We start from the raw sequence: 144,179 nt of genomic DNA, 5'->3' as shown, positions 1-144,179 counted from the left end.
ATTAAAATGCTTGGGTGAAAAGATAATATTTTCTTATCCCATATGAATTTTCATATGGGATAATTCCAGACCGGAATAGGCTTACCTATTCTGGATCAGAATTATCTCTGGAATGACCCATATCAGGCCATTTCTGGAATTCCAGAACCGATATTGCACTGCCCTAGAAGAGAGCAACCACTTTTATGGGAACTGCTGTTATGTCTTCTGTAACCAAAAGGGCTAGAAACTTGCTTTAAATCAAAGGAACCATCTAAGATCCAGATCCCTGGTGACACTCTGCCACTGGCAGCTCCTCATGCTAGAAGAACCAAGGGAAACGGAGCCTGCAGCCCCACCACATTCCACAGGCACAGTCCTGCCTCCATCCTTCCACAGAGGAGTCCCCTGAGGACTTACCCACCCCCAAAGCATTGCCAGTCCCAGAGCTTAAGAAATCAGACAAGGCTCTTTTTTGAGCCATATCCTTTCCTAGGAAAGAGGTGGGGCCAGTTCACTGCCTGGGCAACAGCTAAGAAACCCAACAGTCTGCTGCAAGAAGTTCCGGGAATAATATTATTCGGTGTTGTATTGCTCAGCCTTTGGTTTCTCTTATCAGCTGACAGACTAACTCTTGCCTTGAAGGAGACCCCATATTGGCCTGCAACAGCACTGGAGTCTCCCAAGCACCTGCCAGTCAAAATAGAGACTCGGCACTGTCAGAGAATGCCTACAAAACTAGGCAGGTCTCTTTAAAGACTCTCCGGGTCTTTCCCAGGGAAGGTGTGAGGCCAAACCACTCTACCTGGACAGCAGCTGTAAAAACTTGCATTCAACTCCAGACATTTGCTGGAGCAACATCTGATCTACTCTGATGTACCTACTAAGAGCCCCTGGTGGCGCAGTGGTAAAACTGCCGCCCTGTAACCAGAAGGTTACAAGTTTGATCCTGACCAGGGGCTCAAGGTTGACTCAGCCTTCCATCCTTCCGAGGTCGGTAAAATGAGTACCCAGAATGTTGGGGGCAATATGCTAAATCATTGTAAACCGCTTAGAGAGCTTCGGCTATAGAGCGGTATATAAATGTAAGTGCTAGCTCCCTTTCTCCTTCTTGGAGCAATCTGAGGCCCTGATTCCTTTGCCTGACTTTTGTTTCTCTTGGAGGAGGAACAAGGCCTGTCCTCCTCCTGAGATTTGGTGGCATCCAGATCCCTGCCTTGGAGCAGGCTAGAAAATATGGTACCAGACAGAAAGGGCATTCATATTTATTATTGTATTTATTTATTCGATTGGCCCCATAATGCTGGCAAGTTGTTAATGTTAGCAAATCTCCCCATGCTTGGACCGTGATCCAAATAATCTACTATTAGCCATGGAGTGCAAAACACAAATTCTGCCAGTAAATCTTCCCCTTTGCAGCTAATAGCAGCTTCATGGCGTGGCGTGCGTGGCAATGATTTAGGTGACTCTCTAGGGCCAAAGGCACAGCCACTCCACTTACTGCCCCCCGCCCAGCACTGATCCAAATGCCGTGATTGCTTTTTGAAAAGCAAAAAGAAATCAGGCATCCCACTGATGGAACTTCCATGCCAGATTTAGTTTGGACCTGAGTCTATAGCCCTATTCAGACATTATGCAGTATGAGAGTACAGGTGCCTGTACACTCATACATATATTAGTATGATTGACTGTACCTGCACTCATTTAAAAAGTGAACCTGGTTACAGGCCCCTCAAATGCATGCTACTGATAGGAAATGTACTGCTGTACCTGTGTTCAACATAACGTGTGAATAACTTTACCAATGTACATAACTGTACCTGTATGTACATAACTATACTGTACATAACTATAATGTACATAATGTACATAACTATAATGTACATAACTATAGTGTACACTCGTATGAGTTCAATATAATGTCCAACTAGGGCTCCTGTTTACACTGCACATCCATTGTGCAGGACATGACGTGTGGCTTGCCCCACTGATGAACAGCAGCAGTTCAGTGCAGTTGGCCACTTGAAACCAGATGAGATGCATGTGGTGTGATGATAGATGAGTGAGTGAGTGAGTGAGTGTGCCAGTTGCTGCTGCATTATCAGCAGCAGCAGCAGTGATGGACAGAGTGGGCCAGAACGGCAGCATCAGGCGGGCACAGGAAGAGCCCACTCTAGAAAGGCAGAGGGTCACCCTTTCAATCATTTCCTTCTTCTCCAAGGGGAGCCATCGAGGCTATTCATACGACTGCTTGAAAGTGGGCTAAGGGATCCCAGTGGGCTTTCAAGCGGTCATGAGAATTGCCGGGAGCCGCACGACTCCCAGTGGTTAGCCTGCTTAATCCCCCCCCCCCGCTTAAACGAGGTTAGTGGAGTGAGTGCTCTGCTAACTCCATTTTGGCAATCGTGAGTTGCCACAGCACGGCTCCATGCCTCAACAACTCACGAGGGGACCCCCAACCAGGAGGCTCCAACAAGCCTCCCCGCCTCAAGGGCCTCCCCAGAATGCCCCACACACTTGCGCGGGGCATCCTTGGTAGAGTTGCGATGCCCCCCCAAATTCCAGGTTTCACCCAGATTTTAAGCATCTCACTCAGGTTGTTTCGCCCACTCAGATTTGCCCAGATTTCAGCTTTCATTAAATAATTTTAAAAAGCTAAGCCCTTGTAAAGTGGAGTTATGGAGCAAAACGTGCAGTCACTATTCTGCTCAAAAATGATTTTCAAGCCAATTTACATAATATGCAAATTAGGCACGGGAAAGCCAGAATAATACAACCCTAATCCTGGAACGTCCAGGTGCCGGGTGGCCCCCGATCCCCACCACCCCTACCAGCTCTGTGACGGAGCCAATAATCGTGTGGGCAGCCGATCCGGCCACCCAGGGAGGGCTTAATGCTTGTGTGCAGGGAGGGCCTCATCCTTTGTCTTCTCAGGAAACTGCCTTCCAACCCCATCCTACCAGGGCTGTCCTCAGGGCTGAGCAGGCCGAGTGACCGCCTGGCTCTGCTTTGGTTGCTGCCATTAAAATTAACTGGAAGCAGGCAATGGCTGACTCGCACCAGGCCCCACAGCCTGCCAGGGCTCTCCACGGACACCCTTCCTTCATCCGACACATGTTTACTTGGAAACCCATCCCACCATGTACCCACGAAGGTTTACTTGCTCCCAAGTATGCATGCCTAGGATTGCTGCCAAAGCAACAGTGATTTAGGGAGAGGAGAGGACTTCTTTGGAGCTGTCTTGCACTGACTGAGCAGGGGCAGGGCCTGTTTTCTGGCCACTGTCCTCGGTTAAAATTGTGGGTCCCTTGAATGAGGGGGAAAGATGCACAAGTAGCTAATGATTGCTTTCATTAATATTGCTAATCCGTTTTAGTGTAATAACGTGCTTGACTTTGGTCCCTGCACAGCCAGTCCTGGTTGATTCCAGCCTACCCCTCCTGAGTTGTGCATCCCTGCTGTAAAGTGATGATCTTGTGTTTTATGATGTTGACCAAAACATGGACGGATTTATACCCTCTGTGAGTTTCTAAAGTTAATTCTCTTTGATGTTGAGGGTTATTGAATAGAATCATAACAGATGGACTACCATTTCTTTTTGCCTTCATGTTTTCTGCACATGCATTCTGGGGCATAAAGCCCTCCAAGACCTCTATTAAAGTAACTCATTGCCACTGTGTTTATATTTAGCAAGGCTTGGTGTATGTTTAAAATATAATACATTTCAGCTTCTATACACTGCTGTGATTTTGTTGGTCTAAAGAAATGTGCACTCAGTGGGCTACACTACTACTGATGAAGATATTATTATACAGGAGATGTAAGGGTTTTGTTTCCTCTTTCTTGTGGTACTATTTAGCTCCCTGGCAAATCCATTATTTTAGCAAAAATGAATTTCCACAAGGGGAAAAATTGAGTTGGCTATTTAAAAAGGAATCCTCAAAAGCTCCGTAGGATTTTGCCAAAATTCAGCCTCTTTCATTTAAATGAGAATAATTGTACACCTACATAGAGCAGGCACACTATTTTCCTACTTTTACCTCAGTCACATAATTCTTGTGAACGAGGAACAGTTTACTGATCTGTCCTAACTCTAGGGTTTATAAAATTTTTGCAAAACAATTTTACAAAATGATTCCGAAGACAATGTAATATAATAGAAAGTACTATCAGGGAATGTGTCAAACCCAGTTCCTGTTAAGCTGAAGGCAATGCAAAGGCAGAAGGAAAGGAAGGCGAACAATATTGCTATCATAGGCAAGCAGGAGTGGCAAAAGCTATTTGCTCAAACCAGGGAGCAAATCTGACCCCGAAGCCTTTATAGAGGTCTGGAAGCACCACCTTTCCCAAACTAGCAGATTAATTTTAAAGCAACCCTATCCAGCAAGGCCCTACATGGAATCAGGCAGGCATCTCTTTCTAGATTGGGACATGCACATGAGAACAGTAGAATTCCCAGGTGTGCAGCTTCCTTCATTGGATTTGTTTTTGTGTAGATCTAGCCATAGATCAAATGGTACCTCACTTGCAGAGCATCTTTTGCACCTCCTCCATTTGTTCAGCTTCTGAATACCTTTTAAAAAAAAAAATGGATTTGTGGCCTCATTCCCAGCTTTGATGCCCAGTCTTCATTTATGCTTTATCCAAAGAGACAAAACAACAAATTTGCAAAGATTTGTAAATATTTATTATTCATGCCATATATAAGCAAATAAAAACAAATAATCTTGTAGAAGCTTTTTTTTAATTCTAAGAGTAACCGAAATGTCCAGTGCCTTTCAAGCTCAAGAGCCCAGACCCCAGACAGTTACCTGCCTTTAAACCTGACCCTGTGTATAGTGCTGATCAGATGGAGGGACAGGGAAACTGTGGGGAGCAGACCATAGAGGGAGTAAGAGAACACAGCCTACTCCTAATATCTCCAACCAACGGGGATGGCTTTTAGAAGTAGGCGCCAACATTGTAGGCTCATTCATACAACCCAACACAGAATAGGAGGAGCTGACAGCTAGGGTAGGCGAGCCATCCCCGCTTCTGAGCGGTGGGTCATGTGAACTCCAAAAGCAAGGTAGGAGGGGAGAGTGCTCACGTGGGAGATGGATAGGACAGCCTTGCATTCACTCTCAGTCAAATGCTGGGGACAGTATGTGGGGTAGGGCGTGTCTGTCCTCCCCATCTCCCACACTCTCCCCTCCTCCTGCCTTGCTTTCTGAGTTCACACAGCTGCAGATCGTGTATGGCTCTCCTTCCTGGTTGGCAGCTCCTTCAACCCTGTTTCAGGTCATGTGAATGAGCCTACTCTGGGTTGGGTTAGGAGAGTTTCCTGTTTGCAACCAGTTTGTCATGGCAGATTCCCACTAACTGTCCAAGGCTGGTTGTCATCTCTCAAAGGACAAATATGAATATATTTATAAAAAATGATGACACAAACTACTTTAAAAGTACTTGAACTACAACTAATATATGCTAGTTAAGTAGTTTTAACTACTAGCAATTTATAAGTAAATGTAATTGGAACTACTTTTATAATCACCAAAATAGTTAAATTGATTCAGCTCCTTTTAAAAATAACTACTCCCCCGACTGAAAATTAAAAGACATTTCAGCCACTATAGCACCAATGCTGATTTGTCACATCGAAATGTCTGCTAACTTTGAACATCTGTTTTGTGTTTATATTTACGCATTAAAGAGGTCTTTGAGAAAGCTTGTGGATTTGGGAAGATGTGTATTTATCGTCGCTATACCATCTTATTCAAGATTAAAAGATCTTTAAAAATATGAAATGGGTCAAACGTAATAATTTACTGGAGTTTAGGGGTTTTCAGTATTTACTTTACTCAGATAACCTGTGCAAGTAGTTCTGTACAAGTTGAACTTTAATGGGGGGGTGGGGGGGAAATGCACGAAATCAAATCTTTTTCTACTTTCCTTTTGAAAAGATCACTAAGTAAGACTCTAATGCAGGCCTGCACAACATAAGGCCTGGGGGCCAAATCCAGCCCACGGGGACTTTTTTGCTGGCCTGCAGAAAGGAATATCCTGTCGCAAGAGCCATGAAAGAGCTCTTGGCCTTTCCAACTGAGTGGCAGCAGCTCAATGCAGCTGGCTGCTTGAGACCAGATGTCCCCTACCCCCCGAATAAAGCCTACTGACACCATCCCTCTGCCACCTCACTTTTATTAATATTTTAAATTTTAATGTTGTAATTAACGTGCATTAAATTGGCCCCATGTAGCAAGTCATGGTTGGTTCCGGCCCACTGGGGCATTTGAGTTGTGCACCCGTGCTCTAATGCCACGACAAACTATAGCAGTAAGTAGTCAAAAGACAGCCTGTGACAGCAGACTCCACGCAGGGCCGTTTGTGCAGCTCCTGTCTTTCTGGACAGATCTAAACTGCTAGAATTGTGCAAGTGCTGCCATCCCCCACTCCCAACACACACACACACACACACACACACACACACACACACAGAGAACATGACCTAAGCTATAAGATTGAAGGAGAGGACTGCCACATCCTTTGCTGGTCCTTGCAGGCACACCTATACTCTTTTTATTGACTGGTATTTCTCTTTAAGTTATCAACATAAGAATAAAGAAATAATTATTTAAGTTCATTGGGGATTTCTTCCTAATGGATGAAAGTAATTATTGTCAGAGCTAAACTACCAAAGAAGTTTAACTATGTCGTTTGAACTACTTTTCAAAAAGTAGTTGTAATTATCATTGCATGAAAAGTAATGTAATGAAAAGTAGTTTAACTACTGTCCATCCCTGCAGAAAAATAATGTTTGAAACATATTTCAGAATGTTAAACTTTGAGAGCTAGAAAGGCTGTATGGCAGAAATAACCCCCCGCCTCAGCCACCCTGCTTTTAATGTTTATTTCTTTCAATTCTTGCCAAGTTATTTTGAACAAACTTGCTGGATATGTTGTTTACTGTGCCTGTTGGAAGTAGTTTATCATCCTCTGGAGCAAAGAATGCAATATTGGTTTTAGTCATTCTATGAGACAACAAAATAAATACTGTTCTTTCTTGTGACAGCAGTATTCAAAAGCAAAGCAATTAAAAGCTACCAGCTGAAACCTGAGATTATAGAATACAATCAAGTCCTAAACAGAAGTGTTCCATTGGATATATTACACCAAATGTTTTATAAATCATGAAAGGTGAAAACTTGCAAAATTACTGCCTGCTTCAACAAAAATGGGAGATCTGTTGATTGCCGATTATCAAATTTTCCATAACATTTACTCTCAGAAGCTGACATTGCAACAAAGTACATTAACTGGGTTTTTCCCCAATCTAAATCCATACAGCTGCCTGCAGTTTTGCAGTATAATTGTTTTCTCAGACATCCAAATATCACAAGTCACCAAAATTCATTTTTTTGCAAAACAGTTGCATTATATGAGTCAGGTTTTTTTACAAGCTCTATGAACAAAAAAATTGAAATTGCTTGATTTTCCTCATGCTATATGAGGGAATGACTGCCAAGTGAATATATTTTTGTTTTGTCAAATCAGATGGATGTGTTGAATTGAAAGAGTAGTTAAAAAGGTGAACCATGAAAAAAAAATCACAAACCAACTTGCTCCTTAAACACGGAACACACTTCTGAAATCTTGTTTCCTAAATCCTATGGATTTAGATGCTATATGAAGTAGAGATGTGGAAAATCCGTGGGGGGTGGGGGGGATTTTGGTTATAAATTCATTCTCTCAATCCTGAGCAGCAGGTGTGCATGGGAAAACATGTTTGCTCATTTGAATACCAGCTGGTTCTTTTTATGCAGATATTTTTTCAAAACATATAAATTACTTTCAATAAAGGCCTTTGATGCTTTTTGCATTTGCTTGTTTTAACTCACAAGCACATTGCATCGTGAGTATTATGGGCCAAAGCCTGCATAAATAGACATTATTCTCATGCCTGCCTACAGTTGTACTGCATCATAGGTTTCATATTCTCAAAGGCACAGAAAGACATTTGATTTTTTCAGCAGGATTAGGAAAATATTATTGTGTGGGACAGAATGATATTTAAGAGGTAGTCTGGCACAAATGGTTAAAATATCACAAGAGAGCATTAGAATACAGCATTATTGCTGTGAAGCTGAAAAAAGACGAATTCTTTCTGGATGAATAAAGGTGCTAAGGATCTAACTAAAAAGTGAGGCTTTTGATGGGGTAAAAGTAAGGTGTGCTGTTGAGTCGGTGTCGACTCTCGGCGACCACAAAGCCCTGTGGTTGTATTTGGTACGGAGGAGTTTACCATTGCCTCCTTCTACACAGTATGAGATGATGCCTTTCAGCACCTTCCTATATCGCTGCTGCCCTATATAGGTGGGAAACACACCAGTGGAGATTCGAACCGTCAACCTCTGCCTTACTGGTCAAGTCATTTCCCCACTGCGCCATTAGGTGGCTGAGACTACAGGCTATTTCAGGACACTCTTCAGTTTAACAAAACTCTAGATTTTAAAATGTTCTAGTGAACTTTGACAGTAACCCTTAGTATGAAGGTCAAATAGAGGAGGTTCTGGAAAACTACATTGCCAAACCTTTAAGATTCCACTTAACCATTAAGATTTTATGGTTTTTTAGTAGAATATTTATCTTGGCTATCTATAGTCACAATATATGTCTCTGGATTATGCAACAGCATGGTTCATAATTCTCTTCTAAAATAGCAGAGGCTCTTGATAGAAGAAACTCTGATGCAACCATCTGTTTCACTTGAGCTCAGAATGAACTCCCTGTCAAGAATCCTGCCAAAACCTAAGCTTTAATATGTCACTTTCCCCCTTCTCTGTCCAAAGTGCATCTAAACATAAACCAGACATATTCATTACTGAACCCAGCCAAAAAAAAAAAAATGCTAGGAGTGAAAGCAAAGTATCATCACAAAGATATTAAATAGTTGCTTGTTCCATATAGCAAGGTTTTGTCAGGTTTTGTTTTAAAAATGGAAAAGCCCTTCAAAAGGGGTGTGCAGATGTTATCTGAGTGCTTGGGCTATCCAGGAAGCTCTCTCATGGTGTTCTGGTCAATAAACTATTTTCATTTCAGGAGCAAGTTCAGAGAAACCTGGAAGTTTTCCAGATGGGGAGGTTTATTGCAGGAAGCAATGCAGTAAGCACGATCAGGAGTCACTATGGACTGTCCACTGGGGATGCCTCTCTTTCCATTTCTCTCCCCCTTTGCTCTGTCCACACAGGAGGCTTTTGTGTCAAAAAGCTGCAGTTTCGTCTCCTCATCTTCATCTGCCCATCACTAGCCATTCTTTCTGTTAGTTAGTTCTTTTATTGCAGCTGTAGGCCAAACAGAAACAAAAGTGACAATAACACAACCATTCAGAATTACAGTAAATAGAGTAAATATAACGATACATATACAGATAAACTAAAACTACCATAAAATCAAACCTATAAAAGACCGTGGTGGGATGTCTGTCTCATCACCCCATAAATAAATTTGGCTACCACTTTGGTGACTTCATCGTTAGTATCAGCCAAGCAGTAGTTAAGATAGAAGGAATCAGGCCTACCAGGGAATTGCTCTAGTAATGGATACAGTAATTCACTCCTAGAATCACGATAAAGGGAGCAGTATAGAAGAGTATGAGTGACTGTTTCCAGGCTACCCTCTCCACATGGACATACCCCCGAAACAGGAGGTTCTTTAGAGAACCTCCTTTGGAGCAAAGCTGAAGGTAGTACATTCAGCCTAGCCCTGGCAAAGGCTTACCTAAATTTAGCAAAATGAAGAGTGGTTAGATATCTAGCAGCCTGGTTCCCAGCTGGAAGAGAAATGCCAAGATATAAAGGGGAACAACATTTATTTCCAAGGTCAACTAGGCGTTGGTACTCAATATCCTTTAGGCACTGAATGACAATAGCCTTCGCCTTTGCAAATCCCAGGGAAAAAAATGTAAGAGGGAGAAAGCCCCATGCCCAACATTTTATTGGTGACAATGGACAACTATGGGTTAGGGAAGGTGTCTCTCCACATATATTGGACACCATTCTTTCTGGAATCCCTCACTCATTTCCCCTCTCATTGCCCACACATCACTCCTACATACCCACCTCACAATAACACCTTGTGTGCATATGTGTGGTATCTATGGAGCACTCAGACAAATGATTTTGCTGCCAGTCATAGTTGTTTTTAATTTGCAGGGTTTTAAGGAAGTATTTGTGCACTTGCAGTAGGACTTCCAAGCACCATGTAGCTTTTGTTGCAGCGGCACTGTAGAGAACACACAGCACATTTTGAGGAGTGCAGTAGTTTCTTTTGGTGGGGACACCCAACTTTTGCTCTCACCCCCCCCCACCCGGCCCCAGGCAGACATGCCTTCTTTTCCCCTTTATTTTTAAAAAATATTTTTCTGCAACATTTGCACTAATGCCCTTTTGCACAAGCTGGCAAACTCACTTCAGTTGCTCAACGTTCCATCTATAGTCAACATCTACAGTCGTAACATCTCTGCCCAGCATACCACTTGCTTCTACACCTGGGCACACCTCTGCAGCTCTCCATCCTGTGGTGTGCAGTCTGCTTCTGATCACCTAGCTAGCTTGCTGGTGGTTTTCCTCACGCAAGCCTTCTTTTCACTGTAATTATTAAAATATAATTTTACACCATTTCTACTTTTATCTATGTTTGCCCAGCCCTGCAAACCCACACCATTCACACTCCACATTCTATCAAGTTGTCTTCTTGGACACACACAAACCGCTGCATTCCAAATTGGGCACTGCACATGTCCTTTCATGTGTTCCCATTGCTTCCCTTGGGGATGCATGGAGTTATCCATCCATCTATCCATCCCTTGGGCTGCATGGAGATGGGGTGTGACAAGTCCACTTCTTAGATATTCCACCAGGTGAAGGCAGAAAAATAGGTTTAAAATGTCTACCAGGTGAAAGCAGAAAAGGTGGCCTCCAGGGACAGGGAGTTCTTCACACAGCAGGCTTTACCATGAGTTCACTGCAAGGCTTTACTGCGAATTCGAAGTTGTCCCAAAAAACCGATCCAAAGTGGATTTTTAACCTCAGATATAAATCGGGCTACACTCTAACACACAGTGAAAAACCCGAATTGTGTGTGAAATGCTCCTCGATAGCTCGCAGGGCAAATCTGCTCGATATATGAATGCACACCAGTGTTCCCTCTAAGAGGGATTCCCAGGTGGTGTTGACTACAACTCCCATAATCCCTAAGCAAAATCCATTGCAGCTGGGGATTCTGGGAGTTGTAGTCCACAACATCTGGGAATCCCTGTTGGAGGGAATACTGATGCGCACCCTCTATTCCAGAGGAGATGCAAGCTAAAGGATTTGTGAAAAATGCCCACCCATGACAGGGGCGTAGGGTCTCGTGTTCATCCCTCTCTCTGGCGCCCCCCCCGAATGAGGCAGACAATGAAGAAAATAGGGAGGGATGGAGCTGGAGGGCCCTCAGGAGCTGGGGCCCGTGTTCTTTGAACCCTTTTGCTCAATTATAGCTACGCCCCTGCCTGAGTTAACTGGATTATAGTTATTTTGAGCCTCCTCAAAGTCTTAGATGAATTGTTTGACATCTATTGTTAATCTATTGTTAAAATCTATTGTTAATATTGTCTGGACATTGACTGTATTTTTAAATAAATCTAAAAAAAAAAAAAAGCTCAGGTGAAGGTCAGAAATGGCGGGCATAGAATTGCTGCCATGCGGTCCTCCTAACCCTGTAGAGACGCTGCAGGTACTAGAACAACATGTAGCTGTTCACAGCCCCACAACACATGAAGCCCATTTCCAATGTCTTGAATCACACCCAAAGTCAAAGCTACCAAAGAAACCTCCAGCTGCACCCGTAAAAACAACCCAGAGATGTTATGGCTATAGAAAGGGGAATGTTGAGCAACCGAAGTGGGTTTGCCAGCTAGTGTAAAGGTGCATTACTGCAAAAATGTGTTAAAATACTGCCTAGGGAAACACATATCAGGCGGTACAGTATATAAATATGATAAATAAAATATTTACAAAAAAAATTAAAGGGGAGAAGCAAGGCATGTGTGCCTGGGGAAATCCCCAAAAGCAACCCTCGAACCACCTGCAAACACCCAGCTACTGATGTTACAGTTGGTGGGTCTTCAGGGTTGTGCAAACACAAATAAGTGCATTTACAGCATACAATTGTTTTTTAAAAAAATAAGAGAGAAAAAAGGCAAGTGTGAAAGAAAACACCAGCAAACTAGATAATCTTCAGAACATCATACACAATGGAAACACTCAGCATTTCTTTCCAGTATGTCTTGGTGTCTCACCAAGGTTAGTGCCTGAGGACATGCAACAGATGGATGAGATGTGTTCTCCATGGTCCCCTTTCCCACTGGCATCCACTTTCTATAAACAGAACTGCCTTGCCTTCCTGACCAGGGAATACAGCTTGTTCAGCAGGCTTCGAAGCAAGCAATTAAAGGTGGTTCTGGCAGTTTTGTCCTGTCTTTGCGATAACATTTATGTTCAGTGTTTTGGGTCGTCATCGCTGTCACCTCATTACGACAAGCTTGTTTCATTTTGATTCAGATTTTCACAGCTTGGGAGCTCCGTGGGATGAAGAAGAAAACAGACTGTGAAAATACCTCCGCCTTCACATTCAACCCCCCTCCTCATTCCCCCCTGCCCCAGGATACTCCTCCACACAAATCCTTCCTGGTGGCACAAATGCACTTTCTGGTTTACAGAAATCTTAGCAATTCTCCTGCAGATACCTTCACATTCTTGTGAAAGCAAGACTCCTGCAGCTCTTATGAGCGTCACTATCAGTAGAAGGGGGACTATGCCTCAGCTCTCCTTCACCACTACCACCACCACCACTTCCCAATTGCTCAAAGCTCTTCACATGCATTATCTCATGAATCCTTCAACAGCCCTAGCAGGCAAATCAGTCTTCTTATCTCTACAATGCAGATGTGGGACTGATACCGAGAGGATAGTTCTTGGTCTAAGAACATCTGCTTAGTGTTATGGTTAAAGTGAGATTTCAATAAGGGACTTGCTAGTTCACAGTTCACACTGTTCATGCATTTTACATAAAAGGCTCAAAATAGCTTTTTCCTAACTGTGAATATAAAGCCTACATTGGCCAGGATGCTCACTTGCATTACAAATACATCCCATCTACTTTCTCTTCCATGAACACTGATAAGAAATTAGTGAGATAAGCTCAAAGGTAATTTCAGGCTCACATTTGAAAGCAACTAGATCAGGGGTCCCCAACCTGCGGCCCACCAGATGTTGCCAAACTACCATTCCCATCACCCCTAGCTACAACTTATTGTGGCTGGAATGATGGGAATTGTAGTTCAGCAGCATCTGGAGGGCTGCAGGTTGGGGACCCCTGCACTAGATTACACAAGCTCTTTAAGAGCATTATATTTTCAACATTATAAAGGTTAGGGAGGATCTACAGCAGGGCTGCACAACTTTGGCCCTCCTGCTGTGGTTGTACTACAACTCCCATCATCCCTAGTCACAGTTGCCACTAGTCATGGATGATGGGAGTTGTAGTTCAATATCTGCAGGAGGGCTGAATTGGTGCAGCCTTGATCTACAGCTCAGTGGTTGAATATCTGCTTTGTATGCAAAAGGTTCCAGGTTCCATCCTGACATCTCCCAATAAACTTGGATCCAGTGATGGGATCCTGAGATCCTGGAAAGCCCCTGCCAATCAGAGTAGACATTACTGGGCTAGAGTCAATGAGCTGACTCTGTAAGGCTGCTTGATTAATAATTACATCTATCTATCTATTTTGCAGGTGAACTTTTGCATCATGTTATTTAGTATGACCCTGCTGCATTGGGTTGTATAGAATAGATAATAGATCAGGAAAGAAATTGTTAAATTAGCCACAGTTACTCTCTGGTAACTTTAACCAGCTTCTTCATTCTTGACAAAGTTTATACTACAAAACTGTTCAGCGTGTCATAAAAACAACAACAACAATTGTTGATCCCACTTCGCTCCAAGGACTCAGAATGGCATACCTGGATCTCCCTCCCATTTAACCCTCACAATAACCCTGTCAGGTTGGTTAGCCTGAGAGTGTGTGACTGGCCTAAGGTCATACACCGAGCTTAGTGGTAGCATGTGAATTTGAACGGAGTGTCCTAGTCTAGCCACTACACTATATTTAGGCTCTTGACAACATAAAGGTAAAGGTAAAGTTGAGCCCTCCAGTCAGTTTTGACTCCTGGCATCCACAGAGCCATGTGGTTTTCTTTGGTAGAATACAGGAGGGGGTTACCATTGCCTTCTCCCACGCAGTGTGAGATTATGCCTTTCAGCATCTCCCTATATCACTGCTGCCCGATATAGGTGTTTCCCATATTCTGGGAAATATGCCAGTGGGGATTTGAACCAGCAACCGCCTGCTCTCTAGGAAAGTCATTTCCATTAGGTGGCTTCTTGACAACATACATGCTCCATATTTCTCCTTAGAAGTAATTGCCACTAGTCTGTATGCAGACCTATGTTTCTTGGGGTGGCTTTGCCTTTAGAGTATTTACTACTACTACTACTACTACTACTACTACTACTACTACTACTAATAATAATAATAATAATAATAATAATGGAAATTGCCCAAACACCAGAGGCACAAAAGACCAGCTGCTGATTGACAAAATGATTTTAGAAAATTGCAAGAGAAGAAAAACAAATCTAAGTGTTGCATGGATTGACTACAAGAAGGCCTTTGACTCATTACCTCACACATGGATACTAAAATGTTTAGAAACAACTGGTGTCAGCAAAAACATTCAGATATTTCTTTTAAAAAGCAATGAATATGTGGAGTACACAGTTAACAATCAATGGCGAGACACTTGGACAGGTTAGCATTAGAAGAGGTATTTTCCAAGGGGATACACTATCCCCTCTGTTGTTTGTAATCGCCATGACTCCACTTTCACAAATACTAAACAAAACAGGCCTCGGATACCAAACATCTAAAACATCAAGTAAAATCAACCATCTGTTGTACATGGGCGATCTGAAGTTGTAGGGAAAGTCCCAGTCAGATATCAAATCACTGCTAAACACTGTCCATATATTCAGTAGCGATATAGCAATGGAGTTTGGACTAGACAAGTGTGCTGCATTAATAATGAACAGAGGAAAAATAACAAAAACAGAAGGAATAGAACTGCCCAATGGAAGCAACATCAAGAACCTGGAAGAGAAAGAACATTACAAATACTTGGGCATTCTCCAGGCGGATAACATTGCACACACTGAAGTTAAAAGAAAAATTGGAAGTGAATAAATCAGGAGAGTTAGAAAAATCCTAAAGTCCAAACTCAATGGTGGGTACACCACACAAGCCATAAACACCTGGGCTATACCTGTTATCAGATACAGTGCAGGAATAATAGACTGGACCCAGGCAGAGCTAGAGAAGCTAGATCATATGACCAGGAATATCATGACCATCAATCATGCTCCGCACCCCCGCAGTGATGTAGATAGGCTATACCTCCCTTGCAGCTCAGGTGGAAGAGGAATGCTGCAAGTCCATCAAACAGTAGAGGAGGAGAAAAGAGGCCTTGAAGAATATATAAGGGACAGTGAAGAAGATGCACTTCAAATGGTCAATAATGCGAAACTATTCAACACCAATGAAACAATGCAGGCCTACAAGAAAGAACAAGTAAAGAACCAAGCACAAAAATGGAGAAATAAGCCACTGAATGGTCAATATTTGCACAATATAAGTAGAAAATCAGACATCACCAAGACCTGGCAATGGCTTAAGAATGGCAACTTGAAGAAAGAAACAGGGGGTTTAATATTGGCTACACAAGAACAGGTACTAAGAACAAATGCAGTAAGAGCAAAAGTAAAAAAATCCACAACAAACAGCAAGTGCCGCCTTTGTAAAGAAGCAGATGAAACAGTGGACCACCTAATCAATCAGCTGTTGTAAAAAGATCGCACAGACTGACTACAAAGAAAGGCATGACAAGGTAGCAGGGATGATACACTGGAACATCTGCAAAAAATACAAGCTACCTGTAGCCAAAGATTGGTGAGACCATAACACTGAAAAAGTTGTAGAAAATGAAGATGCAAAAATATTATGGGACTTCCGACTACAAACAGACAAACATCTGCCACACAATACACCAGATATAACTGTAGTCAAGAAGAACGAAAAACAAGTTAAAATAATCGACATTACATAGCAATACCAGGGAATAGAAGAATAGAAGAAAAAGAAATAGAAAAAATAACAAAATATAAAGATCTACAAATTGAAATTGAAAGGCTGTGGCAGAAGAAGACCAAAATAATCCCAGTGGTAATTGGCGCCCTAGGTGCAATTCCAAAACAACTTGAAGAGCACCTCATCACCATCGGGGCCACAGAAATCACCACCAGCCAATTACAAAAAGCAACTTTATATTCTGCGACAATATCTATAATAACAGCAACAACACTGACAATAAAATTCAGCCATCCCAGGTCCTTGGGAAGGACTCAATGTCTGGATAAAACAAACCAGTCAATAACACCTGTCTGACTGTGTAAACAATAATAATAATACATAAGATTTATTTAGACAGGAAATGGGCTGCAACTCAGCATGAGAGAGGTAGACAGGCATCTGTGTTGGAAATGGAGTTCCAGTGCATTGACCTTTTGCACCAACTATCCTAATGACCACTAGGGGCATTGGGAGTAGAGCAAGTTAGTGAGGGTCCCCTTACCTGTCTCTGCTTTGCCTCTACTCTATGACCCCTGCTTTGATTCCTCAGGTATTTCCTGTAGTGAGTCAGTCCTCTTCCTTTCCTCCTAGAGAGCAGGTGGAAACATCTCTCTCTCCCCTTACCTATCCATTGTGTAGCTGATAGATAGGACTAGGTCTTTCCTATCTCAAATGTATTTCACCAAAAAATCTATTTTGTTTAGCTCATACAACAATCTCCATGGGTGTTCTTTAAATAACTGCAACAACTAAACTCTGCACTCTACTCTGTAACTGGAGTGGGTAGCTTCTTTTGGCGCTTTGCTAAATAATCACAAACCCCAACAATCTAGGCCTGACTCTGCCAGAGGCCCTTGTGCACCAATCCAGTCGTGCCATATATTCCCACGGCCTGTTCCACTTTGGCATTCTGAATTGAACCCATGGCCACCCACTGATTAGTAGGTCCTGAGTGGCTTACTGTACATGAGGTGCAGTCCTACAGAGTTAGGACACGGTTTCCCAGGGCTGTTGGGAACTCCCGAGGAGCCCCGATGGTGATGTTGTACAGAAGTAGTGGCTGCACAAGCAGAGCCACTGCAGTCCCCACCACCACTTGCCGCAATGGTAGAAACTGTGGTAGTGCTACTTGCACAACTGCTACTTCTGAATAGCATGCGGGGTGTGTGTGTGTGTGTGGGGGGGCCTGCCTCATGAGCCTCAGCAGCCTCAGGGCACTCCATAACACTGCCCATCATATAAGCCAGCAGGTATATTAAAACAACAACAAGGTAGCATTTTACAGAAGCTTCATATGAAAATTGTACTTGGAAGAAGTGTTTAATCAAATCGCATAATTTGTGCTAAAGCTTCGTTGCCCATTCCAAAGAGGTGGCATCTCTCACTTCCATTAGTTGAATTCCTGAGACCACGGCCATCATTGTCGTGGCAACTGGAAAGAGAGCAGAACTGCTTCAGAATACAAGCTAGCTGACACACAGAGGCGTAACTAAAGGGGGGGCAGGGGGGGCACATGCCCCGGGCGCCATCTTTTCTGGTCACGTGGGGGGCACTGCCATGACCATTTTTTTTTAATTTTTTTTTAAAGTTTTTGTTAATACAAATGTTTCCTGCTCAGTGCAGCAACGCTGCAGCAGTCAAGGGAGCGCGTCGGTGCCCCCTTCCCCACGAGCGGTCCCTTCCGCACCGCCTGCGCCCCCCCCCATTGCTTTGCTGGCGCCTGGCGGCCAGTCGGTGGCCTGACTTGGCGGCGGCGGGCGCTTGTGAGGAAAAACCTAAGTATAATGTAGTATGTGAGGGGGGCGGCGGGGGGGCGCGGGGGGGCACCATTTCAGTGCTTGCCCCGAGCTCCGTTTTCCCTAGTTACGCCTCTGCTGACACAACTGTCACCTCTGTCATTAATAGCAGCTGCTTCACATCCAAGCGGGCATGTCATGTTAAGAAGTCTAAAGGCTTAAGTAAGGGTCTCTGAAATTTAAGTAATGGACAAGACAATAAGCACAGAGTGCACTCAGCCTGAAAATGGCCTCTTCCTTCCTATTCCTGTTTTCACAGTATGACATGGATGATGTAGACAAAGCAACTCATTTTTAATGCATTTATAAATGTGTGTGTGATAAGAAAGCAGCAATGTTGTATCCTTGAGGGAACACAACTTGGCATTTAGAGTAGGCTAAATTGAAAACATCTGGCTCTGCCTTTTTGCTACTAACAGGGGCTACTTAGTTGCAACTTCACTGAGCTTGAGAGTTGGTTTAGTGGCGTGCAACCCAGTCCTGTGCATGTTTACTCAGTCCCAGGGATCGCAGTGGGACTTTCTCCCAGCTAAGAGTCTATTGAATTGCAGCCTAAACGTGTGGGCCAGGAAGGCCTTGTTGGAGATGAACTTCCAGTGCATCGACCTTTTGCACCAACTGTCCTAATGACCACTAGGGACATTGGGAATAGAGACAGTGAGTCAGGGTCTCCCTATCTGTCCCTACTCTATGACCCCTGAACTGACTCTGGAGCACTTCCTGTGCTGAGTCACAATCCTTCCTTTCCTCCTAGAGAGCAGATGGAAACATCTCTCTCCCTCTCCTAACCTATCCACTATGTAGTCCTTTAGATTAGATATAGGTCTTTCCTGTCTATGTGTATTTAACCAATAAATGTTTAGTGTTTAGTCACACAAGGATCTCCATGTGTTTTCTCTAAATAGCTGCAATATTCAAACCATCCTCTGCTACCTACTCTGTAACTGGAGTGTGTGCTCATTCCTTAGTGCTCTGCTGTTTTACCTATTGTGGGTAAAAATCAACAACCTCTAACAGGCCTGCTTTTGCCTCATGTACAAACTCACTAGAAGAAAGTTGCAGTTCTCTCTGCCACAGCACCTATCTGCCATTTGTGCCTGTCCGGTCTGACAGCTCTGTTGTAAACCCTTAGTGAAGGCCTAAAACAAGAGAATCAGTATTTGGAGAGAGCGGGGTTAGGAATGCAGCAGCAAGCCATGCCGCTGTGGTGCATGTGGTTTTAAGTGTGTACTGTGCCTTTAAGTGGTTTGAAAGTGTAAACCAGCTGAAAGAAGTTGGTATATAAAAAAGGGCAGGGAGCAGCAGAAGGACAGCCTGCTCAGCTCTTACTACTGTATGTATGTACTGTCTTGTGGGAACTGCTTTCAATAAAAGGACTCTGAGGACCTTACAACTGTTTTCTCCAGGACACAACAGCCCCTTATCTCCTTATATTTCTCATTATTTTGTGCAGAAAGCCTATGGATGTAAAAATTGTAAACACATAGGCTCTATACACACAATTTGGTCCCAGAAGACTTATACAGAGAATAGATTCTAAGATTATTTGTAAGGTTGTACATGGCAAGCCCTACCCACACAGTGCTTTACCAATTGGAGGTAACAGAACAGAAGCACCATGGTGATTGGTCAGTGGGGATTCCATATGCAGATAGGGAAGAGGAGTGGGTAGGGGGCAAGCGAGTGAGTGAGGGAGAGGGGGAGAGCAAGTAAGCGAGTGAGCAGGGAGGGGTGAGCAAGTGAGCGGGGAGGGGTGAGCGAGTGAGCGAGCAGCAGGGAGGGGACAAGTGAGTGAGTAGCGGGAAGGGGCGTGCGTGTGAGCGAGTGGCAGGGAGGGGGCGAATGAATGAGCGGAGGGGAGGAGGCAAGTGAGCAGCAGGGAGGGAGCGAGTGAGAGTGGGTGGCTGACACTGAGCAATAAAGCAGGGGCTGTGGCAGGGGGCAAGGAGAGCAACAAAGTCCTAGTGCACAGTTGTTCAAGTTGTTGTTGTTGTTGTTGTTGTTATAAACGTATATTTTTAATTGAAATTTTTACGTATGTTACCAAAAAAGAAGGGGAAAACCCCTTCAATGTAAGCATTGTAAGCAAGCATAGACAATAAACAATACTACAATTTTCATCTTAGATGAATTAAAAACATAAAATACTAAAATTTACCCCCTGAACTAAGACCAACCTTTGCCAATTACCAATTAAGAGATATAAATCTCATCAGCAATTGATATAAGTAAGTGATGAGGATGAGTGGACTGGATCTTTGCCCTCTTCTGTGTAATTCCAAAGGGGTTCCCACCAGTGTTCTCTCTAATTTTTTTTCATTTGTGTACGGAATGCATTTTGTTCTAGGCAGCAGTATCAAGGCAGTGTGCATGCAGGTGCCTTCAGAGTGCGACCCTTCCTGATTAAACCTGAGTGGAATCTAAAATTAACTGAGCGGACATCAAAAAATGTGTGAGCGCGCACACAAGCACATGCCTTAGAGAGAACAGTGGTTCCCACCTCATTTTTAAAAGGTTATCTTGATTGTGACCATTGTCAGGTTTTAAAGATGAGGAGACATTATCCATTAACATAATGTCCCAAGCTTTCACAGTTGGCAGTTCCTAACCAGGTGAGGTTGGAGGTTCACACTCTCCTAGTTCCTATGGGGACTATGCCTTTAGTGACAACATCTGTGTGCGGCCTTGTCTCAGAGTCTGTATTGGCAGGGGCATAGCAAGGTTGGAGTGGGCGCAGAGACAAGATTTTAAAATGAACCCCCCTCAGCTCATGAAGTAAAGAAATCTTAAATGAGGCTGACAAAAAGCATATATATGTGTGTGTGTGTGTATACACACACACAGACACACAGACACATACATATATACATATATACATACACATTTTTTTAAGGTTTTGTAAATTGTGGAGGATGCAAGTCATTTAATGGTACTAGAGAAAGACATGCTGTTCTGGTAGCTCCAGGTCTTAACACTCACATCAATTCTGGAGGATGAATACAACTGAAGGAAGCCCGGGCGGGTGCGCGGCTGGGGGAGTCAGTCATGTGACTTGCCTCTGGGGAGGCCCCCCAAGGCAGTGGGCCCCTAGACAACTGTCTCCCCTTACCCTATTATAGTTACGCCTGGTATAAGGAGGCTATAATCTGGATGCATTTGCTTATTGTTTGTATTGATTACAATTGGACAATGTTTGTATCTACTTATAGTCCTTGAATGCCTTAAGCCTTTGGTTATGATCAGGCTGAAAATATAAACACATAATTGTAAGGTATGGAGGTAATCTCAGAACCCACCCTTCAGTATGCATATACTCTGCTAGCAGGGAATCCAGGGATGTTGGCCAAACAACAACAAAAATAACCACTTGCCACTAGGTGTCTCCCTTGTGCTGAACAAAGGATTCTCATGCTCGCTTGCTCTTCTTGAATAGCTGATGAGAAAACTGGTAGCGCAATCCTTGTATTAATTCTTCAGTGCTGGAAATAAATGTAATATTTTTAAAAATAGTTCCTTTATTTATTTAAAATCCACACTTAGTCAGGACTAGTCTGGATCCTCCCCAATATTTATATTCCTCCTCTCTGTGCACTTGAAAGAACCGCTAGAAACAAAGTCTCCAAATATGCTCCAAATAAAGCCAAGTAGCCACTTGGCAGATCACCTGTGGCATGCAAGCAATGAAGAAGAAAAAAAATTAAGACAGTTCATCCCCCCTCCCTTTTAGGTTATGGACATGCCACACAGGTGGACTAGCAAGCATTTTCCTTGACTAGTAATTTCAGTGTTCTTATCTGCAAGGCTGCATTGTAAACATAAGAAAAATGAACAGGAAGAACACAGATCTGAAAGAACCTTCAATGACTGCTCATCAACAATCTATCTTTGCAACAAGAAAAAGAGCAGGCAGCTTCCCATTTCCTTCTATCTCTATCTGCCAGGATCATCAGTGAGCATCCTCTGGGATGGTCATTCTGTCATCTCAGGGCTACCTGCAGCTGCAAAGGGTCTGCTGCAAACCATGATCTCAGCTTCAAGGCACATTGAGAAACAACTTCATTCATGAATGCTTTGAGGTTGAGGACAGGGGCGATCCCACTTTCCTTCCACACATGCAGTATATGCATGTGCTGAATGTGAAAAAGGAGCTTAGATATTGCAGCTTAGATATTACAGTGGGGCAGAAGGGGGCAGTCTTTCATGATAGCTCCCTTAGCTACTACTTTCAGAAGGCTATGGGACATTTTTTCTGGTTAAAATTGGGAGTAGGGCTTGTGGATTGAATTAAGGGTCCCCTTTACCTTTCAAGCACTTATACCCCAAACGTCTGCAAAGAGGAGATGTAGGGCAGGACCTAACTTGATTATCTGAATCAGTAGTGACAGCAAGATCCACAAAAGTGAGTGATTCCAAATATTTCATCACTGCAATAAGAAAACAAGGCTGTACTGGAAAAGGTTACAAATGTGCTGGAAACAGGAATAAACCAAGAATAAAGTGGGCAAGGGAAAATAAGCTCACATCCAGGGGCATCATTAAGGGGTAGCCTATGATTCAGCCCCCCCATCTCATCAGCACCCTCCCTCCCCCATGACCTCTTCCAGAAAGGAAGTTCAGTAGTGGAGGCACCTGCGCAGAGGAGGGGAGAGAGGGGGGCTCCTCAACCTCAACCAGCTCCCTGCTGCTCCCACCTTCATAGATGCTCTATTATTTTTATTTTATTTATTTATTTAACATATTTTTATAACACCCAAAACTTACATCTCTGGGCAGTTTACAACAAGATTAAAAAGTAAAACATTAATTAAAAACCAAAACCAAAAATAAAAGCAAGAAATTTAAAACAAAATTTAAAATTTTTTAACAGTATTTTAAAAACAACATTAAAACAATCAAAACAATATCAGTTAAAAGCCTGGCTGAACAGATGTGTCTTTAAAGACTTTTAAAAAGTTGTCAGAGATGGGGAGGCTCTTATTTCACTAGGGAGCGCATTCCAAAGCCTCGGGGCAGCAACAGAGAAGGCCCGTCCCTGAGTAGCCACCAGACGAGCTGGTGGCAAATACAGACGGACGTCTCCTGATGATCTCAATGGGCAGTGGGGTTCATAATGAAGAAAACATTCTCTTAAATACCCAGGGCCCAAGCTGTTTAGGGCTTTATAGGTTATGACCAACACCTTGTATTTTTCCCGGAAACATATCTGCAGCCAGTGTAACTCCTTCCATACGAGAGTAATATGGTCTCTCCTAGATGACCCAGAGACCAGCCTGGCTGCCGCATTCTCGACCAACTGTAGTTTCTGGACTACGTACAAGGTCAGCCCCACATAGAGCGCATTGCAGTAATCCGGTCTGGGGGTTATCAGCAGATGTACCACTGTTTTGAGGTTGTCTGTCTCAAGAAATGGATGCAGCTGGTGTATCAGCTGAAGTTGATAGAAGGCACTTCTGGCCACTGCCTCAACCTGGGACACCAAGGAGAGACTTGGATCCAGAAGCATCCCCTAGACAGCGTACCTGTTCCTTCTGGGGAAGTGTGACCCCATTCGGAACAGGCAGATCAAAATCGTCTTCCAAGTTTTGACCCCGCACAATGAGTAACTCCATGTCTAGATTCAGTCTCAGTTTGTTATCCCTCATCCAGCCCATTACCGCCTCTTGGCAGGCATTTAGGGAGGTTATGCCCTCTCCCGATGATGCTGACATGGAGAAATAGATCTGGGTGTCATCAGCATACTGATAGCACCCTGCACCAAATCTCCTGACGATCTCTCCCAGAGGTTTCATGTAGTTGTTAAACAACATTGGAGACAATACGGAGCCCAGAGGGACACCATACAAAATTTCAGATTTTGAAGAACAGCAGTCTCCAAGGGACACCATTTGGAACCTGCCTAGGAGGTAGGAGCGGAACCACTGCAAAGCAATGCCTCCCACCCCCAACCCTCTCAGACGCTCCAGAAGGATACTATGGTCGATAGTATTTAAAGCCGCCGAGAGGTCCAAAAGGACCAACAGAGTCACACTTCCTCTGTCAATTCCCAGTTGGAGATCATCCATCAGGCCGACCAAGGCAGTCTCCACCCCATAGCCCGCCCAAAAACCAGTTTGAAATGGGTCTAGATAATCCGTTTCCTCCACGCATGTCTGGAGCTGGGAGGCCACCACCCTCTCACTTACCTTGCCCAGCCATGGAAGGTTGGAGACAGGCCTGTAGTTACTCAGCTCTGAGGGATCCAAGGTAGGCTTCTTTAGAAGCGGTCTAATAATTGCCTCCTTAAGACTAGGAGGCATCCTACCTTCCATCAGAGAAGCATTTATAATCTCTACCAGGCCTTCTACAACAACCCCCCTGCCAGACAGTATAAGCCATGTCGGGCAAGGGTCAAGAGGACAGGTGGTGGGCCGCACCATTCCAATCCACTTGTCCACATCCTCAGGAGTCACAAACTGGAACTGATCCAACCTAACCACATAAGAGGAGTCGCTGGATACCTCCACATCAGATACTGAAGTAAGTGTGGAGACGAAATCCAAGTTGGTTTGAATACGAGAGATTTCCCCCCACAAATAATTCATTAAACACATCACAGCGGGTAACCGATGGTTCCATATCCTGATTCAAGGGAGGAGGGGCACATACTAGGCCTCTCACAACCTTAAACAACTCCTCCGGGCGTGAACTTGCGGATGCAATACGGGCAGAAAAGAATTGCTTCTTTGCCGCACGTATCACCTGAGCATAGGTCTTCAAATGAGCTCTATGTTGCAATCTGTCAGATTCCAGCTGAGTCTTTCTCCACCTGCGCTCCATTCATCTACCTCACCGCTTCAGCCCCCATAGTTCTTCCGTATACCAAGGGGCCAGTTTCGAAGCGGGTCGGAGAGGATGCTTAGGAGTGATCATGTCTACTGCCCCGGTGAGTTTGCTGTTCCAATTCTCCACCAGGACATCAACAGGATCGCTGGCACAGCCAACACTGAATCCCTCCAAGGCTTCTTGAAATCCTATGGGATCCAATAACCTTCTTGGGCAGACCATCCTAATAGGTCCCTCGCCCCTGCGAAGGTGGGGTGTGACTGTGAGTCCAACCTTAACCAGATGGTAGTCCATCCATGTCAATGGGGAAATCACAGGAGTTATAATATCTGAGATTTTAAAAAACACACATAATTGTTCTTGGGGAGGGTATGATTGAGTTTAATCCTCAAAAGCAGGGCTGTGGGCTTGGGGCCTGGATCTTTTAAGTATCTAGTAATGCCTCTGCCCACATCCATATTCTTTTACTAGTTCTTGTGATTTCCACACCCATGTTTTTCAGGGGCTGAGTCAGAGTTTTCACTTGTGTGCCCAAATATTCTTTTGAATAAAACTAGTATAAAATAAACAGAACCTGGCCAATGGCTGTAGTCTAGGCTGGCCTGTGTACACTGGCATGTAGCATTTCATTCATCAGCACACCTAGTCCAATCCTCAATGGATCCTAGATCAATGGCAAAGAAGATCCTGGGATGGGGAAAGTATCATAATACTATCATATCATATAGTGCCCAACACACACACACACACACACACACACACACACACACACACACACACACACCTGCAGGACCCGGGGTGGGGAACCCATCCTGAATGGGTACCCTGCTTCCCAACTTGGAGAATACAGGAAGGGGTATAGGGATAAAGTGCTGATTCCCCATATAATACTGATGCAATTTGTCCAGATTGGAATACTCCCACAGGGTATGGGCACACAGGAAACCAGGGCATCTCCTGTCACTCTCTGGATTTCAACATTAAAAAATCTGTCATAGACAAGGCTGTGTGTGTAGTGTGATTTCACAGAAGTTCAGAAACGGCACAGAGTGTGGTATCTGGTGCAGAATTCAGCATCCTGAAAATCTCCGCTTTCATTGTGAAACCAAGCAAGTTACTAGCCCTTATTGAAAAATTCAGCTTTATTTGGCACAGAATATTTATTGACAAAAGCTTACAATACAGCACTAGTCACAGACTGCATTGAAGAATGCAGAATGCATCGACTGAAGAATGCAAACATCCATCCTGTTGTGCTGAGCACGTGTGCTACCATTTGAGCCAATTCACTTTGCACAGGCAGAATACTTCTGACAAAGGCAAACCAGGCTCCTGCTCACCTGTGTAATGCAACTAATATATTGAATGGTGGTGGGAGAAATCAGTCAGTATAAGGGATAAATACGAGATTAGTATCTCGATTAGTAGCTAGTAAATTATATATATATATATATATATATATATATATATATATATATATATATATATATATATATATATCACTAGCTTTAAGTAACCGGCATTGTGTGGGCTTATGGTGCGACTTTCTCTTTGTTATTGTATCCAAACATTTTGTGGATATACCCGTTGTATATCCGTCTGTCTGTCTGTGCAAGGTGGTTGTCAGGGTTCCCGGGTAAACTGTGTTACTCGTAGGGTCCTAGGAAGTCACTTTGCAAAGTTTGGTCCCACTAGCTCAAAGGGTGTGGGAATGTACAGGGAACAGACAGACAGACATTCAATTTTATATAGAGAGATGTATTGTTATATTTCCATACCACCTTTTATTAAAACCATCTCAAAGTGGTTTAAAATAATCTCAAGGCGGTTGAAAATAAATAGAGGGGTAGAGAAAAGTTAATGTCTAATTGCTATTGTACTGTGTATTTGACTTGCCTTATAGGAATGTGCAGAATGTTCCAATGGAGCAATATTTTGACTCAAAACTCGCCGTTTTGAGTGTTTCGAGCTCGAAACAGAACACCCTTTAAATAAAGGGGTAGTTTTAAGTTCGGAGCAGAAAAACCCCATTTTGATCAAAACATTTCAACATTTCGAGTGCCATTTTGGAGGCCTGCTTTCCTCTTGTTGATTGGTTTTCTGGCACTGGCTTTTGATTGGCTTGTGATCTCCTTGGTTCTTGGTTGGCTTCTTAGCATACAAATCAAGTGTTGTCATGGGCAACTGTGCCCCCATTGGCTGGGGGGAGGGAGGAGGAAGAGGGAAACACTTTTGGATGGAATTTCAAATGGGGGAGATCCTATGGAGGTTTGGGGAAAAGGTTAAAATTTTGTTTAAAATTTCCTGCTTGCCCATTTCCTTTGTGGGTTGGTTAGTAGGTAGCATTCATCATGCCCTACCACACAACTCACTTTGGTGTCTCTAGGAACTACTCATGAGAAACAATTGGATGCTTCAAGTTTCACAATTATTTCCTATGGCTGAAACACTCGAAACATTTTGAGTTTGTTCCGTCAAAATAGCTGACTGCTATTTTCTGCGGTCAACTGCTGTTTTGATGAAACGATTCAGCCATCTGCATTTTGTTTTGAGCTTGAAACAGAATGCAAAATATAGCATCACTCTAAATATTTTTTTCCTTAGCTGTCTAATTGGAGGCTATGTGGATCACATTAGGCTTTTATCTTAACTGTTCTTCTGTCCTGTTGCTTAGGTGCTTTGTTTCAGTCAAATTAAATATGTGAAAGTACACAAAGACCTGAATTCAATTTATGCAGAGAGAAATAGATCTTCTGCTTATTCTGTGTTGCAGAGCATTTCCCAAGCTAGGCAAATACATGTGGGGGGACTTCTGCATTTGTGACTGCTTCAGTGGGAGGTAGGAAGAGGATGAGTGCATATCAAGCAGGGAGTACACTCTCTGCTGGTCTGACAGAGACTTGAAAGGAGGCCATTTGGAGATGTAGAGGTATAGCTATAACTCACAGGATTAGGGTGTGTGCACAAAACCAGTTCTTGTGGTTTAGTTCAAGTTAGAACCAGATTTGAACTGGAACCCACAGTTCAAGACTGGCCACTGGTCTGGTTCTAATTAAAACCAGGGCTGAACCAGTTCAAATTGGTTCTGCAATAGGGAATAATGGGAATTCGAACCATCCCATTATACCCTATGGGCAGTGTCTAGGGACACCAAAACAGGTTGGGTGGTACATCATTATGGGTGCTATCTACCACCCAATCCACAGAGCAATCAAGGCAATCGGTTATATTTAGTGATTTTTTAAAAAATTCAGGGTCACAAGTAGGTCAACTTGTGACCCCAGTGCCTGCTGATACATCTTTGCCGCAAGTTGCTCTCCAGACACACACAACTCCATAGCAACAGCCCAAGGCCTATCTAGTCCAGTATCCTGTTTCACACAGTGACCACCAGTGTCCCTGACTCTGAGTGTACATCATTTAGAATTCAGAATGCACACAGAAAGACCACCAGATCACAATCCACAGCACACTGTGCCAATGCAAGGACAGACACATGTCATGGAGCAAATCTCACACTGAAAATCAACAGCAGACAGAGATTTTGCCACATCAGACTAAACTTCAAGTCTCAGAAAGGAAGGGCAGGCAAGCCTGGCAAGGCAACCAAATTCTTCTGCCTCTGAGATCCAGAAAAAGCAAGCAAAAGAAAGTAGAATTGAAGTGTGTGTGTGTACGTGCGTGCGCATGCACACTGAGATTGAAAAAAGAAAACCGCATGTCAAGTGGTTCTTTCTTCTTTTTGTGTGTGCAATAAGTTGGCCTCAGTTAGGACTGGGCCCTGGCTGACAGCCTACAGGCTGACACATGTCAGAGAACCAGTCTCATAATGGGCCAATGCGTGTGTGCGTGTGTGTGTGCATGTATGGCTGTGCTGCAGAAGCAAATAACAAAAAAAGCACCAACCAACACAATTCAAAGCCAGCAAGCCAAACAAACAAACAAACAAACAAACAAACAAACAAACAAACAAACAAACACCTATGCTATACCATGGCCTCTGATGGTTGCTGGCCCTGGAGCACCAGTCCATCATCACAAGCCTGACAGTGCCAACACAAGTCAGCAAGCAAATTAATAATAATAATAATAATAATAATAATAATAATAATAATAATAATAATAATAATAATAAAAAATAATAAACAAAACAACAAAAAACCCAACTATGCTCCACCACAGCCACTGATGGGTGCTGGCCCTGGGGCACCAGTCCATTGTCTTGAGCCTTGCAGTGGTGTGTGTGTGTCTGTGTGTGGCAGCACCACTAATGGGCAGACTGTGACACAGTCAGGTTGGCCAGGCTGAGCTGGTTTTGCAATGGATGGGGGTGACCATGACTCTCTCACCCTCCACATCCAGTTCAGGACAGCCCAGCAGGGGAGGTTGGCCTTCAGGAAGACCAGCTGCTCCACCAAACCAGTATCCAAGCATGAGTGAAGGGGTGTCACCATGTCCCAAGCCATGGAGAACACCCTATTACTCTTGACACTGTTCGGGGGGCAGGAGAGGAGCCATCCAGCAACTGTTGCCAAGTTCATGGACACATTGTAACACACTTGGCAATGCATTTGACACACTTGGCGATGCATTGCCCCAAACTGTATGAGATCCATTTCAGGGTCCACGGCCACTGATTTCTTCAGATACTGCGGAACATTCTGCTTGGCACCACTGCAGGGCACGGTCGGCACCTCCTGTACCCCTGGCAAGGAGCCAAGGCACCCCCATTCGAACCACAGGGTGGAACTAATGGATTGGAGTGCTGGTTGTATTAAAACTGCCAGGGACACCACACTACTGGACGAGGAAGCAATGCTGATGCTGATCATGGACTGCATGCTAGAAGTAGGTGTTCCAGCACCCTCCTCTCCTCCTGGTTCTGATCCAGCCTCTTCTCCTATGCCTGTCTCACCTCTTTAACCAGGAGGGCCCTCCACTTAGGCAGCACAGCAGGAGTGATGGCATTGCCCTTCATGGCTGGGTCACACAGGCATGTCAAAACGTGCTCTGCCGATTGACCCAACTGTTGTGGTGCTGAGCTGCTCCACAACAACAAACAAACAAACAACAACAACAACAACAAACATTTATATACCGCTTTTCAACAAAAGTTTCCAAAGCAATTTACATAGAGAAATAAGAAAGAAAGAAAGAAAGAAAGAAAGAAAGAAAGAAAGAAAGAAAGAAAGAAGGGTCCCTGTCCCAAAAGGGCTCACAATCTGAAAAGAAACATAAGACAGACACCAGCAACCATCACTGGAGGGACACTGTGCTGGGGGTGGATAGGGCCAGTTGCTTTCCCCCTGCTAAATAAAGAGAATCACTACTTTAAAAAGGTGCCTCTTAGCCCAGTTACAGCTCTGTAATGGCGGCTGCCACATTTGTACCACTGAACTGGTTCATTTTGCACCAGGTCCGGCTCATTTCAAACTTGGACTGGCCTGCTCATCTCAGGGGCTGGGCCAGTTCCAGCTCAAACCGGTCAAATTGGGTTGGTTCAAGTTGAACTCGGTTCAGGTCAAACCAGTTCTGCATACCCCTAACCCAGGATCATTTTCTGCAGTTTAGGGCAGCAGTTCCTGAACTTTTTAAGGAAGGTCCATAATACAGATTTCAAAAACTCATATATAACACAAATCACATAGTTATGCACATCATGTAATTCTGTATGACAATATTACACAAATAAAGGAAATGTTCCACATATCTTCAGTAGTTTAAATATATATTGCTTTGGAACACAATGACTTGTGATAATTGTTTTTCATTCCTAGATCTTTGACAACTAAGTTGTTTAAGAGCATGGTTTGAGTTTTCACCAACTAAGTTGTCAACTAGATCTTTGACAACTAAGTTGTTTAAGAGCATAGTTTGAGTCTTCACCTCTGGCCAGTCATCTGATAAATTTCTGTTTCCAATATTTGATGGTAATCGTTCCGTCTGGCTGGAATCATGCACCAGCAAACAGTATCTTATACTATGCCTCTTTTGAAATGGTACAAACTGGAAGACAAAGTTACATTTCCCTAGCAAGCCCTCTACAGACAGTGAACACGAAAGTTCTGCAGTTTTGGATTTGTGAGATATTATTTGTTTGTTTGTTTGTTTATTTGATTTGTATATATTTGTATATATTAATCTCTCTCTCTCTCTCTCTCTCTCTCTCTCTCTCTCTCTCCCTATATATATATATATATATTTGTATATATTAAGCAGCATTACCAAACAATTCTTTTTAGTAAGTATTATTTGCATAAGAAAAGTATGCGTCTAACATCTTTTCAACTTTGGGAGCGAATGTGGTGTTGTAGATAGCAGTGATAGATTTGAACAGGGGAGAACTGAATTGCATTCTCTTTTGAGCAATGAAACTTAAGCCGGTCACCTTCTCTCAGCCAAGCGGGGTCGTTGTTGTGGAGGGCAACTCCCTCCCTAGATGCCATTGCTGAGCTGCTAGAACTCAAAGCAGGATAGAAATGTAATATGATGTTATGTCACGTTTTTATAACTAAATGAAATATTAGAATGAAATAGAAATGTATAATTTTCTGAGTGGCTAAAGCAAGACAAGAAGTAGAATCACATGTGTTTAGCTATTAAATATGGTGCCTATATGTACATATAGAGGGGCGTTTAGTGCACTACACTGTCAAAGGAGGTTTGTTTTCCAAGATTCTCCCCTTGCTCTCACTGTGTGTGTGTGTGTGTGTGTTTGCATGCAAGCAAGAGTGGGGAGGGGCCTAGGCTGAAGTTGGCCCCTCCTGGGCTGTTGATAACATATGCATGCTCTGTACACCCGTCTAACAGAGACTAATCCTACATGCCGGCTTGCATCTTCTCCACAGAGCTCCTTGTCTCTCAGCCCACGGTAAGTGTAACTTGGAAGAAGGGAGGTAGTTGGGGGTGGAAAATTCCGCACTGGAGAGGCTTTATTTGTTGTTAGAATGAATTTGGGGTTCCAGCCACACAGTCTCTTTGATGCTGCCATAAGGAAGAGATTTGTGCTCGCCCCATGTTACCATCACCAGTTGCCTTGTGTCCATCCTTATCAACAGCTTGTAGATGTGTTAAGTGTGGCACCCAGCTGGAGAGATGGTTTTGCACTTGGGAAATGAATGAAAGAAGTCTAAAAAGAGGGAAGAAGGTGTTAGTTTGCAATGTCTATGTTAAACCAAGTGGGTGGGCAGGAGAGAAAGAGAAGGGAATCATGGTGATAGGAAAAAAATGACAAGCAACTTTGTTATAACATTTCTGGTGTTTCAGCAACAACTGTGCTAGAACAGCAAACCAAATGTATCAGTGTTTATGAAAAGAAATGGTCGTGTTTCTGCATTTCTGCATATTGTCACAAGAAGAAAATACTGCTTCTCTGTGGAAGGCAGAAATGTAGTGCCTTTTCCTTTTTTAAGAATGCAAAGTTTTCATGTTTCCACATGACAAGGAAACAATGTAGGCGGGTTGTAAGAGCGTAAAGTGTCATTGGTGTAAATACCCCATTACAACAAACATGCAGCTTGTTCATGGTTGCATACTAATACGCAACTCTATTCTCTAGAGCTCAAAACTGCTCCCTATGGGGTTGGGGAGTGCCCACTGCGGAGTACCACATATTTGGTTAAGAAGGATGTAGTGCTTGCCATTGGCGACGGATGCTGCATCTGTGCTGTCTGTCCACTGCTGATCAGTCTCTGTCTCTTTAGGACGCAGCAGGGAATGTACGGGCCCCTTGCCTGGGCTTTTGTCGCTGGTTTTCTTGAATGAGGAGAAGCAAGCAGCAGCTCCACTGACTGCAGGAAATGAGGCTCCCCCAGACACTCCCCCTCACTCTTCTGTTCCTGAGCTGCTTGGAAGGTGCCAGTGGCAGGAAGGGCAAGGAGAACAGTGAACAAGCAAAGCCCTCCTCCTCCTCCTCCTCCTCCTGGGCGCAGTCTGGACAATTCTCCACCCGTGACAAACACCTGTGCAGCTGGCAGCTGATCTCCAGGGAAGAAGCCACTGAGCTCCAGCTCAGCTGTCACCAGCCAGGAGAGGAGAGCAGCAAGGGGCAGCAATGCATCTACCAGGGCCATCCAGAGCTCTGTGCTGCCTACAACTCCAAAGGCCGTCAATTCTGGAAGCAGATCCTTGGCAAGCTCCGCAGGAAACGCCACCCATGCCAGGACAGCAGCCCACTGAAATCTCGGCTTTGTAGTAGTAAGAAGGGGGCCTCTGTACAGCTACAGCTGGTCCCTACCATTCCCAGCATGGAAGCCCCAGGGGTTACTGAGGGCCTTGCTAAGGGCAGGTCCAAGGGGAAGGGTCGTGCCAAGGATCTGTCGGCACCACAGAAACCCAAGGACAGGGCGATAAGCAGTCCAGCAAAGGCAGATGCCCCAGACAAGCGGAGCAAAGGTGGGAAGAGGAAAGCCATTGCCAGCTCCTCAGTGGCTCCAACCCAGCCACCTCGTAGGCAGCCTACAGCCATCGTGGAAGGCACTGAGCAGCCCACAGAGTTCAACGCAGACATCGCCCAAGCCTACTGTGAAGAGAAGTGGCACTCTCTTTGCAACTTCTTTGTGAATTTCTGGAATGGCTGAACCTGGAGCCATGGGGGAAGAAGGGGGTGTAGAGTTGGGGGGTGCGCTAAAGGACTGATTGAGGGTGGGTACAGCAGAGTGATAGGCAGATGGAAGGCAGATGGTGAGGTTGGGGTGAGGGCAACATGAAGGAAAGAGGGACGGAAAGGATGGGTGGAACTATCAACAGAGTGTGGACAAAGATGTGGGATAATAAGGGGGCAGCGATGGGACTTTAAGGGGTATATAACTTACTCATATTTACTAACCCTGCAGCACTTGCTAATCAAGAGGCTGGGAGTGTGGAAAGCTTATTTGCACCGGGAGTTATGGGTTAACCAAATTACATTTCCTTCCTTCCATGCTAGATGAGCTCCAGCTGTGAGCAAACAGCTCTGCTGCATCCAATGGTTTCTTTCCTTCTTGTAATCAAGTAGCAAATCCTCAGTTAATAAAAGATGTATTGGGATTGTCATGTTTAAATCGCTCAACTTTCCCCCCCTAAATCTGTGAGACATCTAACAATTGTACAAGTGCATAGTGGCATAGATTTTACTGGGCAGAATAATATTAATAAATTAAATACTTTTACAGCAGTCTGTGATTGTTATTTCACTGAATTGTCATGGTCTCTGTGTCTATTTAGGGCAATGCCATTCAGACTGCAATTGGTAATCCTATTAGATTAGCAAAAGGGACTAATAAGAGAAGTAAACTGTTGAGTACCAATAATTAGGCCACATATGACCTTACAGGGCTTACCCACTTCTGGGGCACCAGTGAAATTCTCCCTGCCCACCCCCAATTGAGTTCATTGTGCAGTTTTCCATTCTAATGAATGTGGCCATTGATAAAGACTTGACTTAGTTTATGCACCAATCTATTGTCTAATGCTTGAAAGCACTAACAGTATTTATGAACCAACAGAAGTATCCCCATAACTAGCTATTGTTTTCTGTGTCCCATCTGACTTGCATAGTAGAGCCTTTGAGAAATACTTTCTGAAGAAGACTTTCTTTCCTTGTGTACTTTGTGTTCCTTCTTCCACCCTCAGGCAAATTAATCCACCCCGCACTCCTCCATCCAACACATACAGACACCTCAAAATGCATCCAACCAAAATGTAAAACTGAAGCACAGAGATTGAGTCACAGTATATTGCTAGAACTGGTAGGATGGCAGTCTTAATCTCCAGAGTATTCTAATTTTCACTTGTATTTATGGTTCTTGCACAACTTCACAGTCAATTTTTCACCCCAGTTATATGTGGCGCAATATTGATCATTTCTCAGCATACCTAAAGAATGTATTCCCCTCTAAAACAAACAATTACATTTTAAATGTTATCATTAAAAAGCTTCTGCCCTGTGGCATGTTCCAAGAGCTTAATTTGGGTTTGGGTTTCACTCCCAGAATTTGCTTTCAGTGCTGAGCATTAGGACTGAGTGTTAGTACATGCAGATAAATCACAAGGTACGGAGTTCCTGGGACTGCCATTTCAGATGGCAAGTGTGGAGTCGTATGTCTGAGTGCTTCCCTACCTAACACTGTTCAGATATTTGTGCAAATGTGCATAGAGAGGGGGCAGCAAAATCGCATCCATTCATTCTTGCTGAACTCACACTTTATTTTTATTTTATTGTTAAATTTATATACCGCCTTTCATTAAAACAATCCCAAGGTGGTAAATCTCACTTTATGCATGTTTGGAGGAATGTCTGAGCCTGAGCATGTAGAAACTATGTGTGTGAAATTGGGGACCTTTGAATAAGCAGGGTCCCTGATCATACAGACAGAGCCTATGCCAACACCTTTGTATGCATGTAGATTCTTCATTCCTCTGAATGTGTATAAGGCTGGGGCCATCAGATGAAATCTTGCTCCCTCTTCTGCGCTCATTAAAACAAAAGTCTGAACAATGCTCCCATCTTTAGCAAATTGAACAGAACGGTGCTTGCCTAGCTTCTCATTTTGGCATTTTTAATGAAGAATGTGATGAAGAACTATCATGAATATGATATAACTAGGAAAAGATGTTCCATAATCATAAATCATTGTAAAAAAAAATCTTGTGAACACAGCGTTGATCTTTGTTCTGAAAGCCATGAAAAGAGACTTACATTTGCCGTATTGTGCTTGAGGAATTTCAATAAAAACATCTAAGGAGCTTATGATATAAAGGAATCCCCCCCCCAATATAAAAGAATAAGCCAGTAATCAGAGTAGCCTTTAATGATCTGGATATCACAAAGTGGACTTTCTGAGCCATTTTGCACATGTTAAAGAAGTTGTTCCATGGAAATACAAGGGAGCAGCTTCACAACAGGGTGATCAGCCTTGGTTTTTCAGAAGTGTACACAGTCTGAGTATGAATAATGTACCGCAGGCATTTCACCTTGTTTGTCTACTGCATGAAAAAAATGCATTCAGTACTTCAGAATATTGGTACCAGTACAGAAACTGAGTGTTGATCATGCATAGCGATGCTTTGATATTGAAGAATGAAGGACTCAGAAACCCTGCAGGATTATATGAAATGGAAATGATGTCACTTCAAAACATTACCACTGGATGGGCTGTACTATGCAGGCACTCTGCCCTCCCCAAAAGCTTGTAATAGCTAAAAATTCAGAAACTTTCACAAGGAAACAGCAGTGGCCATGAAATGTATAAAACAATGTAAATGACTGCTGGAAGCTGTTGCTAGGTAACCTAGACCTCCGCATGAATAGTGAAGGAGATTCAGGCTGCTTGAAGTTTGACGCTTGCAAACTCCTGAGTTAGTTGGTCACATGACACTGTTTGGGCAGCAGCCTCCAAATCTTTGATCCATTTGTCCTTTTGTTCTTGTGCGCAGAGAGGACAATGGAAATGGTGGCTTCCATGGCCCCACACTGAGGACTCAGGCACCAAAATGTTCTAATCAGAAACATCAGAAAAGAGGAGGGAGCACCAGTTGGTGGTGATGGTGAGGGAGTTGTTGTTGTGATGCTAGAGTTCAGATGAGAGGCCTGCTCAGGAAAGAAACGATTTATCCTTTAAGGTATTCAGATGGTTAAACATTTTGTTTTATTTATTATTTATTTATTCACTACACTATATTTATATCCTGCTCTGCCTCCAAGAAACCCAGAGCAGTGTAAGTAATCATAAAGTAGGTTCCTGGCAAAAAATGAAAATAAGGTGGGGGGGAGAATAATGGTGTCAGAAATATCATTTAGAATATAAGACCATAAGAAAAGTATCCTTAACGATTTGTGCCCCGGATACCTGAAGGACTGCTTGCTCCCAAGGGTTTCTGCACACCCAACAAAGGTCATCAGAGGGGCCTTTGCTCTACGTGTTGACATTGAGAGAGGCTAAATTGTTGTGTGTACAAGACAGGGCCTTCTCTGTTGTTGCCCCCAGGCTCTGGAATGCTCCCCCAATGCTCTCTTTGACATCTGTGGCTGCTTTTTAAAAAGCATCAGTTCAGTTTGGTTTTATTTCAGTCTCTCACCAGCAATACAAAGTAGATAAACCTTCAACATTAATAACAATTCATCCTGAACTATAACAATTGGATTGAGTATTAGAGTCTGTCTAATTCTATTGACCACCACACAAAATTTGACCACATTATATGTAACATCAGAGTCATAATCAGCAAGAAGAAAACAAACAAGAAACTCATCTGAATGGCCGGGAACATTTCTTAGTAAAGGAGCTATGAGAGAAATACAAGAATCTCGATGAAAAGCACAGTATAATAAAACATGGGCTATAAACAGCTTCATCTCCACATAAGGAATCCACTTAAACTGCGCCCTCCAAAACCATTGATGCAAGAGCACTGAAACGTGCCAAGGAGAACATTCTTCTATAGTACTTAGGCATTGTTCGCATGGCAGGGTACCTAGCTGGTTTGGAATTATATATTTGGTTCCCAAGGTAAAACGTATTTGTAACACAACTTAGGTCATTTTGGCGTGCAATATCTCACAGCCTTTGTTTGAGGGCCAATTTGGCACATTCATGGCCCCACGCTATCAATAGCTCAGGAGAGAATCCAAGTAAGTAGAGTTTCTCTGCTATTCATAATCTCCATCACGATTGAAAGCCATCCTTCAAAGGTGCCAAATCCTTGGGAAAGAAAATAAGTTTTAACTTATTTTCTAATTACTAATTACCTAGTTTCCACTCTTAATACACCTGCCACCAAACGTAAAATCACAATAGACACAGAGCAAGGCAGTTGAAATAAGCTTCTCAGAAGGTTTCTAAGGCCGCAAAATTGGAATATAGGGTGATCTGAGCACCATATAGGAGATGGGCTAACACTTTAGCTTCATAGAGTTTGACAGCAACCAGGATAAACTGTTCACCTCTAGTTTAAAAAAAAGCCAGGATTTAAAAATAAAAACAAAACAACTAAAGACCTTTTTATTTGTTCAGGTTTTTACCCCTTAGTCAGGTCTCTCAGCTCTCTTGCTTCTGCTTGTCTTTTTTATGGTTGTTTTTTGAGGTGGGGTGGGGTGTGTTTTATAGTTATACTGATTTTAAGGTTTTAAATGTGATTTTAAAAATGTATTATAATTATTGTATTTTAACTTTTGTAAACCGCCTTGGGATGCCTTATGAAAGGCGGTATAATAATTGAACAATAAATAAATCCTGCCTCTCAACCTGGAGGTAGCCTATAGCCATCAAAACTAGTAACTATTGATAGAACTGGAAACCAATGGAAAAAAAGATCTGTGATTTTGGAAAATGTTGCCAACCATTTAAAGAAAATGAGGACAAAACAAGCACTGATTCAAAAAGACAGCAAAGAGCTGAATTTTTGAAACTTTCACGGGGTTTCTTCTTTGGGGTCTTTTCAGGAACACAGAATGGGGAGTGGGGGAAGTGCAATGTGTTGTGCTGTGGGGGTGAAATAAAACAATTGACATTTCCAGGGGAGACTTTCCAACTTCCTCTGCTGCATAAAACAAATGACTGCGTTCAGTTTGGATTTCTGCGGACTTTATGTTTAAACACCCTTGAAAGAAGGTTTTCAGTGGAAGTGTTCATAAGCTAATTCTCTTGCTCCACAAATGTTTCATTATTGAAAAGAATCCCTAAGGCAAGATCCTGTACAAAATATTAAACAGCTTTGGAAATAATTTGGAGTCTTACAGCTTAGCCATTCCCCAACCACCCACCCCTCTACGTGCCTTACTTGCAGAACTGTACATCCCAAAGCTACCCTCCGTTCAAGGCCAATATTTCATTCTGTCGATCTCAAGTGTTCAAAAGGTTAATTATGCATGTACCTTGGAGGGGAGGAAAGGGCGTGAGAGGGAAGGCTGGGCCATCCTTGACTCAGCCCACTTCCCACTTTTCTGAATAGAGGAAATGGCCTGATGGCTATGGTGTGATTTTACTCATCAAGAGCCAGCCTCCCCTCAGAATGGGACCCTCCCCTCCCGGAACACACCAAGTCCTTGTTGTAGTCACAGTACATTGCACTTGGCACACACAGTCTTCAGGGATGACAAAGGCCATGAGAATTCTCAGGGCTACAGAGTCCTAAGAGAAGAGAACTCAAATGCCACGTGAAGAGCAAAAGTTATGCCGTCATTCAGATCTAAAAATGAACGTTATGCCAGGAATCCTTCCCACTGTACATTCTGTACTTGGATATGCCTAAATGAACACAAAAGACGTGTGCCTTGTGCCAGTTGCAAATGAAGCACACACATGTAAACAGAAGCTTTTCTGAACAAAATACATGGAAGCAACAGCCAGGAAATAAACAAGTAAGCCCTGCAAGTGAAACAGGCTAACTGCATGAATCTTTTGGTGTTTTACATTCTGCTGAAAAGAAATCTATTCAAAGGCTTGACTTTCTCAAGGATAAATTCACCACAATAGAAACTAGGATTACCAATGTTAGCAAGAGAAGAGTTAATTGCAAGGCAAACGCTCAATATCCTCCTTAGAAGCCCCAAACTCTGAACTGAATTTATAACTGCTACATCATCTCTGAAGCAAACTGTATCAACTGAAAATTAGGCTGAATTTTTCTATCTGGGACCAGGAAAAAAGACAGCTCCCCTTGCTTGGGTTCATCAAAAGCTGAATGCAAAGTTTACAAGCAATTATTCCAGAGCTGACACTTGCCCTAGTACAAAGCTGCCTCACCTCCTTTGTACCATGGATGTGCACAGAAGGTGGGGGGGATAACTTTAAGGACGGGGAGGGTGCTCTTACCTGCCCCCCCCCACTTTTCTCCTGCCAGCGCTGTTCTCAAAAATGGTCTTGCCGGGGTGGCAGCGTACCTTCCTGCCGCCCTGGTATGTCGCGGATTGAAAGTGGATGGAAGTGGCCACTGTGTGTGTGCACATCTAGCCACTTCCAGTCCAGGACGTACCGGGGCGGCAAGGAGGTACACTCCTGCCCTGGCGGTACCGTTTTTGAGAACAGCTCCAGCAGGGGAAACGCAGTGGTGGTGAGGGTAAGAGCACTGTCCCCAGTCCTGAAAGTTATCCCCCCCTCCCACCTTTGAACCAGCCAACCCGGCGGTCTATCAAACTGGTTTGGAGGCCCTTTATGGGCCCATATAGGGCCTCCGAACCGGTTCGGTGCACATCCCTACTTTGTACAGCAAAAACTTCCTTGTTCATTTCAGTAAGTTGAGCAAATCTGAGTGCAAAGAGCTGCACATGGGATTTGAATGCTCTCCATTTAAATGAGTGGGACAGCTCTACGAGCACATGAGCTCCCTGCAAACATTACCATGCACCGGGGGCTTAGGATAGGGCAACTGGGTAAGCGTACAGGACTGCTCCAGAATGAGTGCCTTCAGCCATTATATAATGCAAGCGGGTGGAACGTAAGGAAATAAGGAAATACAATTTAGGCATTCCACTGGCAAGATACTGAAATGTGGAGTTTCGGAGACCTGACATTCTCCAAACCATTTTTATACAAATACAGTCATTTAGGTGCTGATAGGGTCATGTAGGGTTTTTTTTAATGGGACAATGCATTGTTTAGGCACTTGAGAAATCAGAAACGCTGGTGCTCAGCTCACATAATGAGGTCTTTTACATGACCTCACGGTCGCTACTGGGGGTGCTGCGGGGAAGACAGGAACTAGCCTGCTCTCCCCGGCAGACAAGCAATGGCTGCCCTCTCCTCTGCCATGCCACGCACCCACACGAGCGGTCACCGTGGTCACCACAGGAGCTGGGAGCAGGAGGATTTCCCCCTCCTGCATCCCAGGATGCCCCGCACTTGGTGCAGCTGCTCTCCCCCTCCCCCAGTCCACTGCCAGAAATGCTGGTGGGAAAGGGAGAAGCCATTTAACCCGGCGGCAATTGTCCAGATGATTGTTGGCCAAGATTATTACCAGCACTGGTTAAGCAAACCCAACGCTGGGTTAAAAACTTGGCCTTGGCACAAAGGCAGAGCTGGGATTGGGCTCGATCCCAGCACTTCACTTGCGCAGCCTAGCCCAGGCTGGGCTGCCCTATTCTGGGCTAGGCCGTGCATTTGAACAGTTCACTGCGTAGGAAGCTGCCATATACAGAGTCAGACCCTTGGTCCGTCTAGCTCAGTATTGCCTACAAAGGCTGACAGCAGTTTCTCCAAGCTTGCAGGCAGGAATCTCTCTCAGCTCTATCTTGGCGAAGCCAGGGAGGGAACTTGGAACCTTCTGCTCTTCCCAGAGTGGCTCCATCCCCTGAGGGGAATATCTTCCAGTGCTCACACATCAAGTCTCCCATTGATATGCAACCAGGGCAGACCCTGCTTAGCTAATGGGACAAATCATGCTTTCTACCACAAGACCAGCTCTCCTCCCTGTAATAGTAATCACCCTGTAGGGTAATGTGAGCGGTTGAGGCACCGCCCATATCCTTAGGTGTGTGCAAACACCGCTCGCTGACCATGTTGCAGAACAGGCCAGTTGTGCTCTGGTGTAAAGTTGCATAAACGCAGTTGCACAATGCCTACTGGAAATAACAAGTGCTGCGCTGCACCAGTGCATTTGCGCAACTTTATGATGGAGCTGAACTGGCTTGTTTCACAACCATATCAACAGTAGGGTCGTGGGTGCTGCTGCAACTGCCCTCATTACCCTGTGCAGTATGTGAGTCACGATTAGTATTATTTGCATGGGCACTCATCCCCATCCTTCCTGTGCTTCACATGCGCAGCCTAGCCCTGGCTGAGCTGTCCTCATCTGGGCTAGGCTGCGCATGTGAACGGCCTCAGCGCATAGGGTAACGTGAGCAGTTGCGGCCCGTCCATACCCCTAGGTGTGTGCAAACACTGCTGACCTGGTTGTATGCAGAACAGGCCAGTTCCTCTCTGTTGTAAAGCTGGGCAATGTGACGCCTATTGGGAATAATGAGTGCTATGCTTGCTGTCCAGTAAGTCATTTTAGTATATAAGCCAGGAAGTCATGGTAATACCTTTGCAAACTTCTGCAATGTCAAAAGCATATTTCCAATCAACCTCCAAGATCACGTAAGTTGTCATTTGTTGACAAACAGAGTCCCCACACATAGAGCTGTATGTGCAGGGGTCTTTTCAGACACTACAATGACTGGGCATATGTCAGGGCAGAGCTGCTTGCCCCGCTTTTGTTCATTTAAAGAAAATTCTGGAAAAGGAACATGAATTCCTGGCGTTCAAGTTGTTGGGAATTCTCTCTGGTAGGAGAAACCCTTTTTCATTATAGCAGAGTGCACAGAGGCACAACACAGCGGAATTTAGTTGGGCATGTGTGTATGCTGAGAGTAAAGTAACTTGGAGCCAGTTCATAGTTTCAAATCAATATATAAGGCATTTATTAGAGAACTCCATTCTGGATAGGAAAGTGAGGAGTTAGGATCTCTAATCTACCTAGCTAGCTGGATGCAGATGGATTCTGCATCTTCTCTGCACACATGGTGCAGGGAGAGGGGCTTGCATGTTGCAAGGGAGAAGGAACAGGAAGAGAAGGGAGAGGAGGGAAGTGTCTGGAAGGAAGGAAGTTAGTCCCTGAGAGTAGCAATCTACATTCCAAAGGGATAGTGTCAGAGCAGTAGAGAAGGGATGACCAATGTCTTGACCCTCTAGCCCTCTGACTCACTAGTCTGTCCTCCACTGTCTTTGAGACAAGAGACAGCGCAAAGTCCTTCACTTCTACATGGCTCTTGGTGTATACTTTGAGAGATGGGAAGGAGGGAAATAAAAATATATACTTCATCATCATCATCATCATCATCTACTGATAAGAAAGTGATAACAAGAAGGCCACACAGAGAAATATTGCTTCGTGTTTGTAGAGACAAGATGTTAGGCATTTAGAAACGAAACATTCTCTTTGTCGAAGGACAAACAGTGAAAAAATTATATACATGCTTCTGCCCTGACAGCAAAGGCCTTCCAGAAACGGACCGAGGGTTAACAGCTCTTGTTTCAAGTGGGGTACAGCTCTTTGAGATTCTGCTCTCTAATGTACCTTGGCGTGAAATGCTTGCTTACCATTCATCTCCCTTACAAACAGCTTTTGGGGAGTAGAAAGGGTTTTCTTTATCCCAAGGCAGGTTGAATGTTCATTGGAACTGAAAGCACATAGTGGGAACAGTTTTTTCTTGTTTGGTTCTATTCTTTAGGAGCCATCGGCAGATATTTAGACAGACTGAAGAACCTATTGAAGATAAGGCATGATGTCATGCCACCCAGAGAAAGACCAATACAGACCCTGCTTCAGACCACCAGAAAGAGTGGTGTTCATATTGACAGCACTTCTGTACTTCTAGGAGGATTTAAATCAGCTACACCTACTTCCAAGGGAAATTAGAGAGTTCAGGGTAATGTTTTCAAAGACTTTTGCTAGCTTTAAAAATGAAATGTAACCCTACAATGCTAACAAACTATATAATATATTTAAATATTATGTATTTAAAAATACTTTTCCACTGGAGAAAGCAAATTTATATGCACTGAAAATAATGATGATGTCTCTATGAAATAGGAATAAAAGACTGAGGATAAATCCCTTCTGTCTGTTTCCCAGATATAACAGCTGTGTTTAAAGAAGGATATCACTCAGCTGCACATAGTAACTTTAATTTAGGATTAAAAGAGATGGTAATTTAACCCTCATCCAGAATCATGATTATTTACACACCAGTAGAACTTCCTGCTCCTGAGTAGCCCAACTGGTTCCATTGGATTCCCCCCCCCCGCCACTTTGTCAGGTCACAGAACCCACAATAAGGTAACATTTCACTCTAGGGGAGGGTCAGCAGTAACCTCCACATTCCAAGCATGGCGCCTTGTACAAGTGCACGACTCACTGAGAATGTAAGCAAATAAAAATTAACATTTCAAACCCCACACGAATGAGGACCGATACTTCAATAGCTCTATTCTTAGCATTTCGGCTGAAAGGACATACTGTGACTGACCTATAGGGATGTGCAAACAGGTTTGATGTTGAACTGGTTTTGGGGTCGAACCGAACAACCCTGTGTTGGGTCCGACCCTAGACCGAACACCCCTCTGACTGTTTGGGGTTCGTGATTTTTTTCTCTCGGGGGAAAAAAAAACCCGTGAACCCCCCCTCCCCCGGACTGAACTGAACCCGGGGGGTGTTCAAGGGGGTGCCGGACTGAACTGATCTGGTCAGGTTCGAGTCCAGTCTGGACCTGAACTGAACCAGGCCAGCCGGTTCCATGCACATCCCTACACTGACCTAGCGACAATCTGGGAGCTCGTCAAGTGCATTCTATGGGTGAGGGTGGCACAAGTGGGGCAGTGAGAGATTCCTTTAAAAGTCCTAACTGGTGAGACTGCAGACGCCTGCAAGCCATGGGGAGCAGCAGTGTACTGCCTAGCATCTTGTGAGGCAGCTGCCCACCCTGCAGCACTCACCTGGCCTCTGCATCCATTTGCATGGTCATCAACACCATGCTGTCATGGTACGCTCTTGGCACATCCTTTAATCACCTGAGAGGGATGCTCATCTGAATCACCCCCTCTACATGCTCTTCAGCAAGTGGCCCCAAGTGTTGCTCCATGGCTGTGCACATTGCTGCATAACCTGCAGGCCTACTTGGCCTTGTTGCAGTCCTCCAGCTTGCTTCCAAAGGTAAACATCTCCTGGCAGTGGGTTGGATTTATATGCATCACAGCACCACCATAATGTAAAACTGTACTTCTTTGGCTTGCTTGGAATGTGTTGCCAGAAGGGACAGCATCTCAGAATCCTACCGTAGTAGCTGCTCATCAACTGATGGTCTGATCCAGGAATGTAGCGGTGCTGCAGCTTCTGCACAAACAAGGTCCAGATACCTGTAATGATTGCCAGCTCGGCAATCACTCTTCTCTCCTGTCATGTGGCTTTGTCATCGAACCTTAAATTACTTGTGATCTCTTCAAATCATCTCAGCTGCATCATGGCACAGAAATAGGAAGACCAATAGGAATGCACTACCCACAGTCCCTCTAGTACTTCATGATTGGCATGAAACATACCATCTAGGACTTGCAGGCCAATATACACTTTCAGTTCTATGAGGTCAAGGTGCTTCCATCAGAACAAAGGATGCTGCTGCCTACTGAGCCAGACCTCTGTTCCATCTAAAGCAGCATTGTCTGCTCTGACTGGCAGTGGCACTATCTGAATTCCTCCCTTAGGGTGCATGACGACACACTCTCTCTCCTTCTCCCTCTCCAATTGCAGAGAAGGGAATTGTTTCACTCACTGCCTCCTCCAGCTTAACTAAGCTTCTCTTGACCTGGCCTCTAACTGGAGGATGCAGACCCCACCACAGTACTGTGCAATGGGAGAGTAATAGACTGGTTGTAGACTACCATTTGCCATTTCTGCTTGTCTGTAACCCATTATCTTGTTACCTTCACTGGCAGGTGGATTAAATACAGTAGACTGTTCAGTACCACACACCCCACCTCTGCATCTTCTTGCTTTCTCCACCTGGAACCAAGACCCCCCCCCACTTTCTGGGCTGTATTCCAGTAGTAGAAATGGGGAAAGACCAGATATGTACTGCAGATCGTTGAATCACCAATGCCTTACTTGTTCCAAATATTAGGCCTGACATTGTGGGAGTGGCTGATTTCATCTGCCCTAACTTGGGAGCACAGAACTATACAGTGCCTCAGTCTGGTTTTGAGACCCTAGCATCATCTGGGAAACAAAACTGAAGCTTCCAAAGAGAAACAGGGTGTTCTCCCCCATCCCAAAGGGCTTAACTTGGGCATGGGATAGATACCATCCCACCTTAGGGATCCCATTCATTTCTGGGGTGGTTTTTCTCCCAATTTGACTTACAGTAGGGATAGTATAGAAACCACCCCACCATAGGAAGCCCATTCATTTTGAGGTAGTTTTCTATCCTGTGTCATACTTCTACTAACAACATAAAAATAAGTGGTATGGGGCCATACTTGTGGATGTATCGTGCACCAGAGTGCAGGTAAGAGTCTGACAACAAGAGCAGAGCTGGGAGTTCAGTGGTTTACTTGTTTACGCACCTTCACGCAGCTGGGGGTGGAAATCTACCTCCAAATCTGGATTAGGGTTAAGTGCATGATTGGGGATAGTATGCTTGTGTTTTTTTTAATGAGTTGGATTGGGCCCCGTGGTTTGGGATTGCAGTGGAGGGGGGGGGCAGTCTGGACTGCCCCCTGCAGCTGTTTCCCCCTGAGAAAAAAGCCCCCACTGACACCAGTAGCCTCCCCACACCCGGCAAATAACAGCTGCAGTGTGGGGGTGGGGCTTCCATTGGCACCAGGGCCAGTACGTAGTACAGATGGAGTTGAGGTCCAATTCAGCAACTCAGGGTAGAAGCACTAGGAACAAAGCAGGAGCACTGTATCCCATTCTGGGAGGATGACCATATGGAAAAGAGGGGAGATTTGCCTGTATCAGTAAGAGATACACGGGCGGGAATTTCAGCAGGTGCAGCTTGTCATGCAGGGGAAAGAAAAGCATACCTGCTGAAATTCCCTCTTCCGAGTATCTCTAAAACGCACAGGAGATCTTAAACGTACAGGAGACCTGACTTCTTTTCCATATGGTAACCCTGCATTCAAGGAGATCGGCACAGTGCACACTGGGGCTATCCCAACTGTTTGCCTCAGTTTGAAAAACAAACCAACAATCCTGCAAGGCAGGCCATAATAAAAAAATAATAATAACAATAATAATAAAATAATACATTGCAGATTGGTAGAGTAAGCTGAGACCAGCCACAACATAAATGTGGCTAGAGTACTTCTGCAAGGATTTAAGATTTCTTCCAGTGTGTGTTAGTACTCCAAAGTCCATGTAAAATGGAAAGGGTCAACCTCAGAATGCTTCTGCTTGGAATGTTAAGGTGGCCTCCCAGTTATTTACTATCTAGATAGGCAACAAAAGGATGTAAGAGGAGTTGATGTGAAGAGGGGAGGGGAAATGGGCGAGGAGGCAGGGAAGTGAGGGTGGGAAGCGCATTAAATTGAGCCATGAAGACAATGCTAATGTGGTAAGTCAGAGCCATATGCAAATAGCTGCATGCCCTAGAAAGTCTAATCCTATCAAGAATGCCCAGGATGTTAATTTGCCCATTTTCCACAACTCATAAATCTATCCCCTTGCAAAGCCAGCCTGCCAAATGCCATCAAGAAGGGCTGCTTTCAGGCTGGCAACTTCAGCATAGTTGCCTGGATCACGCCTCAGTAAAGCCTAATAAAGAGCTTTGTGTGGAGAGGACTTGGGAGGGGCTTCTCACATTTTGTCTCAATAGAGCAAAACAGTGGGAAACGTGAATGACTGATGGTCAGAACTGGTGGTCTCTCTTGGACTGCCTTTGGCATACTGAGCTATGGATTTCTCGTTCGCTTGGTCTACCTATGAGTCTGCCTCCTTGCCAACAGTTAATAATACCACACAAGATTACTTTGGCCTTTGAGATCCTTCTGGACGAGACACTTCGCTCGTGTGGTTGTGAAAACCTCATGCTAACTGTTAAATTGAAAGGCAATGGTTTCTGAAAAGGTACAAATGCAATGATTTTGCTTCAGTGTTTGGAAGTCTTTTTCTAGGCAAAGATTTGGTGCTTGAGAGTCCTGATCAAGGGGCCTTTTTGCTATTAATAAGTCTTTATTCTTCTGGAATAACAGGCTGACCTGGCTAAATGAATTATACGACCAGACTGTGGTTATTACTACTAAATATATCCTGTAAGATACATTTCTTAGGTATGTTTAGATTGTTTCAGTAGTAGTGCCCAGACTTTGGAACTCCCTTCCAAGACATTAATACCTGGCACCTTCATTGCTATATTTTCAGTATGAGGTTAAGCCTGTCCTCTTGTCTTGGTGCATTTTTAGTATCTCAAATATTTGTTTTTATTCCCTTTGCAATTGTTTTAATTGGCTTTTAAAAAAGTAATTCTTGCTTCAGTCATTCCCTTTTATTATTGTTCTCCTTTTTTGTTATTTCTGTAAACTCCTTGATACTAGTTGGTTAAGATGGGAGTTAACATCCCACCCCCATGCTTGATCCAGGAATCTACGGGCCAGTTCACACGTACAGTTTAACAGTATTGAGCCCTAACTGGAGTTAAAAATCCCTAACTCCAATCCGCGCCACAAATTCATTTATTTAAATTTTCTAATATACCGCCTCCTCCAAAGACTCCAAGCAGTGAACAACAATGTAGAGCTAACCGCTGTTAGCCTGACTGGAGTGGAGGGAGAGGGGAGCCCCTCCCTGCAGCTCGGCCTCTCAGCCCGATCCCATGCAGCTCCGTGGCCAGACTGTAGGCAAAGCATCACCACTTCAGCCGCTTGGCAGCGACTGGACACTCTCTTCAGTGGGGTGGGGCTTGCGAGATTGGGCCTTTTCAGAGAGCCTTGGCAGGGGGAGCCCAATGAGAGCCCTTTAAAGGCCCAGCAATGCTGGCGTCACTTCTGCCAGCCATGGCACCCCCACAAGTGGCCCTGAACCCCAAGAGCACCTTTCAAACTCCCATCCCTGGTGGGAGCAGGGGCCCCGGGGTTGGGGTATGGAATCCCACTTTCTTTGCGGGATGTGTGTGTGGGGGAATCCACATTCATCAGAATGGGATATGCAGAAGGAGCAGGGCATCGGATGCTGCGGGAGGTGGTGGGGGGGGTCTGCTCCACCATGACCAGAGAAGATGACATGAGGGGAGACTCCACCAGAGCTATCCAAAAGCCTCTGCAAGCAGCTTGCTGCCCACTTTCATGAGAGGACCAGTCTATTGGGGATATGCCTGGGCCCGCTAAAGTGCTATTCCCACCCATGGACTGTGAGTTCATGAGTTGAGCTGGCCACTTAGCCACCAGTCATGAAGGACCACTTTGCATCTACCTAGAAAGAGGGAGTTGAGAGGAAATTAGAATGTTATGGGCGAAGTATCCCCATGTTGGTCTCCTTAGGGATCTTAAAAGCCAAGGAGATAATTAGGCAGAGGATTTGGGACACAGTGATTCAGGAAGACAGGGCCCGAGTCAGACATTTATCTTTCTTAGGTAATGCAACTCCCCCTCAGACCAGCAAAATATTTACATGAGCCTGTTTTTGCCAAATTGAGAAGGGCATTTGCCTTGGCACATTTGAATGCAGGGGTGGAGCTACCATTGGGCGAATGGGTTAGAAGAACCCAGGCTGTGCCCAATCAGGGGCCACACTTCGTGGCCCCAACACGCGCCCCGCGTCTGATGTCAGACGCGGGGGGTGGTAGTTGAGCTCCTGAGTGGGGGCCGCACGGCCCCTTTGGGAGCTAAACTAAGGCTGGCACTGCGTTTGTAGTGCCAGCCAGGAGTGGCTCTTCCCTGCCTTAGCAGCAGCAGCCGAAGTAGCTCCTGAAGGGGCTGCGCGGCCCCTTCAGGAGTTAAAAGGTTGGCACTGAGTTTGCAGCGCAGCCAGGAGCGGCTCTTCCCTGCAGGGAAGAGCCACTCCTTGCTGCACTGCGAAAGCAGCACCAGCCTTAGTTAGCTTTCGAAGGGGCCACGCGGCCCCTTCGGCAGTTCAACTCCAACTCCCGAATGGAGCCTCAAGGCTCCGTTGGGGAGCCAGACCACGCCCCTGCGTCTGATGACAGATGTGGGGGGCGTGGCTAGCCCCGCGTCTGATGTCAGAAGCAGGGGGTGGGGTTAGCAGGGGCAGCCGCTGCGGCCACACACAGACCACCGGCGGCTCCCGCCTCACCGCTGCTTGAATGCATTGCCCTCAGCTCTCTTAGAGGGTCGCTATCACAGCATTCCTTTTGCTCAGAGGTTATGCCTGTGACAGTCAGGAGCGGTCGAGACAATTGATCATGTGTTGCTTCATTGTTTATTTTATAGAGGTATTTGGCCAGCACATTTGTCACCTATTTTGTCTAGATTCCCAGGTAGGCCGTCAGCCTTTTATGTGTCTCTCCTTTTGTCTGACACTGATATTAATGTTTCCACCAAGGTGGCAAAATTTTGCCACATTGCAAGCTGGATAAGGAAGCAATTGGGGAGTGTCGACTCAAATCATGAGTGTCGACTCTACTATATATTGTTATAGTGTACATGGTGTTTTGTAAGAAAGTACTGGCAGAATCACGATTGACAGAGTTTACTACTTATCTATTATGTTGTATTTTTGTCTGATCAATGACTAAGATAAAGATTCAATTCCACTTGGATTACACTAGGGAATCCAAGGGCCCCCCTCTGTAGTGGGGCCTCTGACTATCCTGTTGAAAAAAAGAAGAAGAAGAAAACTTGCCCTTTCTCCTCATCCTTCCTTTGCTTTGCACTCAAATGTGAAATTGTCGATCTCCTTGCTAAAATATATAACTTATCCCTGCAATCGGGCTCTGTACCAGAGGACTGGAGAGTAGCAAATGTAAAACCGATTTTCAAAAAGGGATCCAGGGATGATCCGAGGAATTATAGGCCGGTTAGCCTAACATCCGTTCCAGGCAAATTGATGGAAAGCATCCTCAAGGATAAAATTGTAAAGCACCTAGAAGAACAGGCCCTGCTGGGAGTGAGCCAGCATGGCTTCCGCAAAGGTAAATCTTGCCTCACCAACCTTTTGGAGTTCTTTGAGAGTGTCAACAAGTGTATGGATCAAGGTGATCCAGTTGACATAGTATACCTGGATTTCCAAAAAGCTTTTGACAAAGTTCCTCATCAAAGACTCCTGAGAAAACTTAGCCGTCATGGGATAATGGGACAAGTACATGTGTGGATTGCTTACTGGTTGAAGGACAGGAAACAGAGGATAGGTATAAATGGACATTCCTCTAAATGGAGGGAAGTAAGATTTGGGGTCCCCCAGGGATCTGTACTGGGACTGGTGCTTTTCAATTTATTCATAAATGATCTGGAAGCAGGGGTAAGCAGCAAGGTGGCCAAATTTGCAGATGATACCAAACTCTTTCGGGTAGAGAAATCCAAAATAGATTGTGAGGCGCTCCAAAACGATCTCTCCAAACTGAGTGAGTGGGCGACAAAGTGGCAAATGCAGTTCAGTGTTGGCAAGTGTAAAGTGATGCACATTGGGACGAAAACCCCCAACTTCAAGTATACACTAATGGGATCTGAGCTGTCGGTGACTGACCTGGAGAGAGATCTTGGGGGTCGTGGTGGACAGCTTGTTGAAAGTGTCGACTCAATGTGCGGCAGCTGTGAAAAAGGCCAAGTCCATGCTAGGGATCATTAGGAAAGGGATTGAAAATAAAGCAGCTAATATTATAATGCCCTTATACAAAACGATGGTGCGGTCACACCTGGAGTACTGCATACCATTCTGGTCACCACATCTAAAAAAGGACATTGTAGAACTGGAAAAGGTGCAGAAGAGGGCAACCAAGATGATCAGGGGCCTAGAGCACCTTCCTTATGAGGCAAGGCTACAACACCTGGGACTATTTAGTTTTTAAAAAAGATGACTGCGGGGAGACATGATAGGGGGTCTATAAAATCATACATGGTGTGGAGAAAGTGGATAGAGATAAATTCTTCTCCCTCTCACATAACATTAGAACCAGGAGTCATCCCATGAAACTGATTACCAGGAAATCCAGGACCAACAAACGGAAGTACTTTTTCACACAATGCATAATCAACTTGTGGAATTCTCTGCCACAAGATGTGGTGACAGCCAACAAGCTGGATGGCTTTCAGAGGGGTTTGGATAACTTCATGGAGGAGAGGTCACTCATAGGCTACTAGCTGGAGGGCTAAAGGCCACCTCCAGCCTCAAAGGCAGGATGCCTCTAGTTGCAGGGGAATAACAGCAGGAGAGAGGGCATGCCCTCAACTCCTGCCTGTGGCTTCCAGCGGCATCTGTTTGGCCACTGTGTGAAACAGGATGCTGGCCTAGATGGGCCTTGGGCCTGATCAAGCAGGGCTGTTCTTATGACACGCCCACACCCCGTCATCAATAGCCTGGCTGTGCACACGGCCGTGGAAAGGTCCCATGGGACAGCACATCATTGAGATTTTCAAAGTTCCTGGGTCCAGTCCGTCTGTGTGCCACACATAGATGAGTGGGCAAGGGGATCTAGCGAGAGGGCCTTTCCTTCATCTTCCTTGAGCCTGGGGCAGCTTGGTTGACCACAGAGGCTGCTGGCGATGGTGCACCTGTGCACAGGTGTGGGTAGCTGGTTAGGGTGCTAGCTTCCCTGGCACCTCGGTCACCATCACTGGGAGCAGGAAAGCAGTCGCCAAGACACCCCCACCCACCGGATTGCAACACAGCTCAACTTAGAGCACCTATGGACGGCCTCTCCCGTGAGCAGGCGTAGTCCGCATGGGGAATGCCACACTAATCATCATATTTTGCCTGTCTCTGAGTAGACCTGGCCTTGTACATGAGTGATAGGGGGCCATGAGCCCCCCGACTCAGGGAAGTGACAGGGCCCCACTTCCCCACTCTTTCTTTGTCAAAAAATAGAGCGGATCCCCCCCCCAAGCTCAACACACTCTTTCTAAGCTCCATGAGGACATCTAGATGGCCCCTTCCCCCTCAACTTGGTGCATGTGTGGTGCTGCTTTAGGGCTGATCACGGGCATGCACCTGTCCACCCACCCAGGGCTCCTGCTTAAGGGCCTGCCCACCCATTGCATGTAGATCAGTGGACATGGGGATGGATGGGAGGAGAGCACACCTGCTCTCTTTCCCCCTAGCGCTAGAAAGGACACACCTGCACACATAGCCATGCGAGTAGGCAGGGGACATGGGATTGCGGCAACTTGCCCACTGTCACCAAGACCAGGAATGTGTTCTCCGGGACAGGCCTCCCCACTCCCGATAGCCACAACCCACCCTTGCTCTGTCCAGAGCACCCATGGCCTGATGGTCTCATAAGGGTGGTTTTAGGTGGAGGGAGTGTTTTGCTGTCTGGCATCATGGCAGATTTGTCCAGGCAACTAAATTCCCTCCTCTTCACTTTGACTGTCCTTCTCATGAGCTGTCCGAGGGTGTCCCCTTGGCCTGTCACTCTCATGCCCGGCCCCTGAGCCCTGGGTTGGACGGAGGTTTCCTTGAAAAAGGATCTCAGCTGACCCAGTTTGCCACTTTCGTGAGAGAGTGGTCCATGGGTTTATGGGCTGCCGTTGCATCCTGAAACACGAGTACCATCCTGTGTGATGCCCATCGTTCTTCAAGAGCAGCACCTGGACCAGAAACAGTGCCACCTCATACCGTTTACTGAAGTCCTCATCAGACGGTTCTTCTCATGAGTGAGACTTCAGGAGCAGACCTCCCACCCACCCCTGTGGAAGGGGCTGTGCCTCCTTCCCCACCCTAACTTGGTGAAAAATAGTACTAGGCTGCTTTGGAATCCACTCAGGGGTCTGCCTTTCAGACCCCTCAAATGGAATCCCAACAAGAAACAATTGGAATTGAAGGTACGGACGACTGAGTGTGGAGCCAGGCTTTCTAGCCATTCAAAATTCCTGGGCCACGTATGGTGTTGTGACATTTGGAGTGTGGCGTAGTGGTTAGAGTGTTGTACTAGGACCGGGGAGACCCAAGTTCAAATCCCCACTCACCCATGAAACTCACTGGGTGACTCTGGGCCAGTCACACATTTCTCAGCCTAACCTACCTCACAGGGTTGTTGTGAGGACAAACATAACCATGTACACTGCTCTGGGCTCTTTGGAGGAAGAGCGGGATATAGATGTAATAAATAAATCTGCAGGTGCAGAGATTCCCGGAAGTGGATAGCACCGATTTCAAGACACCCCTGGGCTGGCAACTTTCCATGTTGGGGGCCGTGGGTTGGGGCATACATCTCCACATTGGCGAATGTGTTGGTAGGGTGCTGCGTTTGACAGCGGCCTCCAAGACTGGGAAAGCACTTGCTTGCGTGCCTGTCCCCACAGCTTTCCTGCATGGAGCATTCTCCTGCACTCTCACCAGTCTGCCACTCTCACGAGAGTGGTCCGTGGGGTTATGGGCCCCACCCTTCCTCACCCTCTCTGCGTGAAGAACAGAACATGGCTGCTGCAGTTGCTCTGCTTGGGTCTGCCTTTGGGCTTCCCCCTCCTGGCATCATGAAGGGTGCCCTGCTTGTGGACACCTGTGCTTGTTGTCCCCCGGCCAGCTGAGCGGCTTGACAGGCTGAGGGTGGGGTGTGTTGGTGTCCCTGTAGCCTGGCAGTTCCATAGCTGCACGGCTGACAGAAGGGGCGGGGCTGGTTTTTAGAGCAGCTGCCAGCAAGAAGTGCTGAAAGCCTGGAGCAGCCAGGTCCTTGGGCCACCTTTACGACTGGAGTTAGGAACTGGTTGCTTAACTGCAGTTAGGAACAGGTAAGGGTTTGGGCGTAATGCTTCGGCAGCATAACCACAGTTACTGGTGGCGAACCATAGGAGAAATCTCAAATACAAATTGGAGTTAACTTTGGAGGCTCAACTGGGGTTTTCCACATCCTGGTATACTGCTGTTACAAACACTGTTAGTTTTAAATACAGTTAAACTGTATATGTGAACTGGCCCTATTTCTTAAAAGGAAGCTGCCCCACACTTGATGGCCTCTAAATTCAATGTAACTACACTGGTATCTCTTGGTGCTTGTCTGTATTTTCTAGTTTGCAGTATGTTTTAACTCAAGCCCTATTTAAAACCTCATTGTCTGTGGAGTGCAACCTTCAAGTGCAATTATCTTGCACAATGTTCTTTAGGTGTGTGAAATTGACTGTATACTTATTGAAAATGACTACAAAATCTATCTCAACATTTTTCTTTACCCAAGACAATACTCTATTTCCACAAGAGTGACCACTCAAGACGCTAACATATTGGTATCTGATGCCCTCTAGTGGCACAGAAGCAGTGTACATAAGCTTTGGATCCAGAGTGCATTTTTCTTTGGGGATAGGTGTGTGTGTGCGCGCAGTTACAGGTTTCTCATAAAAGACTACTAAATATGGCAACTGAGCATGCCAGCTCTCTCAGGAAGAAAATTCTCCAAAACAAATGCATTACTCCAAATCACTTTCAAAAGTGAAAGTGAAAAAACAACAACTGAAGATTCAGAGTACGCATGGAAACCGAAGTATGAGCAACACCAACCCCCACTATACATTAGATTCAGACAGCAAACCTAGTTATTATATAGCTACATCAAGGCTACAGTAGGCCTATGTAGTTTTGGACACTTCCAGCCTTAGAATCTTCAGTGAGAAAGCTGATAGGTTTTGAAATTAAATATGACAAGAAGCAACATTGATTTAGCATTACACAGGAATAGCTATGTTCCCTCAGTTCTCATTCAGTCTTTAAAGAAATATGTCTTGCTGGTAGATGGGAAATGCTAAAGGTTTTTCAAAGGGCTGGTATATTTATTTGTTGCATCTTTATATTGCTTTCCTGCCGTGACAAAGGGCACACAAAGCAGTTTAAAAATTAACAAGTTGTTCTGGTAAGAACTAATCTTACTAATATAATACTTTCCTCTAACTATCCCTACTACTAGACTAAATTTGGTTCAAATCTATTAGACAGTGCACAAGTTGGCCCACTTGCGCCTCAAATGTTTACACGCCCACCATCTTGAATTGGGGTGGATGACATCACAGACTACATCACTGAGACATCCCCATGTATGCCTCCTACGGCTGTAGCAAATTTGGTTCAAGTCAGTTAGGTGATTCACAAAGTTGACCATGTGCCTGAAATGTGTAGGCATCCACCATCTTGAATCAGGGTGGATGACAAAATCACAAACTACACCACTGAAGTGCTCCTACAACTATAACCAATGTGGTTCAAATTAGTCCAGGCATTATGAAGCTGATAGGGGCCGACACACACACACATAGAATGCTGGGTGATTTCATAAGCCTACTGGGAAGCAGACTAAAAAACAAACCAAGTTGCACAAGTTTTACAAAGTAGTGTTATCTCAGGCCACTGATGGTCTTTTTAAGAGCTGAGGATAAGAGCTCCTAGATCTGGGCACCTCCTTTCTTTCTTTGTCTTCCTCTCAGGGCACACTGGTCTTTCAGTACTTCTGGGAAAGTTGGGGAGGGGCTGCCACAACTGGCCAGTGCTAGTCTCTAGGTATATGAAGAAGCCATTTCACTCTACCTCTTTAGGATGGTGCCAAGGGTGAATCAGGGCATGTTCTGCCATTGTCATATGGGGCAAGCTCTCAGCACAACCCTCATCCTTACTGCATACACTGGCGGATGCCTCAACTGAACTGGTCCACTGATGGGTAACTGAGTTAGGCATTTTGAAGTCCAGTTCATTTAAGTAGCAGTGTTCACATACAGAAATATGTAAGCCCCTGCTAACTGAGCAAAGAGACACCTGTTAAAGTGGTGATTCTCTTATATTTAGCACGGGAAGAGCAACTGGCCCTATCCAACCTGAGCACAGCATCCATCCAGTGGCTGTTGCTAGTGTTGACCTTATGTTTCGTTTTAGATTGTGAGCTCTTTGGGGTCAGGGAACCATCTTATTTATGTGTTTGTTTTTTCTCTGTAAACCGTTTGGAGAACTTTGGTTGAAGAGCTGTATATAAATATCAGTAGTAGTAGTAGTAGTAGCAGATTTAATGAGCTGGTGGCTCACAGAAATAGTCTTTCCAATCTTTATGCTATTTGGGCAGCAAAACTACTTACTTAGGATTGGCAGTCCTACAAAATGGCCTCTTTCATAATGAGGTTAAATCACAGGTGACTATATTTAATCTACTCATATGTCCACAACCGTTTAAGTAGGTGTTGAGTGTGTGTGTAAAGGAGTGATTCCAATTAACAGCCCCATCACACAATAAAAGGTCATGCCAAAACTACACCAGAATGTACACAGCTGACACATCTCCGTACAACCCCATCCTTGTCGTGTTTGCTGGTGGGCTTATCATTTGAACCTGCCCAGTGTTGGTTTGGCTTCTTGCCCTTGAAATCTCACTCTTCTATGGGCTGCTTAAGCAATCAAATAGGCTTAGATATCTGGGCAGAGTGAGGCAATGGCCTCTGCTCTTTGTAGGATGAGAACTACAATACATTGCATTAAATGTAAGTTTATTGTTCTTACAGTTTTGGTCACTATATTTTATATTTGCAGTGATATTCCCATGCTACCAAAAAGATTGTGAATGAAGTTTATTTAGGGTTGAATGGTATGGAATGCAGTACAATACAAGTAAGACACTTCAAGATGATTAAAGCACTAATTGCACAGGAGGCTAGAATCCACCTCAAGTCAACACAATCAAAACCATTAATTAGGTTTCCCACCTTCAGAAAAAGCAAGATGTGTCATGCAAAATTAACAACATTCTAACCAAGCTAGTGGTACCATTTAAAATGCTACCGCACCACAATAATTTACATCACATTAAATAATCATCACAAAGAATGAAATATTTTCAGTAATGAAACTAAAATCTCAAATCATAGTTTTCATGAACACCAATTCCAGCATTGGCTAAGCTAGTGAGTGAAAAACATGCAGTGAGAAAGTACCATACAAATTAAATATGCCCTTTATTTACTGCATCTTCTGTACTGCTTGCAGCAATCACATAATATGATGTTTACCAGGTTTTCCACATGATTTCATAACTACCCATGCATTGACTTCACAATTATTTAAGACTCAAGTCTTAATACAGTTCAAGCAGTCTTGGCAATCTCTTGTAAAAATCTATAATGTGACAATCCATAATTACATTATGGGTTACACTCCTATATGATGCATTTAACATGTTTAATTTAAGATTGGACCAATGAAATCTTTAAATTGTTTATATTTACATAAAAGTCTTTAAAATGATCAGGCAATCTTCCATGGAAATGAATGAATAAGCAACACATCTATTAAAAATGGTTAAGAAATCAATACCCTGAAGGTGGTTATTTCCTTTTATACCCTTTTGCCTCCAGTGATTTTGAGGAAAAACCTCAGCCGCCATCCACAATAAGTGGAGTATGAATTGTCCCCTTTGCTAAGCAGGGTCTGCCCTGGTTTGCATTTGAATGGGAGACTACATGTATGAGCACTGTAAGATATTCCTCTCGGGGGATGAGGTGCTCTGGGAAGAACATCTGCCTGCTTTTATGCAGAAGGTTCCAAGTTCCCTCCCTGGCACCTCCAAGACAGGGCTGAGAGAGACTTCTGCCTTTAACCTTGGAGAAACCACTGCTAGTCTGTGTAGACAATATTGAGCTGGATGGACCAGTGGTTTAACTTGGTATAGGACAGCTTACTTTGTTCCTAAAAACAGGTTGCTTACCTGTAACAGGTGGTATTTAGGTGAGCCGGGATCATTCACAACGTGGGTTTTGTCCCCCCAAATAGGGTGGTGGTGGTGAATTCAATTGCATATCCGGAGATGATATAGAACACCCAGGCGTCGGATGTAATGCCATGCCAGGCTGGAGAAAAAGGGACTAGCCCAATATCGGAAGGGTGTGAAGGAATGAACAGAAAAGGGGTCTGCTTTGACTAGTCTTGGTGCTTGGACTTCTGTTGTGGTTGTTCTTTTGTGTATAGGGCCTTCTCTTATTGAACTGGGAGGACCTTCTATAGTCCTTGCAGTCTTGTACTGAACTGAAACTTTTGTCTCCCACATTTCCTCTAACTTCTGAGCGCAGGATTGAGAGGTAGAAGAAAATACGAAGGTTTTTGCTTGAAACTTAGACATCATCTTTTCCATGGTGTCATCTGTCTGGGAGCTGAATAAGCCATCACCGTCAAACAGGAGATTTTCCATTTTGTCCCTCATAGCAGCTTGGAGTGGAATGTAACTAGGCATGGCAATATAACGTTATAGCACCTGTGAGTGTGCAGGACTCAGTTTCTGTAAGGTGTTTGGCCATACTCAAGTGTTGCTGGGTAACACCTGCAGATTTAAAATTTCCTTAAAACTTGGATTTAAGCGATTTAGTTGCTTCCCTGAGATAAAACTCTCCCAAATAGAATGATGATATTTGGCCATACAGGCCATGTAACTGGCTATTCTAATGGACGGGCAGGAGGATGAGTAGAACTTATGACTCAATGAGTCCAATTTCCTACCCTCCTTTTCTTTGGGAGCAGAATGTTTCCTCCCGGATCTACCTCCCATGGCACAATCTACCAATAAAGAGTTAGGTGGAGGATACTTAAAAAGAAAAGAGCACTCTTCTTGGACTCTAGAAATTCTTGAGTCTTTTAGAGGTTGAGACTGAAGAAGGAGCATCCCATGCTGATTGGGAAGAGTTCACTAAAACTGGTAGCATAGGAAGAGCTGGTTGTGAATTTCTTAAGACATGTAGTCATAAACCGGGTCATTAACCTCTGGCATTGGCGATTTTAGTTCCAAGCCAAGGACCTTCGCCATTTCTGTCACATGAATACGGTAGAACTTTGTGTTCTCAGTCAGAGTCAGAAGGCTGATTAGGTACTGTCTCTTCAAAAGAATAGAACAGTAGCATCATCTGAATCAGATGTGGAAGTGTATTCATCATACAATTTCTCTCTCTCCCAGGAGCTGTGGGATTATTCTGGGGGTCAGAGGAGGAATGATCTGTACATCTGGAGAAAGAGTGTGTATGCTCTCTCTAGGCTTTTCTTGGGAAGGTTGTGGAGGAGGTGGAGGATTTGGTGGCTTTTTGAAAGACATGCTTGGGTCCTTAGCAGAGCCCTATCTTGGGAAGTGGAAGCAGATTTGAGTTTCCTTAATTTCCAGAGTCTGAACTCGTTATAGTCATAAGGGAGGGATGGCGAGGGTTTCTGAATCTCCCTAACCTCCTGATATTACCAGGTCAAGAGCTCCCAGAGAACTCCAGTAATCCATTTGTCTTCTGAAAGAGGAGTACCTGGGGCCTGAGAAATGATACCTCTTTCCATGGATAGTTTGGATGGTAGGATGGAGAGGAAGAAGGAGTTACCCTTGTTGAGGAAGCTGAAGGTGTCTTGGGAATGGGAATAGGCAGTGCACCAGAGCCTATGTCTTCTTCAGTATCAAGACCATGTAATGAAAACCCCTTGAAAGTAAAGCCAGAGGGTGTTGTGTGGGAAGAGCCTACAATGGAGTCAATGTAATGTAAGTGTAGAATGGGAAATCCTTCTATACTGGTGGCATTGAGAGAAAAATCAATCCCAAAGTCTGAAGCGAGCATGATAGTAAGTTCAAAAACTGACTCCATGGTCGATATAGGAATAATCAGAATTGGCATCACAACTGTCAGTGTAGAAGGTAAGAGAATGTTCAGTGTCAGCACTGGTGCCGATGTTGATGCTGGAATCAATGTCGACGACTGACTAAGAGAGATTTGAAGAAGCTCCAGAGAAGATGACAATGACTGAGAGGCCACTGGAGTTGTAGCTTGAACCACTGAAGGTGAAGGAGTCCATTCTCATTCCAACAGAATTGATTCTTTAGATGTCGAGGCTGGAATCGGTGGTTGAGCAGTGACGGTGGGACTAGTGATTTGCCCCTTGAAGCTGCCAGTGAAGGATAGGTAGCGTAGGAGGTTGATGATGTTGATATCTGGGCCACTGAGAACATCAACATCTTTCAATGTTTGGATACAGAACAGAATGGAGAATCTTCTTCCTGATGTTTGTGCTTCTTACGGTGCTTGTGGTGGCCATCTCTTGATACATCATACAATTTCTTGAAAACATCCTTGGAGTGCTGTGAAACAGCGCATACCATATGGGAGGCTCTATCTGGAAAATGCTTCGATCCCGACGTCAATTTTGAGTGCTGCTGGTTGGGCTAAGTCAATGTCGACAGTAATGGGGATGGTGGGATCCAAGTTGGAGGGCACAAAGCTTTTTCATAAACCACAGCCCTCAAACACAATTTCTTAACTCTTTCTGGTTTGTTTAGAGAAAGATAGGTAAATTTTGTAACAGAAAATGTAGTCTTCCCCTAAGCAGAGCACCAATTATATTTACTAGAAGACAGGAGCATCCCACCACAGGAAGTTTTCTTAGCATCCATCAAGCAAAAATTAGGAGAAAAAAGTCTGAAACACTAGGACTATAACGTTTGCTATAGAGTAAACTTTAGCAAACCATGGTCAAAGTCTGTGAAATCCCACAAAAACAACTTTTGATTTCTTTCCAGGAACTGAGCATGAACAGGGAGCAAGTCCTAAGCAAGGCACACATGATGGTGGTCAAGAAGGAACTAAGCCAAAGGGCGCTCTGCCACCGGAGATGTAGAGTGCGTGCTGTGCGCCAAGGGCAGAACTACAGAGTGCTCTACGGAGCTATCAAATCCTTTTGGGGGGACTACAGCAGAGGTGCAGAACCCACATTGTGAAGGACAACTTGCAAGATCAAAGCCTACAGAAGGCTCTCTCTCGCTCTGTGTGTGTGCGCGCGTGTGCGTGTGTAACCAACTAAGAGAAGAAAAAGAGGCAATTCTATTTAGGATTGATGTTTGCAAGAGGAAGTTTGACTTTTGATTTCAGAGCCCTTTATGCTTAGTTTTGTAGTGCTGAAAAGGAACAGGGAGATACAGTATTCATAAATACTTAATACAAAATATATTGCCTTTGTATGCAATGTGTGCCCAAGTTTAGCTGGGCTGTGAGTATGGAAACTTTTATTCACCTTCTCAAACAGATATTTAACCTCTGATGAATTGGAATGTTCTGCCTGGTTTCTGAGGAATGTGTTTGACTTAACAACCAGCTGCTGGATCATATTTTCCTCCAAAAATTGGATAATTTTCTACTTAGCTAAAATCAGGCATATACTTCTCTCCTGACTGAAAAGAATTACATGGGGTCCTCCAAACTGCATGCAGTGAGATGCAACGAATAATGCAATGTTTGATTCATGTATGTTGTGATTTTGAAACACGTATATTACAAAACAATGTAAATAAATACCAGGCTAGTAGAAAAGCTCTTATTTACAGTTTTACAAACGCAATTGTACTTGTGTAAATGTAGTGTTTTAAAGTACACAGTATTAGTAAAATGAGTTCCTGTACAGCAATACAGTTTGCTAGATTTCACTGTAACAGCATATAGAAAACACAGTTCAAGTTAATATTTGTTTTATAATTTAGTACAGACAAACCCAGTATCACCTGGAATGAGATCTGTTAAAGTGCAGAAAAAGGAAGTTTCTGAAATGTTTAGAAAAAACTTATTATACATTTATTAAAGCTTTACCAAGTCAAAATGTTGATTTTATTCCAATTTTCTACCACAATGCTCGTAGGGGTGACATACAATTTTTCAGCCATTCAGTTTATTCTTCATTAGATCTCCATCTATGCAAACAATTTGGAATTTCAAGCTTCTGTGGTGGCTTCAGGCCTCACAATCTGGTAAGTAATCAAATACTCTGGATAGGCCTGAAAAAACCAGACACAGAAAATTATACTTCCCATTTCCAAAATATTATAGGGCAATTGCATGGGATGAAAAATAACTGCTTATAGCAAGAGACAAAAAGAGGCTAGAAATATCATGTACCATTTAAAAATAAAGAACATGATACAGCCTTAAAAATATTTTCCCTCATTAAACAAGTTTAAAGGCAGTACAGTATCTAAAAAGAGCACCATAAGATGGCAAATGTTTTTGGAAAGTAAAACAAAAAATACACTACCTGTTCTCCTCTGTAAATGACATATTCTGCTAAAGCTAGTCCATTTACACTAGGCCGCCCAGTAACTGAATGGTGTCCTGGAGGAGAATGAGCCATTTTCATTGCACTGAACTGCAGAAAAGACTTGCCCAATGTAACACGGCAAAACAGCAACTGCCTATATTAGAGAAAATAAACCCTTTACTAATAAAAGTGTGAAGGGGGACAGGGAATGCCTCCTAATATACAAATAAGCAGGATTTAGCATTTACCTATTTTACATATACTCTTTATTGCTGAGTTTGAGCCAAATATTCCATTTTGGTTCTTAAGTGTTCTCTCTCAAACATAAAGTGATTCTGACTACATAACAAAAAACACAATTAAGACTGAAATCCTGTGCACACATACCTGACAGTAAGCTCCACTGAACACAGTGGAAGTTACTTCTAAGTATCCACAGGATCATTCCACAAACAAATGTATGAAGAATGTTGTATGGCTAAGATTATGCTGTCTCAGTTTGTGATAAGCTATATATAGTGAGATCAATGACTTAAAAGAAAAATGTCAAAAATTGCTAACATTTTTCAATTCAGACATAACCCCAGACCAGTATTAACTACAAGGGCCCATCTGATAAAGTAGATCAGCAAAACATCTTGATAGTGCTTTCATAAACTGTACAAGTTCTTTCTGAGCATCAAGAGGAGAGGGTTCTAAAGTTAAGTATAGGGAGGCATTACTAATCCTAGTATCTTCCAAAGTTGCTATGGAAACATGGATGCAAGAGAACCCTGGACAAGGAGTTCATCATCCTTTATACACAAAGTCACAGTCAGTGAAGGGGTTTATCTTTGCCAGTTCTGAAGCATCAGCCAAAATGAAGTTGGTTGGGCAAGTGGGGTTCTGCAGTTACTCTATACAAAGTATTTATTATGTGTGAATATTCTGTCTGAAACATGCTGAGGCACATCCTTTCCTTTTCTTGAACTCCAACATACAACACAAATACTAAAAATTGAAACTTGCTACAATAATGCCCACAAATCAAAGCATCACTGCAGCTCATTAACTTACAGAAATAAAACTATTAAAAATGAGATCAGGGTAAACCAACACTAGGTTTAGAGAAATAATACTAAAGTAAGGCTCAGGATTCATCAGCAAACCTCTGATCAAGAGAGAATGCTAAAAGACTAATCAAGGAAAGAAATGCATACCATCATACTTGAGGGTCTTGTATCTATAAGCTCTTCAAGGATTTAATCTTGCTGATGACTTTCCAAGAAAAGATTCAATGCAGTGTCCATCAGAATCAGTTACTTGCTTTCAAAGCTTTCTTAGTGGACAATAGTCTAACTAATCTGCAGATGGGATTGATTAGCTCGGCACCAGCATTCGCACAAGGAGGAGAGTTCATTTATCTCCCGTTCCCTGAGAAGCCCTCTGCATCACCTGAAAATATGTTCCCAAGGGCCGCACAAGTTTTCAGGTGATAGAGGACTTCCAGAAGAAGGAGGTTGTCAAAATCCTCTCCCCCCCAGTACTGTGTTAGTCTGGAACTCCTCTGTAATCAAAATGCTTTGTTTGTTGGGATTTCGGCCACTATGTTCAGTACACTGACACAACATTCAAGCTATTACTTGAACAGATTTAACAGACATTAATATCTTTAGCTTTGTCTCATACTGTCAGTCTCCAACTATATTTCTGATTGAGAATTTTACAGAACAGCACCAATCCAGTACAGAATTATGTAACTATAAGCCTATTTCAATGGTGCTAAGGACACATAATTGTGTGTTGGATTGTGACCACAAAAAGGGAAATGGCTAATTAGAAGATCACAATTATGATTACTGTTATCTAGAAAATAATTCTCACTCTTGAGCCCAATGTCACATATTTTAAACTGTTTTAAGAACAGCCTTGCTGGATCAGGTCCAAGTCTTATCTAGTCCAGCATCCCGTCTCACACAGTGGCCCACCAGATGCCTCTGGAAAGCCCACAGGCAAGAGCTGAGGGCATGTCTTCTCTCCTGCTGTTGCTCCCATGCATTTGGCATCTTGCCTCTTAGCTGGAGACAGCCTATAGCTGTCAGATGAGTAGCCAGCCACTGGAAGACTTGTCCTCCATGAATTTATCTAAGACTTTCTTAAAGCCATCCAGGCTGGTGACCGTCATAAATCTTGTGGCAGAGAATTCAAAAGGTTAATTATGCACCTTGTGGCAGAGAATTCCATAGGTTAATTATGCATTGTATTAAAAAGTACTTTTTGTTGGTCCTAAATTTCCTGGAAATCAATTTCATGGGATGACCCCTGGTTCTAGTGTTATATGAGAGGGAGAAAAATCTCTCTTTATCCACTTTCTCCACACCACGCATAATTTTACAGACTTCTATCATGTCTCCTCGCAGTCACCTTTTTTTTCTAAACTGAAAATCCCCAAGTGTTTTCCTAAACAAGGGAAAAAAATTAACTTAGGTTTTTTCCTAAACTAAAAAGCTCCAAGAAGGGCCTTGCCTCAAGGTGCTCTAGCCTGCTGATCATCTTGATTGCCCTCTTCTGCACCTTCTCCAGTTCTAATGTCCTTTTTGGGGTATGGTGACCAGAACTGTACACAGTACACCAAATGTGACCACACCATAGATTTGTATAAGGGTATTATAATATTAGCATTTTTATTTTCAGTCTAGAATAGAATTGGCCTTTTTCACAGCTGCTGCGCACCGAGTCAACACTTTCAACAAGCTGTCCACCATGACCCCAAGCTCTCTCTCCTGACAGCTCAGACCTGTCAAGTTGAGGTTTTTTGGCCACTTTACACTTGTTTACACTAAACCGCATTTGCCATTTTGTCGCCCACTCAACCAGTTTGGAGAGATCCTTTTGGAGCTCCTCACAATCTGTTTTGGATTTCACTACCCTGAAGAGTTTGGTATCATCTGCAAATGTGGCCACCTCGCTGCTTACCCCTACTTCTAGATCATTTATGCATAAATTAAAAAGCACCAGTCCTAGTACAGATCCCTGGGGGACCTCGCTTCTTACTTTCCTCCATTGTGAAAACTCTCCATTTATAGCTACCCTCTGTTTCCTGTCCTTCATTCAACCAGTTAGCAATCCACACATGTACTTGTCCCCTTATCCCATGACTGCTAAGTTTTCTCAGGAGTCTTTGATGAGGAACGTTGTCAAAAGCTTTTAGGAAGTCCAGGTATACGATGTCACCTGGATCACCTTGAGCCACACACTTGTTGACACTCTCAAAGAACTCCAAGAGAAGATCTTTATTTTAGTTGTTTTTACTCTGCTGTTTATTTTTAAAATACTTTTTATGGTTATATTTTTAAACCATGTGCACTGCCTAGGGATATACATATCAGGCAGTATATAAATATGATAAACAATACTGAGAAAAATGTTCTTATTGGACAGAATGTGCCTATGGTGCCTATGCTGGTAACATGAAACCTTGTAACATGAAAACTTGTAACTTTCTATAGTGAAATACATATTAGTGGTTTATGTATTTCTGTGTCCGTTTTATGTAAAAGTGAAAACAAAAAATGAATATGAAAATGAATGACATTGGAACTTGGGAGCTATTTCTCCTTATTTTAGTACAATTCATAAGAGAGATTGCAACTTACCTATGACAGACATAACAAGATCTGTCTTTGTGAACTGGGCAACCTGTACCACCACCAATTCCATATACATACTGATTACTTTTGGAAGAATTTTCAGCAAAATAAATTCCAGCTCCAAACATTCCACCTATATAAGCATGTCTCTCATCAAAACCTTTATGAATAATTGCATTGACAAAAGGAGAACCTGCAAGTACATTAAAAGTTTTTTTTTTTTAAAAAGGAGTACTACATATTTTACCATATTGTAAATAAAGCTCCAACAGTCATCCAATAAAAACACTGTATTAAAAGTTCTATTTAAATGTTTCAGCTGATGGAAAATATGAAAGGAACAGAAGGCTGATAGTGTAGTGTCCAGCTGTCGGCTGCACCCAGCTTTGGCAACAAGGTTAGTTTATGTCTAAATGTTGTTATAATATGACATGGTAAAAACTTGCCTAATGTCTATGTGCTATGTGGACATGGGCTTGGCAAAAAATGAACAGTATCCATAACAAAGCTCTCTAGACTACATTTACTGTTTTGTATGGTGAAATCAGCAGAAATGGATTATACTTCATTTGGTGTAAAGTATATTTAGGCCTGATGGATGTATAGTAGACTGCTATTCAATAGATCAAGCAAACAGGATGATAAATGTTGGAGATTGATGGCACTGGCTTGACATTTCGAGCCACTTATCCCCCTCTCAATACAAAACATACAGACCATAGTGTTTTGCCAAGACTCTTTGCTCACTATATAGGGTCATCTACAATTATGTCTGTAGGGAAACCCTGCACATTCTTTCCTGCTGATCTAAACCAGGGAAGATCAGGGCCTTGGTAGCAATAGCTAAGATGAGGAAAACACAATTTTGGAACAGCTTACCATGAAACAACATCCTTTCATTAGCATGATTATGATTCTCTTCAGAAACCTCTTTCCGTCTGTGAGTGTACCTTTCCCAGAGTTTTTTGTTACACACTTTTTGTATCTAGAACAAAGAAATCCAGAATTATTAATAGTCTTCCACTGTCCAATAACCACTGCACTGCAGAGCTGGCATTCCATGATAATAATCCTCCATAAACAAGTTTCTGATCAAAATTCCTAACAAATGGTCATTTTAATATATACTTCCCAAAGCTTTTATTCATTCAAACATATCTAAAATAAAAAGGATAATACTTGTAACTATTTCAAATACTGAAGATAACAGCTATGTCCAATATTCTTCATAACTAACATCTCCATAAAATCTGTATTAAGCATATTTGACAATGACATCTATTAACATTTATGTCAAAGAGCAACAAAGGAAGCTCGAAGGGTGTATTTATAAACCGTTGAGCATTTTTTTTCTTTTAAAAAGAGACTGTTTTGCATTTGAATCTATCATATATATCTATGAGCTTTTCTCAATGACAACAGAATGAAAACGCAAAGTTCACTTCTGAAAAATGATGGTATCTATATTATTAATTCTCCAAGACAGGTCATGCGTGGGGACGTGGTAGAAAGGAGGCGATTGGTTGACAGAGTTTGCAAGCAGAGCACCTGATTGGGCAGTGGGGATTCCATATGCAGATAAGGAGAAGGAGCGGGGGGCGGCGGGGGGAGGGAGAGCGAGAACGCTGCGGGGGGATGCCACTAGCTCTGTGCACAACTGCACAGATGCTCTGTGCGGGGTCAGCTAGTATATTCATATTTCATATATATCGTTTTCACAGACTCCCAAGTCCAACTCTTGTTTAGTGTTTTAAGTAGTTCTAATCTGTCTTGACAGAAAGGTGGTATCTAAATGGAACAGATAATTAAATAAAATGAAAGTTTGTCAGTTATCACCATATAAACCAATCACTGGACAATGTTTCAAGCTTCATTACGAGTCTTTAAAATCTTCTCAATATCATCCTTAATTAATGTGTTTCCCTGTAAACTAAATGAGACCTTTTAATATTAGTTTCCCAGTGCCCACATACAATACCCACATATAGTACCAAGTAGGCAGGGAAAAGAGATACCAAAGCTCAGAAATTATGTAGTAAGCAAAGCCAACGAAATTATTTGAAAAAGATTTCTGTACATGGATTCCCTCTGATGACGATCAGTGGAATACTCTGGGGATTATTAACCAACTACAATACTGTACTGCCTGAATTCTTTCCAGTGGCTGACATCCTAATGAAACATGCATACTTTGAGCCTCAACTTGCACAAAGAGGGAGCCCTCACACAACTGCCCCAGTCCTCTAGCATGCACACTGTTGCACAAGAGTCCTAATACCTCCGGGCGTGTGCTCTGTAAGATCAGAAACACTGCTGACACTTAGCAATGCACTGCCCCCACAATCTAACAGAGCACTGGGAAGCATGGGAAATTCTAGGAAGTAGTGGGGTTCTTGTTCAACAGTACACATGACAGAAGATTGAGGGATTTGTACAAGGGCTCCTACTCCATGCCTGCAGAGGTCTGAAATGATGGGCTACCTGTGTGAAACAGGATGCTGGACTAGATAGGCCTTTGGCCTGATCCAGCAGGGCTGTTCTTATGAAATAGGTGCACTTCATTTGTCAGGATGCCATCCAGTGTTTTCAACAAGGTGGAAGATGCTGATTCTATGCTTTACAGAGCTCCTCCTCTGCTCCTTTGCCCTTCTCCTATATAGTTTTATCCTCTCACTTGAACATTCCTAATTCTGTGACATTCAACATTTTGCACTATGAATAGATTCAAAAACTGGACCTATGTAATTAGTTAGAGATCCAGGATTTGAGTTTTCTTGCCACCAACTATGCCTTTCCTTTCCAGCTGCATGAAAATGTAAGGACAAGTGCTTTCCTTGTAACTGAAAAAATGAATTTTTAGTGAAAGATACTTGTGTGGTACCTTTAAAATGTTGTATCTGTTGAAAACCCCACCAGCATGCCCACCATCTCTGTGCTCTCGAACTGTACTCTGCATCTGAAGATTAAAAAATGACAAACACAAATATAGCAAAGAATCTTTAATCTATGTAATATACCACATCAAATATGCTAGATTGAATTTTTCTATGCACGTACAGATAAAACATACCTCTTCTTCTACTGATTGAAACTCTTTGTCATCAGGAGAAAGATCTATGAGGATTGTTCCACTACCAGACGTATTCAAAGTCAGGTAGGTATTAAGGCCTAAGAGGAAAGACAACACAAGAACTTCAGCTAATATTTATGTACATATTTTTTGTTTCATTTATATACCATTTTTCATTAAAATAATCCCAAAAAAGTTTACAGTATAATTAAAACACTGCACAATTAAAATTAAAATATAAATTAAAAGTACAAATATTAAACATAATATATATCTATTTAAAAGTTTAACACCTTATATAAAACAGTAACACACAAAACACAAAGTAGCAGCAATAAAACTGCTCTCATATAAAAGCTTGGGTGAAGAGCCACACTTTTACTTGTTTTCTAAAAACTGTGATGGAGGCTGTGAAAGCATTCCAAAGCCTGGGGGCAATGACTGAGGTCTTGTTCCACATACTCAACAGTTTATCTATTAAAAATGTATTGTATACTGCCTCCTCCAAAGACTCTAGGTGGTGAAAACCACCACCACCAAAATTAAAGGGCAAAAGCCTGGCAAAACAGGTAGGTCTTAAGAAGGGCCTTAGAAGCAACTAAGGAGGGCTGAACGAATCGGGGTGGGGGGCGGTTGTTCCAAAGAAGAGGGGCGGCCACAGAGAAGGCACTCCTACAGGCCCAGGCATCCAGGCATCGATCCATCTATCTTATACACCGACCAAACTTTTGTCTCTGGGTGGTTCATCTCATGCACTACACCAGGGCCCGAGACACTAAGGAGGGTCAGCTGAGAAGACCTCACAGGACGGGCTACAACTGGCCGAGAGAAGCAATCCTGGAGATATACAGCCCATAAGGGTTTTGTAGGTGAGAACCAGCACTTTGAATTGGACCCAGAGGTTGAGCCTCTCTCACTGTCAGCACACAGAGCAGAACCCCCTCCAATGATCTTGTCAAGTGGGCAGAAACCCTTGGGAGCAGGTGATCCTTCAGATATCCCGGACTCAAATCACTGAGGGCTTTAAAAGTTCAAAACCAGCATCTTGAATTGGAGCTGAAAACAAATTGACAGCCAGTGTAGCACTTTCAGAATGGGTGTAATATGATCCCAACAGGCAGCTCCAGATAAAACCCTAGCTGCCACATTTTGCACTAGCTGTAGTTTCCAAATATTTTTCAAGGGCAGCCCCTTGTAGAGCATGTTACAGTAATCCAGCTGTGACGTGACTCAGGTGTGGGTAACTATGGTCACATCTGCCTTCTCGAGAAAGGGACACAGCTGGCGCACTAGCTGAAGCTGTGCTAAAGCACTTCTGGCTACCATCTCCACCTGAGCATCCAAAAGCAGAGCTGGGTCAAGCAGTACTCACAAGCTGCAAATTTGCTCTTTCAAGAGGAGTGCAACCCCATCCAGAACTGGTCAAATCCCTTCATTCCAAATGGCTCTCCTACTGACCAACAGCACCTCCGTCTTATCTGGATTCAATCTCAGTTTGAGATTGCCCAGAAAGGACAAGTTTAGCATAGAAACAAACATCAACACCTCTTGTGAGATCTTCTCTTATTTATTTAAAATATTTCTATAGCTATATTTATTTAAAATACATCTTGTGGGTTTCTAAATTTCAGGTTTGCAGGAAAACACAAGACCACATAGACTGTATCTCATACAAGATTAAATGAGTTTATAAAGATTACACAGTGTGTCAAGTGACACACTTGGGAGAAAAACATTTTTGGGTATCTCGATGCAATTTTCCCTGCTTTAGATACTCAAGCAAGGAAGGTGGCAAACTTTATTCACGTACAATGGGGAGATAAACAACAAAATCAGAGAACTTATGGTGAGATCTATGTTGTGGTATAAGAGCCTCTGAACACAGTTCTTAGAAAAATTACAATTAGGTGCTTTATAAAATCTGCTGTGGGCTGCTGAACAGCAATTGTTACTTTACTGTCAAGGAGCACCTCAATGATCTCTCCAAAAAGTGATTAGATAAAGCTTCTTGTGATGACTACTAACATTAAGGCTGAACACAATGGACTTGCATGACTTGTATTTCAAGGTGACTTTTGGATCAGAATTTAAATCTAATTTATAACAAATATATATAACTGACACAATGAAAGGCACTACAAAAAGATAATTGAAACTTGTTTGCCATTGGATAATCTTGAAAAGGAAAAAACCAACAAACAAATGCAAAAGAACACTAGTTCTTGTACGCTAGTTCAGAACGCTATAGTTCTTAACTACAGAAATGTGTAAAAGTATGATTTAATATTATCTAAATATTTTAATCATTACAACCTACCTTGCTGTCCTGAGATCAGTCTTTCAACTCCTTTAATTATTTTGTGTCTATGTCCATAAGCATTAATTCCAATTTCCTTTAATTCTTTGTGTCCCATTTCAACTAGTACATCCAACGTTATCTATAAAGGGAAAAAAATCTATAGTACATAAAAACCAAACTACTGTATAGACTGTTAACACAGAAAAATGAATCCTCTGGGCGACTCCCACATGAGGCAAACTGAGGCAATTTTGGGGAGCCTTCTTGGGCAGCAAAATGTACCCTACCCCTACTTCCTACCTGGGTAGTTGATGGCTATAGGTGGGGAAAAGCCGACATAACCTCAGCCTTGGAAGCTGGTAGTGGTGTGAGGAACCCTCAGTAAGCAAAGGTTGGAGAATGCTGCTCTTCTAACAGAGCATCTGTGGAGTAGTTTACTTCCTTTTTGGGTTTAGTTGGGAGAATTCGTTTGGCTGGTCCCCCCGCGCCTCTCCCGCTCGCTCAGTCTCCCCCCCCGCGCGCCTCTCCCGCTCGCTCGGTCTCCCCCCCCGCGCGCCTCTCCCGCTCGCTCGGTCTCCCCCCCCCCGCGCCTCTCTCCCTGTGGTCAGCTGCCCCCTCTCTGTGGTTGGTCTTCTACGCCTTCCCTTCCCTTTTCTGTTCCTGAGTCTGCCGATTCCCACCTCCCTTGCTGCTGCTCCCAGTCCCTCCACAGGCAATGATTCCTCCTTTCCCCTCTGCCTTTCCTCCTTTCTTCTTCTGTCTCCTGAGTCTGCAGATTCCGCCTGCCATCCCTAGCTCACTGCCCCTCCCTTCCCAAGGCATTAGGCAATCATGGCTTTAGGCATCTGCATGGCTCCGGACGTAGTCGTCGTCCGTAAACGAATTTATATAGATAGATAGATAGATAGATAGATAGAGTTATTTTAAGTCCATAGGACCTAACTAGCAATTCAAACAATTCAAAAATGCTGCTTTATCTCAGTTGTTAAGACATATTGTATTTAAGGTTTCTCAAAACAGAAATATGTACTTGAGTTAGAAATGCAGACACATGGCTGAACTAAAGTGAGCCACTAAAGCAGGTTTACAACAACAGAAGAGGTGCACAAGTCATGTGACTAACAAGGAAAAAGGCTTTCATTCTGGATGACAGGGAGAACAGTAAATCTATCAAGTCCACATGGGTATGGTGAATCTCAAACATGGAAATATGAAGAGTGGATGACTTCCCTGGCAGATGGATGGAATCAGGCTAGTCATCCCTAGTCATAATGCTTTCTGGACAGCAGAGGGTGCAGCCTCCTAGTGACCCATATCCCTCTGGCTGATGGCAGAGGCCAGATGGGCTTCCTTTCATGGTTGTTGTAAAGGGTTACATGAAAATATTACACATTAAGTGCTTTGCCCACTCAAAAAGGGGTACATAAATGTTAAATATTATTCCTACTCGTACTCCTCAGGTCTGTGATATTCACCAAGTACTGAATATGAAATAACTGCAGCTTATTAGCCATTTAGATAGTTGCTCTATTTTTCTAGTAGAAACTTGCTCAAAGCTAATCAGATGACTTTCAAGCATGCTTCATATAACTGGGGTTCTCATGAGTATATGGAAACTTCCTTGATTCTCTCCTCTAGTTCTCAGTTTGAGTCACACTGGGGATCATTTACAAAGTTTCCTGAGCCTGAGGAGCAGTTTGAAATTATGGGGTTCTTAGACACTTCTGAGAATGTGGAAGGTCCCTGCATGGTTCTTTGGATCCTGGACTATGTCTAGAACTCCATTTACTGCACAGTGTAAAATTGCTGCTTTGACAGTACACTTTGTTCACAGTATGGACTCCCACACAACTCATATTTAACAGTTAAGACAAGTTCCTTAAACTATTACTATCACTACTAATTGCAGTATTAACAGAGATTGCAGGAAGTTTAATTTGTGAGTGCAGGCAAAGTTAGTTCTAAAATTCTAGAGAATTTTAACACAGATTATTTCTAAGTTAGCACAGAAAATCTGCATGTACCTACATTAGACTGCAATTTCTCATTTTGAATCTGTTTTCCTGAAAATATGTAACTTGTTTCCAGTTTTAAGTTTCCAAATCAGTACTGCTACTTACCTGCTCTCTTTCAAATATGTCAATCAAATGCTCAAGCCCAAGGTTTCTCACAAATTGATTTATGCTAAAATCTACACCTGAAACTGAACAGGAAACACACATTAATCATATAATTAAACAGCATACTTTATTCTGCTTCCACGTTATGTTCACAAGTAATCTGAAATAATCCTATGGATGTCTAATGACACCTGGGGCATGAAATATCTGTTTCAAGAATTAGCTTGAAGTACAACCTGACCCTATATTCCTATAACCAAAATTAAACGTTTAGCTAGCTTTGTTTTAAAATCTGTATTGAATTGCATTGTTTATAAATCTGACAGGTGCTCCAGCCCTTTAAGGTGTAGTAATATTGGAGCCTTCAAAGGGTGCCTATAGAGCCGGTTGAAGAGCACCTCCTCTTCGGTTCCTGATCGGCTGCTGAGAAGAGACTGACTAATGACATCCAGAAGTAGAAGATGACAGCAAACAATCACAGCAGCACAGGTATGCAAACTGTGCATATTTTGTGCATGCCAAAAATACGCTAGAAGGGGGGATGGCCAGGTGGGTGTTATGAGTGACCATGGATCCCCACAGAGATAATAAGTTACAGGTAAGCAACCTGTTTATCTCTGTAGGGATCCATGGTCCCTTACAACGGGGTGAGTGACTAGCTCCCGTGTAAGGAGGTGGGTGCTAGCAATTACAGTACTTAATTTAAGATTGCCCGACCAAAGTTGGCCTCTGAAGCAAAGCACAAGTCCACAGCATAGTAACGGATGAAGGGCAGGTCTGAGGATCATGTGGCAGGCCTGCAAATGCCCTTCATACTGATACCCGACATGTGGGCAGCTGAGGTAGCTATGGATTTAGTGGAATACGTCCTGATTTTGGAGGGCAGCTGAACACCTTGCTTCTTATAACAGAAGAAAATCAGTTGCATCAGCCAGTTGGACAATCTTTGTCTAGAAATGGCAAGACATTTACTAGTTTCTGCATAGGAGATATGTTTGAACGCCTTGGTGCAGTGCAGGAAATAAAGGAGACACCTTCAAACAAATGTAGGTAACACAATGTCCTGGTTGATATGAAAGTCTGTCACAAATTTAGGATGAAAGATGGGATCTGGCTGGAGGATAACGTTGTCCAGATAAAACTTGGTATAAGGGGAATCCGCCCTTAGGGCAGTGAGTTCACTAACCTGCCTTGCAGACGTGATGGCAACTAGGAAGGTGGTCTTCAGGCAGAGTAACATTGGAGACAACATCAACAGCTCAAAGGGCTCCTCTGTAAGCACAAACAGCACAAGTGAGAGGCTCCAAGGCTCAATGGGTGCCTACACTGGGGTGTATAGGTTGTTAAACCCCTTTAGAAAGTGTTTAGAGTCAGGATGGACAAAGACTGACTTGCCATCCCAACCTTGGTTGCAAGGTGAACTTTAATGGAGGTGTTCGGAAGTCCCAACCCTTTGAGATAGGCGAGGTAGACGAGTATTTGATGGATCAAGGCCTGAAGTGGGTTGAAGCCCTTCAAAGAAGTGTTGGATGCGAAACACTTCCACCTGCACAGGTAGTTCCTCCTTGTAGAGGCCTTTCTCTCATTCAGCAGGATTTTGTCTAGAAGTTCAGACTCCACGCCACCAGTGAGAAGGTTCGAAGAGTGTGGTGGAGAACCTGGCCCCCGTCCTTCGTGAGAAGATCCTGTCATGGTGGAAGGCGAAGGTAAAACCCCTTGCAGAGCCGAAGAAGTGTCGGGAACCAGAGTTGTCAGGGCCACCAAGGACAGACTAGGATGCATTGTGTGTGCTCTTGAAGAATATTCCTCACCACCCCCAATAACAATGGGGGTGGGTGGGAAATAATATAGCCTGCCTTACCACTGCAGTTGAAAGGCGTCCCCTAGGGAGTCCTGGCCGAGGCCCGCCCTAGAACAGAACAAGGAGCACTTTGCATTTTGCAAAGTGGCAAACAAATCGACAGCAGGGGCATCCCAAGAGTCAAACACATCTGATAGGACAGCATCATTTAGCTCCCACTCAGGGAGAGCAGAAAAGGAGACATCTCGGCTAAGGAAGTCGGCCAAGATGTTATCTTCCCCTTTAGTGTTATCAATATGGACCTGAACCACCTGTCCCTGGATGACAGGCAAAAATGCCTTGGAAGCAAGGAAAACAGCCAGGAGCTCCAAAAAATTAATATGAGTTCTTGCTGCCAGTTGTTCCACAGGCCTCACATCCTCAGAGAACCACAGTGAGCGCCCCAACCCTGCCTAGATGCAAAGGTAGTGACTGAAAATGTAGGATTCAGCAATTGAAGGGAGACCCCTTGTGAAGGGGAGTCAGGCAGGGACCACCAAAGCAGGTCCTACAGGACACTATCTGGGACAACTAATCATTTGTTTTGACTGTCCAGATTTGACCTGAAGACAGACAGCAGCCAGAGCTGGAGCCTCCTCATCCGTAGGTGTGTGTTCGTCGCTGTCGTCGTACATGAAGCCATCAGGCCCAACCATGGAGAAAATGAACTGAATGCATTCTGCAGGTAAGTACGCATGCTTCCTGCCCACATCCAGGATTGCACCAATGTACTGGATGGAGTGCTGGGGGTCAGGACCGATTTCTTTAGATTGACACTGAGCTCCAGATCCGCCAGAAGAGAGAGAGTGTAAGTTGAAGGTTGAACAATAGAGTTTATTTTCCCTTTGCCATAAAAAGCCAGTCATCCAGGAAGGGAAAAACAGAAACACCTTGAACACGGAGATAAGCAATGACAGCCACCATACACTTAGTGAAAACTCGGTACATAGGCCGAATGGGAGCACCTTGTACTGGTATGCCTGAGTGCCCTAGCAAAAATGCAAGAACTGGTGGTGGAGAGGACGTTTAGAGATGTGGAATTAAGCGTCCTTAAGTAAGGACGCAAACCACTCCTCCTCCCACAGCAGTGGCAGTATTGGAAATTATGCAAAACTTGGGAGATTCGGACAAACTTCTTCATCTCTCATAAGTGCAAGATGGGACGGAGTCCACCATCATCTTTAGGGACCAAGAAGTATCTGGAATAGAACCCAGTGTGCATTGAGGACAGTGGAACTGGTTCTATGGCATCCTTTTGGAGCAGTGAAGAAACTTCTTCAAGAATAGAAGTTGAGTGGGTGTATTTTATGTTCGCATGGACATAAAATATTCAATAATTCAAATTCAATAAAATATTCAAATTCAACAGCATAGCCTTTGGTCACTATGCATAACACTCAAGTGTCTGTTACTTGACACCAGGAAGGGAGAAAGGGGGCAAGATGAATTACAGTTGAAGAAGTAGGGAGAGAGACTTTCAGGTCTGAGACATTAAAACAAATGTTTGAGTTGTTCCCGAGCTTTGGATTTTTTTTGGCCCTTCTGATGCTGATGGAAGGAACATCTTGAATATGGTTTAGCTCCTCCACGGTAACCTCCCCTATTTTGGGAAGCCCGAGGTTGGTACCTCTGTTTAAAAGCAGGCTGATACCTCTGATGGTAAGATGACAACTGGGACCGCGCGAAGGTCTTAGCAGTATAGCGCAATTTCTTAAATTTTTTCATTGTGTTGTCAGTGCCTTTGGAGAATAATCCCTCACCATCAAAGGGGAGATCCTCTATCTTTTCCTTCATACCTGGCTCTAGAGGTGTAGATCGCAGCCAGTCATGGTGACGAAGTACAATGCATCCAGCCAATACCTTCGACTCCATTTTGATCTTAACTGCTGTCTAGTAAGGTCTGCCAACCTAGAAAGAGTAGACAGAAATTTGCCCTTAAAGGGCCCAGGAGAGTATCCACTTCACCTTTCATGCTGTCCCATAGTGACTGTTGGTATTTGGCCATGCAGTAGTTCACCACCTTGAGAGAGAGACATCCTAAGGAGTAAAAGCTTCATGTCATAATCTTCGTGCCAGATTATGACTCTCTTTATCTATGGGGGCTGAATGTTTCTAAAAGGACTTGGTTCGCTGTGCGTAGCCCACTACTAGGTAATTCGGTGCTGGATGCTTGAAAAGAAAAGGAAAAAGGCCTCCTAGACCAGATATAGGTTCTCCAACTTTTTACAAGGGAGAATAGACGTTACTGGGGTCATTCAAGCAACCTTAGAAACCTCCACTGGGGACGGAAGCATTGGAAGTGTGGTGAGATGCACCACAGACATGATAGGTAACTATACACAGGGTCTGTGACAGTATCCTCAAGAGGAACCACCTCCAGACCTAAGGCCCTCACCATTTCTTGGACTTGCACCCAATATGGTTTAGTCTCTTTGAAGGGGGAGTTTGATGGTTGATTCCCCACACTTTCATCGGGTGAAGTCCCCATGGGCACCTCAGAAATGTCAAGTGTCCGGATCAGAGGTGTACGAGGATTCCCCTTCGGAATCAGGGTAAGGAAGAGGATCCCTGGGAGCAGGTTGTGAAGGAGGAGCTGCAGGGCACACAGGTCCAGGGGCCACAGGAGGAGCCGGTGTATGAGGAAGTACAGGCATAGGAGGTGGCTCCTGAGCCGGTGACACTGGCAGCACTGGTGTGGGTGATGGGGCCCTGGGCAACGGTGTGGAGGGTCTTGAAAGTGCAGGTGGTGCAGCAGGCTTCTCAAAAAGGTCAGTAGGGTGTACATTCAAGGGGTCTGGAATAGTTCCCCGGAGTCGCATGGTATTCCAGAGCTTGTATTCCTCAAAATAATAAAGCAAAGCTGGTGAATTATATAGTGTACAAGAGGGGAGACGCTCTCTTGCCCTCAGGTGTGGTGAGTCAAAGGCCGCCCAGGGAGCTATTGTAGTCCAGGGGGTTGTGAAGGATGTGAGAGGCTGAGAAATGGAACTGTTCTCTCCAGGGCAGAGCTGAAGGGCAGCTTGGCATCGAGGTAGGTAGGCCACCAGTCGGTGTCTTAGGAACTAAGAACATAAGAACAGCCCTGCTGGATCAGACCCAAGGCCCATCTAGTCCAGTATCCTGTTTCTCACAGTGGCCCACCAGATGCTGCTGGAAGCCACAGACAGGAGTTGAGGGTGTGCCATCTCTCCTGCCATTACTCCCCTGCAACTGGTTCTCAGAGCCATCCTGCCTTTTGAGACTGGAGGTGGCCCACAGCCCTCTGACTAGTAGCCATTGATGGACCTCTCCTCCATGAAGTTATCCAAACCCCTCTTAAAGCCATCCAGGTTGCTGGCTGTCACTACATCCTGTGGCAGAGAGTTCCACAAGTGGATCACGCATTGTGTGAAAAAGTACTTCCGTTTGTTGGTCCTACACCTCCTGGCAATCAATTTCATGGAGTGATCCCTGGTTCTAGTGTTGTGTGAGAGGGAAAAGAATTTCTCTCTCTCCAAATTCTCCAAACCTTATAGACCTCTATCTCCCCGCAGTCGTCTTTTTTCTAAACTAAAAAGCCCCAGGTGTTGTAGTCTTGCCTCATAAGAAAGGTGCTCTAGGCCCCTGATCATCTTGGTTGCCCTCTTCTGCACCTTTTCCAGTTCTACAATGTCCTTTTTAAGATGTGGTGACCAGAATTGTACGCAGTACTCCCAAGTGTGGTCGCACCATAGTTTTGTATAAGGGCCTTATAATGTTAGCCATTTTATTTTCAATCCCCTTCCTAATGATCCCTAGCATGGAATTTGCCTTTTTCACAGCTGCCGCACATTGAGTCGATACTTTCAACGAGCCGTCCACCACAACCCCAAGATCGCTCTCCTGGTCCGTCACCGACAGCTCGGATCCCATCAGCATATACTTGAAGTGGGGTTTTTTCGTCCTAATGTGCATCACTTTACACTTGCTAACATTGAACCGCATTTACCATTTTGTCGCCTACTCCCCTAGTTTGGAGAGATCCTTTTGGAGCTTTTTGGAAGTCCAGGTATACTATGTCAGCTGGATCACCTTGATCCACACACTTGTTGACACTCTCAAAGAAGTCCAAAAAGGTTGGTGAGGCAAGATTTACCTTTGCGGAAGCCATGCTGGCTCACTCCCAGCAGGGCCTGTTCTTCTAGGTGCTTTACAATTTTATCCTTGAGGATGTTTTCCATAAATTTGCCTGGAACAGACATTAGGCTAACTGGCCTGTAATTTCCCGGATCGCCCCTGGGTCCCTTTTTGAAAATCAATGCTACATTTGCTACTCTCCAGTCCTCTGGTACAGAGCTCGATTTCAGGGATAAGTTGAAAATTTTAGCAAGGAGGTCAGCAATTTCACGTTTGAGTTCTTTGAGGACTCTTGGATGGATGCCATCCGGCCCTGGTGATTTGTTAGCTTTCAGTTTTTCCAGACAGTTTAGTACATCATCACTTGTCACTACTATCTGACTCAGCTCTCTATCCTCCATCCCTAAAAAGCCTGGTTCAGGAACAGGTATATGCTCAGTATCCTCTGCCGTGAAGACAGATGCAAAGAACTCATTTAGTTTCTCTGCAACCTCCATATCCTCCTTAATAATCCCTTTCACTCCCTCATTGTCTAATGGCCTAACCGCCTCCCTGGCAGGTTTCCTGCTTCTGATGTACTTAAAGAAGTTTTTGTTATTCCCCTTGATACTTCTGGCTAAATGTTCCTCAAACTCTCTTTTTGCCTCTCTTATTGTCCCCTTGCATTTCTTTTGCCAGAGTTTGTGTTCCTTTCTGTTCTCTTTGTTTGGACAGGCCTTCCAATTTTGGAAGGAAGTCTTCTTCCCTTTTATGGCTTCTTTGACGGTACCTGTGAGCCATGCTGGCATCCTCCTGGACTTAGTGGTATCTTTCCTCCTTTTGGGTATACAATCTAACTGGGCTTCTAGTACTGTGATTTTGAGTAAACTCCATGCACTCTGGAGCGAAGTGACTCTCCTGGATTTCTCTTCCAGCTTTCTTTTCACCGTACTCTTCATTTTGGAGAAGTTTCCTCTTCTGAAATTCAAAATGTCCATGTTAGACATCCTTGGTGATTCTCTCCCCGCATGTATGCTGAATTTGATGGCACTGTGGTCATTGTTCCCTAAAGGGTCGATGACACTGACGTCACGCACCAGGTCCTGGGTGTCACTCAGAATTAGATCTAAGGTTGCCTAGCATCAAACTAGCATCGGTGATTCAAGTTCCTTCCTCAGTATCAAGTCCTTTTAGGTGAACCCCTTAGAAGTAGAGCCCGAAGGCGTCGAATTTGTAGATCCAAGACGTCCCAGCTCTTGATGAAGTAGGTTTTGCAATGCTGGAGAATCCAAAGAAGGTGTCTCCAGACAAATAGGGGATTGGTGAGAAGGCAACTGGGCAGGCATCGACGTTTGTGAAATAATGATGGGTGAAGGCGGCGCCAAATGAACAGGTGAAAGACGAAGTGTAGCTGTAGTGTCAACCGGAGCCGATAGTGCCAAAGAGCCTGTGGGCGTCGTCGATGTTGAAGTCCGAGCTCACACTGATGCCGAGGAAGGGCATATTGAGGCTGAAGGAGCCATGTGCAACCTCGAAAACCATGGTGTCAGCGTTGAAGACGTCAAATGCCTTGGCACCAAGAAGTCAATATTGTCAGAGCCAGCGTCAAGTGCACTGGCACTGGAGCCTATTGACATCAACGAAGAAGAGCCTAGCTGTCCTGGTGCCGACAATGTAGTAGCTTTCGACAACGAGGGGAGAACCAAGTCTCAGGATGGGCTGATGAAGGAGACAGTGTCTTTGCCGAGGATGGAGTTGACATGCTGCGAGGCAAGCGTGCTTGTCTTTTTCTTGTGGGGCTTTCCTGATGAAGAGTGATGGCGATCATGTTTATGCTTACGCGATCGCTCTCGCCCTCTCTCCAAAGGCTTTTAAAAAGCAATCATGTCAGCAGCCTTGGACATTGATGGTGTGGACATCGAGGCCAGCACCAATAGGCTAGGCGCCGTGGTCTTTGTCAGTGATGGTGGACTTGGTCTAGGCATCCAAGGGCAAGGGATATTCTCATACAGAGATGCCAAGGCAAAGTTCTCGGCTTGGGCAGGTTTTCTTTTTAAATGATAAACAGACCTTGCAGGCATTGTGCAAGTCTCCCAAGCAGATTAGGCAATCAGAATGCCCACCTGAGGAGGGCATAGTGCCCTTACAAGTAGCACAGCATTTAAAACTTTTAGGAGCAGACAGCGAGGTCAAAAACCGGTCCAAAATCAGTCCAAAAAATAAGAAGTAGAATGCCTAAGCCAAGAAGAAATACTAAGCAAAGTCCATAAACAGTCCAAGATCAGTTGAAGTCACAGAATAATCAAAAAGCCAGACCAGTATACAGAAGTAGTCGTCAAAGAACATAGTCCATAGTCAAACTAGAAAGTCAACAATAAGGATTTCAATCTCTTACAAGAACTAGGGGAAGCAGGAGCAGATCCTTCCTGAGACAGCGTGAACAGCGGGCAAGAAAAAACTGAAGAGGGAGGTGCTCTACAGCCGGCTCTACAGGCACCCTTTGAAGGTTCCAATATCACTATGCCTTAAAAGGCTGAAGTGCCTTCATGGAGCTAAAGATTCTTCTGGGGGCCTACTCAGCAGGCGCAGAAGACCCAGTTGTGAGTGATCATGGATCCCTACAGAGATTTGACACTGGAGGCCATTTCTGGATACATTTATGTATCTCTGATTCATGCATGTACATTACTCAATGACTCTCAGCTGAGTGGATGAACTATTCCTATTGTGCCTGAGGATTTATTCGTGATATTCTACTACTATTAGACGTGGTGGAGAGACATTCCACTCTTGTATGTCATTACTCAGTATCACAGTCTGAGTGTATGCATGTGTGAACTGTCCCTAACTCTTAAATGAGTCATCCTATCTGAATAAACTAATTCTGTATCAGAAGTGAATCTCACCTTCTTTCTTCTCCAAACCAGTAGCCCCTTCAGCACCATTTGAACTAACAACTGCAAGTTCAGAAAAGCTACCAGACAAGTTGTCAAGACTGCTGGCAGCTGAAAGATTAGATGGGCTGGATGGAACAGAAGAAAGTGAATCAGCAGATCCCGTGTTTTGAGATACATTTATAACCTGAGGTTTGTAACAAGATGGCAAGGCAGAAGGAGGCATGGCAGCAGTCAGTAATGCGCTAACATCATCTGCCTGAAAAATTTAAAAACAGCACATAATTAAAACACATACAAATGAAAAACAGCATCACAGCAAGTCAGTTAAATGTTTTCCATATACAAACACATGGTAAAGTTAACAGCAGTCTTTTACTTAAATTACTAACAGGTAACTAGAATTAAAATGCTCAAATATTCCTAACGTTTTGTGCTGCCATTTACAAGATATCTTCAAATAGATTATTGCCTTGATCCAGGGGCTGCTTCGGCATGTTATTCAAACACAAGGGCTAATGCATAATGTAACATGGCAGGTCAAATTCTGATTTGGGGTGTAGGAGACCTGCCATGAACTTTTGGGCAAGTCCTGCACAAAAATCACTTACTAGCAGTTAACCTACTTCACAGATTTGTTGCAAAAGTAAAATGTCGAGAAGTATTTTGTATGCTGCAAAGTCCTATAACAGAAAGGGAATTATCTGCAAATCCCCAGGACACCACTAAGAGCACAATGGTGCTCTCTTTAATATGACACAGAATAAGATAATCTCTGTTGTGCACCCTGGACTTAGCTGGATTTGTTTACTTTATCAACAAGTAATTTAAGTTCACTGTGGATATATTCCAGAAAAAACAGTCACGTTTCTCTGTTGAAAAACACACATTAGCGGCATCTGATAAAGTTGGTTCATGCCTACAGAAGGCCTGCCATAATAAGGTGCCACATAATTTTTTTTGCTTGAGTTCAATGCAGAGTAGTTTTAGGCATTTTAAGTAGAAAATACACTTCTACTTAATATGCAGGATTTGATATTACTGAAACAATCTAAAATGAAACTTTTAACAGCACCAAATCAAAATGTTGGTCTAATCAGGGCTGCATAACTTATGGCCCACTAAGTCAAACATGGTACACATGGCCTAACAAGCTCTGTTTCTGTAGTTCTAGGCAGGCAAACAAAGGAAGTTAATCAAGTCTCTAGTGGACCACTAAATACAGCTGGTATGCTGCATACAACTTCTTGGGTCACAAGTGGTACAGGCCGTTTCAATCAAATATTAGTAGAAATTTCAACTGCTATTCAATAGCCCAGAAAATACTAGGTAACAGTACCAAGCAATACATTTATAAATGAACACACATTCCATAAGATAGTGGCTCATTCCTCTGAAAAATGAATTTCCAAGAACTACACTCAAAATTCCTCTTCAGTAAGTTTTGAGAAATTGCTGCCCTTGTTTTAGTTTGTAGTGCACCAGAGTAACCACAAGATTTTAAATTCTCAAGTTTAACATCCTGGCCAGAGCCAGGAACTGAAGCTTAGTACAAACTTCTCAAAAAATCCCATCACTTACGGTGACTAGGTCTAATGGCGTTTGTCCTTCCTGGTTTTTCAGAGTAGGATCAGCTCCATGTGCCAATAATAAGGCACAAAGCTGTGTCCTTCCTTTCTGGGCTGCTTCATGCAAAGGTGTGAAAGCCCATTTGTCCGTAGCATTTACACACGCATTATACTTTATAAGTAAAGCTGCTACATCTACATGCTGGAAAATAAAATACATTTATGTAGTGTAACCCTCAGAAGAAAAGACCTTTCTGTAACTTTCCTCTGGATTTCCTAAGGAAGTGAATGTTGCAAAATACATTCTACCAAAGCAAAGAGAGTAGTGCAGGGTAGCAAAGTGTAGCAGACATTACATCATCCCCACGAATGATTCTGGCTGTCAGCCTAGCCTGTGAGAAGAGGAAAACTCAAACTTACCCTCTTTCAAAATAAACTGCTAGCTCTTGGAGCAGAAGTGAGGGAAATGGGGAGAATGACTGTTCTTACAAACATTTTTTTCCTTCTGTAGTTATTCTACCAACATCCTCATGTAATAAAGAGCTATTGAGGAAGGTGCAACTGAACTTCACCTTCACAGCAAAATAAACAAGTCATTAGTGAATGAGCTCTCTCAAAGATAAAGGTAAACAAGCTTTTTAGGGCAACAGTACCCATAGGAAGTGCCTCTCAACACACACTATAATGTTTAAGTTACGTCTGCCAAGATAGAATCCATGACCAAGAACCTCTAAAACATGACTATATGAATGACTATTACTCTACTGCCAGCTACCTGTGTACCTAGAAATCTAAGGAGATAAAAATAGAGGAGGATAATAATTGATGTAAATAGCCCCCTCAAAAGCAGGTACCATCTGATACAGGTGAAACTTGGAAAATTAGAATATCGTGCAAAAGTCCATTAATTTCAGTAATGCAAATTAAAAGGTGAAACTGATATATGAGACAGACGCATTACATGCAAAGCGAGATAAGTCAAGCCTTAATTTGTTATAATTGTGATGATCATGGCGTACAGCTCATGAAAACCCCAAATCCACAATCCCAGAAAATTAGAATATTACATGGAACCAAGAAGACAAGGATTGTAGAATAGAACAATATCGGACCTCTGAAAAGTATACAGTGTACTGTGCTTGATTGGCCAGCAAACTCGCCTGACCTGACCCCATAGAGAATCTATGGGGCATTGCCAAGAGAAGGATGAGAGACATGAGACCAAACAATGCAGAAGAGCTGAAGGCCGCTAATGAAGCATCCTGGTCTTCCATAACACCTCATCAGTGCCACAGGCTGATAGCATCCATGCCACGCCGCATTGAGGCAGTAATTGCTGCAAAAGGGGCCCAAACCAAGTACTGAATACATATGCATGCTTATACTTTTCAGAGGTCCGATATTGTTCTATTCTACAATCCTTGTCTTCTTGGTTCCATGTAATATTCTAATTTTCTGGGATTGTGGATTTGGGGTTTTCATGAGCTGTACGCCATGATCATCACAATTATAACAAATTAAGGCTTGACTTATCTCGCTTTGCATGTAATGCGTCTGTCTCATATATCAGTTTCACCTTTTAATTTGCATTACTGAAATTAATGGACGTTTGCGCGATATTCTAATTTTCCGAGTTTCACCTGTATATAGGGTGCAATCCTTTCTGTAAAGACAAGACCAGCCCCATCAACCTATCTGCTAGATTCTACCCATATTCTCAAACAGAGGGCCAAAGACAGACTGAAATGTCACATTATTTCTGACCAGTGATGGAAAACAGAAGCTTCAAGAATAGTTAATAGGAGGGGTGGCTTCAGGTTTCTCAGACTACGACTTTCTTCTTACACTAGACTTGCACCAACTTGGCAAAGCACATTTCATCCATTATATGGGGGTGGGGTGGGGGAATCCAACTACAGCTAAGCAGCTTCTTAGAGATACTATATAAGATATAATATTGCTGGCAAAGCCACTCCCCTTCCAACTAGTTATTTCCAGTGAGCACAATTATCCTGTGAGCACAATTTGGGAATAAGGATGCATCATCTGCCTTAAATTAGAAATCTATAATCCAACCTATTTATGATCACAATGAAAGATAGATTAACTGGATAGCCTCAAACCTATTTTTTACTCAAAGGAATGTACATCTGCATGCAATAATAAGAATATTCTTCTCCTGGAGAGGGTACTCCCATTAGCACATCAATTAAAACTATGCGTTGTACTCTAAAAAGAGATAGTCATGACTAACCTCCATTGAAATCAATGAGACAAATTAGTTGTGACTAGGGATGAGCCCCAATTGTTCCAGCACCTCTTTGGAGAGGTGCCGAAATGCTTTAGCTCCCTGGTGCTGAAACATTTTGGTGTGGTGTGCAGCTTTCTCTTAAGCGGAGGAGAGCAGGCCCTACCTGCCTGTTCTCCAAGTCGCACCAGCCCACCATGGCGGTATTGTTACCGAAAGACTTCCGTGCAAGCGGCAGCTTGTGCTGCTTGCTCCTCTAAAATGCTGCGCCATGGCAATAGGATGTGTCCGCAGCATCCCTTGTGCAATGTCGGCACATAAATGGTGTCGGCACATGCACCAATGTCATTTACGTTCCGAGGCCATGTGAGAGATGCCGGGGATGCATCCTATCGCCGCAGCATTTTAGAGGAACAAGCAGCACAAGCTGCTGCTTGCACGGAAGTCTTTCAGTAAGCGGCGGGTGCTTCGAGGATGGGCAGGTAGGACCTGCCTGCCTCCTAAGGGAACCCAGCACTGCCCTTGGATGTGCACTGAAGCAATTTGGTGCACATCCCTAGTTGCCCTAGTTGTGACTATCTTATATCCTATTGATGTCACTAGGACTTGGAATGCTAACTTTGTTAGGATACAATGCCTGAGATCCAAAGAACATTAAACTTCCATGCAGCCAAGGATGCTTTGGACTCATATCTCACAAACATCACCACCTATGCTACATAGCAAACCGCTATTGAAACTTGGAAAAGTTACAGAGTTAGAAACATCTCAATGCGAAAGGGCATGAGGGTGGTCTACTATTTCAGGGTTGGGAGAAGTTTTTTTAAAAGTGTCATTAAAGTAAATCTAAGATCTGGATCGTGATCCGTTGTAATAATAAGCAATGGGTTCTGCGCCTGCGCAGGGACTTCGTGGGCTGACTGAGTAGCTCTTCATGACGTCCCTCCCCGCCTGCACATGCTGTGCCAAGTTCGTTAAGATTGGCGGTTGGGGCGTCCTCCTTTCAGTTTCTCTTTGACCGCTTTAGTGTTCAAACCTCATAGAGATAACTCCTCAGTAAAACAACTATTTCTTTAAACTGACATAGATTTGGATAATGGACTTTCTTTGGATAACCATTTGGCTTGTTTACTATTACTGATAAGGGCATGATATGCCTTTAGCTCTTCGGTTGGTGATCTAGAGAGTCGAGGAGGCACATCCGAAGGCAGATCAGACCTAAGAGTACCCACATCAGAATCTGAGGTTTCAGATGCCTCATCATCTGTAGAGTAGGCATCTGGGGAGGAAGGCTCCTCTGGAGGAGGTGGGCTAGATTTCCTCTGTCTCTTTCCTGCTGGTTTTTCAGGTGGCAACGAGACAGCAGGTAAGGCTTGCACGCAAGGAGTTTGGATAGATGGCTCCAATGGACGCGTTAATGACCCTAACTGTGGAGATGGTTCCTGAGGCAGTATGACTTTTTGCAGTATGTCTTTTGCAGTATTCCTGAAGCAGTATGTCTTTAGTTCTACCAGTTGTGGCATTTGAAATTGCAGTGTTTGGTGCTGGATCCTTGGTTGTGCCAAATTTTCTTGTGGGGCAGGAGGTGCTCAAATTATGAGGGGAAAGGGTATGCGACGCCACAAGCCTTACCCAACTCACCCAAATTTTGGACATATCAGAGCCTGCATAGCCTTCTAAAGAATAGTAGCTAAAGGAGACAGGCCCCCTCTGGCCCCCTGTAATGTAAGCACTGTAATTATTTCAATCCCAGTGATGGCTACTATTCTATGTATACTTAAGTCCCACTGAACACTGCAGGCCTTACTTCTAAGTAAATGATTGTGCAGCGAGTGAAAACCAAGATGTTCTACTTCTAAGGTGCTCAACAATGCATAAAGTTTCATTTCACACACCTAGCACTTTTGTTAGGTGTGCCACAAACATTAAAACCAAACAAACTACTTTACGAGTTCTACGGTGCCTGCACCCCACCCCACGTGACCACGTGGCTATTTAAGGCAGGAGGAAGTGCAGGCACCTTAGTTCCTTGTAGACCAACAAAGCAGTCAAATAAGCAGATAAGATCTACTTATAGTGAGGTAAGTACTAGCGTGGAGGGGAGGTTCGGGAGGGTCTAATGGATATCAACTGATCACTACCAGATCATCAGTTACAGGTGAGCAACCTGTTTATCTGGGTCGTGATCCATTGTTACCATTAGAGTGGGTGACTAGTTAGCTCCGTAAGGAGGAGGGAGCAGTAGAGTCATTGCAACACCCTTTTTAGGACAGCTCTCCCAAAATTCACCTCCACAGCAGACTGCAAGTCTATGGCGTAGTGCTTTACGAATGGCTGCTCAGATCACCAAGTAGCAGCCTTGCAAATATCCTGAAAGGATATGCCAGCCAGGTGAGCAGCTGAAGCGCCATATGCCCTCGTGGAATGTGCCCTGATGGTCTTTGGGGGCTGTATTTTTTGTGGAGAGTATGCCAGACGGATAGTCTCCACCAGCCAGTGTGACAGTCTCTGTCTTGATAATGTCTGTCCCTTGTTCTTCCCTTTATAGGAGATGAACAGTCTTTTCGATGACCGGAAAGGTTTAGTCTTAGAAAGGTAGTAAAGAAGAGCCCTGCAAACATCCAAAGAATGCAGAGCCTTTTCCAGCGGTGTGGTTGGAGATTTTAAAAAAGTGGGCAACACTACATCCTGGTTGATGTGGAAGTCCGACACAGTTTTAGGTAAGGAAATATCAGGTCGAAGGAGAACTTTGTCTCGGTAGAAACGTGCGTAGGGGACATCCATCCGGAGAGCAGTAAGCTCACTCACCCTGCGCGCAGTGGTGATCGCTACTAGGAAGGCAGTTTTAAAAAACGTTAGCTTCAGTGACGTAGAATGCATGGGTTCGAATGGGGGCTCAGTGAGAGCGGAGAGAACCAGTGAGATACTCCACTGTTCAAGCGGTTTGCGGACAGGAGGGTACAAGTTAGCCAGGCCCTTCAAGAAACTTTTGCAGGAGGGATGGGAGAACACCGTCCTGCCATCCCACCCTGGATGTCTAGACGATAAAGCCGCTAGGTGGACTTTAATAGATACATTTGAGAGTTTTGCCTTTTTAAGAGAGATCATATAAAGTAGAAGCTCATGGACTGAGACTTCCTTAGGGTGAAATGAGTGACGAGAAGCGTAGACAGCAAACCTCCTCCACTTGCTAGCATAATTCCGTCTCGTAGACGGTTTGCGCTGATTCAGCACGATATGCTTCAGGAGTTGACCCTCCACGCTGTCAGTTGGAGGGTTAGAACCCCCGGATGTAACAGGCACCCGTTTTCCTGAATCAGGAGGTCTGGCTGGTTGGGAAGTCTCTGAAAGTTGTTCGAAGTCAGTCTGTGTAAATGTGTAAACCATGCTTGGCGGGGCTACCACGGTGTGATCAGGATGCACTTCACATGGCCCATCAGCAGGCGTGCTACAACTCTGCCTGCAAGTGGTAGAGGGGGAAACATAGCTCCAATTTTCCGACCAGTCCAGTTGGAAGGCGTCTCCCAAGGACTGAGGGTCATGACCTGCTCTCGAGCAGAATAGCTTGCATTTTGTGTTCTGCCGCATAGCAAATATGTCGATCTCTGGGTGACCTCAAAGGCAGAATATCTGACTTTAGTAAGTGTCGTTCAGTTCCCACTCATGTTGAGTTTCTGTCGAGAACGAACGACTGAGGCCATATGCTATTATGTTGTCTGTGCCCTTGAAGTGGATGGCTAGTGGCGTAATTCTGTTCCTGATGCACCAATGCCAAATCTGTAGGCTCAGGGCACACAGAGATCTTGAGACTGTTCCTCCTTGTCTGTTCAGGTAGGCTACTGCCATTGTGTTGTCCAGCTGTAATTGTACAACCCTGCCCCGTAGCATTGGTAGGAAGGCCTTCATTGAAAGGAAGACTGCTAGAAGCTCTAGAAAGTTTATATGTAGTTGGCTCTGTGCGCATGTCCAGAGGCCTTGAGTCATGGTGGCATTGCAATGACCTCCCCACCCTTGTAGGGAAGCATCCGTCGCGACCCAAACTGATGGAGGTTGTGACTGGAAGGGTACTCCTCTAAGCAGGTTGGTCTTCTGAGTCCACCAGGACAACATGCATAAGACTGGTATGGGAACCAGAAGGCGCTTTAGTGGGCTGTCCCTCAGCAGGTTGAAGGAAGAGAGGAACCACATCTGTAACTTCCTCATCTTCAGCCAGGTGTAACGTACTGTTGACTTGCAAGAGGCCATTAGGCCCAACAGACGTTGTATTTGATGAGCGGGTTGTGAAGGGTTGCCCTGAAATTGGTGTACCAGGGTGGCAATGGCTTGGCAACGATCCTCCGGAAGAAACGCTCTCCCCAGGGTGGCATTCAGCACAGCTCCAATGTACGTCGTGACAGGTACCGGTGTGAGGTTGGACTTCTTCCAGTTGATATGTATCCCGAGGTCCTGGAGAAGGCTCAACATATAATCTATCTGCGAAAGTAACTCGCTTTTGTCACGTGACGACAGGAGCCAATCGTCGAGGTACGGATACAGTTTTAGTCCTTTCGTTCTCAGGTGGGCTACCACCACTGCCATGCACTTTGTAAAGACACGAGGGGCAGTGCAAAGTCTGAATGGTAATACTTGGTACTGGTAAATGGCATTTCCTACAGTGAACCGTAGGTATTTCCAGTAGGATGTACGGATTCCTATATGAAAGTAAGCGTCCCTCAAGTCTAATGTCACCAGCCACCGCTCTTGCTGTAGGAGCGGCAGGATATCCTGTAACGTTGTCATACGGTATTTCTTTACTTGGATGTACTTGTTTAGATGTCTCAGGTCCATGATAGGCCTTATCCCCCCCATCCTTCTTCGGAATTTGAAAATAACGGAAGTAGAACCCTTCCCATCTTTGTGCCCATCGCACTGGCACAACAGCTTTTTTGTGCAAGAGCTCCTGCACCTCTTGGTATAAGGCCGGTGTTATCTTTGTGAAGCGAGGGTGAGCTTTGAACTCTATTGCGTAACCATGTTCGATAATCTCCAGTACCCAGCGATCTGATGTTATGCGGCACCATGCTTGCGCATGACTTGCCAACCTGATGGTGTTGGTGGCTATTGGGTATGGTTGGGTGTTGTAAAGCTACGGTTGAAGGTAATGCGATGGGCTGTCCTGATTTTCAAAGTCACTGCTTGTTTTCTTCTGTCTGCTTTCATTGGTTGGACCGAAATTTGCCCTTCTGTTGGTTAGTACGCTTGTTGTAAGGCTGGTATAACTTGCGGTAGTCCCGGCGGTCCTGTTGTCTATATGAAGAACGCGGGCGATAGAAGGATCTCTGCCTTCCCCCATATGATGTCGAGGTGGATGCCGAAGTCGTAAAAGTCGTGGCTGTAAATTTTGATTTTTTCGTTTTCTCCATGGTGGTACCCGTTTCCTCGGAGAAAAGGCCCTTGCCATCAAACGGCAATCCCTCTATTTTGTCTTTCATATCCTGTTGGAGGGAGGCAGAGCGAAGCCATGCATGGCGTCTCAGCGTTATTGCTGCCATGATGGATCTGGATTCTGATTCTGCCAGGTGTTTGGCCGTACTCAGTTGTTGGCAGGTGAGGGCCGCTGCTTTTTGCAAAGTCTTGCAGAATCTAAGCTTGAATTCTTCTGGAGATGGTGCATCCAAATCCTTTTCCAGATCTTCCCAAATGCAATAACTATATTTTGCCATGGAAGCCGAGTAATTTGCCACTTTCACCGAAAGGCATGATGTAGACTATAGATTTCCCCCCATAACATCCAATTTCCTTCCTTCTTTATCAGCTGGGGTGGTGTGCATCCTTCCTGATCTGGAAGTGGTTGCGCAATCTATGACTAAGGAGTTCGGAATTGGATGTTTAAACAGGTACATGTTATCTTGCTCCTGCACCCGGTTGAGGCCCTCTAAGCGCTTAGACGTAGGAGTAGAAGTGTGTGGCACTTGCCAAGCGCATTGAGCCACATTAGATATTATGAGTAGTAGTGGTAAAGCGACGGGTTGAGCCAACTGATATCGCTGCATTAAATTACAGACTGGATCGTCTATGGTCTTTAGTTGAGAAGACAGATCCAGACCCAGCGCCGACGCCACCTGCTTTACATGAGAGTGGTAGGCTTTTAAGTTCTTCTGTCGGCGAGACATGGGCTGGAGTAGCCACATCTGGAGAAGGGTCCACCTCTACGGTTTCCGTATCTGACTCAAAGTTGGAGGAGCCATGGTGACTATCTCCCGAGCCGTCTTCAGAATGGGTTTGACTCGAAGGAGGTGCCCCTGGAGAAGCAGGTGGTGGACGAGGCAGAGTCGCCAAGGGTTCGGTTTGTACCGCCAAGGTGGTAAACGTGTGAACTGTCATTTGGGAACCCCTGTTGGAAATAAGAGGTCGAGGAGTTTGAGTGGAAGCTGCTTTTTGCACTCTAATAGGCATAGCTGGAGTATCTCCTGATGATAACGGACATATATGGAGTGGTGTAGCACTCACATCAGGTTGTCGAAGAACTGATACATCTTGATGCCGAACAGCAGAGCTCGTAGGCCTCCACGCACGGTCCTCCTGGAAGTCACATGATACCCCCGGTGAGGAAGTACCTGGAAGGGCTGTTTCCCTCGATGGTGACACGGCATGGCTGAACCCGCAAGTGTACCATGGAGTAGGCGTGGCGAGCTGCGTGGAAGTAATTAGTGTAGGAGCCGGGGTTGAGATAGGTGCCCGAGCATCATCAGAGTGTGTAAAACCCTGAAAAGTTGAAGGTGTGGTAGCAGTCGAATCAAGCATCTTCAGAAGGGTCCAGAGAAGCAGGCTCCACATCCGAGAGATCTTCCTTCTCTAAAGAGAATATCATTGGAGCACGGAACCGAGGAGTCACAGTAGTGATGTTAGCCGGCGTGTTTAGTGTCGACAATTGATCTCCATCTCTCGACATCGAGGGGGATCTAATTGGAGTCAGTGCGGGCCCCAGATCACGGGCTGACGGGATCGTGGACATCAATGTCGATGCAATCATTTTAGCTTTTTCTATCGACGTCGATGTGGTGCCCTTCTGTAACGTCTCCTGTGGCATCGATGTTGATGTGCCATTCGGCATCGATGCTGAAGGCGATGTCGTATGACTGTGCGCTTTCTTGTAACATCTCCTTCGGCATCAAAGTCAATGTCGATGTGTCATTTGGCACTGATGCTGACGCCGATGTCGTATGACTTGGTGCTCTCGGTGTCGACGGTTCTCTCTGCCTCGATGTCGATGCCGAGCATTCCGGCGTCTTCAATGGAGAGGTCTCCCTCGGTATCGGCTTTGATGCCGAGGGGTGTGGAGTTTCTGGTCTCGACAGAACTGATTTCCTTGATGTTGATTGAGACGTCGATGCCGAAAAAACATCCACCTCCTGAGCTGATCTTGGTGATGGCGTTGAGCTGGAGGAGGATAGTTTCTTTGCTTTTTTTGCAGGTTTTTCGGTGGACGCCATTTTATCACCCTGCCTTTTCAAGGGCTTAGGTGCTTTCTCGGCAGACATAGAGGTTTTAGACTGGGCTGAACCCAGGCCCTCACACCTTGAGGAGATTTCGTCGAAGTGGAGGGCGCAGTTAAGGCGTCGTCGTATAAAGCTATGTGTAGACGAAGTTCCCTATTCCTCCTCGTCTGCTTAGAAAACAACTGGTAGACTTTACAGGTGGAAGTTAGATGGGCCTCCCCCAAACACAACAGGCACAAACTGTGGCCATCTTGAGAGGGCAATTTTGCTCTACACTCTGTGCAGCACTTAAAAGTCTTTTTCCCTTTAGGGGTTTCCATTGTACTCACTCTGTGGGACAAGCCATGGTCAAAACACCAGAATCAGTCCAATTTTTCTAATGGTTGAAAACGGTACACAAGGGAAGTCCAGAAAACAGTCTGAGGTCAATTAAATATTCCAGCAGTCCAAATCACAATCCAAAGAATAGTCAGTAAGCAGTCTGTGGTCAGAAATGGTAGAACTTTTTCCAAAATGAATTCGCAAGGAACCAAAATGAAGGAGCCGCAGAAATCGCGAGCGATTCCTACGGCGGTCGAAAAGGAACTGAGGTGCCTGCACTTCCTCCCGCCTTAAATAGCCACGTGTGGTGGGGCGTAGGCGCCGTAGAGAAGCTGTAGAACTCAATACCGAGAGGCTTCCGTGCAGGCGCAGAACTCACTCTAATGGTATCAACGGATTACGACCCAGATTTCATGTACTTATATTATGGCTTGAGAGCAGGATTCAGGGACAAAAGTCACTACAGATATCATCCACCGATATATCGGGGTGAACTTTTACTCCTACTTTATGCTTAGTATTTACCTGATCTCTGCAACTAGCCAAGAATCAGCAGTCTAATTACATAGATGTATGACTCTACCTACCAAAGAATATGGACATTTACTGTTCATCTCATGGAGAACACTGATCTACTCTTTTGTAACTACTTTTTTGTGCATGGGGAAGAGATTTAAATGATAAAAGGAGCAGACTAAAAGAAAAGGAACATTGAAAGTACATTCTAGTGTTAGATTCCAATCCACTCCTGTCTACAAAAACCTGCCATAACTGCAGGTTGTGAATATTTTTTGAGGGGAAATCGCTTCTCAGGGTTAAAAAGGAAAATGTGGCAGATGTGAACAGCATGAGAAAAAAATGAAAGGCCCACTTGTCAGAATGAAGCAACATCAATATTTTCTATGGTTACAGAAATCACTTAGTTTACATTTTCACTGAGGAAGCACAGTCATTCCTCACCAACCGCGAGGGTTATGTTCACACAAAACCCAGCGGTTGGCAAATTTGAGGTTGGTGAGACAGAGGAATCAATGAGAAACTGGGTCAGTGGAACACCTCAAAAGCAAGGAAAAAATGGTCAAAATTTGTTAAAAATCACCAAAAATCCCTAAATATTACCAGGAGTCACCAAGAATCAGCAAGAATTACCAAGAGTCACGAACAGATAGAAATTCTGGAACAAAGCACCCTTCTTCTCTCCCCAGATCCACCCCACAACACATGCAAAAAACAAAAAACAAAACAAAACAACAACCAGCAGTAAAAACACAGCACTGTTCTCTCCCCATTCCCCACCAACACATACTGCACTGTTTAAAGTACAAGCACATGTGTACACACTTGAGTGCGCATGCGTGCACACACACCTCTTACTTCCATTTCTCTTCTCCATCTCTATTTTTCTTTCTTCCACTCTTCTACCTCTCTCTCTCCTCCGTGTCTCTCTCTCTCCTCCTCTCCAACATATCTCTCATTCCTCTGCCTTTTCCTCCACTCTTTCCCACCTCTCGCAAGCAAAAACTGTGCCTCTCACAAAACAAAATCCCGCAAGATATTGTTTATATTCAAGTTGAGGTTGGCAAGTCTGTAGATACTCAAAACCACAGTCTCGGATACTCAAAACCACAGTTGGGTAAACTGCGGCAGGATATCTAAACAATAAATCAATTTTAAAATGTAGATTACTTCACCCCTGCAAGGAGTACTTGTTCTGCAAGCAGAACGTGTCTCACTATATCAGCTGACTGAAGCTAGTATTATAAAAGCAGATTTACACTTACAGACTGAAGGACAGTCCTTGAATAAAACAATTGTCAGTGAAGGATCAGATTTATCTCCTTGGAAGCCAACATCTATCCCAAAGCTGTAGTCACACAGGTGAACTTTCAAGTGCACCTGTACATTCTCCTCACTTAAGGCATTTGCAAAACCATAAATGTAATCCAATTCACAGAACCATAATGTGAATCTCAAGAAACAATCCCCATGACAGAGGACATTCTACTCCATGTCATTAGCCTAAACCCAGTACCCTTAGCAACTGAACAGTGATGCGAACTATTTAAGGTCAGGCAGCTTGGAGCAGAGGAATAAGAGGTGAGGGCCAGTGTTCCTGCTAAGGCGTGCGCAAGTGCACGCGCTCACAAGTTTTTTGATGTCTGCTCAGTTAAATTTTAGATCCCGCTCAGGTTGAATCAGGAAGGCCCCACTCTGAATGCATGTGTGCACACACTGCCTTGATACTGTGGCCCAGAACAAAACTCACTCTGCATACAGATGAAAAAAAATTAGAGAGAACACTGGTGAAGACTTTAATTTTTTCTCCAAATTTTCCTTCTCACAACGACCCACCTCCCTGACTTCATTCTCTGACTCAAGTTCTTTGTGCTATTAGATAATTTGTTTTTAAAAAGGCCTCAGTGACAGCCTGCTTAAGGAAGAACTATTTCTCAAGTGCAAACTGCCTCTCACTCAGATATTTGGGGTGGGGATTAAATGACAATCAAACAGATTCTGCATAAAAACTATAAAAGGAACAGGGGTATAAATCAATAGTTTCAGACTGATAAAACCAAACCAAAGAAAAATACCTCAGAGTTCAAGCTCACAGGAATTAAACACGATCTGAAGGAACAATAGAAGCTTGCCATTTCTGCTGCTTATTCAAAGCTGAGCTCTAAAAAAGGATCCTATTTTCCATGGATTGTTTATAATATCCAAGGGCTTGTTTAGATGGCATTTCTCTACCCACCACTCAGGAAAATACTGGGAGTGGGATTTACAATCCACCACAGAGCAGAGTGAGCCACCAAACAATCCTGTATTGATTTAAATGCAGCATATGTGCTAAAACACAATATTTTCTGGTTCAGCCATTCACTTCTTACAGTGAGTGAGCAAAGCCATGCAAGCCTGAAGTCCATGCCTCTCCAAATAAAACCTAGGGAAGGGAAAGATCACAACCCAAGCAGGACCCTAGTACCATATGTCTCCTGTGTTGAAAGATCAAGCAACATAGGCCTCAAGATTCCTGGGACTATGGTACTATACGACTATTGAATATTACTATATATACACGACTATTTGTGAAATCATGGGACTATTTGCAAAATATTCCCATGTTTTCATATATTTAACATGCTAATTTGGGAATTAATCTGTAATCTAGTCAGGACATTTGTATTCAAAAAGGTGATATTACCTAATGAAAATAAATAAATAAATGATTAAAAAAAAAACCTTATAAAAATAAATCCTCCCAAACTAATATACAATTTTAGTGTTTCTGCAATTCCAAGATTTTAAGCTACTTACCCCATAGGATGCTGCATTGTGTAGAGGAATTAACCCCCCTTTGTCTTGTGCATTAACATCAGCTCCATGTTGTAACAGGTATTCTGCAACCTCTAAATTATTGTAACCAGCTGGCAGGCAGTGAGACAAAAACAAAACAAAGTAATGGAATCATCACCAGAAGACATCAAAATTACTAAAAAAAAAACCCTACCACCCACTTTCTTCCCAGTGCTCATGAATAATACCCTCATTTTGAAATGCAGAGTAGGGATGTGCAAAGCAATTTGTGCATGAATCGATTAGTGATGAATTGGGGGCGATTTGTGGATTTGCCCATGAATCAAATCACTCCTTCATTGGGAATCACCTCTAATGAAGGGGCTGATTAGAGGATGAACTGAATCACCCAGATTAATCATGAATATATTCGCATGATTCACATTGCGGCTGCCATTTTGTCTCTGTGCTTTTCAGTTCCCGATTGCTTTTCTGGCACTGACTTCCGATTTCCTTGCTTCGCTTGTTGTCATTCAAATCAAGTGTTGGCATGGGCAACTGTGTCCCCATAAGCTACAGAGGGAGCAGGGAAACGCAAGGCCAACGGAGGAAATTTCAAAGTGTACATAAGGGGCTGCTTGGAGTCAGAGAGAGACATTTTTTTTTTGCTCAAGAGAGGCTCATCGGAGAGTGACTGCAGCAGCACAGAGCAGGGTGGTAGTCTGGGCCTGCCTGGCACCCACACTGATTGGAGAGTGAGACAGAGGCTTATCGGACTCTAAAATCATTTTAATTTGCAGTAACAAGTTGCCAACTGCTGCTTTATTCCCCCTCGCCCCACCTGTTTTTTGTTTTTGTATCAGCCGCACCAGTGGCGTTTAACTGGATGCTGCTTGGAATTTTATTTTACGATTCATAGCCAGCCCCACTCCCAGTGGCTTTAATAGCTGAGGTGCTGTGTGTGCTGGTTTTTTCTCTCTAATTATTTTTAAATAGTGCCAGCAGCCCAGTGGCTTAACTGGGTGCTGTTTGGAATTTATTTCCTTGTGTGTAGTTTAATAATTGGGTACTGCTTGGAATTTTATTCTTTATTTGTTGTTTCTCAATAACTAGGTGCTGTGGTAGTTTTTTTTTTTTTTTTTTAATTTTGCAGCCCTGGTGCCACCTTTGCTGCTACTGCTGGTCTATCTGTCAGGAGGAGAGGGCTAGGGACATAGGAAGCTGCCATATACTGAGTCAGACCACTGGTCTATCTAGTCCAGTATTGTCTACACAGACTGGCAGCGGCTTCTCCAAGGTTGCAGGCAGGAATCTCTCTCAGCCCTAGCTTGGAAAAGCCAAAAACTTGAAATCTTCTACTCTTTCCAGAGCGGGCCCCTATGGGGAATATCTTACAGTGCTCACACTTCTAGTCTCCCATTCAAATGCAACCGGGGCAGACTCTGCTTAGCTAAGCGGACAAGTCATGCTTGCTAAAATAAGACCAGCTCTCCTAGAGACAGCTAGTCTTATGGTTAGAGAGGTCACAGTAATCCCCTGTCCTCCTTTGCCTTACCTTCACTTAGACCTGCCCCATTGTTCCCTCCAAAAACAGCCCACCACATAAAGCCTGTGTGTGTGTGTGTGTGTGTGTGTGTGTGTGTGTTAATTTTTCTAGCTTCTGTGTGTGCACCAGAGTGCTATAGACAGAGCATAAACAGTTCGGGAGGGTGTGAAGCAGAGCCAGGAGCAGAGTGGCAGGCAGAAGGAGGGGGTGATGCTGCTCGTGGTGGCCAAGGGTGAGAGGGGTCATCACCACCATTGATGTGGTGCGCATGCTCTCCTATCCGAAGGAGCCTGGCCCTGCAACGAAGGCTCCTGTGGTGGCTGAGGTAGAAATAGGGCAGAGGTCCCCTCCTGTCAGGGCAGAAATTCTTCCTATGGCAGCAGAGGAGGAGTTATCAGCTGCTAGCCAAACTGATCTCTCCATCCTCCCAAATTCCTGTTGGCTAAGGAAGAACAGGGCGAAGTCATTCTGGTTGTTCCTGGACCTTCTCAGCTCTGGACAGAGATGGCCTCCAGAAGGAACCAGCAGCCAGAATGCTACCACCAAAAAATGGTCCCAGACCGAGAGCGGCATGGTGTGAAACCACTTTGAACTCTACCATGGTGACTCACACCTTGCTGTCTGCATCCATTGCAGAATACAGGTCAGCAGGGGTAAGGATCCCAAGCATCCAGGGATGATGGGGATGCTGCAGCACCTGCGATGGCATCACCTGGGGGTCCCTGCTCCTGCTGGCAGCTGAAAGCCTGGTGTGTCCTCAAATAGCAGCAAAGCACCTTCTCTTGCTCCTAAGCAGGGGATGTTGCCTGAGCAGTGGGTGGGCAAGCAGTCTGGTCACCCAGAGCCTCATCTCACCACCTGGGTCATGGCCAAGATGATCGCTTTAGACAACCAGCCATTTCGGGTGGTGGAGAATGCCAGTTTCTGCTGGCTGCTCTGACTGCTTGCTCCCAACTACCAAATCCCCGCACGCACTACCTTCAGTAGGTGGGAGGCCCCCTCCCAGTACTGAGAGTGCAGTGAGACTGTGTTGGAGCTGCTGTGTGCAGCAGCGCCTGACATCAGTGTGCACTTAACTGCAGATCTATGGACCAGTCCCAGTGGGATGCACACTGCTTTCCTGCCTCTCACAGAGCACTGGTGGGAGCAGGAGAGCGAGGGGACAGCTAGAGTGGCCAGTCCCTCCGATGCAGCAAAGCACAGGTGGGCTGTGCTGCTATGTGGAGGTGCTAGATACTGACCATATGGCAGCTGAGTTGTCGGTGGCCATGAATTGGTAGGTAGAGGAATGACAGTCCAGGTAGCCAAAACTTCACCGAAGCTCATGGTCACCGACAACGCAGCCAACATCACTAAGGCAGCCAAGCATTGTTAGCCAAGCATTGTCAGCAAGTCCATCCGTTGTGTGGTGCACGCTCTAAACCTGGTTGTGAGGGATGCACTTGGCCTTTCTGGGGCTGAGGCCAGGCGAGACATCCCTGCTACAGGCACTGAGTGCCATCCTGCTGCTGCTGCCACAGCTCCTCCTACGGAGAAGTACTGCAAGATAGTAGCTTATTTCTACCAGAGTGAAAAGGGTAGTGTATGCTCAGGCAGTGGCACCTTGAGCTGGGTCTACCTAAACACCTGATCCCTCAGGATGTTCCACCCTGGTGGAACTCCACCTTTCTCTTGCTCCAGCAACTGCAGGAGCAACAGCCGACAATCCACGCTCTGGTAAGGGGGTGTAGCTTGGAAGTGTGCAACTGTTCACCCATGACTGGGTGTTCCTTTCCGAGGTTGTCTTGGCATTCACGCCATCCTTTGTTGCCACAGCTTGTGAGCTGAGACAGCAATATTGAGCCAGGCTTTGCCCACTGCTCTTCTCCTTGAGAAGATGAGTGAGCGCCAGACCACACTAACCACTGAAGAGGGAATCGTCTTGGCAGGTCAGCTGAGGACTGCAGTGGTGGATTGGCTCAGTACACCCGTGGATAAATCAGCAGAGCATGTTTTGTCCTGCTTATGTGACCCAAGGATGAGAGGCAAAGCAGTCACTCCTGACCAGCTGCCCAGGCGGAGGGACCATCTGGTTAGAGATTAGGCAAGCTGAGGATAGGAGGCTGGAGTGCAAGCAACCTGGAGCAAGATGCTGGAGCATTCCTGGATGCTGGATACCGCTGGTGCGCATTCCACCCTAGCAGCATTACTATCATCACCACTGCTTCCCGGTCCAGCATTGTGGTGTCCCCGGCAGGGCCAAGAAAACGGGTGGTTCCTCCTCTGCGTTTCACCTGGTGGTTCATGGAGGGATTCTTTGGCATCTAACCAGGGGTACAGGAGGAGACCACCAATCCCTGAAGGGCCAAGTAAGCTGAGCAGTGTGTGCTGCAATACCTGCAGGAGCCAGTGGCAGGCTGTGAGATCTGGCTGGACTTGGCAACGGTTGCCCGACGGTTTGTCACACTTGGATGCAGAGACGGTGGAGTGGCTGGTCTTCCAGAAGACCAACCTCCCCTGCTAGGCTATCCGAGCTGGCCATGGAGGGTGACTGACTCATGGCCATCCCCACCCAATGCAACACCACTCTGGCAAACCCCAAATGTGTCACAGTCTGCCCATTAGTGCGGCTGACACATGCAGACATGCATGCACAGCACTGCCATAGCCAATTATGAGATATGGACTGGTGCCCTGACCCACATGTCAGGCTGTCAGGTGGGACCCAGCACCAGTCTTGAGGCCATGATGTGTTACCTAGAAACAGGCAGGCAGGGATGTATGCTTTCAGTGGAGAAGAAGAGAAGAAAGAAGATTTTTCATGTTAAGAGATGAGCTCCATGTCTGGTCTTGAGAGTAACTTGTGCTTCACTCACTGCTCTGCAGTATGCATTGCAAGGGGTACTCACTCAGTCATAATGTGGCTGAAATCGTCATTCTAGTTGAGCTTATTGCTATGCTTGCTGGCTGCTAAGGGTGCTGCTGCACTGTGGCAAGTGAAGATAGAGTCGTAATGGTGTGTGAGAGAGCAAACTTGTGCCAATGATGCTACTGTAGTCCAGGCATTGTGCCTGGCAGTGGATTCTGGGTCGCGGATTCTTTTTGGGCCATCTTTGGATTGTGTGTTTGGCAAAATGTGGTGCTTTGTTCTGTGTTCAATGACCTTCTGATTCAGATAATTCAAAATGTTATTAAAAATTGCCTAATTGCCTAATTGTTTTGTGGGTTGGGTGGTAGGTAAGTTGGGTTGGGAAAGAGACCTCCACCTGAAAGTGAGAGCTGCTGCCCAGAATAGACAGTAGTGAACTACTGTAGCGATCCGACTCAGTAGAAGGCAACCTTGCATATATTAATACTTAACATTTTTAGCACATGTACATGGCTGAAATATATCAAAACCAGGACTTGGAGAGTCACTACTAGACAGTTCTAAACATGATTACTTTACAGTTTACATTGTATTTCATTTCAAAATGATCAGCTGGAGTCAACTCTAATCAGTGCTGATCATAACTTCCATAGAAAAACTGCCAAGTAAGTGCACAAATATGACACTGAAAAACACCAACCTGCTAAGTGTAGAGGAGTTGAGTGTCGGCCTTGTGTATCACGACAATTTACATTATCAGGAGAACACAGTTTCTTCACCCGAGCCAGACAGCCCTTCTTTGCAGCATCTAGCAAAGCTGCATCTCCTCTAAGGAGATCCTGAATATCCGTATCACCATCCTTAACAAGATCTAATGGAGTATTCCCATCTCTGTTTTTCTTTGTGGGGTCAGCTCCATGCTTTTGATTAAGAAATCAAAAAGACATAAATACATTGGCTTCTATAATAAACTATGGGAAACAGAAATGGATCTAGAATTTGGATCACTAATTTATTACTTTTCTACTTACAAATATTTAACATATTCTTTAAAAGTTTTTTATATTTAAAAATCTACTTGATGGGAAAATGACAAAACATCAGCTTCAGATGTAACTTACTTGTAGCAGAAGCTTACAAATCTCATATTTCCCCTTTGCAGCAGCTTCATGTAAAGGAGTGAACTTCCACAAATCAGCTACGTTGACAACTGCACCATGTTTAACAAGTAGTTCAGCCACTTCATAGTGTCCATAAGAACAAGCATTATGCAGTGGGACAAGGCCTCTGAAAAATGTTAAGGAAATATGCTTCAGCAACAGTTGTGAGAAATAAAATGTTATAAGGAAAAAAATTAGTGCACAAAGAATTAAATGTTAAGAGTGTGGCTGGACAACATTTTAATCATCCAAATGTTTTCAGTGGAATGACCTCTAGCCACATTAGATATAAAACATACACTTCTTAATGCCAGTACAATGATTTTTCAGCTATAACATTAATTATGCAATTTACGAAGTTGGTTTCAGAAGCCTCAACTATGGTTATTGTGACAACATAAAGAACATACAGCATTACAGAGCAAAGTAAGCAGAGGAGAGGAGGACAGAGGGAAGGGGAGAGATGTGCATCAAATTAATTCCTTTCACACATACATTCCGTGCCTTTTTGGTTATCTGCAGGGTCAGCTGAATTCATTACAATTATGTAGATAGGCATCTACTACATAAAGCCATACACTTCCTCAAACATCTATCACAACCCCCCATATCACACAGTTAAAACATTTGCAAAACCTAAAATCATGAAATGGAATATGTACCCTTTGTCTTTTGCATGGACATCAGCACCATGTTGCAGTAGATATTCAACCACCGACACTCTATTGTATCCTGCTGCAAAGTGAAGTGGTGTGGACTGACGCCCTTCAATATCCCGGCAATTCACACTCTGCACTGTACATAGCTTCTATGGAACACAACCATTCAGAATATATGTTACTGGTATAAGAAACAAAAAACAATTACAAGCTATAGATTGGTTAAAAAAAAATTGGCCAGATTCCAATCTGATATCGGGTCCCCAATATCTGATTAGAATTGCCAGAATTCATGTTGGTATTCATGTTAGAAGTACAAAATGGTGGAAACTGCTATTTTGAAACACAAAGAAAATTTGATTTCCCCCTATAGACCAATTGGGAAATGTAAAGATTCAGGAAAAGCTAACATCTGGGCCTGGGCCTTCGGAATTAGGCACAGATAAAGTACAGGATGGCATGACTCTGTGTAGTGAATTTGAAGCCAATCGGACAATCCTGTGATTTTAAATTTATTTATTGTTTTATGAAGTGTTCTTTCTATTTCTTTTTCACCTCTGTGAGGAAATTAGGCATAGAAAGTAAGTACTGTGCTTGAGCACAGCTTGTACTGTTAGTTTTTCTAAGGAGAAAAGTATCTATCATGTTTACTTTCAGCCACTAAGGAATTAGAGAAACAAAGTTGTGAAGGGCACTTTTGGTTTCTGCTGCCTGCCTAAGAAAGAAAAATTCATTAAAAAGCAGTAATTCTCTGATGTGTAGTTGTTTTTTGCTGCAATTCTGATGTTAGTGAGATTTCAGCTTAATTTTAAACTACACATCAGAAAATAACTGAATTTTTAACAATACATTAAAAACCAGCAGATTGACCCATCCACTTCAAACTCATGGCACAGAATCCTGTCATACTGCTCTACACCTGTGCCTGATTTCATAGCCCTATGCTTAGCCATTCCAAGAAACCTAAAGGTGGGGGCAGAAAAGTGGGGTGCATTACCATTATTTATTATTTATCATATTTCTAGACAGTTGGCCTTCATTATGGGCAGTCCTGGTTTTGCATTTCCATGGTCGGGCAATGTAGACACACCCTTTTGTTATCCATGGTTTTAACAATAAGCAAAATTCACCAATCAGCTCGGATCTGATTTTTTCAGACAGGTGCGGCCGTAACAAACTATTGCATTCTGTGAATACAGGTTAATTACTGAACATTTCTGACACACAGTTTAATTTACATATGAAATTTCAGCAGTCACCTTTCTCAAATAGCCAAACCCAGATCTCTCTAAAAGGAAACAATACTTTATTGTAATATTTTTACTCGGGATTGGACATCATTTGACCTTTCCACCTCAGGTATCAAACCATTTTGCTTCATTCCTGAGTTTCAGTGCTTTATTCTTCTAGTTACATATCAGCAATTAAAAAGGATACCAATCCTAAATTCTTTAAAGATGCATCTTTACCAAGATTCAGACTCTCTCTGAATCTCCTAGTAAGAGTATAGGATTTTCTTTCAAGGTGACATTCACACTTTTCCTTACTCCAGAGCAAACGAACAAGTTGCTCACTTGTAACAGGTGATCTTTAGGGGGATCCAGGGTCACTCACAACTGAGTTTGAGCACATACACAGAAGCCCCCATGGAAGAATTGCAAGCTCCTTGAGCTGCTCTTAGTCCCACCTTCACATTATCATGGCACATCATTATTTTAGGTGGGAGAGAGCCTATTCCCTCATTCAGCCTCCTGAGTGGCTGATGGGTAGAGTGAAGATGGAGAAATAGAGACTCAGGTAAGTATTTCAGTCTTTAAGAGGGTCCTCGCTCTAAAAAAAAAAAAGCATCCTGGAAATGGGGCAGGCCAGGCAGGTGTTGTGAATGACCATGGATCCCCCTAAAAATCACAGGTAAGCAGCTTGCTTATCTTTAAGAGGATCCATGGTCCCTCACATCTGGGTGAGTAGCAAGCTCAGTAGAGTGGAGTTGGGAGGCAGGATGCAGTCACAGAACTTTTAAAAGTACCGTCCAATCAAAATTTGCTTCAGCTGCAGAACGAATGTCCAAGATAGAATGCCTGACAAAAGGCTGGTCAGAAGGTGCCAGCTGGCAGCTTTACAAATATCTTGCACAGAAATTCCAGACATGTGGGCCGCTGAAGTGGCCATGGCCCAAGTAGAGTGAGGCCAAGATAGGAGAGAGAGGTTTAATGCCTTGTCAATTGTAGCAGGTGAAAATGTGTTTGACAAGCCAATGGGACAAGCATTAACGGGAGACTGGGAGACCTTTGTAGGAAACAAAGAGTCTGTTGGACTTCCTTAACAAATTGGTCCTGTCCAAGTAGTACAGCAAAGCTTTCTTGACATCAATGGAATACATGGATTTTTCAAGGGTGGTAGATGGATTCAAAAAAAGGTAGGTAGGTAGAATAATGTCTTGCTGTAAGTGAAAATCCAGTTATTTTGGGCTTAAATGAGGGATCCAGTTTAAGGAACACTTTGTTGGGGGGGTGGAAATTGTATAAGCGGAGTCTGAACGTAGGACAGTGAGCTCACAGACTCTTTGTGAAATAGTAATGGCAATAAAAAAGGCAACTTTAAGTGACAGCAATTTGAGAGGGGTCGAAATTAAAGGTTCAAAAGGTACTCCGATGAGGGATGAGAGGACCAGATTCAGGCTCCAAAGCTCCATAGGGGCTCTTACAGGACTAAAAAAGGTTAACAACTCCTTTCAGGAACCGTTTCGAATCCAGGTGAAAGAACAGTGATCGGCCAATCCCAACCTAGATGCCTGGAAGAAGTGGCGGCAAGATGCACCTTCAGGGAGGTGTTGGAGAGGCCAAAATGCTTTAGAAAGGTTAAGTAGATGAGGACCTGGCAAACAGAAGCAGCAAAGGGGTCGAGACCCTTGGAGGCAGCATAGATGGAGAAACATGTCTACTTACAGTTGGAGTTTCTACGAGTGGATTCCTTTCTTTCATTTAAAAAGGATTGAGTCTATAAACTGAGCCTCCAAGCTGTCTGATTCAGGGATTGCAAGTCTGGATGAAGAATTTGATCTGAGTTTTGAGAAAGCAGGTCCTGTCACAGGGAGGGTGCCAGTGCTGGCCCTTGGAGAGATGAAGGAGGATAGGGAATCAGGGTTGCCTGGGCCACGATGGAGTGACTAGGACATACCGAGTCTCTGCCTGCAGGATTCTGGAGAGAAGGGGAAAGGGAGGAAAGAGATAAGAGACATCCCTTCTAAGGGAGTTGAAATGCACCTCCCATAGACTTCTTTCCTCTGGCTGCTTTTGAGCAATATAGGTGGCACTTCTTGTTGAGATCAGTGGTAAAGAGGTCTACTGTTGGGGTTCTCCAAAGATGAGATATCTGGAGGAAGATGAGTGTTCAGTTCCCACTCGTGAGGCAGGGAGTGGTTGAAGTCTCCGCTGAGGGTGTCTGCAAGTGCATTGTCCATGCCCTTGATGTGTAGGGCCAATAGGTGAATATGGTGACTCACACACATAGGGAGCAGGAAACATCCCCCCACCCCGCTTGGTGATTGATATAGGCGACGCCATGTTTCAGCTGGGGAAGAAATGATAAAAAGCCACCATAAGTTCCAGTAGGTTTATGCGGAGCTGACGTTGTGATGAGGTCCAGAGGCCTTGAGTGTGAAAGCCCAGGTAATGGGCTCTCCAGCTTCCACAGAGAAGCATCTGTGGTGATGGTGAGAGGGCACAGGCAGGTCGAGAGCTGTGCCAATGGAAAGAGAGGCTGGTTTCATCCACCAATGCAGAGACTTCAGGACTGGAGATGTTAGAGAGCACCACATATTTTGGCTGTTGATGTTCAGTTTCAACACTGACAGAAACCAGAGCTGAAACATTCTCATGTAAAGTCGGGCATATGGAACAGTGGTGGTGCAGGCAGCTATACAGCCCAGAAGTCTCTGTATTGCCTGAGCCCTTTGATGAGGATTGGTAAGGCAGGACAAGACCAGGGTTGTGATGGAGAGCCTCCTGTCCTCTGGAAGATAAGCCCTTCCTGTTACTAAGTCCAGAAAGGTGCTGATGAGATTTATCTGGCATTGTTGAGTCAGACTGGATTTGGCCCAGTTCACTTGGATGCCTAGATGAGCTAGAAGAATGAGTATGTAGTTCAGATGAGCTACCAAGAAGTCCTTGGTCTCTGATGTGAAAAGCCAGTCGTACGGATAGGAATAGACCGACACCCCTCAGGTTCTGAGGTGAGCTCAGAACCTCATTGCATTTGGTGAAAACCAAATGGTGCTCGTGCATTTAGTGAAAACCTGGGCGGTTGTCAAAAGACCAAAAGGGAAGTACCTTGAATTGAAAAGGGTTGTTGCGAGGAGAAACCTAAGTATGTAGTACACCACTCTGGGCTCCTTGGAGGAAGAGTGGGATATAATTACATTTTATATCCCACTCTTCCTCCAAGGAGCCCAGAGTGGTGTACTACATACTTAGGTTTCTCCTCGCAACAACCCTTTTCAATTCAAGGTACTTCCCTTTTGGTCTTTCAACAACCGCCCGGGTTTTCACTAAATGCACGAGCACCATTTGGTTTTCACCAAATGCAATGAATGAATTAATGCAATGAAATAAATTAATAAATAAAAATAAAAATAAAATAAAATAAAATAAAATAAAATAGCTTGAGAGTCCAGAGTAAAACAAAGGTACTTTCTAATAGCAGGGCAGATTTGACCTGAAATATGAATATGGAAATATGAATCTTTTCAGTCACATTTATCTCATGTGAGGAGTGGAAGGATGTGCTGTAAGGAAAGCATCCTGAACTTTGTCTTTATAAACTTGTTCAGGGATCTCAAGTCCATGATAAACCCGTTGGCCTCTATCTTTCCTGGGAACCTGGAAATACCTCCATTGGTCTTCTGGTGGTACAGGTTCTATGACACCTTTCTGGAGGAAAGAGAGAACATTTTCCTGGAGAGTAGGAATAAGGTGGGTGTATTTGATCCCCACAATAGCAGGGAGAATGGAGAATTCTATTGCATAATTGATGGGAATTATTCTTAACACTCATGTGTCCAATGTAATTAGACACTGAGTCCCCAAAAATGATGCCAGTTGGATGGAAGGGGTTAACCGATGAGGCACTTCCAGATGACAACCATGAAACCGACTGCTTGGTCAGGTCCTAGCCTTTCACCCTTTGGTGCTGTTTCTGACTAGGTTTGTACGAATGTTTAAGGTTGTACTTGAAAGGCCGCTTGTCGTCTTTTTAATTGGAAGACCGGAACTGAAATTGATGTAACATTGAGAATAAGGCTGCTGAGTCGGGACAGAGTTGAAGGTTCTTGCCTTGTAACAAGGCAGATTCATTTTCTCCAGTCTCGTTTGTGAGCTTACTGAAGAGACCTTCACCCTAATTGGCCTATATGGTGATTTGGACTGTATGGTGCAATTTTGATGGCCAAGCATGACGAGTATGACCTACTGCCCATGGCATCGAGCTTCCTGCCCTCCCTATCCGTGGAGGTTGAGTTAATCTTTCCAGACTTGCTGGTGATAGCACAATAGACAACTAAAGAGTTTGGGGGCGAATGCTTGAATAGAAATGTACAAGAGTCCTCCTGACTTCTATAAAGGCTTTCAAAATGTTTTGATGTAGATAGAGAAGCTGAAGGAGTGTCCCAAGCTACTTTAGCCAAATTGGCTATGACAGGCAAAATTGGGAGTGAGGTTGGTTGTGAGGACATGGAAGCAGACACAAAATCATATAGTGGGTCAGAGACATTTGGAACTGGTGTCTTGATTTCCAGACCCAGGGCCTTAGCCATGTCCAGAATGTAAAGCCTGTAAGACTTGGTTTCCTGGGATGGAAAGCTAGATGGAGCAGTGGCAACATTCTCATCTGGGGTGGTACTACAGGTAGATTTGATCAGTTGCTAAGGATTCTCCTTGAGATGAGGAGGGGGAACCATACTCGCCATGCAGAACAGATTTGTCAGGAGCTAGTTTAGAAGGATGAGAAGGAACCTGATCAGGTGGAAGATTAGAAGGCTGATCTCCGCCCCCCCCCCCCGGGTGGTAGGTGTATTGGGCTTCTTTAAAAAGGGAGGTCTTGGTAGTCCTGAGGTAGAGCCTGTGGGAGCTGGACTGACGGAAGCATCGCCTCGATCTCCTTCCTGGAGGAGTCCCTGGGTGGCAACATGATCCTTTGCCACCTTCCAGGTACATGGGCTGTCGATTTGCATAGTAGAGACATGTGGACATCATGTGAAGAGCTTGAAAGGCTGAAGGGGTCAACATCCTAGGCATTATTGGTACCAAAAGAGCAGTCTCGTCGTCATTGGCATCAAACCCATGGCTAAGAAAACCGTAAAAGGTCAAAGCTAAAGGGGTGCTCTCGCTGGAATCTAACATGTTGAGAAGACGTTGAGCATTACCAGGAACCAAGCCAGGATCCAGATCTGTCATTGCCATCAGCGTTGATGTCGAAAACAACTGGCGAAGTCAAAGAGTGGGGATGCACCTGCTGTGTCAGGGACATCAGAGAAGGAGATTGTAAAGAAGTCTTGGCAAGAGACAAGGACTTGTCACGGGGTCGAGATGGCAACACTGAGGTTGGTATCGATGGGGGTATCAACATCAAAGCAGAAAGAACATGGTGTCAAGAGGTCAAGGTCAACATTGATGTTGGTTGGATGCCAGAGGGAGACAGTGTTGAATGAGAGATAGTCACAGGCCCTCTGCGTCGAGACTTATCGCTCTTATACCGATGCTTCTTGGGAAGTGGCACACCCTTGGTGTCTTGCTCACAGTGTTGAGACTAGTGGCTTTTACGGTGCATGGCGGTTTCAGCACCTTAAATGGGGCATCGGAACTTGATTTCATGGTGCCTTGAGTTGAGGATTTAGACTGCACCTCCACAGTCCTTGACTTCGATGCTGTGCTCGATGTTGAAGGAACAGGCATCTCGGCAGGTGAACGAGGCATTGGAGTGCCAGGATGAAGTGCCTTGTCATATAATGCGGCCCGAAGGCATAGCACCCTATTTTTGCATGTTTGGTGAGAGAAAGTGGGCCATATTTTGCAGGCTGATGTATTATGCTCCTCTCCAAGGCAAAGGAGACACAGCTCATGGTCATCCGCTGAAGGGAGCTTAGCATTACAGCGGAGGGAATGCTTAAAAGTCTTTTTCTTATCCATGTGGAAAAAGGAGGATGAAAGACAAAAAGGTACTTAAATGCCGAAGTCAAGAGTCTGTTCCAAGTCAGGAAGCCGCCGAAGTCTCTCCGTCAGTCTGAGTTGTAGCCAAAATAATCCATTCTTTTTTCTGTTTTATTTTTTAAAACAATTTGCTAAAGAATAGTAAAGTCTGGTCTGAGTCAGCGGCGTATAACAAAGAAATGTTTCTTTCTTTTCCAGAGAAAAAAGTTGCAACTCACTGTCCAAGGTGCTGACACAATGGCGGTCAGAAAGGAACTGAGGAGAAAACGCTAGTTCGCCCAAACGAAGGAAGTGCACCACATGCAGGAGGTGGGGATTAGCACTTAGAGGAGCTAGTCAATTCTGCCCAAATGGTCCAGAGCAGGCGCAGAACCCACTCTTACGAGTGCAACAGATCACGATCCAGATACTGCACATGCTTAAAACATTTACAAAGCTGTGTGAAGCTATGGTGCTCTGCAGTACTGCACAACTGCTAAGACAAGACCTTCTCCAAGACAAATCAATGCACTGTGCAATGTTAATGCAATAACTAGCCTGGGACAGACTTCCTTTCTTTGAGCAACATCATTATACCATTTCCTTGTGCTAGCACAACAGCAATATACTACTACAACACTAATCAGGATACAGTCAGTTATCCTCTTCAGAGCTAATAAAAATAAAAACCATGTCTAACTTACTCTTATTGTGTCCACATCTCCTGCCTTTGCAGCTTCCAACAACTGCCGATCTGCTTCTGAATTGCCTAAAGGGACACCTTCTGTAAGAGAAAGAAAATTTAACTATTTCATGTGCATACAGCAAAGTACGCAATTAAAGAGTCATTAATCTTAATCCTTAAGATAAATACTAGTTCAGGCTTTCATATAATATGTAAAATTTAGCCACTCTAAGTCGATGGTTATATTTGCAATTTGATCGAGTGTTTCAAATTCACTAGCAATCTGAAATGCCAAAGAGTTAGACAGGTTTAAGTTTGCCAGTTTCAGCACACATAGCAGTTGTAGAACTATTATTAATGCATGATTTTATATGCCCTACAATTAACTGTTAGCATATAACCCAATATATTTGACTGAAATGCAAACCAACACATTTAAGCAATAATATTTCCCAAAATCAACGTCAATAAGCAATTTGGACATACAGAAATTGCCAGACAATGGCCACCATCTCGATTACTAAGTGTCATGATAGAACCAATCATAGCAACCATTACAACAATTGCACACACATGGCTAGATGCAACATTTTAGGATGAAAGGGAAAGACTAATACCCAAACTGGAAGGGGAGAGCAAAAGAAGGAGTATGATAATGCACACATCATCTTACTGATAGCATAAAAACCCAGAGTGACCAAATGGTATTTGGATCCAACCATCTGGACAAATTCTAAGAAAGCTGCCATCAAATTTGTGGGGAATGGTTTGGATGTACATCCATACAACTTTTCAAAGCAGTGGCATCCAAAGTCGGAATAGCCTTAATGATAGCTAATCTCTGGTAGGAGATAGCACCTGAGGAAGAAGAACTGACCATAATCTTAGTTCTGTTTTGGAAATTACCTCCAAACTTTCTTCAAGAGAATAATTTATGGACTTGAGGGATGCTTTAACATTCAGGGTTTCACTCCTTTGTTTGCACTGTCCTATACTTTCCCTAGTAAAGGTTAAAAATTATCCAAGTTAAAAACCTCTATGCCTGCTCCAACACTGTTATTGTTTAAATAGTGCTGATGCAGCCAGTCTAAGAGAAAAACGCAAAAAACTTGAAATAATTTTTTTATTACCTTGTAATAATTGTTGAACACTCTCATTTCCCATTTGAGAGGCTGTAAAGCCTTGCAGAGAAACAATTGTTGGATCACAGCCAGAGCTCAACAACAGCCTGCATGTTTGCAGATGACCACAGTGTGCTGCTCTATGCAGGGATGTCTGGCCAAGACTATCCAAAGCATTGACCTAAAGAGAGAACAGGATCTCAATGCAATGCCAAAAAAGGAAAGGAAAAGGAAAAAAAGGTAGACTTTGCTGAAGACACAATTTTTAACAGGTTGCTCACCCGTAACTTATGATCTGGAGGTGATCTGTAGTGAGTCATGAGAAAGACGTTACTGCGCCTCTGCAGGGACCTTCCAGATGGATTAATTAGCTCCTTCCTGGCACCCCTCCCTGCCATGCATGTGCTCAGTCCCTTCTTTACTCGGCAGTCAAGTGCCCTTTTGATTCATTTTCTTGCAGAGCACCTGATGATTGTTGAAGTGTCCAATCAACTGTCCATACAGGCAAGTCATCTGCCAGTCTTACTTGCTGCAGTGGGGAGGTATAAGTGGGTCTCATGACTGACAATAGATCACCTCAAGATAATAAGTAAGCAACCTGTTTATCTAGAAGTGATTTGTTATCATGTGAAATGGGTGACTAACCCCCCGCACCGCCATGGCGGAGGGTGCAGCCATTCCACCCACTATTTGAGAACAGTCGAATACCCCTCTTCCAAATTTGGCTTCAGCAGCCATACGTAGGTCTATCGCATAATGCTTTATGAAAGGCATATGTGTATTATGGACTACATAATGTGTAGTCCAAGTGGCAGGTGCACACAAGTCCTTAAAACGGAGTCCAGATAAGTGAGCAGCAGAAGTAGCATATGCTCTCACGGCGTGTGCTTTCACCACCTTTGGAGGTTGCTGGTTTTGTAACTTGTATGTTAAGAAAATCAGTTCAATCAACCAATGAGAGAGTCTGTCTTGACACTGGCATGCCCTTGTTCTTGCTTTTAAATAATACTGTAACAAATAGCGACTAGCGAATGGCAGATTTAAGCTCAACCTTTGTCTCAAAGACGTTCTCCACATCCTTGATGTGGATGGTAACCAGGAACAAATTTTGGGAAATGCACTAGTTCCAAAGTTGCGTGCTTAGCACACAGAGAGACCTCAAAACTGTGCCTCTCTGCCGATTGACATAGGCAATCGCCGTAGTATTGTCCATTTGAAGTTGTACTATGCAGTCTCTTATGAGGGGTGCAAAAGACTTTTAGAGCCAGAAATGCTGCCATCAGCTCTAGGAAGTTGATATGCATCTTCCACTGTTGTGCCGTCCACGAGCCCTGAGTCTGATGACTCCTGCAATGTGCCCCCCACCCCATCAAGGAGGTGTCCATTGTCACCCACCTTGTTGGAGTCAGAAGTTCGAAAGATATGCCTTGAAATAGATTCTCCCACACTTTCCACCATCGCAAGGACTTCAGTACAGGCAGGGGAATTTCCAGCAGCATCTGTTGTCGACATTTGGGCAGATGACTGCAGAAAGCAAAGCTGTAGTTGCCGCATACATAAGCGAGTATGGAGGACGGTCGCTTTGCAAGAGGCCACGAGGCTGAGCAACCTCTGAACCTGATCAGCCCGCTGTAGCAGTTGGTTTTCAAATGCCTACACCAGAGAACAAGTCTGAAGATATTGTTCCTCTGATAGGTATGCTTGCTTTGACGGCATGTCCAACACTACTCCAATGTAGTCTATTGATCTTGTTGGTTGCAGTTTCGACTTGGCGCAATTGACGTGGACTCCTAAGAAATCCAACAGTTCTAAGACACACTGGACTTGGGACTCCAATTCTGACCTATCTTGGTGCACCTGAAGCCATTCGTCCAGTTATGGGAACATGATGATACTTTGAGTACGCAGGTAAGTTACAATTGCTGCCCTACATTTGGGTAAACACCCTCGGTGCCACAGACAAACTGAAGGGCAAGACCCTGTACTGGAATACTGAGCTTCCTACAGCGAACCACAAGTACTTCCAGTGGTTGTGTTGAATCCTGACATAAAAATACACATTTTTGAGTAAGCTGCTCCTCTTTGGCGAGGAGTGGAAGAATTTATTGCAGTGTTGGCATACGGAACTTGCACCCATCTATGAACTGATTGAATTGGGATCTATGAATTGATCCCTTCAGCCGTTCCATCTACAGCACTGGCACTATCGCTCCCTTCTCCAATAAAGTTTGTATTTCTTCCCACAGTAGCAACAGCAATTGCAATAGAACTTACATTTATATACCGCTCTATAGCCAGAGCTCTCTAAGCTGTTTACAATGATTTAGCATATTGCCCCCAACATTCTGGGTACTCATTTTACCGACCTCGGAAGGATGGAAGGCTGAGTCAACCTTGAGCCCCTGGTCAGGATCGAACTTGCAACCTTCTGGTTACAGGGCGGCAGTTTTACCACTGCGCCACCAGGGGCTGAATCTTCATACCCTCGAAATCTGGCAAAGTTTCGAACTCGATTGCATAACCCTTATTGATAATTCTTAAGACCCACTGGTCTGATGTTATATGGTGCCATGCTGAAGCATGATTGGCTGATGACACAGGGTGGCAAAGGAGGTGGTATTACAGGTATGCCACTGATAGCCAGTACTTCAGTGATCAAAACCCCGGCAAGCGATGATGGCATGTGCGGTGGACAATCTTGGGAATCAAAGGGACTGCTTGGAGGCATCGTTTCCAGCACAGGGTCCTTGATTTTTGTTCTTCTGTCCAAAGCCCTTTTGTGGTACGGCTTGTATTGTTTCTTATCTTTACGGTCTTGAAACCGGACGCTAGAATATTGTCAATTGAAGCTCCAGTAGCAGGAAGAGCCTTGAATAGTCATCGTAGTAGACAAAAAGCTCTTTGCTGTAAACTTTGACTTCTTTAAAGTCTCCATTATAGAGTGTGTAAAGAGACCTTTGCCATCGAACGGCAGATTTTCAATGCAATCTCTCATGTCATTCTGCAGGGTCAAAGAACTTAACCAGGCATGATGCCTGAGAGAGACTGCAGTGGTCATTGCCCTAGATTCAGTTTCCACCAAGTGCTTAAATGTACTTAGCTGCTGTTTGGTAAATTCAGATGATTTGTTAGGCATCTCCTCATATTTAGACATAAATTCCTCTGGTTTCAGCGAGGAGAGCTCTTTCTGTAAGGAGTCCCACAGGCAATAACTGTAACAATGTTGTCGATGATGATAGACACATTAGAGGGCCAGTGGAGAGTAGAGAAGTCTTAGATGTCCAAGGGTTTGGTAACGAATTCATTGATGCCAACAAATCTCGACATTGAATCGACGTAGGCAAGGGAGTCCTCGTTCTTGATCGACATGGAGTCTTCGATTTATGCTTCTTTGGATGTGGCGAGTCAGTGTCAGCTCGATGCTGTTTATGTTTCTTATGTCCGGCATTGGAGCTTCTTGGCTTTTTGAAGACGATCTCTTCCAGGTGACATGCCATGGTTTTAGACTGTGCATGCACAGACCCTGACTCTGATATTGAAACCATCGACTGTCAACTTCGGTGCCGAACCCATAGATGTCTATCTCAATGCCGACTCCAGTCTCTGTGTCGGTAGATATAGCATGTCACCATACAAAGCCAATCTGAGGTGCAACAATAGATTTTTCAAAGTTTGTTTTGAAAATGATTTGCATATCCTACAAATGGCAGGAGCATGCTGTTCACCCAAACACAACAGGCACAGGTCACATTCATCAGTAGAAGATAATTTTGCTCTACATTGAGAGCAACTTTTGAAAGTAGTCTTTTTTCTCTCTGTTCCCTCCACTCTAACGGCAAAGCCTTAGAATTCCAAGCAACCAAGTCAGATGTCCAGAAACCAAAGAATAGTAAACTCACAGTCTGTAGGTCAAAAGACACAGTCAAATCCGATTGAATAAAGCTTTCTTTTCTAATCACTGAGGAGCAACAACCCGAAGGTTTCGACGCATCAGCGGTCAAAAAGGAACTGAATCAAAATGGCACCCAACTGCTGAGCAAAGAAAGGCACTGAGCATAGGCACGGCAGGGAGGAGTGCCAGAGAGAAGCTAATTAATCCATCCAGAAGGTCCCTCACAGGCACAGTAACCCATTTCTCATGACGACAATGGATCACTTCCAGATTATTAGTTTCCAAAATGTCTACTACTAGTAGTTATCTTCCAACTGCTAAATAACACATCAACTATCAACACACCACAGAATAGTTAAATGCTGCTAAGAATCTTCATCTCAGACTCTACAAAGATTCAAGAATATGGCAGAAGGAAAAATTAAAAAAAGGTGTATACATGAAAGCCACATTACAAACATTAATTCAAATATATAATTCTGACATGCTGACATAAAGCAATTCATACCTTTGCTTCATGTTTCACAGCTATTTCAAGAACATCATTATGACCTTTTTCTGATGCCACATGGAGAGGTGTCAGGAAGCTTCATAAAATAAAACAAATCATGATCATGATACAATTTCCATTTACTTTTTTAGGCAGATCATTGATAATTAGAATATACACGAGTTAACTCACTCTTTTGCCTTTTCATTGACATTGGCTCCTTTTCTTAGAAGCAGCTCGCATACTTGTTTTCTTTTTGGATATGTAGACGCAGCAGCACAGTGCTATTGAAATTAAGCCATTTGATTATTTGCTGATTATCTTGGAACAAAAACCGAACATCAAAATGCAGTAATATGTTGGCTTTCCTTACTGACAGGATATTTATCAGCGAAACTCATAACTTGAATACAGCTCAGTATTTCTAGAGAAAACTGAACACCATACCATTATTTGGAAATAATGCATACAAGAGATACTTGGCTTTATAAAAGAAACTGTTTTGGGAAACAGGATATCTGGACTATTTGCTCCCATATGACTCTGCCCATCCCCTGAGTTAGTTAGGAAAGCCTCTACTTCATATTCCTACTTCAGTCAGAATTTAAGCTCGGACATAACCTTCTTGGTAGTGGTACCTATGCTCAAGAATTTCCTCCCCCATCTTCCCTATCAGAAAGACTGTGAAGACCGCTTTGCTTCAGCAGGTCTTGAAAACTGAATCACTGCTACCCAAATGCATTGGGTTTTGGGGGGCTGCGGGGGTGAGGTTTAACTATTTTCTAGTATTACTGTTGGGTATTGTATTATGTTGTTCTAGAGCCATTTGGGGATTTGGAAGGTTGTCAGCTTTTCTTAATTTCAGAGAAAGACACACTTGATTTCAAGTGCAACTTTCCTGTTGACATATGCATCATTTTTAAAACTTTGCCTCCCATACATGTCTTTACAAACTACTCTGCCAAAAGCTATGTTCTATAAGAAAGCTCAGTTTTGAAAAAAGCACTACTGTAACAGAATAACAGCTTATATTTATAATCTATAATGTTTTGATCTCCCCTAATAATTCTATTATCTACTGTAACCTTAAGCTTGTGCCCCCACTGCCCCCGTTTTGATATTTTGACTCCTACTCTGTGGCTTGAAGCCTATGACCCAGAAGTATGACATATGATAGCAGTAACTATTAAAACAATGTATCCCCCTGTGCTCCCATCTGACACCCCACAAAAGACGAGTGTACACAGGAACTTCAGGCAGTGAGGACTGGCAGGAGAGATCATCAGCCCAGTGGCAATTCTGTTGAATAATACCTGACAAGCATTACTACCATGAGGGACTCCAACAGAGGCAACAGACAGAGGATCGGTGGCTGAAAACCACACTGGAAGGGAACTGTAAGATAGACAGGTTGCTTACCTGTAACTGATGATCTGGTAGAGATCCGTCGATATCCATAAGAATGGGGTTCTGCGCCTGCGCAGGATCCCCGCGGTATCCATGCCTGAGCTTGTCGAAGCGCCCAAGCCACGCCCCCACGCTGCTGCGTGCTATATAAGGCGCGGCTGAGGCGCGTAGCCCCTCAGTTTTTGGACGACCGCCGTGGAGAACGATCATCAAAAATTTTTTTACAGGTAAGACCATCTATGAAAAAGCGAGAATATCCGAAGAGGATAGAGGCCACACACCTGTACGCACATAGAAGCAGCACTACTGCAGAGGGGAAGGTCGGGAGGGTCTTATGGATATCGACGGATCTCTACCAGATCATCAGTTACAGGTAAGCAACCTGTCTATCTGGTTCGAGATCCGTCGATGCCCATAAGAATGGGTGTTTAGCAAGCTCCATTAGGAGGGGGGAGCAGTAGTCAAAATAACACCTGTTTTAAAACACTTCTCCCAAAGGTAGCCTCTGCCGCAGAGCGTACATCTATGGCGTAGTGCTTAACAAAGGGAGACTCTGAAGACCAAGTTGCGGCCTTACAGATATCTCTGAACAAGACCCCAGAGAGGTGTGCAGCGGAAGAAGCCTCAGCCCTGGTAGAGTGGGCCTTAATGGCTTCTGGAGGTGATTTGCCTTGTAGATGATATGTCAGGAGAATAAGTTCCACCAACCATCTGGACAATCTTTGTCTTGAAATTGGGGATCCTTTCCTTGGCCCCTTATAGGATATGAATAGGCGAGTAGACAGTCTGAAGGATTTTGTGCGGTCCATGTAGTACAGGAGGGCACGGCGTACATCCAGAGCATGCAACGAGCGCTCCAGAGCAGAAGTAGGGTTCCCGAAGAATGTAGGCAAGATGATATCCTGGTTCAAGTGGAAGTCAGATACAACTTTTGGTAAGAACGTAGGGTCTAAGCGCATACGGACTTTGTCTGGATGAAATAAAGTATAAGGGGAGTCCACCCTGAGAGCTGTCAGTTCGCTCACACGTCTTGCTGTTGTGACAGCAATCAGGAAGCTCGTCTTCCAAGAAAGGTGTTTAAGGGAGAACGTAGCCATGGGCTCAAAGGGAGCCTGAGTCAGTGATGATAGAACCAGCGATAAGCTCCATGGTTCTACTGGTGTCCTGATTGTAGGGTACACCCTTGACAGGCCTTTCAGGAAGGCCTTGCTTAACGGGTGTGAGAACAGTGTCGATCCATCACTACCCGGATGGAATGCAGACAACGCAGATAGATGGACTCTCAAAGACACGTTAGCCAGACCTTTTGCTTTCAAAGATGTAAGGTATTGTAGAACCTCACGGACTGCAGCTCGTTTCGGGAGGAATCCCTTGGAGCATGCATATGATCTAAAACGGTCCCATTTGTGCTTGTAGTTGCGGTGCGTAGATTCCTTGCGCTGATTGAGTAGAATATGAGTCAGCAGATTATCCTCCACACAGTTAGATGGAGGGTTTGGACGTCTGGGTGGAGAATGAGACCTCCATCTTGAGTGAGGAGATCCGGATAGTAAGGTAGGTGTTCGTAGCAGTTCTTTGCCAGTCTGCATACCTGTGGAAACCAAGGCTGTCTTGGCCACCACGGAGTCACTAGGATGCAGCTGGTCGGATTGCAGAGAAGACAGGCTACCACTCTGTGTATTAGTGGCGGGGGGGGGGACATGTAAGGCGTCTCTAGGGACCAATCCAACTGAAAGGCATCTCCGAGAGAAAGAGTGTCGTGGCCCGGCCTCGAACTGAAGCGATCACATTTCGTGTTCTCTGAGCAAGCAAAGAGGTCCACTGAAGGCCTCATCCATCGGTCGAAGAAGGGAGTTATCACATCTGTCCGGAGTTCCCATTCGTGCTGACGGTCCTGCAAGAAGACTCTGCTCAGGTTGTCTGCTAGGGTGTTGTCCAGACCTTTGATGTGAACAGCTATGGGGTAAATGCGATGTAGAATACACCAGTGCCACATCTGAACACTGAGAGCACACAGACTTCGGGAGACCGTCCCTCCCTGGCGGTTTATATATGCCTGAGCGGTTGTGTTGTCGAGGTGGATCTGAACAATTTTCCCTTGAAGGACAGGTAGGAATGACTGTAGTGCTTGAAAAACTGCCAGAAGTTCTAGGAAATTGATGTGCAATTTGGCATGTTGAGGGGACCACTTCCCTTGAATTTTGTGGTTGTCGCAATGGGCCCCCCAGCCCTGGAGCGAGGCATCCGTCGCCATCCAAACTGAAGGGGAGGGGGATTGAAAGGGTACTCCCTCGAGTAGGTTTTTTCGGTTGGTCCACCAGGAGAACGACCGAAGTACTTCCGGGGGAAGTAGAAGGTGCTTCGATTGACTCTCTCTGATGGGATGAAATACTGAAAGAAACCAGAGTTGGAGCTTTCTCATTTTGAGTCTTGCATAATAGATCACTGTATTGCAAGCTGACATTAGACCCAACAGACGTTGAATCATACGGGCTGGTTGTAGGGGATGATCTTGAAACTTGGAGATGAGATTCAGAATGCAGTTGAACCTGTCCTCCAGGAGAAAAGCCCTTTGTTGTGATGTGTCTAGGATTGCCCCTATGTAGGAGATTATAGGTGATGGTTCCAGATGCGATTTCTTCCAGTTTATTTGGATGCCCAAGTCGCGAAGCAGGTTCACTACATATTGGATGTGCAAAACTAACTCGTCTTTGTCCTTTGTGGACAGGAGCCAGTCGTCCAGGTAGGGATAGATCGATACACCCCTGGTTCTTAGATGGGCAATCACCGCTGCCATACATTTTGTAAAAACCCTCGGAGCGGTGGACAATCCAAAGGGCAATACATTGTATTGAAACACTTTGTCGCCGACAGTGAAACGTAGGTATTTGCGGTGCCCGGACGTATATTGATATGAAAATAGGCGTCCCTGAGATCCAGCGTCGCAAGCCACTTTCCCCCCTGGAGTAGCGGGAGGATCTGTTGCAACACCATCACACGGAACTTTTTGACGTGGATGAACCTGTTTAGGCAACGGAGGTCCATGATGGGACGGATGGATCCCCCCATCCCTCTTGGGGATCTGAAAATAGTGTGAATAGAACCCCGTTAGCCTGTCTGCCCATGACACCGGGGCAATAGCCCCCTTCTCTAGCAGTTCCTTCACCTCCTGTAGAAGCAGCTCCGAAGAGGGAGTGCGTCTTATCCCCATGAAGCGTGGAAGAGTCCTGAATTTGATCGCGTAACCACACGTTATAATCTTCAGGACCCACTGGTCCGATGTTATATTGCGCCATGCGGGGGCATGGCTTGCCAGTTTGATTATTGGCTGGGACGGAAAGATGGAGAGATCCATCAGTGCTGGTGGAGAAGCCCCCGCAGGCAGGTCAGAGGGGATGAGTGGAGACGGTAGGGAGGCAGGTGTCAATGGGCAGTCCACAGTTTCAAAGACGCTTCTGGGCCTCCTGTGGCTTCGCTCGCTGTGATTGAGGAGCCTTTTTCTTATGATAGAACGGGCGACGTTGGTAAGAAGAGTAGGGCTTCCTAAAGTCACGCCTGTCTTGTGATCTGTAGGAAGGTCTGAATTTTCCATAGTTGTTCCTGTACATTGATGTTGAGGAAGAGGTCGAGGGATGCGAGCTAAAAGTCTTTGCAGTGAATTTTGATTTCTTTAACTGCTCCATAGTGGAGTCAGTTGTTTCACTGAAAAGGCCGGTACCATCAAATGGCAATCCTTCTATTCTTTCTCTCATGTCCATTTGGAGTCCCGTAGACCTCAGCCAAGCATGTCTTCTCAGGGTTATTGCTGCCGTCATTGCCCGGGATTCGCTCTCAGCCAGATGTTTGGCAATGCTGAGCTGTCTGCGTGTTAGGTCCCCTGAGTTCTCTAGGACTTGGTGGAACTTAGCTTTAAAGTCTTCTAAAGATAGGCAGTCCAAATCTTTTTCTAACTGTTCCCAGAGACCGTGAGTATACATTGTAGTGCAGGCTGCATAGTTCGCTACCTTAATAGAAAGGCAAGAAGTCGAATAGATCTTCCTTCCCAATAGGTCCAGTTTCCTGCCTTCCTTGTCAGGAGGGACTGTGTACCTCTTGCCAGACTTAGACGCCGCAGCACAATCTATTACTAGAGAGTTAGGCGCCGGGTGCTTGAGCAGATAGTCATTGTCCTTATCTTGAATCCTATAAAGACTTTCCAATTTCTTTGAAGTCGGGGTGGAAGTGTGGAGGACTTCCCAAGCGCATTTCGCAGCCCTTGTAATTACTGGCAACATTGGAAGGGCAACTGGGGCAGTCATTTGAGACTTCAACATAAATGTATATACTGGGTCGTCAATAGTCACCAACTGCGACTGGATATCTAGACCAAGAGCATCAGCCACGGCCCGAATTTGTTTGTGGTATGCTTTCATTTCATCATTTGGTGAAACATAGGTCACCGGTGCCACATCTGTAGGTGGTTCCACAATAGAGCTGGTGTCTTCAGGGTCGGACTCAAAGTCAGAGGAGCCGTAATGTTCCGAAGGAGAGGCAGGTTGCAGCTGAGCGTCCTCAGCACGGTGAGGATCCGTTTGCGTGGCTGAATTGTTTTGTAGTGTTAGAAGATCTGTCTGTGTAGATGTAGATGTAAGTTGGAGTGATGAAGTCTGTGTGGCGCGATGGCTCCTCGTGGAGCCATACGTTTGGGTCGCAATTGTCGTAAAGGTGGAAAAGGGATGAGCAGGTGTCACTGGCCTCCAGGGCAGGTTAGCGCCATCCCTGTAGGGACCAGCTGGAGAAGAGACTCCCAATGAAGGGTGTCTGTAGCCACAGGAATGCCAAGGAGTGTGTGGCAAGTTGCTGGAGGATGGTGGAGCCGGAGGATGAGACGAGGTAGGCGTTCCTTCCTCAGCTTCAATGCCCACTGAAGGGAAGCCGGTGAATGTCGAGCGGCCGCTCGACGTCGAGTCCAGGAGAGACAGAAGAGATCGGGTTGCTGCTGGGACAGTCTCTTCGGCATCGACATCCACAACCTGGAAAGTCGGTATCGGGGGTCGATATCGAGAGGTTACTTGCATCGATGTCGACAGGATTGGAGTGTGCAAGGTGGATGGCACAAAAGCCGAGGCTTGCGGTGTCGAAGGCGAGGCTGACGAAGCTAGAGGTGTCGGAGCTGGTGAGAGAGTTCTTGCTGTCGGTACTGAAGCTCGTGGAGAGCGATGAAGGTTTGAAGCCCGCTCGTCGTCGCGCAAAACTTGTCCGGCGTTGAAGGAGGAAACAGGGTCCAATGTAGTCAATTGAGATGGTTCGGCATCGAGCATTCTCAATGTCGACATGTCGGTAACGGGAGGACGCGACGCCGGGGCATCCACGTCGATAATTATCTGTGTCGAGGAAACAGGTAGCTCCTCCAGAACCACCACCTGTACTGCGGAGTCAGTCGACGTCGATGGCTTTGATACCGATTCCAATGATTGCGCTGTAGAGGGAGATAGTGTGTGACCCCATGGGCTCTCGCGAATCTTTCGATGTTTAGAGTCAGTCGGAGTCGAGAGGTCGCCATGTCGATGTTTCGAAGCCTTATCACGGTCTTTGGAGTGATGAGAGGGCTTTGAGGTAGAAGAGCCTGAGCTCTTTGATGGGGTCTTTTCAAGTGTCGAGCGTCTATCCGATGTCGAGGCGGTTCTCTACATCGACAAAGTTTTGGCGGGAACTATGTCGGAGGTTTTTTCCCTGCTCGACGTTGAAGAAGGTTTTGGCGCCTTAGATGTCAACGGTCGAGGAGTTACTGGTGTAGAAGGGCTCAAAACATCATCGTAAATCGCCGCACGGAGGCGAAGAGCCTGATTCTTTCGAGTCTGTTTCGAGAAAGACAGACAGATTTTACAGGAGGAGACGTTATGCTCCTCACCAAGGCACAAAAGGCAGAGATCATGAAGGTCTTTGGAAGGTAACTTAGCCCTGCAGCCTTCACACCATTTGAAAGATTTTTTCCTGTCAGCCATATCAAGGTCAAAGCCGTACCGCATCCGTTTGCCAGAAGTCACCGAAGCCAGTCCAAAACAACAGCCAGAGAGTTACCGAATGCTGTTCCGTAAGTAGAGCCAGAGAAGTCACAGAAGCCAGTCCAAGTCAAATAGAGCCAGAGAAGTCCGAAATTTCCAGTCCGAGTCAAGAGGATAGATGAACAACAGAGGAACTAGTAAAGACGAAGAGGCACAGACTGCAGGTCCAGGACACAAGGTGGTCGGAAAAGAACTGAGGGACTACGCGCCTCAGCCACGCCTTATATAGCACGCAGCAGCGTGGGGGCGTGGCTTGGGCGCTACGACGAGCTCAGGCATGGATACCACGGGGATCCTGCGCAGGCGCAGAACCCCATTCTTATGGGCATCGATGGATCTCAAACCAGATCAGGCCATTGCAGGCACTACCAGTTGAGGGAGTGTTTTTGTGCCTACTGTGAAGAGAGGCTTCAGTTGGCTGTGAAACTGAGAATCTACCCTTTTGTCTCTGCTTTGGGCCTCAGTATGAGGGAGGGGCTATACCAATCTTGAGTAGGTGCTTTTCTACCATTTAGCCCTGGCCAGAATCCTGATGAGAGCAGGACTTGGCATATAGCTCAGATGCTCTCCTTTACATCTAGCAAGTCCCTGGAAAGGTTGCAGGACTAGTGAGAGCAGTTTCAATCAAATGAATAAATACTCCTTTAAGGCCTTCACATTTATTACGTAAAAACAGATAATACCTTGTAACAACGTTAAAAATGTTTTGAAAATTCCTTTCCTATCTGACAATTTTGTTAGACAATGTCAGAGAATGTTGCATAAGTATGACATTAAGGCCAATGTAGTGGGTCAGTTAGCTAAGACACTGAAACAACAACTGGTGAGAACAAGGTTATATGTTAGGAGATGTGACAAGACCGATTGCCCAGTATGTGAAATGGGGGAGGGGAGTTGTGGATTAAAAGGTTTAGTGTATAGAATAACTTGTAAAGACTGTGGAGAGTTTTATACTGGAGAAACAGGAAGAGAGTTAATCACTAGACTTAAACACTTGGCAGATACAAAGTAAATGAAGAAAGAGAGAGGCCATGGTAAGTACATATGATCAAATATCATGAGGGAATAACAATGCCAATTAAGGTGGATGTATTGGAGGTGGAGCGTCACTTAGTACGAAGAAAGATTAGAGAGGCTATAGATAAGACAGATAAACTCAAACCCAGTGTAAATGACAGGGAAGAGTTAAAGAAGACCGTGAAGTATATTGGCTATTAAAGAGTATGTAATGTAGGAATACAGACACACAACTGAATGACCTTGGTTCCCTTTATCTCGTCTTCTCCCCCCCCACCTGTTTACCTCATTTGTTTGATTGAAATTACTGCCAAGGTGTGTGTAATTAAAGCTGTGAACATTATAAGCAGGTGATCCACAGAAGATGAACATCACTGAGGCTGGCATTTGATTAAACAACATTTAAAATAACATTTTTACAAGGTATTGTATGTTTTTACCTAATAAATTTGAAGACCTTAAAAGAGTACTTGGGAGTCACCTTAAATATGCGTATTGCATTGCCAGCTTATCAATTTATACAAACGAGTAAAGATATTGTGTGCAGAGGGTAATTGTGGTTTTCATCTAGATAAGGGATTCTCAATGTTGGGTCCCCAGATGTTATTGTACTTCAACTCCCATAATCCCCAACTGAAGGCCACTGGGGCTGGGGATTGTGGGAATTGAAGTCCAATAACATCTGGGGACCCAACGTTGAGAATCCCTGATCTAGATTGTGTGCATGGATGTTTTTTAGTATCAGAAACTGGTCCATCTGTGGGTGCTTTCAGAATGGGGTGTCCAAAGGCTGAGTGGAAGATATTGTGAAGATTTTGGAAGCAGTGTGTGGATGTGCAGGGGGAGGTGTGCCTGGCAGAGTGGGCACCTATGGAGGATCTAGGAACACCTAGTAGATAAAGAGAGATATTATGGTAGAGATTGGGCCAATATGATGGTAGAGATTCTACCACCGAGAGAGATATGATGGTAGAGATTCTAGGGGCAAGAGATTCAGACTTGTAAGGGCTGTATTTCTTTCTGACCCTCTTTACAATTCCAAATGTCTAGGGAGTTCTGAAAACGTTTCCTCAAGGTTTAAGGCTCTGCTGCTGAATGCCAGACCAATGAGTGCAAAAACATTTCATCTGGGATCTTATTTTAGACGAGCAAGCTGACCTCTTATGTGCGATGGAGATCTAATTGAATGAGTTGGGGTGGAGGATGAATCTCTCTTATTCTGTCCTCCAGGTTTCCTACCCACCACCTGTACAAGTGATGTACAGGTGGTGGTTGTGGATAGAAATGTCTTTGCAGAGTTTAGGCTAGTGTGCCAGCTGCAACTCTCCCTTAAACAGGCAAACCTGTTATTGTCACCCACATCTAGGTACTTTTGCAATTTAGATTAATGCTGTATGGTACACAGAGGACGGTTTAAGAATTCAAGGTGCTGGTTACTGGAGCTATGTAAGTATCTGGCTCCAAATAGTCAAAATCAAATAATTTGCATACATGTCCCCCACCCCCCACAAGGAACTGTTCAGAGGTGGCCATTTCCACTGATCACATCTGTGTAGTCTCCGCCATTCCCAGTGCTGGTGGAGCTCCTTAAACATTCACAGAGCCTGGGTGAACCACAGTGTCACCTGGGAAGGCATGCAGGGAGCACTGGGAAGTGGAGCCCTTTCTAGCACTTTCCCCACTGGGAAATATTTGGCATCAAACATTTGCACAAACCTACCAGTTATATCACCTTTAAAGCCCTAAACAGCCTGGGCCCTAGTTATCTGAAGGACCATCTGCTCCCAGTTGAGTCTACCCACCCTACAAGTCTTAGGGAATGTTCTGCTCTGTGTGCCGACACCAGTTGAGGCTCAGTTGTACATGCAGGCCAGGGTCGTCTTGAAGGTCTGGCTTTTTACCCAGGCCTTCAGAAAGTAGAGGCTTCAATGAAGAGCTTCTCATCTATGTTTAGATGCTGCTCATGGGATGTCTCCCTCCCGGCCCCGTATTAGTCTGTATTTCTTTTTACTGCTAAAATATAATTGTATATTTTATGTTGTACACAACCTTGAGGCACATGATGAAAGATGATTGATACATTGTAATGCAAACAAATAAAATAAAATGTTACTTCACTTGCCTATCTCAGCTACAGCACAACTTCTACATATTTGAAAAATATATGCTTAACATATTACCAAGGCAGTTTCATGAGTTTGGGGATGCTTGAAGTTTACGATCTCAAGAGAGAGGTGCTTTTTTACACGCGCTACATCAGACTCCCTTGCAGCCTGCAGCAGCGAGTGACCTCTGAATTCATCTAGAAGAGAAAACAGGTTTTATGGCATATAGGTCTCTAAAACAGGGTGGGTTCATATATCACAAGAGTTCTACTTCTCTTTATTTCAAGTATGTTGGTTAGAATAAGCCAGAGTGCTCTAATTGGAAATCTTAATGGATGCTGGTCTGTTCCTACCTCAGTTGGAAGTAGAATTCTACACATGCAAGCAAGGGGAAGGGGTGGGGAATGTGTGGTCCCACCACTAGCAGACATTTAACGGAGGTTCCATTTGATGTCCGAACCTGTTCACTATCAAGAGTGTTTTGCTTCAGTTATGATAGCATTCCTTTCAAACCATTGTAAAAAACTCTAAAAAGCCTCCACACCATTTTCTATTAAGATGCATATTGCAGAAGTTATATTTCAGAACATTTCCTTTCCCTCGCAAGTCAGTAAATCTGTCTTCTTGTTAGACAATCATTGCTACATATTTTTAAAAGCAATTTTATGCCTCAAATGTCTTGTTAATGTTTTTTCTAGTAAAAGATATTATCTTCCTTTTAGATGAAGCTTGCTAGACGCTATACTCAAGAGTCTGAGTATACCCACTGTATACCCACCGACTCTGCAGCAAACTCTGACCAAACAGAGCACTGGAGTCACAAGGGTCCATAAAAGGTTGTCATTGCCATGTCATTCTAATAAGGTGATAACTACTGAATTGCATTTTGAGTGTTGCATATCCATGCAACTCAGACTCCATATCCCACTTTAAAAGAGTCATGACAGAAACTGTTCCCAAACTCCAAGACATGGGGTCCAGTTTCCAACTGTACAATCTTCTGATGGTATTCCGAGTGCTTCCCAAATATAGTGCAAAGTAAAGAGATCAAGGCTTTAGCTTTCCCAAGTTCTATGCTCAGCAGAGGAGCAGGGTCCTGTCTCTAACTTTCTGCATGCCAAAAGATGTAGGGGAGAGGTGAAATAGCTGGCTACCAAGGATAGCTAAGATTTCTGAATGCATGGTGAAAGCTGAAGAATAAAAATGCATAAATACTTCCTATTTTCTGTGTACTCACATGCCAACCGTTCTTTTAACTGGGGTGTGGGAGCCAAGTCAATGGTACTTTTATTATGGCAGTTTAACAATGTAGGATCAGCACCATAGCTCAGCAAGAGGGAACACACTTCCACTCTGTTCTTAGAAGCGGCTTCATGCAGAGGAGTAAATTGCCACAGATCCATTGCATTTACACATGCTCCGTGCTAGCAGAGGAGAGAGACATGTTTCATTATTTTGTCTTTTTTTCTTGGATAATACCACAGTGGAACTCAGATGATCGTAGAAAAGCATGATACTCCTCAAAACATAATCTAAAACAGGGTCTAAATGCTATACTTATATTTGTATTCACTCTCCTTCCAAAAATAGCCCAAAATGACAGTTTAGTTTAATGATGAGATTCATGAGTTTGCAACCCAATGGGTTTGGATGTGGGTTTCCAAAAGCTTAGAACAACATTGTAGGCACTACATAACAGTAAGTTTAGCAGTTTCACGTGTTCAAGCAACAAACAAAATCAGTCTAATATTTCCTTCAAAAAGTTGTTTACTTCAGGAATATAATTAATCTAAAATTGGTGTGTTGAACAGCACACATACTTTCATGCCATTCTAAGGGACACAGTTCTAACTAATCTGTATTGTATCTTTCAAACACCTTCAAAAATTCCTGGAAATAGATAATACAAGCCACAACAGCTTCCCAATAAAAATGGCACACAATTAAAGAACTAACCTTGACCAGAAGTTCTGTTACTTCATAGTGACCATAGGAACACGCATTATGAAGAGGCACCAGATCTCTAAATAATAAAAAATATCTCAGTAAATAGAATACATAAGCATTGCAAACATAGATACAATTTTTTTCAAGAAACTTCAAGATGATCAATAACGATTTCTCAATAGAATTAAACAGAAAATCCAAATGTTTGTCTGATAGGTCAGAAAATGGAACATTGTGACTTATCTGAAGAGTCAATTCTCAGCAGGGAAACGGGGTACATCCGATAGTGGGTTGCTCCTCATCGCTTGCTCCTAGAGAGGGCCATTAGAAAAAAGCCCAGAGACCCCCTCCCTTCGAGTAGGAAGAGCCTCCCTTGGATCCCCAGATCTGTCTTACCATGCCAATGATGCATTAGAAGTAGAGCTGGTCTTGTCGTAGCAAGCATGACTTGTCCCCTTAGCTAAGCAGGGTCCACCCTGGTTGCATATGAATGGGAGACTACATGTGTTAGCACTGTGAGATATTCCTCTTAGGGGATGGAGCCGCTCTGGGAAGAGCATCTAGGTTTCAAGTTCCCTCCCTGGCATCTCCAAGATAGGACTGAGAGAGATTCCTGCCTGCAACCTTGGAGAAGCCACTGCCAGTCTGTGTAGACAATACTGAGCTAGATGGACCAATGGTCTATCCAATGAGCCAGCGTCACGTAGTGGTTAGAGTGCTGGACTAGGACTGGGGGAGATCCGAGTTCAAATCCCCATTCAGCCATGAGACTTTCTGGGTGACTCTGGGCCAGTCACTTCTCTCTCAGCCTAACCTACTAGACAGGGTTGTTGTGAGGAGAAACTTAAGTATGTAGTACATCGCTCTGGGCTCCTTGGAGGAAAAGCGGAATATAAATGTAGTAGTAGTAGTAGTAGTAGTAGTAATATTAATAATAATAATGGTCTGACTCAGTATATGGCACCTTCCTATGTTCCTATGAGAAAGGTAAAGCCAGAATAAAGGCTAACACGATAGCAGAAATGGAAGGAGTACACCTCCCAATTATAAAGCTGTCACAACAGGTATGAAAAATTGACAACAGATAACGTTTGTTAAATAAATAATAATGATGATCTAACTCAGTATATGGCAGCTTCCTATGTTCCCATGAGAAAGGTAAAGCCAGAATAAAGGCTAACATGATAGCAGAAATGGAAGGAGTTCACCTTCCAGTTATAAAGCTGTCACAACTGGTATGAAAAATTAACAGAAATCTTCGTGCTGCAAACACTGAGCAGAGAGAAGGGTGGAGCAGATGCACTCCATTTCCCTGCTGAGAATTGACTCTTCACGTAAGTCACAATGTTGAATTGTCCAGCAGAGAATATGTGCATCCAACAGCAGGATCTACATCAGCTTCCGGCCCCCTGGGAAGGTCTCTCTACTACCTACATTTTGACCACACGCTGTAGGACCTTCCTGCCATATGAGGCGTCGGCCAATGCTAGAGAATTCAGTTTTTAATGTTGGATGAAGGTTGATGGAAATAACCAGGTTGCTGCCTGACAAGTATCAATCAACAAGGTCTGGTGTAGAAAAAGCGGCTGAAGTAGCCGCGCTTTGTGTGGAGTGTGCCGCAATTCCTGAAGATGGTGGAACTTCAGAGGAGGAGTAAGCCTGAGAGAGGCAAGCTCTGATCCATCTGGAGAGAGTAGAAGAGGAGACCTTCTTGCCTAGGGAGTAGGAATTGAAGGGGATGAAAAAAGACTTAGATTGGCAAAAAGTGTTAGCCCATTTGACATAAATTTTAATGGTATCTGAGATTGAAGATGTGCCAAGATTTTTCCTTAGGGTTAGCTGGATTAGAACAGAAGACAGATAAGAAGTATTTCTGAGCCCTTTGGAGAGCCAAATTTATTTTAGCCACAAATGAAGGATCTGTGCATAGCAAAATGTAGTCTGGAAAAATCTGACTGACCTCTTTTCTTACTGAAAGTGCCCCTAACTCTGTCACTCTATGAGCTGAAGTGATATCTATTAAGAAAAGAACATTCCAGGCAAGAAATGTAAGGGGCAACTGACCTCAGAGTTTCAAAAAGAGCCTTAGTAAGAACCTGCAAGACCAAATTCAGATCCCATGTGGGAAACCTGTGAACGACAGGTGGGCTCAAGAGCACTGCTTCCCTTAGAAGCCTCTTAATGTGTGGGTTAACAGAGAGAAGATGAATGGTTAACTTTCAAAATGGAGGATAGGGCCGCCACTTGTCTCTTAAGGGTATTTGGTTTTAGACCCCATCCAGCCTGGTCTGCAAGAAGGAAAGGACTGAACTGATAGAAGCTGAGGTAGGATCTACTACCTCTCCTTTGCACAACCTAGAGAATGTTTTCCAGGAAGGTTGTTATAATCTCTTGGTGGACCCTCGCCTAGAAGAAAGGTAGAAAATACCCTGTCCGAATAAGCCTTTCCTTTTGAGTGCTTCCTGCTCGATTGCCATGCTTTGAGTTTCAGCCATCCTGGATTTGAGTGCAGGATCACTTCACCTGATGAAGTCGGTCTGGGCTTTCCCCCTCAGAGGAAGGGGTAGGGGTTCCCACTGATAACTGAATCAGGTCTGAGAACCATGCTCTACGAGGCCATGCTGGAGCCATAAACACCATCTCCGCTTTGCAAACCCTGATCCTTTGAATTGTCATGTGCAATATTGCCTGTGGCGGGAATGTATGCAGGTGCCTGATTGGCCACCTCTGGACCAGGGCATCCATACCTGCTGCTGAAGGGCTGTGAAACCTCAAGAACATGGGGAGTTTGGCATTCAATGGAGACCAAAAAGGTCCATCCCCATAATGCCAAACATGTGTCGAATCTTTTGAAAGGTCTTGTTGTTTAGGGACCACTACGCGGATCTACACTCTGAGCCAGTCTGCTTGAACGTTTTCTGCTCCGCAGAGGTGTTCTGCTGAAATTGAGAGAAGATGACTCTTTGCCCATTCAAATAGAAGAGTGGCTTCTGCCATGAGCGATTTGGAACGGGTGCCCCCATCGGTTCATGTGGCTTTTGCTGTCCATCCAGATGAAAATGTAGCGATGTCTGGAAGGCCAAGAGGTGGAGGGGGATTGCCCAAAGCTCCAGCCAACTGATGCTGTGAGAGCTTTCCTCCTGTACCCACTGGCATTGAGCTACAAGAGAATCGCAATAACCACCCCACCCCAAAAAAGCTGGTATTCATGGTTACCTGAATTTTGTCTGAAGGAGAAGGTGAACTGCATAACTCAGGGCTGGAGAACCGCACCAGAGAAAGGATTTCCTGACTGGTAGTGAGAGAGATATTGGACCCCAAAATCTAGATGATCTGATAAGGAAGAAGGGCCCACTGTAGTGGGTGTGATGGGATCTCGCTCAAGAGACCAAATCATAGTATGAGACCCTGCTTCCCAGGAGATGGACGAGGGAAAAAAGGTCAGGTTTTTTTTGAGGCTCTGCCCCTTGAGGCAGGCTTGAGCAACAGAGGTCCCCTTCCTTCTTCTCAGTGAGATCAGAAGCCAGCACATCTCCTGCCTTGGAGGAGCTCCCTGTGGCTGCAGCAGCATGGAGAGTGGAAAGTCCCAATGAATGCAGGCTCCTTGCTGGATCAAGCAGATGCCTGTAGTCGCAGAGCAGCCAACCTGCGATGCGGAGCCTGAGGCCTCCATCATCTTCTTTGGGTGGGGGGTTCAGCCCCGAAACCCAACTTGCAAAGCTTGCACAGGGGTGAAGGTGGGGCAGCACCCACTGAATGGCATCTGCCTCAGGGAATGATTCCCTTGAAGACAAACCCCTGCTGTTTTTTTAAAAATATAGTGCAAGAAACGACTGGAAAAAAGGTAGACTTGAAGAGCATTGCAGCCACCCTACCTAACTGGAGTGAGACAAGGCAGAACTGGGGATCCAAGGGAGGCTCCTTCTACTCGAAGGGAGAGGGCCTCCAAGTTGTTTTCTATTGGCCCTGTCTAGGAGCGAGTAACAAGGAGCAACCCACTGTCCGATGCACTTCTTCCCTGCTGAAGAATCAAATGCTGTGGGAGAAAGCTCCAATATGGTGCTAAATAGTGCAAAGAATAAAAACTGGGTGGATGTTTATTTTTAGGATCAACATCACATTTATATGGAGGAGAACTAAATAAAAAAGAATTCTGTTAACTTGATTAAAACTCCCCAGGTCAATATGATTACAAACCAAAAACAGGCAGCATTGGAGACCAATTAAAATATGGTAAAAATTAGTGACAGTTCAGCCTACATGGCAGAATTAGTTAGGGAAGCCCAAGTGAAAATATTTCAGTACTGCAGAACTACTATCTTTGCCATGTGCAATATGCTAAAGAAAGGAATCCAAATGACACTAGTGAAAATTAATATTAAAACATTTTGTTTATTTGAAAGCCTCATTTAACAAGCTGATTAAGAATTCAAAGTTTCTAAAGACACAACTGAGATAGTTTGCTCTTAGAATAAAATGTTACTAGTGCAGACATGTCAGTTTTTCCGACATAAAATACAGATTGCAGAAAGATACACTCACCCCTTATCCTTAGCATGTACATCTGCTCCATGCTGTAATAGCAGCTGAACAATCTTTACACGGTTATAGCCAGCTGCTAAGTGTAATGGAGTAGACTACAAACAGAATAGATTTAAACAGATTTAACATTAAATCTAACAAATACAGAAAATTAGAAGTAACTGCTAATTAAGAACTTTCAAACATCTATTACACATTTTGAAGAATTTTTTTGTTTCTGCAAAATAAAGCCATACTTCCCATTGACCTACAGATACCAAACTTTGCATGAATAATCCAACCACTTAAATTATCCAAATGAAATAGTTTTTACATTGGAATATGTTTAGTGAAAGTTTAATATATATTTTTGTAGTTTTGAGAAGAAATTCTGAATATAGTCAGAATTTTAACTATAATTGTTCTCAACAGATTTTTATCTCTCAATAATCAGATCAATAATTCCGAAACCACATCATGCCCAAGAAAAGCAGATCTTTCTCAGATGCAAATTTGCTATACATGGTCATTATACAATAAAATGAATAATGTTTGAAGTTGAAATCCTACAAATTTCAAACTGTTCTTTTACTTCCCACTTGCAAGCACACAAATAAAACGTTCTATTACATATAGTTAATTTCTTGAACTTTCCTATAAGGATAATCTACACAAAATGAGTTTGCCTAGTCAATGACGTGCCTCACCTATCAGTAGCAGTTAGAACATTCTACATTATTTGAAGCATAGCAGATATCTAACTAAGAGGATTCCCTCAAACCTACTAACAGATTATTTTAACTTTTCTGGACTTTGCTCCCTGCTCTTCATGATAGTTATCTGTATTTTCTCCTTAAAATTGTAATGGATATTATGAACTTAAAATTATTTAACCAGGAATTTTTTTCATCCAATTCCAAGATGTATTTCAAGACAACACAGTGAACCGGAGAAAGAATGAAAAGCATTCCTCCAAATATTCTATACAAAACTAAGGGCAATTTTCTCAGCTTAATTTATTTGAATCCAAGACTATGTTTTTTCCAAGTTATTTGAAGTTAGAAATCAACACCATGCCCCCCCCCAACTTAAATTCTATTCAGAGTCCTCTTTTTTGGGGGGGGGTAAATACTGGTATAACCTTTTTCAAGGGGGTCATCTTAAGTTCAGAGTCATCTTTGTTACAGGTGGGATTCTCTATGTCACAACTCATCCACCTCAAAAGATCTTCTAGAAAACTCAAAAGGGGAGCTTAGAAAGGTGGTATATAAGACCTACCTGTAACATCTTCAATGGAGTAAATGTGTATTTAAAAGGAATACTGTATAATTAATTAGAAGGAAGGGCACACTGATTTTTATTTTTCGCCTCCCTTTCCAAAACACAAGAAGACTGTTAATAGAAAGTAATTAGTAATATATGACACACTAGTATTTTCAATTATACAGCAGATATTTTGACAAATTCAAGCTGTGTATGTTCTCTACTACAGACATTTTGGTGACAATTTTACTGAGAATGTCAGAAATGGAATATTCTGATAAACCAAAGGGCTATAAATGCACTGAGCAAGCTGGTCTTGTGGTAGCAAGAATGCATTGGCCCCTGTACTAAACAGGGTATGTCCTGGTTTGCATTTGAATGGGAGACTACATGTGAGCACTATAAGATATTCCCCTTAGGGGATGGAGCCGCTCTGGGAAGAACATCTGCATGCCCACAGAACCATCTGCAGAAGGTTCCAAGTTCCCTCCCTGGCACCTCCAGATAGGGACGAGACTTTGCAACCTTGGAGAAGCCACTGCCAGTCTGTGTAGACAATACTGAACTAGATGGACAAATGGTCTGACTCTGTATAAGGCAGCTTCCTATGTTCCTAAGTCATCCAGCTCTTTGGTTTATATAATGAAGTTGAAGGTTCTAGTGCAAACACATATTTTCACATAAAATTAGATTTCTATTTCTAGTAAATATTCCTGAACCAGATAGTTTTAAACCAAGGATAAACACCTATATAGATTTACCAGGGAGCAAGGCCCAAATATAATGAAACTTACTTCTAAGTTAACATACACAGGACTGTACTTCAAGTTGAATTCTTTAATGAAAGATTCAGGAACATAGGAAGCTGCCATATACTGAGTCAGACCATAGATCCATCTAGCTCAGTACTGTCTACACAGACTGGCAGCGGCTTCTCCAAGGTTGCAGGCAGGAATCTCTCTTAGCCCTATCTCAGAGATGCCAGGGAGGGAACTTGGAACCTTCTGCTCTTCCCAGAGCAGCTCCATCTCCTGAGGGGACTATCTTACATTGCTCACAGTTCTAGTCTCCCATTCATATGCAACCAGGGTGGACCCTGCTTAGCTAAGGGGACAAGTAATGCTTGCTACCACAAGACCAGCTCTCATTTAATTAATTATGTTTTTAAACCAATGTACCTTTCTGCCATCACTTGCATGGCAGTTGACATTTAGTGGTGTGAGAAGAGCCATTAGTTTTTCTTCATTTCCACTCCTAAAAGGCAATTAACATTACTCAACAACTCACAAGTATATCACTAGCATCTTTCTTTTTTCAGCTCTACAATACTACAAATAGCTAACTGAAACACATATTAAAATACAGTTTTAAATAGGATTTTATTAGTAAAACAAATCACTTGTACTTCTTGTAAGCAATTGTATGCCTTATTATACTTAGTCATCATCAGTTCTGATTCTGAACAAATCTAGTGTTAATTTATAGTAAATATACTACAGAAGGAGTAAGGACAATTCTTGGAAATATTTGGCTACTAGTAGTCAAAGGACTTCTCAGTTTTAATCTCAGAAGCCTTTTGCTCCATTAAGCTAATTTGAAAGCAGCCATTTAAAAGATTTCCAAAGCAGTTTTTCCGATTGGGGCTAAAATCTTGAAACAACCTATAACTTTTGTATACAGCAATGAAAGAGTCTAAGTCCTTACAAAGTGCAGATTCAGGATCATAGCCTTTTGTCACCAGAGACAAATCATATCTGCGTATTCTGCTTGGATGCCTGCTTTTAAATGCTAATGGTTACTTAAATGTTCAGAAGACACTACAGGAAAGCATTTTATGTATACTGAAGTGTCACAGAAGATTTAATAGGCACTTTAGAACATATGAAAGAACAAGCATCATGAAGGTTGGAAAGAGAATAATTCTTACTCCTCTCCCATGAAGTGCGGGCTAGTACAAAAATCTGCACAAATCAGCATATAGATAGAGGTCAAAGTTATGGCAACAGCTTTCTAACTCTTAACTGAATACTTCATAATAAGCTCTGTTATGCACAATAACTACCATTCCATGGGGAATAAACTGAATGTAAGTTTAAACATGCACTACGCAACCACATGTTTGTTTATTTTGTCAACATAGCATGTTTAGGGTTGGAGGTTAAACCCTTTGCCCTCATGATGGTCCTAATTTCAATCAGGACTGTGGTGGGGGCAAAGGGCTTAAGCCCCATCGACGTCCAGATCAGGTCCTTTTCCCACACATAATTTTACATAGGAGAAATAAGCACACAGCCACATAGCTAAAGTAACATAGTTTGACCTTCCAGGTTAGGTTGCACCTCTCTGTTTTACTGCCACTGAACTTTCCATTGAGATGTTAGCTTTCATCTGTTATATTACTACATACCTGGCGCTTTCCAAGAGTTCGTCTTTCTTGTATTCACCTGAAAGTTATATGAAGAATGGTATTTTATCTCAAATTAAAATATAAAACATTTATAGTCCAAATGTGTTTGCTTGTCTTATAGTTTGAGCATTTTTTACACAAATGCAGTTTAAAAAAAAGATAAATTGCTATAATTAAAAGGCAAGCAATGGAACTCCCAATTTATATGAAAATATATGTGATGTCCACCTACATAAATAGTATTGTTAGGATTAAAAGCTTAAACCTTGAAAAGAGTCAAACACTGAGGTGCTTCACACAAGCAGTGTATAGTGCCGGGAGGAGGTCTCCAGGGAGAACAGCTTTGACCTGCTCTCCTCGCAGACGATCACGTACCTGTCTCTGGGCGGGCAAATCGCCTGCTCAGACGAGCGGCAGCTGGACTCTGGCACTTCCGCACTGCGCCACGTCTTGCCCGGCAACGACAGGGGCTGGGTGAAGGAAAGTGCTGCTGTGTGGCGCCCTGCCCACCTGGAGCCCCAGTAATGCATCACGCAAGTGCGTGGTGCATTCCTGGGATACCTCTCCCCCTCCACCCATGTGTCCGCCGTGGCTGCAAGCAGCTGTGGCAGACAAGCAGCCACAGCAGCGCTCACTCTGTTAACCTTGTTTAAGAGGGTGGCTACACAAGCGGGCTTGCCGCTGTAGAGCCACCAGGCCCTCAAGCCCGTTGGTTCTCATGAGCTACAGAAACTGGGCTGGGCTCCCTTAGCCCGGTTCCTGCTGGTCATGAGAACAGCTTCACTGAAAGCTAGTTACCAAGTTTGCACAAATAACCATCTTTCCAAACATACAATTCATGGAATTAAGATTTTAAACATGCTTACTATTATTTTCCTTCTGGAATGGTACAACACAAACTATTTTAGTAACCTTTTACAAAACACTGTGTACATTCTCATTTTTTAAAAATATCAAGCCTCCTCAAAAGACATACGGCATTATTCTCCATAAGCATCAAAGGATACGTAGATTACCAGAAACGGGTAAAAAACATAATTATGCAAATTACATCTTTCACATAGCCAACCAGGGTTTGCTACAGTTAAATATGGAAGAAAGTTTTCCTAGTACATTTACAGAATATGTGATCTTCCATATATCATGGTTGCAACCTTGGGTTCAAATTTTTAATCAGGAAGTGAGGTTCTAATTGCAACAGCTCATGCTTCTATAATATGGTCCATCTTATTTTACAAGAACCTAGGGAAAGGAGCAGTGGAAAGAGAGATGAAAAGTCTTAGCACAATACAACTTACCTATAAGTACTGCTTTTGCTGATGGGTCTGCTAAGTCCAGTGCTGTTCTTCCATCTGTATTACGAATAACTGGATCAGCACCATGCTGCAGCAGTACTAAAAAGCATCAAGAATGTTGGTTTTTAAAAAACCTATGACATAAAATCCAAGCTTTCCATAGGCATGCAACGTCTTATCAGGACTCAACAAGAAAGCAGCTCAAAGGGGGGTGCTTGGATTTCCTAATACAAAACTATACAGCCACCATACTGAGTGTGTCACTCAGGTGTAAGGTAACATTCATCTGAAGATGAGAAAGCCTATCTGTGATGGCAGGTGCGTCTGCAATCGCTTCCTCACTACCTATAACAAGAGGCAGATGTGCTTCCTGCGTCCCCACCTAGTCACAGGAACATAGGAAGCTGCCATGTACTGAGTCAGACCATTGGTCCATCTAGCTCAGTATTGTCTTCACAGACTGGCAGCAGCTTCTCCAAGCTTGCAGGCAGGAATCTCTCTCAGCCCTATCTTGGAGAAGCCAGGGAGGGAACTTGAAACCTTCTGCTCTTCCCAGTGTGGCTGAGGCTCCATCCCCTGAGGGGAATATCTTACAGTGCTCACACATAGTCTCCTATTCATATGCCACCAGGGTGGACCCTGCTAAGCTAAGGGGACAAGTAATGCTTGCTGCCACCAGACCAGCTCTCCTCTCCAACTCAGGGCTCTGGCAAATAACATGTTGGAAGTCCTTGAGTTAGGAGGGACTGAATGTGGGGATACAGAAGTACACTAGCAATCCATTCCAGGTAATGGTTGGTGTCTTGCAGCATACATATGCCTTTGCAGCAGAGAGGCAAATGGGTGCCATTGAGACTCATAACGATGTATTATGTGTATTCTGCTGTGGTCATGACAAAATCTATACTCTCCCCACATTAGCAACTACTCAGCCCACAGCCCACTACTGGAAGCTAAATAAAACTATACATTTGTAATTTATATAATATGTAACATTTTTAACAATTCTGTCTTTCAGGAATACTCATCACAGGTTAAGTTACTTTAATCTAGAATAAAATCTGCCCCTCATTTCTACACAACAGCCCTGGATAGTTTGAAAGCTTGCCTTCTAAAAAGGCGGGGGGAAGGGGGGGAGGCTATCAAATCATTTTAGAAAAAACATGGCAGAACAAGTTTGATAGTTACCTATGCAAACATCAATTTTTCCCTTAATGGCAGCTTCGTGAAGAGGAGTATAATTCCAATTATCCCGGGCATTAGGATCTGCACCATGGCCCAAAAGAAGATTGACAACCTCAGCGTGACCAAAAGAGCAAGCATTGTGAAGTGGAATAAGGCCGCCATCATCTCGTGCATGAACATTAGCACCACTCTGAAGCAAATATTCAACCACATCCCTTCGTCCAAAACCTGAAACACAAGAGTTTGACATAATTAATAGAAGGCAGCCAGAAGGTAACAAAGTCCAAACAACTGTTATAACTAGAGGAGATGTCTTGGACCTGCTACTGGCTGAAAAAAAAAAAAAGACTGATGAAAACAGACCCTCCTCCTTCAAAATCATAATATTAGCATAATCATTTTCCCCAATCCAGCTTCCACATGAAATGGCTAAAATGAATTAAGCTCGTTAAACTAAGCCACTACAAAAGCACCCTTTTACTAAGTGACAGTTAGTAAAACTATCATGGAGATCCTCCAAAGCCTATGTATCTTTTAGAAGCAACATAAGAACATGAGAAGTATGACTGTGTATCCTGAGCTCACATACAAACTGCAGTGCCAGAGCAATTTCTGGACTGAACACTAGGTCCCATAAAGTCCCGAGTTTCTAGCCCAGATGGATAAAGAAACAACAAAGTGTATAAAAGCAGCATGCATGAAAGATGTAGCATACATACCATTACATCATATCATTAAGTCAAGGTATTTCCAAGCCCAGTCTGAGGAATTTTGGTATATAAGGAAGCATGAAGTTTCCCCACAGAAACTTCCTATACAGCAAATAATGTGTAATCCTCAAATAAGAAGTGCATACGTGTGTTTTACTCATTGTGCAGTTGCTGGAAAATACTCCCCCTGCACTTTTAATTTATATACTGCCTGACTCCAAAGGCTCTAAGCGGTTCACAAAAATAGTTGCCAGTTATAGGTTTCTAGCACGTGCCCAAGCTAATACAATATACTTGGCTGATCACTACAAGTCCAAGCTCTGTAATTGCTGTGTGGAAGTAAAACACAACACTTGTACATGAAGCAACCACATCTTTCAAAGAGAACACACACACATAACCTGTAAAGTACTAAAAATATTTAACAGAAGGCTAGACCATGAATTACTAGATCTTGAGCAAGACGTTTTTTATTTTTGCAAAAAGAGTGTCAGCCCTACTAGACTCCATTAGGAGCCATCTGCTCTTCGCCTCCCGGCTTTTCGTGGCGATAGTGAAGCGGTCATTGGAACACAAGCAGCAGCAGCAGCAGCAGCAGCAGGGCCTAGACCCACCGAGCAGATGTTCGGGGCTCAAGCCACCCTCTGCAAGACTCAGCTCCACACAAAGCCTGGAGAGAAGCGAAGAGGCTGCTGGGAAAAGCCACCCTCCGCCTCCTTAAGCCCCAACATATACAAACGCCACCCTTGGGAGGGGGCACCCAGTCCCGGGTTTCTCCAAGCCCTGCCGGGGAGGCGTCGCGGGGGGCCCTGTGGCTTCTCCCACCTGCGGCGAAGTGGAGGGGGCTGGACTTCCGACCGGCCGTGTCCCTGCTGTTCACGTTCTCGGGCCGCACCAGCCGCTTCACGCGCTCCACGTCGCCGTTCCGGCAGGCCTCGAAGAGTTCGCGGGCCGGCTCCGTCGCGGCTCCCCCGACACAGCAGGACGACAGTGGCAGCGCTTCCCCCAGGGAGCCCCCCGCCGCTGCCGCCGCCGCCGCCGCCACCCCTCCTCCCCCGCCAGCGCCCCGGCGCCCAGCCATGGCGAGCAGAGCCCAAACGCCCCCCTTCCTTCGCTTGCGCTCACAGCCCGACGCCCGCCATGGTTGCCCCGAGTTCTCTCTTCGGGAAAGGGGGAGTCGGCGAGGAGGAGGCGGCCGCCGCGGGGACGGAGACCGCAACGTCGACAGCGCCTCAGCCAGCCAGTCCTCTTCCTTGGCCAAGGCGGCCGGAGAGGGAGGGAGGGAGGATGGGTGGGCGGGACAGCCAAAGCGCGCGCGCACGCAGACAACGTGAGTGAGGGCAGCGGTAGCAGCAGTACCACTTTCCGCTGCCCCTCGACGAGTCCTGCCCGGTGCATCTGAGCATGCTCAGTACGGTCAAACGAAGCTCCATTTTATTTTCTGCCCCAAACCCCTCAGGTTTTCAATCCTGCTTAAAATATCAAAGAAAGGAAACCCAGGTTCTGCAGAAAACATCAGATGTGGTTGTGTGTGTAATTTTGTAAATTAATAAATTATTCTGAAACATTAAAAAAGAATGACTCCGATAGTGCATCCAGAGGACAGATGTGAATTTCTGTGAAATTCCTGGAGAACTGGCAAGTAGAGAGCGTGCTCAGTCTCTCCAGTTGAAGCCAGTGCCCTTACCCTGAAGGTCAATTGAACGGAAACTCTTACATCTTGAGTGCTGGCAAGAATGCTCATACTCTCTGAAACCTGTCAGAAGCTCTTACGCTTGTTCAGAACTTCAGAACTAGTAAAGAGACTTGTGTGCTCCACAGTCTTGCAATCAGTTAACATCAGCATTAGTAAATAGACTTGTCCCAAGCAGAACTTATTGGACACTTTTTAAGCCATTGGAGGTTTTGTTATTAACACTGGTAACATTTAGTAATCCGGACATTATCTGATAATGTTTCGTGCTCCAGGAACATGGGCAAAGTTAACCAATTGTGCAGCTTTGCTAATGCTCCAATCAGTTTCCAAGGGTCATGCTTCCACTCCTAGGCCGAGACCAGCATATCCCACTCCCCCCATCCCTTTACATCTCCAATGGGTGCTATTTTCTGGAGGACTGTCTGTGTTCCACCAACCCCACCGATTGCAACAGATTGCACTGCCCCCAACATATTTTTTGGACACAGGTTCAGCTATTAGAGGTGTAGTTCCAACTACCCCACAAATCTCAAGTTCAACCAGGCAGGCTTTTCTGATGGGTCTGCATCTCTGATGCAGTAGGCTGTTAGTTTTCCCTGTCCCTCTCAGATTGCACCAACTGGGCAGGCTTTTCTGATGGGTTCACATTTCTGATGCACTAGGCTGTCAGTTTTCCCTGTCCCTGTCAGATTGCACCAACCAGGTGGGCTCTTCTGATGCGTCTGCATCTCTGATACAGTAGGCTGTCCTGAGTTCCAGTCCTCCACTGGGATCAAGTCACTTTCCAGGGAGCATGCTTCCACTCCTGGGCTGCGACCCAGTAGATACCACTATCCCTGTCCCTTTCAGATTGTACCACCCAGGCGGGCTTTTTAAAGGGGTCCTCATCTCGGATGCACACAGCTGTCCTGAGTTCCAGTCCTCCACTAGGCACCAATCAGTTTCCGGGGACCATGCTTCCACTCCTGGGCTGGGACCCAGCAGATCCCACTAACCCTGACCCTGTCAGATAGTACCACCCAGGCGTGCTTTTTAAAGGGGTCCACATCTCTGATGCACGAGGCTGTCAGTTTTCCCTGTCCCTGTCAGATTGCACCAACCGGGCAGGCTTTTCTGATGGGCCCACATCTCTGATGCACTAGGCTGTCAGTTTTCCCTGACAACTCCATAAACTGGCTGGAGCTCCTGAACTCCCTCAGGGAGTTCTCCCCACTGCTCCAAGGTCGACACGTGCTAGTTCGCACAGACAGCGCCACGGCAAAAGCACACGTCAACCACCAGGGAGGAACCAGGTCCCACTCCCTGATGCAGGAAGCCTGATAAGCTGGGCAGAGGTGAATCTCTTGTCCCTCGAGGCGGACCACATCAGCGGGACCCAAAACACGATAGTGGACTGGCTAAGCCGGTCCCAAATCAACCAGGCCGAGTGGTCACTGGACCCTCGTGCATTCCAGAGGATTGTCCTAAGGTTCGGAGCCTCGGTGATGGACTTATTTGCCTCCCTGGAGAACGCCAAGCTAGACCGCTTCCTTTCCAGATTCAGTGCCCTGGGGGCAGAGGGGGCGGATGCCCTGACTCACCCCTGGCCCGCGGGCCTTCTCTTCGCCTTTCCTCCAGTAGTCATCATTCCGCAAACGGTACGAAGGTCCAGGTGGAGGTCATATTGGTGGCCCCACACTGGCCATAC

General features: G+C 44.3%; 3 protein-coding genes across 6 annotated transcripts in view; 2 read left to right on the top strand and 1 right to left on the bottom strand.

Annotated features, from left to right (window-relative positions):
- The window catches only part of LOC128351309 (D(1) dopamine receptor-like), an 8,198-nt gene extending 4,485 nt beyond the window's left edge, over positions 1-3,713 (top strand). Inside the window, exon 1 of the mRNA XM_053310760.1 lies at positions 1-3,713. This exon is cut by the window's left edge and continues 4,485 nt beyond it. The gene's annotated coding sequence lies outside the window, so the exon portion shown is untranslated.
- Positions 3,714-31,582: 27,869 nt separating this feature from the next.
- On the top strand, positions 31,583-34,015 carry FGFBP3 (fibroblast growth factor binding protein 3). The gene is made up of 2 exons (XM_053313052.1): positions 31,583-31,732; positions 32,565-34,015. The coding sequence occupies exon 2, from the start codon at positions 32,661-32,663 to the stop codon at positions 33,438-33,440; it is 780 nt and encodes a 259-aa protein (XP_053169027.1). The 5' UTR covers positions 31,583-31,732; positions 32,565-32,660; the 3' UTR covers positions 33,441-34,015.
- Positions 34,016-56,997: 22,982 nt separating this feature from the next.
- TNKS2 (tankyrase 2) lies at positions 56,998-142,094 on the bottom strand. 4 transcript variants are annotated; one of them, XM_053307630.1, is made up of 27 exons: positions 141,622-142,094; positions 140,090-140,314; positions 138,905-139,000; positions 137,607-137,643; positions 136,378-136,453; positions 133,958-134,052; positions 129,425-129,491; positions 128,706-128,892; positions 127,544-127,665; positions 117,088-117,179; positions 116,914-116,992; positions 112,523-112,694; positions 111,412-111,491; positions 103,530-103,675; positions 102,829-102,994; positions 102,408-102,627; positions 97,335-97,444; positions 83,986-84,174; positions 82,417-82,663; positions 73,597-73,679; positions 71,495-71,615; positions 69,178-69,275; positions 68,989-69,063; positions 66,987-67,092; positions 66,114-66,156; positions 62,476-62,632; positions 56,998-62,218 (listed from the first exon to the last, which is right to left on the bottom strand). In XM_053307630.1, exons 1-27 carry the CDS (start codon positions 141,875-141,877, stop codon positions 62,156-62,158), a joined length of 3,408 nt encoding a protein of 1,135 aa, XP_053163605.1. In that variant the 5' UTR covers positions 141,878-142,094; the 3' UTR covers positions 56,998-62,155. The 4 variants fall into 4 exon arrangements, with proteins under 4 accessions (XP_053163605.1, XP_053163604.1, XP_053163603.1 ...); XM_053307629.1 differs by having other exon boundaries at positions 66,114-66,300; positions 73,597-73,673; positions 141,622-142,093; XM_053307628.1 differs by having other exon boundaries at positions 66,114-66,300; positions 141,622-142,092.
- Positions 142,095-144,179: the final 2,085 nt, after the last annotated feature.

Source organism: Hemicordylus capensis, chromosome 3 (assembly GCF_027244095.1).
Source record: "Hemicordylus capensis ecotype Gifberg chromosome 3, rHemCap1.1.pri, whole genome shotgun sequence".
NCBI classification, from domain to species: Eukaryota; Metazoa; Chordata; class Lepidosauria; order Squamata; family Cordylidae; genus Hemicordylus; species Hemicordylus capensis.
This window is presented reverse-complemented; position numbering and strand designations above follow the sequence as displayed.

What these genes read in the sequence shown, in the direction of transcription:
- TNKS2 (XM_053307628.1), bottom strand. Translation starts at nt 141,877, where the DNA reads ATGGCTGGGCGCCGGGGCGCTGGCGGGGGAGGAGGGGTGGCGGCGGCG. An exon ending in AAAAATTGATGTTTGCATAG is followed by an intron (nt 139,001 to 140,089) that starts GTAACTATCAAA and finishes GATGCTTTTTAG; the next exon opens with TACTGCTGCAGCATGGTGCT. An exon ending in AGCAAAAGCAGTACTTATAG is followed by an intron (nt 137,644 to 138,904) that starts GTAAGTTGTATT and finishes TATAACTTTCAG; the next exon opens with GTGAATACAAGAAAGACGAA.
- FGFBP3 (XM_053313052.1), top strand. Translation starts at nt 32,661, where the DNA reads ATGAGGCTCCCCCAGACACTCCCCCTCACTCTTCTGTTCCTGAGCTGC.